Raw genomic sequence first — 144,179 nt, 5'->3', positions numbered from 1 at the left:
AAATGGTCTTAATCCATTTCTAAACAAAAAAAAACAATGTTATTCATTGAAAACCGATTGTCATATTGACTACATTGTTTGTTTGTTTGGGTTGCTGCGCTGTCTCCGAGGCCCTCTAATGGCTGGCTGTGGTACACATTTCAACCCCAGACTATATACTGTGTTTGTTTTATATATATATATATATATATATATATATATATATATATATATATATATATATATATATATATATATATATATATATTAAATATATTAAAACTAGTAAAATATCCAGTGTGTTGTCATGGCATTACTTTATAATAAACTTACTGCTGTTTTAATTAACTGCTTTGCTTATACAGTCCAGTGGAGGGAATAATATTTTTCTGAAGGGTCTTCCTCTATTTGCTGTTGCTAATCAGTCACAGCTGTGCAGCTCGTAACTGGATTTTGAACTCGTACAGCCGGGGACGTTCCACGTGCAGAGTTGCCTTCACTGCGGCGAAACAAAGCGCAACACGTTGATTCATTCGTACTGTTTCTACTTTCTATTAAATTAATTGAAATGTAATTCAAACTAAGGCTAAATTACAAACAGTGGCTTCTGTTTTTTCAGGAATATGGCATTTAAAATAATATTTTTGTCCAGGGCTATCATATTGATAATTCAAGCAGACTCGCTTGTGTTAAAGGACATGCTAAAAGACATGCACAGAAACGAAATTACTTCTGTGCAGCCTAACGTTTGTGAATGTAATTTCTGCTTTCAGTGCATCTAAAGCTTCCTGGCACATCCACTGAATGGTCTAAGCATACTCTTAGTGTATCTTTAGCGAATAGAGATGTTTTGGGCTATTTGGTGTATTGCTGTAGGCTTTCTTTGCTCTTTTTTTGTATTGTTAGCACCTCTTCTAAGAGTCCCAAGTTTGTGTTCTACAGAAAAGAACTACTGAAGATTTTATCGACCCGTTGGCAAACAAGAAGCCCAGGATATCACACCTGATCAACAAGGGATCTGCACCCGTCAACGGAAAGTTAAACACTTCGAACGGGAAGGACTCGAGCGGCTTATCCAGTGCCCCGCTTCCGCTATTGGATCTGTCGCAACATCTTGAGCCTCTGTCGGACGTCAGCAACGACTCGAGCCACAATGGCCGGGACTGTGAAGGCCAGGATGCGGCAGTGGCTGAGAGGCTTAGCCAAACAACAGCCTTAACAGGGAGCTCTCTGCAGACTGAGTCAGGCTTAGGCTCCACACCTTTGGCACCTTGCATCAGAGAAGGATCAAAGGAGCGCAGCAGCTCGCCCTCATTGCATGGCAAACCGAAGAAGTCCAAAAAACGTAAAGACAAAGACAAGTCCAGAAAGAGAGATCCGGAGAAGGAAAAGAGAGAGAGGAAAGGAGTGGTGGACAGGGACGGTTCGCAGCTGAAGAAATTGTGCCAGGTTACTACGAGTCCAGACCTGAACATGACAAGTATTCCACATAAAAGCACAGGTACAGTGTCTACATTGTATTTAGTGTGTGTGTGTGTGTGTGTGTGTGTGTGTGTGTGTGTGTGTGTGTGTGTGTGTGTGTGTGTGTGTGTGTGTGTGTGTGTGTGTGAGATGAATCTATATAATATACGAGTTTCAATTTTTATATTGAATAACAAATAAATCAACCTTTTAATAATATTCAAATTCATTGAGATGTGTATGTGTGGGTGTGTGTGTGGGTGGGTGTACTATATGTATTTGGTGCATTGGCATAAAAGTTAAATGATGTGATGCATCGATTAAAACCTAACTAACCGGAACCTAACTAACAGCAAGTTGCGGATTATCTTAAAATTTGTGGGAATCCGCAGTGGAACCGAATCTTCAGGAACGTTAGGAATAACATTTTTAACTGTTTTTACCAACAAATTTCATAAAATATTTAAAGCACATTATTAGTGACATAATGTCTAGAGAATTCACTAAGGTACGATAGGGGCTGTGGGGGGGTGTCCAAAATGCGCAGATTTTCAGAACTTGCAGGTTTTTTTTTTTTTTTTTACATAACCCCTGCGAATTTCAAGGGACCACTGTCTTACAGTACTGTTAAATGCTGTATTCTGATTGTTCAGAAAGCGTCCATAACTTTTATATTAACGTAAATTTTTTTGGGTGTATATATATATATATATATATATATATATATATATATATACATACATACACACACACACACACGGTGGGACAAAAAAATTTAGTCAGCCACCAATTTTGCAAGTTCTCCCACTTAAAATGATGAGAGAGGCCTGTAATTTTTATCATAGGTACATTTCAACTATGAGAGACACAATGAGAAAAATAAATCCATTGTCTGATTTTTAAAGAATTTATTTGCAAATTAAGTATTTGGTCAATAATTTGGTTATATACCCTTTGTTGGTAATGATGGAGACCAAAGTTTTCTGTAAGTCTCCACAAGGTTTTTACACACTGTTGCTGGTAGTTTGGTCCATTCCTCCATGCAGATCTCCTCTAGAGCAGTGATGTTTGGGGGCTGTCGCTGGGCAACACGGATTTTCAACTCCCTCCAAATATTTTCTATGGGGTTGAGATCTGGAGACTGGCTAGGCCACTCCAGGACCTTGAAATGCTTCTTACGAAGCCACTCCTTCGTTGCCCGGGCGGTGGGTTTGGCATCATTGTCATGCTGAAAGATCCAGCCACGTTTCATCTTCAATGCCCTTGCTGATAGAAAAAGGTTTTCACACAAAATCTCATGATACATGGCCCCATTCATTCTTTCCTTTACACGGATCAGTCATCCTGGTCCCTTTGCAGAAAAACAGCCCCAAAGCATGATGTTTCCACCCCCATGCTTCACAGTAGGTATGGTGTTCTTTGGATGCAACTCAGCATTCTTTCTCCTTGAAACATGACAAGTTGAGTTTTTACCAAGAAGATCTATTTTGGTTTCATCTGTCCATATAACATTCTCCCAATCCTCTTCTGGGTCATCCAAACGCTCTCTAGCAAACATCAGACGGGCCCAGACATGTACTGTCTTAAGCAGGGGGACACGTCTGGCACTGCAGGATTTGAGTCCCTGGCGGCGTAGTGTGTTACTGATGGTAGCCTTTGTTACTTTGGTCCCAGCTCTCTGCAGGTCATTTACTAGGTCCCCCTGTGTGGTTCTGGGGTGAGATCTTGCGTGGAGCCCCAGATCGAGGGAGATTATCAGTGGTCTTGTATGTCTTCCATTTTCTAATAATTGCTCCCACAGTTGATTTCTTCACACTAAGCTGCTTACCTATTGCAGATTCAGTCTTCCCAGCCTGGTGCAGGTCTACCATTTTGTTTCCGGTGTTCTTTGACAGCTCTTTGGTCTTGGCCATAGTGGAGTTTGGAGTCTGACTGTTTGAGGTTGTGGACAGGTGTCTTTTATACTGATACTGAGTTCAAATAGGTGTCATTAATACAGGTAACAAGTGGTGGACAAAGGAGCCTCTTAAAGAAGTTGTTACAGGTCTGTGAGAGCCAGAATTCTTGCTTTTTTTGTAGGTGACCAAATACTAATTTTCCACCATAGTTAGCAAATAAATTCTTCAAAAATCAGACAACGTGATTTTCATGATTTTTTTTTTCTCATTGTGTCTCTCATAGTCGAAATGTACCTATGATGAAAATTACAGTCCTCTCTCATCTTTTTTAAGTGGGAGAACTTGCACAATTGGTGGCTGACTAAATACCTTTTTGCCACACTCTGTGTGTGTGTGTGTGTGTGTGTGTGTGTGTGTGTGTGTGTGTGTGTGTGTGTGTGTGTGTGTGTGTGTGTGTGTGTGTGTGTGTGTGTGTGTATATTAGTAAACACAAGCTTTCACATTGTGAAATGCACTATGAAAATGATGTGGTATTTTTAGTTTTATGTATTATACTTCCTCTGAATTCCTTTTATTTTTCTGTTTAGATATTTTTGGCCGTTACATATTTACACACTTTACACAAACGAATACGATTAGATTTTCGACTAGTAAGAACCATTTTTTAACACATCTAACTGCAAGGTTTTGAATCATAATGCACATCTTGTCGTTACTTCTGTTTGGCCTCGGCATCTTGACATCTCATATTTGTTTCCTTTTAGATCTGAATGGAATGTACAACAGCTCCAGTGTTCCTGCTTCTTCTTCAGTACTGACAGACTATTTACAGTAAGCTCTCTTCGTCTCCGCATTTCTGAAATACCTGGCTTAATTTGACACGGGCTTTCACGTAATTCAATGCGAATTATGTCTGGTTTTGATTTCTTTGCTAATGTTAAATGTATGGTTATTGAGACAATAACATTTTTGTGTGTGTGTGAGCAGAAAATACACTGAGATCGGCTCGCCGGAGCAGCGTCAGACCTATAAAAATGACTTTAACGCTGAGTATAGTGAGTACCGGGGACTCCACGCACGAATAGAGGGGATCACCAGGCAGTTCACTGTGCTGGATGCTGAGCTTAAACAGCTCCAACAAGGCACAGATCAGTATAAGGTAAAAAAGAAAAAAATTATAATAAAATGTACCAATACACACTGATTCAGTCTGAATAGGTAATAGCTCTTAGTTGCACAGTTTAAACACAGTCAACTGACTGAGTGTGAAGACATCACCCACAATCACACTCTCCGGCTCATGGTATTTCTCATTCTTACCGTTTGTAATGTTTTTAATAATTTATAATCACACTCTTAATATCAGACAAATGAGGACGACTTTCCCTTTTGAGTCTGGTCCATCTCTAGGTTTCTTCCTCATACCATCTAAAGGCATTTTTCCTTGCCACAGTTGCCCCAGGCTGCACATCAGGGATAAATACACACACAATTAAATGTGAACTTTACTTCTATATTTCTCAAGGCAGCTTTACAGAATGTGAGACAATGTCTATTGTTAAAAACACGCTATAGAAATAAACTGTAATTTAATTATTTGGCTGAGTCATATAAGGAACAGAAAAAAACACACTTAGGCACAACTCTTGACTGTTTCACCTGATGTAGGTCAATATGTATAATTATCTCACACTGATGTCTCGCATATTTTTTTCACTATTCACTACACTAAGTTCAACAGTTCATTTAATATTGACATCTTGTAGGTGTGTAACGGTACACAGATTTCATGGTGCGGTATGTATTTCGGTTTTTAGGTTGTGGTTTGGTTCAATTTTGGTTCGATTAGGGGGAAGATCTTTTTTTTTTATTAACACAGTTTATTATTATTATTAATATTAACATTAGTGGGCGTCGATGTTTAAAAAATTTTAAAACAATTTTAAATAAAGGTTCTGCTTGGTTAAATAATATATAAAATATTATAGAATATTTAATTAAAAGAAATTATATAAAAATTAAATCAAATAATGCAATACACTTTTTGTATTTTATTGATTAAATTAAGCAATGGATTAAAACAGCACAAATTAAATTGATTTAATAAAATTTAACAAATGGAAAAATTAATAGTTTACATTTGTTAGACACCATTTGGGTAATGCATATGCATATGTAAGTGTGTGTTTGTGTTTTACATTTAATATAAAACTTTCAGAAAATATGATCTATTTAAGAAATGTACTACTTATTCAGCATAATTTAACAAATGTCTTTATTCTTTCCATCCTTCATTCCCTCACTTCCTTGATATGCGGAATTGTCAGGGCTTTCTCCTTTCAAGCGAAATCTTGAAGCTGAACATAAAACGCAAAAGAATCCAATATCGCTAGCTATGGCTATGACCCGGAAGTGGCAGTGCTACAACGCACTACAAATTGTATTTCCAGTACGGAGTGAGTCGTCATGGTGACACTGCGCTAACTCTAGTTTCTCTCCGCCACTGTTGTTTATGTTTTCAAGTTTAATAATAATTTAAAAAATGCGCGCAGTGAGATGTGGAGACTAAACAAGCTTGCGTTCCGCCACTTAATATGTTCGTGAAGGTACTCGGATTTGAACTGTCAACAGATTTGGAACGTAAAAAGGAATGCATTCGGTACACATGACAAACACAAAGTTATAGTAAAGCGTAACGCTACATTCCTACGTCATTGTGATTTTGTCATTTACTTCACACAAAAGTTAAAACACAGGGTAAATTGAACCAAATGCTGTTTGTTGATGTGTTGCTTGTATAATCTCGTCAGTCTGCATGGAGAATTTTCTTTTGCCGAAGATATTTTACTGAGCCACACAAACTACACTATTTAGTGTCACTGCAGTGACACTTTGGCTCAGGTTATTAGTCCTGATAAACTCTGACAAACAAGCAACGGCAAGTTTAGGGCTTTTATCACTTTTCACATAGACACTGTGTGTGGTGAAATGGTGATTACTTAATATTGTAATGTGTAGTAATACCTGATGTGTAAAAAAAACGAAGGTAGAAAAACTTCCCAAATGTATTCTACACAATCACAGCAGGAAGTCGCAGTTTCTGCTTTGTGTCAGTTTGCTGCAAGCCACGGCATGTAAAAAGAGTATGCTTTCTCACACACAGGTGTACATGCGTTCATCAGAATGATTCACTGCGTTCATCAGAATGATTCATGAGAATGATTCAACCACTTTTTCTGAAACACTTCACCTTTCTCACTATTGGTACACCCCCCCCCCCCCAATACCTAATTTAGCAAATGGACACTCTTTTTCACACACACACACACACACACACACACACACACACACAAATGCACACTATTATTACGGGATGTTTTGTGTGGATTCAGTGCATTTTAGTTGTAGGTTTTTCTGCTACAAAATGCATTAAGGTTCACGTCCTGTAAACGTTTTATATTTTTGCAGACAATCCACAATCAAATACTTCAAGAGTATCGCAAAATAAAAAAGGTAAGTTTTTCTTTTATACCATGGAAATAGTGAGCACTCGGAGAATCCTCTTTAGAAGCGCTCTTGTAGCATTTGTCAGTTCAGTTGCTGGTAAATAATTTTGACAAAAGGCAGGTTTTGTAGCTCATTCAGTGCATAAATTATTCATCGGTAACTCACGAGGGATCTTAACATTTTTGTACCCACGTGAGCGTAGATTTTAGGTTTCAAAGGAGAGTAGTGAAAGCGTATAGAAAGCTTTAAATCTATAGGCAGTCAGTCCCCAAGACGGACATTCAAAGATCCAGTGAGCTTCAGCCGATTTTCTGAAAATATCAGTTAAAATGAGTGCTGAGCTCAATCTATGTGGCCAAGCTGCCAATTTGAAACCTGTACAAAATGTCAGTTTTGGCATTTCAACAGTGCAGTTATGTAGAAAAGGTCTTTTTTAGTTAATGTTATATATTTGGCTTCTGGCAGAAGTCTCTAAATAGTTTATGGGAGCTTTCCAGGGTATAACAATACAAAGGATTTTTCAGTGATTTCTCCACAGTATACACCAACCAGGCATAACTTTATAGCTGCCAAAACAGTTCTGTCCCTTTGAGCATTAACAGCATGAACTTCTTCAGCAATTTGAGCTGCAGTAGCTCGTCTGTTGGACCACACGGGTCAACCTTCGCTGATTGTGTTCTGTCCACACACTTTCTTCAAGCAGAACCAAAACATGACTGGGGTTGCCAGTTCTCGATACACTATTCATTTCAAGTACATTTCACAAACTTCTTAAAATAACTAGAACAAGTAGTTTGTATAATTTCCCTCCTTTTCTGTATGTAATTTGCATTGTAATCACATTGTCTATGTTACACATATATTTCGAATTTGTGGTTTTAAACGGGTCCCAATTCGGCCTATAAACAGCAAACCTGGCAACCCTGCTGACGTCACCCTAAAGGGTGTGCCTGAAGCAGCTGTGTGTTTGAATATGTGCCCGAATGCATTGCTCGTATTGGAACCGAAGCTGGCTTGTGTAAAACAGTAGAATTTTATTGCCACTGTAATCTTATTCAGGAGAAAGACTTGGACGGAGAAGCGAGTGCAGGCTAATATAGTTGTCAGCTTATAAAATAAACAGGTTTTTATTATGCTGATTTGATTTGTTTGTCAAAAAAAACTAATACATTCTGACCAGTCAGATTTGAGAATAGGACCGAGGAAACTTCTACCCGATATAATTGGAACAATGGATTAATAGCTGAATCACAGCCCTGAGTAGTACATTTACATATGTAATGTAATATGTAAACGTTTAAAAAACGGTCAGACAGACAGATTGATTGATTGATTGATTGATTTATTGATGTATGTCTGAGAGATCAATCTTGATCTCAATCAATCAAAGTATGTAGATCTGCTGTTTGGCCAGAAAACTTATCACAGTCTCCCTCTGTTTCTTCACAGACTAATCCCAACTACAGCCAAGAGAGGAACCGCTGTGAATATCTCCACAACAAGCTGGCACATATAAAGAAACTTATAGCAGAATATGATCAGCAGCAACTCCAACATTGGCACTAACTCATGTTGTGGTGTTTTTGTTTTGTTTTTTTTCCCCCTTTACCTTCTGGAATCAAGACAGTGAGAGAGACTGGATTCAGGGGAGTTTTCTGGCTTGCTCATAAACAGCAATTGCGCCGAGGAAAAATGTCATGAAGAGCGCATTCCTGCCCCCCATTACAGAGGGCCTACAGCTCTAGCGAGGGCACTACAGGCAGTTATCGGTTTTCATTTTTCCTTCCCCCCCCCCCTTTTCCCGGGGGGAGAGGTGGGTGGTGTTTTATAGCACATAGGTCTCGCGAAGAACCGAAGACCTTGGAAATTGTTTTTTCTCCCTTTTGCTTTATAAACTTGGGCAGGCAACACTGAAACTGATTTCTCAACATTTCTTACTTTGTTTATTAAAAGAAATTACGAGAAAAATCATGTTTCCCTATATATTGAATGGAAGGTACTCATTATTTATTCTTTCGTCTTCCTGGGGGTTTATACCAGATTTGTTGTACACTCCTCAGTATGAGCTCAACTTTTTTTTTTTCTTTTCAAAGCTAAAAAACAAAAAAAACTAAAAAATTTCAGTATTTTATGCAAATGCTGCCTTTGTTTCCAGGTAGTCCATAGTTTGCAGTTCATTACTACATTAAGTTTATTCTCTGGCTTATGCAGGGACTCTAATGAATATCTCAAGCCAAGCCAGTTTAGCCTATTTTACACTGTGTGTGATATTGTACCGGTCTCTTCCATGCTATGGATGTTAATGATATGCCTCCAGGTGGAACATTGGTGTCTACGTGTAAAGGCTTTGACTGTATGCTGTTGCTTTAATTCCTGGCTTGGTTAAACCTGCTATGCCAAAGGTGGCCATTATCCTGAATTAAGATGATGGGTGTGTGTCTGAACGTCAGCCGTCTGGGTTCACTCCTGCCCATCTATAAGGAAGTTACTATTGAAAATGTGCAAAAGCATTACACCAGCCTTGACGGACTTGGTTTTCAAGTCATGCTAATCAGGTAAATTGTATATGATTCCTCAAATATGGCTGTATCCCTTTAACGTATCAAGATTGCGCGCGCACACGGTGAGATCCAGAGAGTAAGCTGAAGTTTGAGCTGCACATGTGCTGGACAGTGTTTTTATTTGCCAGCCCTTTTTTCTTTTTTTCTTTTGCTAATGCAGAGCTCTTTTGTTTGGAGAAATCTGTAGATGCAGTCTATAAAGATTCCCCCCTCCCCATACTACACACCATGCAGTTCTGTAACTGACCTTTAAGCGCCAGCATTTCGAGATGACTGCGAACTCGCCGCCGCCGGATCAGTCTCTGAGTATTCGTCATCCTTAGTATTCGCCTTTCGGTTGCATCAATGCCGAGAACCGAGTCAGAACTTCTATCTGTCTGTAAAGATGTCTAAAGAATTATTTTCAAGTTAAAAAGCTGTCTAGAAATCTTTCACCCTGTTCAATCAGATTTCTGATCTTGGGCTTTTTATGTTTAAATATTAAAATTCTGCACTTTGCACAGCCTCTTGCTGTTACTCTTACCTGGGTTTTGCTGCAAGGAGACTTTTGTCTTGTCCATCTTAGAGCATGCTTTTGTGAATGTGTTCAGGAAAAAAAAACAGACCAGAACTTGTACCATGGGTTTATTATGACTGTAGAAGGGTATTCCAGTTCTAATAAAACCCAAAGTGATGCCAACGTTTCCAACTTCGGAACAACATCCCCCCCCCCCCTCCCCCCCCCATTCAGTGTGAGGAGCAACCTCTCACCTTGTATTAGCTTCAGTTAATCATGATTACAGTATTGATTTGGCATTTATTTCGATTTGACAGTGCATTGTGATGGCCAGGGGACTTCCTGTTTAGTTGACGAGATATTTGTAGGTCTTTTGGAAATTTTAAACCCCAATTTGAAACGAAACTCCATTTTCAATATAGCCTTAAATAGAACTTTGACTCTACAGACCACCAGGATTTTATGTTCATCCTGAACATAGTTCTAATCGGTGCTAAATCTAATTGGTGCAAGCTGCGAACGAGAACACTGTTACACCCTTGCGTTTATTGAGGACTCCTCTCAATCTTCAATTGGTCTTAGTTTCAATATTTATTTACTTTTGCTTTCGTTCTGCTGTCAATGAGATTCGCTTCAAATATGCCAAATGTAGTGGAAGAGTAGTGGATGATGAAACATGCTGCTGTTTTAACAAAAAGAAACCCGGGGGAGGCTTTTGGAAACAAGTTTTAATGTTAATGCTGAAACCCAAAGCGTGCTTTTCTTTTTTTTTTTTCTTTTTTTCTTTCTTGTTTTTTTTTATTTTATAAATGTTCAGGACTGGGACTGAAATTTGTCTTAGAACTTCAATAAAATTCTCCAACCTTTTACATTTTGTGGTAGTTTTAATGTTCTTTGAGAGCCATGTTTCTCCTCCTGATCCTTTCGCACCATTTTGGGGAGGTTTTTCTTGCCACGGTCACCACTGGCTCAGTCATTAGGAATAAACTTGGTTATAAGGAACAAGCTTAAAGGCTTTATAATCGCTTTATCTCCGAAAAACTGCTTTAAAACAATTTCCATTGTTAAAAGCGTTCTACAAATAAAAGTTAAATGAATTTAACTACACTGCAGTATAGTATAAAGTAAGAAAAAACACCAAAAAGATGCAGGACAGTGGTGCTCCAGGACCAGAACTGACAAACACTGCTTTAGCACAAACCTCATAGCTATGGATTGTTGTATTTTAAATGTTTTCATTCACTAGGTTGAAGCAGAGGCTGAAACTACTGTAGTTTGTTCTTGCAGTATAATTAGAAGACCCAGATAAAGGTTTTCTTACCTAAGGTTTTGATACCTAATAAAGGTTTAAAAAACTGCCAATGAATGTGAGGTCTTTTTTATAAAGTAGAAATAAATAACACTCCTCTTGGGGCTCATTTGGTTTATGCAGAAATATTACACACTCGCCCACACCTTTACAAGGAGAATGTGATTTATGTTCACTTATCATGATAAACGTTTGGAGACACCTGACTACGAGGTGGTACCAAAAAGTTTTGTGACCAGTTTTTTAACACGCCAACAGATGGCAGCACAAGGCTGCATGCACAGTCACAGAGCCCCCACCTTCATAAGTCATTGTGCACATCGGGAGCTGTGCAACTGGTGCTTTTCTGACCACGTGCGTTACCACGTCTATCTAATTCATTATGGACCGCAAGTCACCGAGCTTACCTCACATTCGAGTTTCTTGTGGGAAACATGATCTCACTTTCGCACCCATTCTACCCGCCCTCTTCCCGAAGAGAAAGCTCCTCCAGCTCAGCGTTTAAAAAAAAAAAAAAAAAAAAAACCTCCAGGACACATTCCAGAAGTGTCAGGAATGCTGGGAGCACTGTATTGCATTCAAGGGGACTATTTTGAAGGTAATGTGTGTAAATGTAAATAAATAACATACTGGCCTCTGATCAGGGTTTTGTCTCCTTACTTGTTTTGCTCGACCTTAGTGCAGCTTTTGACACCATTGATCACACTATACTGCTTGCTAGACTTGAGAACGTTGTTGGAATAAAGGGAACAGCTCTCTCTTGGCTCAGGTCTTATTTGACTGATCGCTATCAGTTTGTTGATGTAAATGGTGAGTTCTCCACACACTATGAGGTAAAGTTTGGTGTTCCTCAAGGATCTGTCTTAGGCCCACTGCTTCTCTCTTTATATATGCTGCCTCTTGGTGAAATTATTCATAAACATGGGATTCGCTTCCATTGCTATGCAGATGACACACAGCTGTATATTTCAGCAAAGCCAGATGAGCGAGATCAGCTTAACAATGTTGAGAAGTGTGTAAAGGACATTAGACAGTGGATGCTCGATAACTTTCTTCTGCTAAACTCAGATAAGACGGAAGTACTTTTACTAGGACCACATGCAGCTAGAAGTAAACTTTCCGATTACGTAGCATCTCTGGATGGTGTTTCTGTTTCAGCGTGTACGGCTGTCAAAGACCTTGGTGTGATTATTGACCCGAGTCTTTCCTTTGAGTCTCACGTGAATAATATTACCAGGATCGCCTTCTTTCACTTTAGAAATATTGCTAAAATTAGAAATATGTCGTTACAGGATGCAGAAAAACTAAAACTAGTTCATGCTTTTGTTACTTCTAGATTAGACTACTGTAACGCTTTACTGTCTGGGTGTGCGAGTAAGTGCATAAATAAGCTTCAGTTAGTTCAGAATGCAGCAGCAAGAGTCCTCACTAGATCTAGGAAATATGACCACATCACCCCTGTTTTAATCAGTCTACACTGGCTCCCAATCAAATCTCGCATTGATTATAAAATATTACTACTGACATATAAAGCACTTAACGGTCTCGCACCGCAGTATCTGAGTGAACTTCTCTACCAGTATGATCCTCCACGCCTACTTAGATCAAAAGGTGCAGGCTATCTGTTGGTTCCTCAAATAATGAAGACTACAGCAGGGGGCAGATCTTTCTCTTATAAAGCCCCACAGTTATGGAACAGCCTTCCAACCAGTGTTCAGGACTCAGACACAGTCTCAGTGTTCAAGTCGAGGTTGAAAACTTATTTATTTAGTCAAGCCTTTTATCAGTAGATTTTTCTTAGGTAAAGGCTCAGATCTGAAGGGAGCATGGATATAGAGTGTTTGGTGAACTGGTATATTTGTATGCTGTCGTCCCCTCACATTCACACGTTCACTCGGGTTTGTTGACGGTGGTGTGGTGGGTCGTCTCTTATCCCAGGGATCCCTCATGTCTGTATTACCTTCTGGTTCTCCCTTTTAGTTATGCTGCCATAGCGAGTCTTGCCGGAGTCCAAACTGCACAGTGACATTAACTTTCATACAACAATAAGGACACTTAATAATCCATATCCTTCTCTTCCTGTCACCCTCTTCTCTCTCTCTCTCTCTCTCTCTCTCTCTCTCTCGGTCGAGTTAAACATGCTCCTGAGGCTCCAGTGACCACTGTTCCTGCCCCTCTCCCCTCCGTGGATCTTCACACTTCTGTGCAGCTTGGGACGGTCTCTCATCAACACCTTGGGTGGATTCCATGTAATTGCTTTGAGGATGGATTGGACTGTAGTTGGTGTCGGCGGTCTGCTGCACTGACTCGGAGTGCAGTTTGCTTCTGATCGTCATCACTGCACCCCGCAGCATTGTATATCTGCTTCAAATAGACATTTGGTGCAACCCAGATGAGGATGGATTCCCTCTTGAGTCTGGTTCCTCTCAAGGTTTCTTCCTTATGCCATCTCGGGGAGTTTTTCCTTGCCACAGTTGCTCATCAGGGACAAACATACTTACAAAGAACATATTTACGTTTAATCACCACATTATCTGTGTAAAGCTGCTTTGAGACAATGTTCATTGTTAAAAGCGCTATACAAATAAAAATGAATTGAATTGAATTGAACTTTCTTGTAAACAGCTAGTCTCGAAACTTTATAATGCCAGCTTGTATAAGATTACTATGTGCTTTTTGTACATCCACTCTTCTGGAATGATGTTCCACTAGATTTTAGTGTGTACTTGTGGAGATATGTGCATTAGGAACGACAGACTGGTTTAAGGTGGAGGTTGCATTGCATCAAGGGTCAGCTCTGAGCCCTTTCCTGTTTGCAGTGGTAATGGACAGGTTGAAGGACGAGGTCAGACAGGAATCTCACTGGACTATGATGTTTGCGGATGATATTGTGATTTGTGTTGAGAGTAGTGAGCATGTTGAGAAGAGCCTGGAGAGGTGGAGGTACACGCTGGAGAGAAGGGTAATGAAAGTCAGTAGGAGTAAGACAGAGTACATGTGTGTGAATGAGAGGGTGGGCAGTGGAGTGGTGCGGTCGCAGGGAGAAGAGGTGGAGAAGGTGGAGAAGTTCAGGTACCTGGGGTCAACAGTGCAAAGTCATGGAGAGTGTGTTAGAGAAGTAAAGAAAAGAGTGCAGGCAGGGTGAAGTGGGTGGAGAAGAGTGATAGCAGGAGTGATTTGTAATAGAAGAGTATCTGTAAGAGTGAAAGGGAAAGTTTATAGGACTGTGGTGAGACCTGTGATGTTGTATGGATTAAAGACAGTGGCATTGAGTAAAAGACAGGAGGTGGAGCTGGAGGTAGCAGAGCTGAAGATGTTGAGGTTTTCATTGGGAGTGATGATGAAGGACAGGATTAGAAATTTGTTTATTAGAGGGACAGCGCATGTAGAACGTTTTGGAGACAAGGTAAGGGAGGCGAGATTGAGATGGTTTGGACATGTGCAGAGGAGAGACATGGGGTATATCGGTAGGAGAATGCTGAGGATGGAGCTGCCAGGAAGAAGAAAAAGAGGAAGACCAACAAGGAGGTTTATGGATGTGGTGAGGGAAGGCATGCAGGTAGTTGGTTTGAAAGAGGCAGATGTAAAGGACAAAATGTGTGCCAGTTTGTAGAAAACCAACATAAGGCTGAAAAAGTCAAGTGTATGTGGGAAATAATAAATGTAATTTGTTATCATTGCTTTTCAAGCAGGAGAATTTTGTACATTTTTAGGAGCGTGCTAATGCCTGAAAGTTGCAGCCTGCAGACTCCCTCATAAGTCCTATACCACTTCTGATGGCTCAATACTACGCCAATCTCCACATTTACTTTCCTGTAACTTGATTATAATTAACAGTGTGCAAGTGTTTTATTGGTTTACTTTAAACTAGTAGTCAAGATCATTGTAGACAGTTTCCATCTGACTAATTTCAGAAATTTGAAAAAGACACCTTCACCTTTACCTTCAATGGCCGGAAAACCCCCTGAACCCGCACCACATAACCATGCAACTGAGGCCTGCTCTACAAGCAGCGACTCTGGATTCAGGGGCTTCGTCTACACCCCGTGGCACCACTTCTCTGAGCGAAGTCACGCAGGTTATTGATGCGGGGTCCCTGAAACGAGAATTGTTAAGCACGTTAAGACAAGACATTGTGGAGATCTTTAAAACCGAACTCCGAGCGGCACTGGGTGATGATTTGTCCACACTTAGAGCTTGCACACTTAACCGCTGAGTTTGTCTCATTGGAAAACAAGTGTGAGAACCTTGAATCTTGGTCACAACGGAATAACATTAGTATAGTCGGGGTTCCTGATGACACTGTAAATTGTGTGCTTGACCCAGTGCTAGATAGATCTAGTTCATGACCAATATCTCAGTCAGCTATGTCAAAATTATTTTCTGACTTTATAATCCAGAACAGGTTGCTTGACCCTTGGAGAGTTTATAATCCTTCAGTTAAAAAATTATCTTTCCTCCGTTTAGTCCATCAATCATACTAAAAAAAAAGACAATATTTTCATAGATAGCAGCTTGAATTCGTTTGTTGCTGCCGTTGATTACACAAGTATTTGAATATCAAACCATGCGCCATTATTTTCTGATATTCAGTTGCTCACACAGATCCATTCCCACCCTTTGAAGGTTTAATTCTCTATTGTTGGCAGATGATTCTTTTCAATCAGAACCTTCTTCCTTACTCTGGGAGTCACTGAAGGTCTTCCTCAGGGGAAAAATGTATTTATACTCTTCACATTGCAATAGGACCAGGCTTGTAGAACTCACGTCTGCTATTGATATCCTTGATGAAGAGTGTGCATCCAATCCTTTATCAGAAGTGTTTAAGAAACGCCTTGACCTTAAAACAGAATTTAATTTCATCTCCACTAAAGACGTAGAGCAACTGTTATTGCAGACTTGGTACTTACTATGAATATGGGGTTAAAGCGATCGACTGTTGGCTCACCATTTGAAACATTAATCTGCCTCTAGTTTGATTTCTAAAATTAATCATCATGTCAGATTAATTAAGATTCAGGAAGCATCCAAATCATTTTATACTTCTTTGTATAAATCTGAATTTCCGTCTGATGCTTCTATTATGAATCAGTTTCTGTCCAGCCTTGATTCCTCAAAATAAATAAAGCCCTGGGACCTGATGGGTTTCCTATAGAGTTTCACAAGAAATGTATTGATAAATTGGCACCTTTACGTTTGTTGATGTTTAAGAAATCCTTGGAAAATGGTTTGCTGTGACCAACTACCCTGACTCAAGCTTTGATAGCTCTTTTTGAAGAGTGATAAAAATCCAACCTTTTTGTGGTTCCTATCGGCCCTTATCTTTGGTAAATGCTAATGTAAAAGTTCTGGCAAAAACTATAGCCTTGTGTGTGGAGAGGGTGTTGCCCAGTATTAATTCAAAACGGTTTTGAAAAAAAGGAACAAAACAGTTTTATCAAAAGACGTCAGTTATTTTGTAATACTCGTACTCTTTTAAATATTATTCACTCGACGCGTTCCGAGAAGTTACCTGTGATTGTGATCTCAATGGAGAAAGCATTTGATAGGAAGTATGGGTAAAGTGGGAGTATGTATTCGTTATACTTAAAAAAAAAAATTGGTTTTTGGTAATAAATGTAATAGCTGGGTCAAATTACTTTACACATCACCACAAGCCAGTATTCAAACAATCTGTGTTCAGATTATTTTACACTGGAACGTGGGACACGTCAAGGTTGCCCATTATGGCCATCTCTATTATCTCCATCCATGTTTTGGCCATTGGCTATTTCATTGAGATCCTCGGCTTTATATAAGGGTGTCATTAGAAATGGTTTCTCTACAGTATGTATCTGATTCTGTATCTTGTCCATTCTTGCTACAATTAGCTCCTTCTCTGGAAATAAATACAAATTTCAGAAGAGCAAATCCTATTAACACAGCTGTTTTGCACCTTAAACATCTGGACATGCCCTTCAAAATCACTCCCTCTGGATTTAGGTACCTTGGTATTATTGTGACACGTACATTCTTATGTACATACAAAACATCACTCATAGAACAAAATTTTGGATCAATAAACCTAAGAAAAAACCCTGAATAAATGACTGCTTAATTTCTCTTCACATTTGTATTTACAGCATTATCATAATAGGCTGTATATTAACTTGATGGGAGAAAACCAGTTATTCTATGTGAAATCAAACACTGTGCACCACCATATCGCTGAAATGGTGCAATCTTCGTTTCAAAACACCTCTGCAAAGATTTTAGTAAGATTGGTAGTCGATTCAGGCTCCTCCTATAGAAGCACTGAATCTTTGACTATTGGGGGTCACCCCTTCTACTATCCCCTTTGTTTAAAGCAGATGGGTTCCCTTTTGTGTAGGTTTCTTCTTCATGCCATCTCAGAGTGTTTTTCCTTGCCGCAGTCGCCACTGGCTCACTCATTAGAGACAAACATGAATTATTTTAAACAACTTTTTAACCGCTTTATCTCTGGAACGCTGCTTTGAGACAATGTCCATTGTTAAAAACACTACAAATAAAAATGTATTGAATTGAACAAATCTTATGATCAGGGCTCCACAAACTTGTGTCCAGACAGTGTATTTTGTTTTTTGGGTTTGTGGGATGGACTTTGGTGGTCCGGCCCCTTTGTATCAATCTACTTTTAGGGCTCTGTAAACACTCTACATACTGAAATGACTTAACAAACTGTAACAAAAGAAGATAAAGGGATGCTATGACACAAAACTACTACATTACTACAATTTCTCAGTTTTACAGAACTGAAAAAAAACCACAGAAGGTGTTTGTTTATGACTGGATTCAAAGCTACAGTTGAAGCTGACGTTCTAATTCTTACGGATAGAACTATTTCGCTTTTTGGTTTTGTCTGTGTGAGCAGTAGTTAGACTGGCTTGCATTTCCGATACAGCTAGACTCGACTGAACCACAGAGGCTGATAATGTGAACTTAATTTTCTGACACATTTCAGCAACACTGAAACAAAATGCTTTCATGGGAATCGTGGCAGTCCTTCAGTCTCTGCTGTGCTTCATCAGATATCAAAAGAAATCAAAATTGTAATTTATTAAAAGAGTATACAAGAATATATATGGGATCTAAACCTTACAGTACAATATAAAACATGTTTGCAGTGAACTGATTTAATATTCAATTAGAATTATTGTATCATTCAATTCAATTTCATTAAATTAATTAATTTGTATAGTGCTTTTAACACTGGACAATATCTTAAAGCAGATTTACAGAAACAGAGGTTATGAAGTTGGAATTTTAACATGTAGTGCCTATTGTTTTTTATAAGTTCATCCCTAATGAGCAAACCAGTGTTGACTGTGGCAAAGAAAAAACTCCCTGAGATGGTATGAGGAAGAAACCTTGGGAGGAACCAGTAATATCTATTCATTACAGTTTTGTAATTGTTGAGCTGTTCAGCTGAGTGATTAAATGCACTTAAATGAAGAACTTGTTCATGCAAACCCTCGTCCTGAACAATCGTAGCAGACTGTTGTTATAATTCCAGTCCAAATGAGTTGCTCAGTAACTTTATGGATCTTTAGGCCGTTCATGTGGAACCATCCTCATCTGCACAGAGTGATCTCCAAATGAAGAGAACTCCATCCAGATGTAGGGCATCGAGAGGAATCAGGTGAAAGTAAAGGACAGGAACACTAGTCACTGGTATATACAGTGCCTGTCAAATGTTTGATTGCTTTTTTTTTTTTTTTTTCGCAATATCCTTGCCATCATTTAAAATTAAAACTGATTAAACTACATGTGTGTTAAATGGTTGGACCACACACCTTCCAGCCAATCAAATAATGTATATTATACCATAGGATGATTTACAGTTTTTCTCAGTTGCTTTGAAGCATTTCTCAAATCAGAAATTAAATTGTTCAGCCTCCACATCATGCCGTCACAAATGCTTTTGTACTTTCATTTAAAGTTGTTTCCTACATTATTAATTGTTTGTCATCCATACATTCAATCTTATATTAGACTGGTTGTCACCTGAAGAATCTTAAACCCCGAAACATCTCGGCATCAGTCAAGCCATTGAATGCAAAATGGTTAAACCAGTTGTCAGAATCTGTCAGGCTTAAATTTCTATTCAACTTTTTTTGTAAATGTGTATCGAATTGATGAATTGTGCAGGTTATTCTTGAATGTCACTAATGAAGGGAAGTTTTACGGTATCAAGATCAAAAGAACAGAACACAGAATAACAATTTATGAAAATTTACTAACAACCAAAAAAACGTACGAACACCTGTACAGAATCCTGTCGGTCTCTTGCACATACAGTAACGTGAACGTTTGTGCTGTTTGAAATTCATAGATGCCAAACAGAAGAAATTCCACCTTGTGAATTTTCAACTCATTGTAACCCAAAATGTAGTTTATATCAGGAAACACTGAAACTGTACGCAGTCACAATGACAACATGACCACACATTTTGACGATCTTGTTTGTGGACAATGACAAAAGGACTTGTTACTCTGAATGGAATCACATGTTCATTGGCACAAATATTTACTTTTGGGAGATGAAGAAAGTACAGGCTTTTGCATGCAATTCATTGTTTGTACAAATTGCTTTGAGAAATGCATTTAATGGTGTGTAAATATTTAGGATGATTCAAGAAATGCTTCAAAGCAAGTGGGAAAAATTCTTGAAATTTTACATATGCAAGTGTGATGTCATTTTTTTTATTTTGAACAGCTTTCCTGGACATTATTTAGAGGTTTTCAGAATAATAAAAAAAAAAAAAAAAATTACACTCAATATTTTGTAACATTTTCTTCTGCGGCAATTACAGATGAGTTGTCTCGGGATGCGTCTTTGCTCTTTGCAAGTTTAACATTTTGCTTCTTTTCCAATGATTAAACTGGAATTTTTTTAAATCATGAAATACTTTTTTTTTTATATTATATATTATTATTATTAACAGCAAAAGGGGATTAAAAGTCAAAGACAATGTTCAAAAATGCAGATACAAATCTTAGTCTGATGTCCATCTATTGTCGATCTAATGTCCTACCCATGAGTGATTATTTTCCTCTATAACACCACGTCCATGTTTTCCAAATGCCGTGGTGGACAAAGAAGACAAAGTAAAGATTCACTCTGTAAATTATGACTGCAGTAAAAGTAAAAGTGTCCCTTTAACCTTTCACTTGAGAAAAAGTACATAAGTATTTGCCTTCAAATGTACGTAAGTATCCAAAGTACTATAATCGATTATGGCTATAATGTTTCTATCATTTTTGTCGTGTTTATTATCAAGTTTGAATCAGGAGTTTGTTTTATCATTTATTCTTCTCAAAATGTTCTGCTTGCTCTTGAATGTTATGTTGGTGATAAGCAGAAACGCCAAGCGGCAATTAAAACGTTTTCCTTCACTCATAAATAACGACTGATTTCTCAAAATGTATTTGATTAAAAGTACGATATCTGACTTTGAAATGTACTGAAGTAAAAGTTTCCCCAAATGGAAATAAGTAAAGAACAGATACATTAAAACACTGTCTAATTCACTTCTCTATTAAAGCAAGTGATATTTTTAACTTACTTGGTCAGGGCTCCTCTTGGTGATTGGGTCAGAGCACTGATTACTTTCCATGAATTTACAAGGGACGCACCATGCAGATGTCCTCCTGCTGTTATTGGGAGCTGACAAGTGAAGATGAGCATGATGAAGATGGGGATGAAGAAACAGAAAAAGGCAGAAGGACAAGGTCAGCCTGGTCTTCTGTGAGTTCCCACATCTTGTCTTGTTTTGTCTCGTCTATGTGGCCCTGTCTTCAGCAGGTTGTGTGTAGAGTTTCCACAGAGCCCTAGCTTGGGCATGGATCACACATCAATCCGAGGAAGTTAGAGATCAGTCAGAGGGAAGGGAAACAGAGCCAGGCATGAAAACATACATCCCTACCTGCTGTTCAACTTTAGCTCATAGGATGAAGTGGCATCTGAGTGCAACTGGAAATCGAATCTAAGTTGGAACCTGTTCAATTTCGAAGGGAGTGTATTATTAATTATTAATGTATTTTTATTTAATCAATAATTTTTTAATTGTTTTATGTTGTAATATTTTTATTCTGGTGTTCTGATTTGCAAAAAAAATAAAATATTGAGCCAATTTGCAAAACTCCATTTGATGAAGCTGCACATTGTACTGGTGTTTGGGGGGTGGGGTGGGATGGTCTGATTGGTCTTGGTCACATGACTAATTAGCACCGTGTAGTGTGTTGCTTGATTGTGATTGGCTGAACACTTGCAACCCAAGACTACATGTAAGGCACTAAAGGTGTGTGTTTGTATGGAGCTAGCTAAAGTGTGTGTGTAGCATTATGAGCTCTGAGTGCAGCTACACCGTTGAACCCGGGAGCAGTGAGGGCCAGAAGGCAAGTGTGTTTGTTTTTTAGTAGTATGCTGCAAAAGTATTTGTCCTAAATTGACCCTAAATTGTCTATGAAGCTCCTTGCATACTTTTGAAAGAGTTTGTGAGCTACTTCTTGATGTTTGTGTGCAATTTAGTGTTTCTGTTGAGAGAAATTGTTCCAGGCTTTGGTTTGAATGCTGAAGTCAGTGCATGTGTTCACTCTTGTCTTGATTATTGTCCCCTTGCAGAGTAAAGCTGTGGTGAAAAGAGATGGTGTGATTGCATCAGTCTTCTGTCGAATTTCACAGTTTTGGCCAGTCCGCTTTGTGGTAACTTTCATTCACGTGTGCTTTTAGTACCAGTTGAGCACAGGATTGTTTGCTTGATTAGATTTTTAAGCAAAAAAATTATTTTATTTTTCCATGGCCCTTGAGCTGAGTAGTGTGTATGGGGGTGTGTTTTTTGTTTTGCAATCATTTTCAGGTGCACGGATTCCGGTCCTTATGGTGGTTCTTTGGCTTCTCCTCCCCTGGAAAAGCTTCCTCACCTTCATGTGACTGGGACAAAAGTTCCCCCAATGCACGCCAGTGTCGCTCCGGTCGGAAGCGTCTGGGAAGAACCACACGTTTACTGCTTTCCATCCTGCCCCGGAGGATCCAGAGTGCTCTCAGCTTCCCGGTGTGCACCAGCATCGGCTGCTCCGTGTCTCCAGGTCTGATGTGTGCTTAAATACGTGAGATCACAATGCAGCCATTTTAGATAAAAAACCGGGAGACTTTCACAAAGTTGTAGGCTTCCTGTGGAAATTTTACTTGTTTTTCCTTTTTCTCTACCTTTTTTTTTTTTTTTAGAGGTGCGCTGTTCTCCCACTAAGCCCTGTGGGAAAGGCAATAAAAGGAAGCAGGACGATATGGATGATGACGATGCTGAAGCAGAGCTGGAGCAGCAGTCTTGGGTGGAGGCACTCAATCAGGAACTGACTGATGAGGACCAGCCGACTGATCCTGACTATGAAGTATGGAAATTCTAACCTTACTCGGAAGTTGGGAAAGTGTCCTGACCTGTAGAAAAGCAGGCTTTTATTGCGTTTTTCAAAGTATGTACAGTTGTTTCATAGTCTGTACAAGTGTTCAGGGTAAAGTAAAATAGTTGACAAAATCCAAGATATGAGAATTGTAGCATTTTATTTGTATAGCACTTTTAACAATGAACATTGTCTCAAAGCAGATTTACACAGATAATGTGGTGATAAAAAAAAAGTTCTTTAAAAGTGTAAGTTTGTCCCTGATGAGTGAGCTGTTGAAGAATGTGGCAAGGAAAAACTCCCCGAGAAATTGAGAGGAACCAGACTCAAGAGGGAACCACATCCTCATCTGGGTTGCACAGAATGTCCATTTATAGCAGCTATACGATGTTGCTGTGCAGTGATGGTGATCAGAAGCAAACTGTAGTCCTGCCACAACACATTGGAACACCAGCTGAAATACTGGCAATGTTTGACTCGACATCAGGGTCTCCTTGAGAAACCTTCTCTTAGAACAGCATGCAGATGTAACCATCGATATCCTTCGAGTCGGCCACTGGTTGCCATTTAATTTTTTCCCCCTAATAAATGGTGTCCAACAGAATCGCTGCAGTGTCGGTTTACTAATTTTAGCACTGTGCTGATGTGCCAAGACTATTTTCTGATTACTAAATCCTAAAATAAAATAAGATTTAACAAAATCCTTCATCCATTTCATGTCTCAATTCTGTGATTTCTCAAAATATTACCATTTAACCTCATATTGATGGCTTTATTCTCATTTTTTTTTAAGTGCCATGAAAATGCTGTCGGGATTAAGCCCAGTTTTTTTTTTCCCCCTTGCAGCCGAGTGCAGTTGAGACTGATAGCGAGGAATACCGGTCACACAACGATACCGAGAGTGATATTGAAGTGGAGAAGGGTGTCGTCGTGATCCAGGATTTGGAGACCATCCAGGTGAACACTGCATCAGATGTGACCTGCTTAAAAAAGTTTCTTTTTTATTTTTAATGTTCAGTTGTCTATTTTAACTGATTAGTTTTATTTTCTCCCAACCCCCATTTAGGAACCCCTAACGGAGAAGTGATGGCAGTGGGGATGGAATGTGTTACATATATTTATAGAAAAAAGTAATGTTCATTCGTATTCTATACATTTCCAAGTCTGAAGCTAGTAATTACCCATGTTTCAGTTTTCTGGTCGTTGTCTTGTCAAAGGCTTCCTGGCTTGATTGTTCCTTTTTTTTTTTTTTTTTTTTTTCTGTGTGTTCAGTGTCTTGTATTTGATTTTCTGAAATAAACTGTAATCAATTTTGGCTCAATCTTTTTTTTTATGCATTTACATCATCCTTCCACTTGCAAGAACATTTTGACACGTTCTTTTGATGGTTTTCAGAATATTTTTGCTCGACTGCTACAGTGTGCACATCTACTTTCTTCATAATTTGATAAACTCTAGGTATTTCATACTTTGAAAAAAGGAAGGGACACGCAATGTCAACCACTGGTGGGATCTATTAACTGTGTTCAGATTTGAACCTTCAGCATGCCCCCCTCCATCGAGTAACTGCCACTTCCTGTTCCGATACCATGTGATTTTTGAGCTCTGGTGCATTGTGAGGTCTTTGTTATGCGTTTGACTTAAACAAAACACATGCAACCTGTTAATTTTGCAAATACATTTGACATTTATGGCCTGAGAATGAGGGGCCTTGCTCAAGGGTCCACTAGTGGCAGCTTGGTGGTGCTTGGATTTGAACCTCCCAAAACACAGTAACTCAAACGGTGTACTGTTTTTAGTTCGCATAAACAACCGTGTGTACATTTAGAATGGAATTTGCCTTGATGGCTGCTCATGCCATCGATTTACAATTTTTATTTTTGCATTCCTTTTGGATTGTGTTTTAATATGATAACTTTTTTAATCTTTATTTCTAAAATAATTAATGCAGTTGAAATGTCTGATAATTGCATTTAATAGACTAGCTACCTGTAAGGTTTCCTGGTGGTCTAGTGGTTAGGATGCGGCGCTCTCACTGCTGCAGCCGGGTTCGATCCCCGGTCAGGGAACCAACCCCAGCCATTAGGGTTGCACAAGCCTTAGCACCGGTCCCAAGCCCGGATAAATGGGGAGGGTTGCGTTAGGAAGGGCATTCAGCGTAAAAACGTGCCAAATCAAACATGCGGATGGTCCGCTGTGGCGCCCCCTAATGGGAGAAGCCTAAAGAAAGTTTTACCTGTAAACTGTGATTGTTAGGGTTGTTTTTTTTTTATTAAAACCACAAGGTGCATTAACAGTTAGAGTTGTAAAAAGGGGTCTGGGATAATCCTGCCCCAGTTATATTACGAAATGGCATTGAAAGGTTTATCTAAATCATTGAGTCCTCACTTAATGATTTAGGAAAACCTTTTAATGCCCTTCCTAACGCAACCCTTCCCATTTATCCGGGCTTGGGACCGGCACTAAGGCTTGCGCAACCCTAATGGCTGGGGTTGGTTCCCTGACCAGGGATCGAACCCGGCTGCAGCAGTGAGAGCGCCGCATCCTAACCACTAGACCACCAGGGAACCTTACAGGTAGCTAGTCTATTAAATGCAATTATCAGACATCACAACTGCATTATTTTAGAAATAAAGATTTAAAAAGTCAGCTTATAACATTTAAAACCACCAAATATTGTGTAGTTTCTTTCATGCCACCAAAAAAAAAGCTCAGACTCAAGCCCTGGACTCCATATATCCTCTAAAGGTGGGGTGAGGGTCCTAAAACCAAGACTGTAGCAGCAGATTCTTTTAACTTCTGTAAGTAGTGAGGTGACTAGATCAGTTTGTGACCTGAGGAACTTAGAGGTCAAGTCAACACTGTCCTGTTCAACACATTCTTAAACCGTTATTTTTTGCTGCCTTCAGGGATCACAATTGATATAAAAATGGTGAAACTTTGTCTTTGGTAATGTTGAGGTAGGTGGAAAATGCCACATTACTCATGCACTACACACCCAGCCTACATACAAACCAGTCCAGCTTCTTTCATTGCTTAATGGTCTTGCACCCATTGTAAGTGCTTTCACTGGTGCACCAGTATCAGCATGAGCACTCTGAGCAGCTCTTGGAATGGGATAACCTTAGATCCCACACCTCAATAATTCTTGGATACCCATGACTTATTTTATGTCCATTTTTCCTGCTTCTAACACATCAGCTTGACAGTAAAGGTGCTTTATACTTGTCACATGTACTTTACAGCAGTGGTCCCCAACCTTTTTGCGCCACGGACCGGATTAATGTCGGACAATGTTTTCACGGACTGGCCTTTAAGGTGTGGTGGATAAATACAAAATAAAATCAGACAACCATAAAAACTGGTCTTTTCTAAATATAATAAAAGTAAATCCACGGTGGTGTTTGTTCATTTTGCTCGGCTGGGGGTTTTAATTTAGCGGTAATGTATTGTGTGTTAGCGGCCGGAGCAGCCCCTTTAAGAAGGTAGTGGATGGAGGTAAGACATGTGACTGAGGCATCATGACATGCTTCGAGTGAGTCATAGACAGATGTGGCGGAGAGAATCCGGTTCATTTTCCAAAATAAAACATGGTTTAGAATCAGATAGTAAATAAAACAGTTTGACCCACGGACCACTGCTTTACAGCACAGTGAAATTATTTGTGGATACATCACCCCTGGAGCAAAATGGGTTAAGGGCCTTGTTTAAGGGCCCAAGAGTGGCAGCTTGGTGATATTGGGGCTTGAACCCTGGTCCTTCCGAACAGTTGAGCCGTAACCACCCGAGATACCGCTTTATTTAACTGCTGTACGGATCTGCTGGCGTCAGAGTCCACCATATTTTAAGGCCGATTGGTGAAAGATGGACTGAAGTTTGGGTTTATTGGGAGGGACGGCATTGAAATGTGCTCTCAATGAAAAGCCTTTAAAATTTTCTTAGGTCAGACGATGATTACGCCTAATGGTAATTTTTACACCCACCTTTATTACACAACCTGTTTATCATCGTTCAGTACATAAGCTACGTCCACTTCTGATCCGAATCTGTTGTGATGTTGCTTCTGTACTTCTACAAGTAGACATTTTTAAAAAATCTAATTTTTTTTAATTAGTTTATCTTTGATTTTTTTTCCTGTGAATCCTCAAAGAAATGGGAAAACGACTCATTTTTTTCGTAGTTTGGTTCTGAGGTTTTAGAAGAACATTTTTTTTCCACATTTTCCTTTTAAAATTTAAAAAATACAATGACCAGAAGGTACATGGACCCAACTGTGTTTGAAAGGCTAGACAAGAGTCACTGTTCAGTACACCAGAATTACACTGGAAAACTTTTATTTATTGAGGACACTGGAACTGGTGTCAGGATGAGAAAAAAAGAAAAAAACGATTCATATTGGCAAAACAAACCCAGGGCGCAGGCAGAGCAAATTTATTTTGCACTTTCTTATAACATGCGGAGTAGCTCAAGTGAATGCTGAACAAAAAGGAGTCATGCACACACACAAACAAAATCAATACAAGCATAAAAATCAGGAAGGAAACTAATTTACTTACATACATTTGCTGCATGGGAATCAGAGCCTCTAAAGAGAAGTGTGTGGGAATGTGATTGCCTAATGATTGAAATAAAAACTTCACTAATGCAAACTGACATACAGTCTGTGCACCACTTTGATAAGAAACTACTGCAGAAATCACAGAAAACGAAGATGCGTGTGAGAGAAAAGGAAAAAATGGTTCAGATTGTTTTACTGATGAAAGAAAAATTAAAAAGGAAACGTGTACGAGCACAAAGTCGTGAAGTGAAGTGATGGATTGGTGAGGATTATTCATCATTGTCCAATTCTCTTTCGATGCTGTAAGCCATAAAGAAAGCGTCGGGGCGGGAGGGGACAAGAGAATGACCGGGTCTCACAATCTCAAAGCCCAGGAAACTGAAAGTCCGCAGGAGCGATGCTGTAGGGACACGGGGAAGAGTGAGTTTATTGAGCGAACACTTTAAAACACGAACGCAGAGCTGAGAAAATACATACCTCTGTCCTCACGGTTCTTCTGGAAGCAAATGAAAACGTAATCAACCTGAAGCTTCTCCTCTGCAAACTCGAGCAGGAGTGCAAAGCTGCAAGATTACAAATATAACAAGGGGTCGTGTTAATATCTGAATGAAAAGTCTACATGCAAGTTCTTGTACGAAGTCTTCACTGAAATAAAGATTTACCACAGATCATCTGTTTTGTTATTTCAGGTAATAGTGTGTATTAAGTTATCTTCAGATCTGCTACTGGTGTACACAGAGGTGTGTGCTTATACACAGGGTTTTCTCCACATCCCCCATGAAAACCTGCAGTACTCCATACCGATAGTTTTTCCGGACTGCGTCTATTGGTCTTTATACAGTACGAGAGCGGCCTCTAGAGGCGAATTACTGGTGCCACAAACTGTTTGTTTTGACTCCCTGGAAACAGTGCACACTGCCTTTACAATTTAAAGTGAGATCTTTCTTCCAATGCTCTGAAACCTGTTCCCGTAGACAATTGTATAAATTATACACCGAAAAGACGGCAGACAAAATGCTGAGTTTTCAATATCATATAATTATTACTGCTAGAGCGCTCACATTATCTGTATCTTTTCTATAAAACCCTGGGTGAGAACTCGCCTTATATATTTTGAGGAAGCACTGAATTAGCTCGTTCCTGTGCATTACCAAATTCTTACACATTTTTTAAACAGGGTGCTGTAGATACACTATATGGACAAAAGTATTGGGACACCCGACTTTTCCCACCAAATGTGGTTCTTCCACAAACTGTATTGTGCAGGACATCTTTGAGTATGGTAACATTACATTTTTCCTTCACAACAACCAGGATCAACTCGTTCCAGCATCACAATGCCCCTGTGCAGAATGCCAGCTCCTAGGAAGATATGTTCTACATGGGTTCCAGTGGAAGACCTCCTGTTAGAGTGCGCTGACTCTGTAGACCACCTTTGAGACAAATGTGAACACTGACTGAACCCCAGGAATCCTCACCTCTATCAGTACCTGGCTTTACTAACACGCTTGTGGCTGAATGAGCGCAAATCCACACAAAATCTATTGGAACATCTTACAGAAAAAGTGGAGGTTGATGAAACAGCAAATGTAGACAAAAAAGGAGATACAAATCCTACAGTCAGGAGCCCAGAAACCTGTCCATTAATGTATATACTGTACTGGAGACAAGATCAATCAAAGTGATTTTATTCATAAAAAAACAAATGATAATTGCAGTAACCATAGCACCATGCATATGTGGGTTTCTAACCTGTCCTTGCTTCCTTCAGGAAGTGCTCCTGGGGGGATCTCGATGTAAAGCCTTAGTCCAACCAGCGATCCCCTCCACACTACCGGCTTGATCTCGGAGCTGCGCCGCTCGAAGAGCAAAAAACGCACGCGGCTGTTCGAAGGTCGAGGCTCTTCAAGGACCAGCATCTGAGTGTCCTAGTGAATGGAGGAAAGAAAAATCAAAATCAAACTCAGGCTATTTCTTCACCAACTTGATAAAACACAGAATGCAGTTGGGCGCTTTCTTTCCTTTAATCATTCAACAGGTTAGCGTGAAAGCACTTATCTTCCCAGAATTAGGCAATAACTTACTAACTACCACTTGACATGAAATATTGCTGAGATTTATTAGGGTTGTACACAAAATTCAAGGTGGGGGGGGTTGTTTGGGGTGAAATGCAAAACATAAAACTGCTTTTTTAAAATAATGCAGGTTATTATAATTAACATTTGTGAATAACTTACATTTTTTAAACAATAAAATAAAAAAGCTTGGTTAAATCATATTAATTTTTTATATTATATAAAAGAATAACTCAAATGAATGCTATACACTATTATTTTGATTAAATTGATTAAGCAAATAAATTCCCACAAATTAAACTGATTCAATAAAATGTAATAGATTTTATAGTTTACATTTGTTAGACCCAATTCGGGTAATACAGATGTGTATGTAAGTGTTTTACATTTAGGATTTAACTTTCTAAAGATATCTTCTACATAATGTTAAAAAATAAATAAATAAAAAAAAAACCTCAAGGTACGAGACAGAGACTAAAATTATATATAATTATATAAATATATATATATATATATATATATATATATATATATATATATATATATATATATATATATACAGTGAGGAAAATAAGTATTTGAACACCCTGCTATTTTGCAAGTTCTCCAACTTAGAAATCATGGAGGGGTCTGAAATTGTCATCGTAGGTGCATGTCCACTGTGAGAGACATAATCTAAAAAAAAAAATCCAGAAATCACAATATATGATTTTTTAACTATTTATTTGTATGATACAGCTGCAAATAAGTATTTGAACACCTGAGAAAGTCAATGTTAATATTTGGTACAGTAGCCTTTGTTTGCAATTTCAGAGGTCAAATGTTTCCTGTAGTTTTTCACCAGGTTTACACACACTGCAGGAGGGATTTTGGCCCACTCCTCCACACAGATCTTCTCTAGATCAGTCAGGTTTCTGGCCTGTCACTGAGAAACACAGAGTTTGAGCTCCCTCCAAAGATTCTCTATTGGGTTTAGGTCTGGAGACTGGCTAGGCCATGCCAGAACCTTGATATGCTTCTTACAGAGCGACTCCTTGGTTATCCTGGCTGTGTGCTTTGGGTCATTGTCATGTTGGAAGACCCAGCCTCGACCCATCTTCAATGCTCTAACTGAGGAAAGGAGGTTGTTCCCCAAAATCTCGCAATACATGGCCCCGGTCATCCTTTCCTTAATACAGTGCAGTCGCCCTGTTCCATGTGCAGAAAAACACCCCCAAAGCATAATGCTACCACCCCCATGCTTCACAGTAGGGATGGTGTTCTTGGGATGGTACTCATCATTCTTCTTCCTTCAAACATGTTTAGTGGAATTATGACCCAAAAGTTCTATTTTGGTCTCATCTGACCACATGACTTTCTCCCATGACTCCTCTGGATCATCCAAATGGTCATTGGCAAACTTAAGACGTGCCTGTACATGTGCTGGTTTAAGCAGGGGAACCTTCCGTGCCATGCATGATTTCAAACCATGACGTCTTAGTGTATTACCAACAATAACCTTGGAAACGGTGGTCCCAGCTCTTTTCAGGTCATTGACCAGCTCCTGCTGTGTAGTTCTGGGCTGATTTCTCACCTTCCTTGGGATCATTGAGACCCCACGAGGTGAGATCTTGCATTGAGCCCCAGTCCGAGGGAGATTGACAGTCATGTTTAGCTTCTTCCTTTTTCTAATGATTGCTTCAACAGTGGAAATTTTTTCACTAAACTGCTTGGCAATTTCCCCGTAGCCCTTTCCAGTCTTGTGGAGGTGTACAATTTTGTCTCTAGTGTCTTTGGACAGCTCTTTGGTCTTGGCCATGTTAGTAGTTGGATTCTTACTGATTGTATGGGGTGGACAGGTGTCTTTATGCAGCTAACGACCTCAAACAGGTGCATCTAATTTAGGATAATAAATGTAGTGGAGGTGGACATTTTAAAGGCAGACTAACAGGTCTTTGAGGGTCAGAATTCTAGCTGATAGACAGGTGTTCAAAAACTTATTTGCAGCTGTATCATACAAATAAATAGTTTAAAAATCATATATTGTGATTTCTGGATTTTTTTTTTAGATTATGTCTCTCACAGTGGACATGCACCTACGATGACAATTTCAGACCCCTCCATGATTTCTAAGTGGGAGAACTTGCAAAATAGCAGGGTGTTCAAATACTTATTTTCCTCACTGTATATATGTATGTATATATATATACAAAAAATTATTTTATGGTTCAATACAGACCGATATGCAGGTACTTACAGAATAGAATAAGTTAGCTGAAAGATTGTGATCCCTCTGATCGTTCCCTCGCCCACCTGGGATCTTTAGGGGTGGGTGAGGGGCATCAGGAACACCACAGAGGCCCTGGAAACGGGTTACTGTAACAGCGAGTGCACCTGCTGGAACTGCACAAACAAATACATCACAAACAGTTACAAGGGGCACGTCACACACTCGGTCCTGTAGTACCTGTAGAATGCTCATTCCCTGTTTTTTTTTATTATTAGTATTTATTTATTTTTATCTGCTTCTGCGAATAAAATAGATGATTGCAATATTTCCACGAGAGGTAAAACATTGAGCAAGAACAGAAACACCAAACAAGTGCATATGCCTTACACAACAAGCCCTAACGTGTTAAAACAGGCGGCTTAGGAGCTTAAAAACCGCCACTGAGAGTCATTCTGACATAGTAACTGCGATTGTTGTTATTGTTGCTGAAAGCGGAGAGAAGAGTGACAGTTGTACTGCTGACACATCAGTATGACGCAACAGCTGCACAACAGCTAACGTAGAACGTGACCCTGTGTTCAGGGCACACAAACATTGCCGCAACAAGATGGCGAAGTCAGAAGGAGATGTGGACACTGGAAATGTGGACAATGGATCAAAAATAAATAAATAAAAATTGCTCCATGTAAAACAGTATTAAAATTAAAAAATTACAATAGTACTTAATCATAAAACTGTGCTAAATGAAATATATTAATTATATGAATAAATCTATTTATATAATAAATTAATTATAATTAATAAATATTACGCTCTTTGTGAAAAAAGCGCAGTCTCGCTTGTCCAAACAAACAGCACGCGGTAGCAGTAATGTGCCTCTAGAGGCCGCTGTTGCATTGTCGCCACCGGCTCTCACCAGGGACAAACTTATACTTATAAAGAGCATCTTATTCATTTTAATCACCACATTATCTGTTTAAACAAATACAAATCCGCTATACAATTAAAAATGTATTGAACTGAATATAATTATAACGACAGCAGAAGTTATCTGCCACACACGCAACCCTGAAAATATACCGGTATGGATTTTTGAAGTGGCAATTCTACTGCGCAATGTCAAACGTTTCAAGTAACAGTTTAAGTGAGCATGTACAATGAATCTCCAAGAAACCAGAATGTGGTGAAGCCAGAATGTGGTAACACCAGAAAATAACAATAGCCACGTTTACAATGTACACGTTTTTGTCATTCTGATTAAAATCATTCTGATTGAATGATTTGTTGTCTGTTTAAATAAAACGTTATTTAATCCGATAGTGTGTTTGCATGTGCCCACGCTTTTTAACTGAATGACTTTGTGACATGCGCACATTAGTCTGGGTCCTGTCCTGTCAACATGGTGTTCTATTATTCCTTATGCGTGTTATTATTATGTTTAGTGTTGCTCTTAATCAAAATAATTTGTATTCATACTACTGCTGGAAGGTAAGAGGGTAAAGATGGGCACAGGAAGTAAACGGTTTAACGCGTTCACATGTCAGGATTTTTATTTTTGTTCGGGTTTATAGAAAGTCTTATCACCATATCACTCAAACTGATTACAATTCCGCTCGGTTTGGGCATTTTTATCCAGATTGAGGCGTTTACATGGATTGGATTTGTGACCGATTACAATGCTCTGTGTAAACACACCTAATGAACGTAGCTAAACAGGCCAAGAGTGTCAGACAATGTTCAGATCTAACATTGGAATGAGGGATTTGTTGATTGGTGCCAGATGGGATGGTTTGAGTATTTCAGAAACTGCTGAAAAAATTTGTCAAGAGTTTACAATGGTGAAAGGTGTGAAAAGATGCCAGTGAGAAAGATCTATGAGAGATCTGCTTAGTGCTGACCAATCTATTAAAATCTATTGTAACTAAAATAATCAGTCTTTGCAGCTGTGATCGAGTCCCAGTGAGTCACAGAGATCACACTTTTCCCCTGTGTGATTGGCACAACTGGCATGACTGTGCTGGTGTCCCTAATAAAATGGCCAGTAATAAAATCCACACATCTAAGTGTTTAATTCCCCTGTGTTACCACCCCACAGATTTCCAATTCAATTACACCAAATGCAGGATTCAGTAACAGTAAAAGTACACATAGCATAATTCATACACAAAAACAGAAAGACACAGAAATATATATATCTTTGTGTGTCTTTCTGTTTTTGTGTATGAATTATGCTGTGTGTACTTTTGAAAGTAATGAAAGAAATACCAGTAAATAAAGAGATAGAAAAAAAGAAATTAAGGAAAATCTGAAAGATATACAAAAATAAAAAGCTATACAAACAAGAAAGAAAGAAAGAAAGAAAGAAAGAAAGAAAGAAAGAAAGAAAGAAAGAAAGAAAGAAAGAAAGAAAGAAAGAAAGAAAGAAAGAAAGAAAGAAAGAAAGAAAGAAAGAAAGAAAGAAAGAAAGAAAGAAAGAAAGAAAGAAAGAAAGAAAGAAAGAAAGAAAGAAAGAAAGAAAGAAAGTCGGCGGGATTAGGGGCCTTGGCTCAGGAGCCCAGACGCGGCAGCTTGGCGGTGCTGCGGCCCGACCCGACCCTCAGTAGCCCCGTGCCTCAACCTCCGAGCTCCCGCTTCCCATCAACCCATATAACACTCAGTTCAAACCGACATCTTAATATTTTTATATAACAATAACTAAATACATAATTTATACTGTCAATACGCGTATATCTAAAATATTATTTATATTTGGCAGGAAAGCGAGGTAGTGAAACAGCAAGGTTACGTGTTAGCAACAGCAGCTACCGATGCTAACGCTAACAAACAGTGCTAATCAGCGTCAACTAGCGCCTGAGGGAGGAAGAAAAATAAAGTTTTCTTATTTGTAAAATAATTCGGACACATTTTATTAATTTAGTGAATGTGCGTGTTGGTGTGTGTGTAAGTGTGTGTACATGTGTGTAAAGTGTTGACCAAAGTCCAGGAAGGCTTTAAAGTCCACCAGGCCGCAGAGCTAGCCAGTTAGCCCGCATTTAGCTTAGCTTTAGCATTAGGGTCAGTTGAGAGGATAATATCGGACCCCTACCTCTTGATCTCAGTGTTATTGTGGTCGACTTCGATCGGCATCGTGGGGAAATTTCTCTCCTTCTCTCGGGCAAAACAGTGACTATTCAGGATCGTCTGCAGGTTCGATTTGACCATCCGGACAGCGTCGGCACCACCGCACTGCTCTACTTCACGACTCTCTCTGTGCGTGCGTGTGCGTGAAAAGGCAGTGAGCAGCAGCGGTGTTTATTACATCAGCGTTTATTCGGCCTGAGGCGTGTCTCCCAATAACACACACACACACACACGGCATAAAACTATACACTCTTTACACACTCTTTATACATTATACAACTATACTCTTCACACACAACTCTACACATAATACAACTATACCCTCACCACACACTATACACACTCACCACACACTATACATCTATACACTATACATCTATACACTCCACATACAAGCCACACAACACGACACATTATACAACTATACACTCACTACACACTATACATATTATACATCTAAACATTATACACACTATATACTCCACATACACTACACATCTATACACTCCACACACACTATACGCATTCCACACACAACACTGTACACATAATACAACTATACCCTCACCACACACTGTACAAACACCACACACACTCCACACAATATACATCTATACACTATACACATTATACATCTATACACTCCACATACACACCACACAACATGGCACATTATACAACTATACACAATCCACACAACACATATACATTATACAACTATACACTCCACACAACACTATAGGCATTCCACACACAACACTGTACACATTATACAACTATACCCTCACCACACACACACTCCACACACTATACAGCTATACACTATGCACATTATACTATACATCTATGTGGAGTGTATACACGCCACATATACTCCACATACACACCACACAACATGGCACATTATACAACTCTACACTCTACACACACACAACATTTTAGACATCAGACAACTATACACTCCACACAACACTATACACACAATCCACACAACCTATATACATTATACACCTATACACTTCACACAACATATATACATTATACAACTCTAAACTCCACACAACACTCTATACAGACTTTTCAAAACATATCTACATTATACAACTATACACTCCACACACATTATACACTCTATACACTCTAAACAACTATACACTCAGCACACACTTCACCCAACACTATACACATTAAACAACTAAACAGACACACTTCACACAACCTTCTACACACGCTACACAGCACTCTATACATTATACAACTATACACTCACCACACATTACACACACAAGCTACACAATGTTATACAAATTGTACAACTATACACTTCACACACTCTACACACAATATTCAGCTATACACTCATCATACACTCTACACACACTCCACACTGAAACAGCACACACACTCAAATCATAAACTGCTTTCTGTATAAATATACTACACAAAACGACAGGATTTCACACACGGAAGCTTGTTCAATTATAGATTTGATTTTTTGTAGTGCTTTTAACAATAGACATTGTCCCTGAGCAGCTTTACAGAGGCTATAAAATGTAAATTTATACATTAGTGCTTATAAGTTTATTGCTAATAAGAAAGCCAGTGGCGATTGTGACGAGTAAAAAGTTCCTGATATGGTCTGAGAAAGAAACCTTGAGAGAAACCAGATTTAGAAGGGAACCCATCATCCTTAAATATAAATACATTATACAGTGTGAACAGGGAGCAAGTAGGGACTCTGGCAAGACCAGCATAACTAAAAGGGAGAGCCAGAAGGTAGCACAGATATGAGGGATTTCAGGGTATAAGACTGTCTGCCACATCATCATGAAACATTGCAGCATTATTTAAAACAATCTGGTTTTGATCAGCACAAAGACTCCTTTTTAATTCACACAATTCATTTTATAATAGAGGAAAAGGAGAGGAAAGCAGTGTTTAATGTTTAATATGTTGGACCTATAATTAAAAATTTCAAATCTGAGCACCTCCAAGTTACCTGTTCTGGGCCCCCCAGCATTGCTCTTAACCCTCAACTGCTCTGTTGTATAAATGGAATAATTGTAAGTCGATTTTATTTGTGTAGCACTTTCAACAATCTACATTGTCCCAAAGCAGCTGTACAGAGATAAATAGATTATTTAGAATTAATAAATTACCCTCTAAGTTTATCCCTAACAAGAGGGCCAGTGGTGACTCTGGCATTGAAAATTTCCTGAGATGGTATGAGGAAGAATCCGTGAGTGAAACCAGACTCAAAAGGGAACCTGCCCTCATCCTCTACAAAATATACATTCATTACAGTTCCATCATTGTTAAGATGTGAAGTGATGAGCGCTAAAATGCAATCTGTGGCCCTGAAGCATTGTAGTAGACTGTTGATATTCATTACATTCCCAATCTTTCTTCATGGCTCCTCATGAGTCCACAGGAACCTGTTTATGGGGAACCACCTTTAGCTGCAGCAAGTGATCCTGAAGTAGGGCATCAGGATGAATCAGGCAAGAAGAAAGGGACAGGATCGATGGCCAAAGTACCACAGGAGCATGTTTGACTTGGCAGAGAGAGAAAGAGAGAGAAAGTGGGGTGGGGTGATTAGAGTCCAAGTAGGGACTCCGGCTGAGACTGGTTAAGTCGCTCTGGATAAAGGCGTCCACCAAATGCTATAAATATAAATATATTTCCCCACATTCAATGTTTATTGTAAAGGTAAAAGAGCACGTGAGGGGGCGGGGGGGGGGGGGTGGCAGGGGGGAGACGGACGTAAATCTCAACAGTAAAGTGAAACCCGGTCGACCCTGCTCAGCCATGTTTACTGTAACCTGCTGCCTTTGATTTTTTTTTTTTTTTTTTTTTACAATCCACTTTCAGCTGTGCCTGTCAGTCAATAACTCATTTCTGACACTTGAGTTCACCATATCCACCCTCTCCATGACCACGCACGGTACGTATTTATACCTTCTTCATCGCATTGATATTCCTTCCCATATGTATATACAGATCATTTTTATGTACGTATAGATTTCATGTCATTTTAGTTTTCTGCAGTTCAGCCTGAAGTCTATTTGAAGGTGTGTAGAAACACACTGTGTGTAGAAACACACTGTAGAAAAACACTGTTGTGGTTCTTCTACAGCTGATTTCAAGGCACTTGAAATGACATAAGGTTTTGTATTCATCTAAAACTACTGAATCAGATTCGGATGAGACGATGATCTAAATCTGGTGTGTTTTGTTAATCTCTGCTGCTCACTTGTTGTCACAAACATAGTTTTAGTGGATTCTAAATCCAGAATGAGGTAGGATTCTGGCAAAGACCAGGTCTGGTAGCACATTTACAGTCTAGACTCCAACTTGAGATCTCTGCTCCTCTGATTCTGGTCTTTTAATTGTTCCTTTTAACTGTTTACACCTTTATGGGTGACTGGGGTTTTCCTCCTATTCACCAAAGCTGTAGAATTCTCTCCCTATTGAGACAGTCTGAATCTTTTAATGTTTTTTTAAATCTGCTCTTAAAACATAATTTATTTTCAGGATAGCTTTCAAGTGATTTTTTTTGGTGATGTATCTGTGATGATTTATTTTATTTTACTATATTTTATTTTTCTATTATTAAATTAAATTAAATTAAATTAAATTAAATTAAATTAAATTAAATTAAATTAAATTAAATTAAATTAAATTAAATTAAATTAAATTTTATTGCTTGGAAAGTGCTTTAAGATGTAACTTTAAAAATAAATATTAAATAAATAATTATTAGTAGTAGTATTATGATTAGTGCCTGCCAAAAGTGTGGAAACATCTAATCTTTAATGATTTTTGAGACACATACATGTTCGTTTTTTTTTTTTTTTTCTATGCACCAAACTAACTGAAATGCAAAAGCACACTGAAATTTACCAGAAAATAAATGGAAGAAGCTTCTCTGGAGTCCAAATTTCAAATTTTTGGCTCTAATAGAATAACGTCTGACAGAGAACAGCAGAGTTAGTTAGCAGACTGCCCAAGAGGCATGACATTTGTTCCTTATAAGTTTTTCCCTAATGAGCGAGCAAGTGGCAAATGTGGAAAGGAAAAACTCCCGAAGAGTACATCGTATGAGGAAGAAACCTTGAGAGGAACCAAACTCAAAAGGGATCCATTTTACTGAGTAATTCAAGAACTTTAAGAATGGATTTTGGACTGTATTTAATATCAATAGTCTACTACAATGGCTCAGGGCCACAGGTTGCATAAACAATTCTGCATTTTAGCATCTAGCACTGAATGGCACACCTCAAGAATGATGGATGGACATTCATTGCCACCCAGATGAGGATGGGTTTCCCTTTTTGAGTCTGGTTCCTCTCAAGGTTCCTTGCCACAGTTGCCATGGGCTCGCTTATTAAAGATAAACTTACAATTACAAGGAACGCACTTACAGGCACTAAACTTCTTTCTTTTATACAACATTATAACTGCATTATCCCTCAAACTGTACGTTGCTTTGAGTCCATGTGCAGTGTTGCGTGAATGCGCTATACAAATAAAGATTACTATTAATGTCCATTCAGTATAGTTACATCATTGTTGAGGTTAATTCATTGAAATCATTGTTACTTTCTAAGTGGCCTATTTTAAGGTGCCTTAAGCCAAGCTACATTATCTAGAGTGTAGCGGAACGTTGATTCTAGACATTCAGTAGACCAGTCACTCTGTATGGGGTCCAATCAATGTCGATAATTTGATTTATTATTGATAAACTCGTTGCAGTAGTTGATGTGAATGTGCGTTTTACGCGGTAACATGGCTAGGTACATGTTCTAAACCTGAGGTGGATTTTAAAGGATATGAGGTAATGATCTGAAATAACTTCAACTTTAATTAGACCGTATGAACTACGGCCATATTTTCTATATTTAATCCGAATGTTATTATTAAATCTCACTATCACCACTCTGACCGGGGTCTTATTACATTCTGATTTATTCCTGTTGAAAATCCAGGATGGACACAACTGCCATTCTTAAAGGGTTTTCCTGATTATAACAGCGAATATTAAAATCACTGACAATTAATGCTTTGACTAAAAATGTAGCAAAGTTTGAAAACCAGAAAAGGGCCCTGAGGGAATATATAGGTGTACAGATGTTTCTAATGAAGTGGACAGTGAATGTATATGAATTTGTTTAATCTCATAGAGAAATATAGCCGGATTCTGTCCATTATGTCTTTGAGTGAGGTGGAGAACCCATGGAAAGGAATCAGCCTGAACCGCTGCATTGTCCTGGCCATAGCCATTGTGGTGCTCCTCTCTGGAGTTGAAATGGTTCAAGGTAAGTGATTTTTTACATGTACATGTGCACATTTTCTCCATATATTCCAGCCTGTCAGATTTCAAAGCTCCCACACTTGGGCCCTTGAGCAAGGCTCCAGGGGCACCCTATCATGGTTGACCCTGCGCTCAGACCCCAGGTTTAAAAAAAACAAAAAAAAAACAAGCTGGGATATGCAAAGAAAAAAAATATCACTGTGCTTTAATGTACATGTGACTAAATAAAGGCTCCTCTTCTTCTTTTTAGATTCAGTTAAGCCGATTTTCGAAGTGGCGGAAGATACTGATGGCATGAATCCGGTACTATATATACTGTATATACTGTGTATATATATATATATATATATATATATATATATATATATATATATATATATATATATATATATATATATATATAAACTAAATATACGGCTCATTAGGGGTGTCCCAAATTAAGGATTTACATAGTCGAATTAGAATTTTAAAGCCACTATGTACAGAACATCACACAAAGATCTAGAAAAAAAAAATCTATATACATATTTTGGGTCAATAAACCTAAAAAATAACCAATAAATAACACATTTTCTTCAAATTAATTTCATTTGGCTAAATTGCCTGTGCGAGCGCGCTCTATGTACAGCGCGACATCAATGTACCGAAAAACAATACATAATAAATTTACAGAATTAAATTAAAACAGAATATATCATTACAGAATCTCCCAGACATTGTTCAATATTTCAATCCCTGATGCCAAGATGCTCACGTGTCAGTCACGGATCATGGAAAGGGAAAATTTAATCTATGGTTGGATATATTCAGCCACTTCAAAAATATTTATTAAAAACTTTTTTCTTTTGACATTTTTATTTACACAATTATTATAATCGCCTGTATATTAATTTATTGGGAGAAAACTGGTAGTGAAATCAGACCCCCATATCACTAAAATGCTGTGATCCTCGTTTTTCACACCTTTGACTGTGAGACTGGAAGTTGAATCAGGCTCCTCCTATTAAAGCATCAAATCTTTGACTACTTGGGGTCACCCCTAATTATAAATATTATAAATCCCCCATATCACCCCATATTATAAAACAATTTGTTTTTGTTTTTCAGTTTGAAGCCGCTTGGTGGGATAATCTTGCCTTTTGGAATTGGGACGGAAGCGAGTTTAGCCCAGACCAAGAAGCCAGGCAAGCCGGAGAAAAGACCGGGCCCAAAGGACTCCGCAAGCGAGAAAATCCTAACAAACTCCTAAAAGATAAAAATTGAACGTGTTAATCGAATCGGAATGAACAACTCGAGGGGAAAAGGACAGTCAGATAAATGAGTCTTTTAGTATCTAGTTTATTGCTGATCTGTAGGCATACAAAATGTAAAATACATAAGAAATAAGACATTATTTAGGTGATATTTATTATATTAAAAGTAGCATGCACAAGCAATGGTGTGACTAAATATGAGCATAGACCAACTTATTAGATGGAAGAAAAACATTCAAATAAAAATGGGAAAAAAATGTTACTCTTGAAAGGAATATCATTATTTATCTCAGAAAACAGAACCCAAAAGCACCAAAAACTGGTCAAATCCATTATTCCTTCAAAAAAGGTAAATCTCACCACAAGGGTTTTGCACAGCTGTAATTGACACTGATTAACAGATTGGATATGTTCTGCATGTTCTTGTTTGTAGTTTTCAGTTTTTAGAAAAATGTGTGCAATAGCAAAATAAATGATACATAAAAGGTCTGAGACATCTTTATCATATATATATATATATATATATATATATATATATATATGTGTGTGTGTGTGTGTGTTTGTGTGTGTGTGTGTGTGTGTGTGTGTGTGTGTGTGTGTGTGTGTGTGTGTGTGTGTGTGTGTCGGTTCCAGTGGTGGACAGTAACAAAGTAATTGTAATTCGTACCAAATTTTTTTTTCACATACGATGTATTTCCATTTGGGGAGACTTTTAACCGTAACTCCACTACATGTCAAAGTCAAATAACTTTTTACTCAACTACATTTTGCGAAATCAGTCATTTATTTTTATTTATTAGTGGATAAAAACTGGTCAACCACGAAGCACCGAACCCGGACTCTGTTCTAAACTTGTTTTGATTGGCGCTTGGCGGTATCTACTTATCACCAACATACAGTTCAGCATCAGTTCAACAGCGAATAGAACATTTTAAGAGGAATAAATGATGGAAGAACCTTCTGACTCGAACTCATCACAACACCCCTGATAAGTTTTTTTACTGGTTGAAAATAAGTTTTTGGGCTCATGATAATTTGAATAGATATCAATCAGTGTTTGACTCAGTAATCTGATTCTATTAATAGATCAGTGTGCTGAGAGAATATTAGAGTATTTTCACATAAACTGAGTTGATTAAGCAAAGATGATAATAGGAAAATTATAGCCATAATAAATCTTAGTACTTTGGATACTTAAGAAAATTTGAAGGCAAACACTTTTGTACTTTCTTTGTCCACCACTGGTCGGTTCTAATCTTAGCGACATCCACACTCTTTGGCAACCATGTTGGTCTTGTAAGAAATGGTCGTGTCGTCATTGTACACCTCAATCACACACAGGTCGTCGTACGTCACGGGCACACAGCAGAGCGTGCGGTTTAGAGGCTGTCCACTCTGGAGATGGCTGTTCAGCAGGATGGCGTGGTTATTACCGTTGATCAGCGGGAAACCACACGCTCCCTCACAGTTTTTAATGTTGGCCGTAGTGGGTTGCAACAGGTACTTCTCTAGAGACACAGTGAAACTCTCAAGGCGACACTGGCTAAGCTTCGGGCCTTCCTCGCCTCCTCGGGCGGCCCTCTGCGCTCTTTCTACCGCCCAAGCCCCAAGTACAGCCTGTAAAGCCTTTAGCAGTAAGACCGCCCTGTACTGGACCTTGCGCTGGTTTTCCAAACCTGTCAAAGAGACAAAATGAGACACACAAACATTTACAGCGACCTGGAAAAAAAAAAGGTAAGCAGATGACCTGTTTCTGGTGCTTCTCCGTCTTCAGGGAGTGCACTGAGGACACTGAGAATCCGTAGCGTATCCATCGCATCCCGCCCAACGTCCTCCATTCGCACTTGCGCTAGAGCCTGGTCTAGTTTGAATTTCAGCACCGAGAGCAATGATGGCTTTAGGTCCAGCTCCACTCGGTGGGCCGTCAGTCCTGAGGTTTGGCGGGGGAAGTAGAAGACGGTTGGATTGGTGGAATTGACCAGCTCAAGAAGAAGGGACTCGCTGGAAGACACTCCAAGAGTTAAAGGGGGCAGAGAGTGGAGAACACCGGGGCTGAGAGTTCTGACCTCATGCTGTGCAAGTAGTGGATTTCCTTGAGGGGAGACCTCATTTAAAAACTTCTGCAGTTCACACAAGAAGAGGAATGTCCTAGAAAAGGACAGAATGGTTACATCAGAGACAATGGTATACTTGGTTAAAAGACATTGCTTGGAAACATACCCATTTTCATGAGGTACATTTTCATGCTCAGGCTTCTTGGAGAACAAAAGAATCACTGGACTTGACTGCTTGACCCTGGTCTTTGTCCGATGCATGACGGCCTGTAATTCAGCCAAACCCATTTTCTTGTCTAAAAAATAATGCAAACATTCCCATACATTTCCATACAGCGATCAGGCAAGACATTATAACCACTGACCAGTGAAGAGAATAACACTGATTATCTCTTCATCATGGCACCTGTTAGTGGGTGGGATATATTTAAGTAACAAGTAAACATTTTGTCCTCAAAGTTGATGTGTTAGAAGCAGGAAAAATGGGCAAGCGTAAGGACTTGAGTTTGACAAGGGCCAAATTGTGATGCTAGACAACCTGGTCAGAGCATCTCCACATGCATCAATGAGAATTGGCCACTCATGACCTTGTCGACAGTTCATATTGACCACTGCAGACTGGGGACACCCCAAAAGAGCTGCAGTTTTGGAGATGCTCTGACCCAGTCATCTAGACATCACAATTTGGCCCTTGTCAAACTCGCTCAAATCCTTACGCTTACCCATTTATCCTGCTTTTAACACATCAACCTCGAAGGACAACATTTTCACTTGCTGCCTAATAAACCCACCCACTAACAGGTGCCATGATGAGGAGATAATCAGGGTTATTCACTTCACGTGTCAGTGGTCATGTTATACCTGCGTACATCATTAATCGTCCTAGTTGCAATACTTATGCAGGAAATACATCACCACTGTTATTCTGAACTTCCATCCTCAGTTTTACTTTCTCGTGAGTGAAGCCCTCTGCCTGAACTCCTGTAAGAACCAGAAAGCGTGTTGCCTGAGAAACACACACTACCTGGGACAGAATGAAGAAACAAATGGAAGAGAATGTCAATGTAAAACCTCACAACGATACTGTTACATTAGCAAACTATTGTTTTTCTTTCTATTCTTCTCACCTGGGTGTTCGGCTGAAGGTGCTGACTACTGAACTTTATCTTCAAGAAATCTGTGTTGCTGGAGTTGATGAAAAACAGGAGCACTACGGAAGTGGTTTGTTCGTAACATTTCTCAGGATTCGTGAATTGGAGGGTCAAGGTGATAGTCCCGTCTTCTTCGACATCCCAGTGTTCTTACAAAAAAAAAAGACAGGAAATAAAATTAATATAACGACAGACAGGGGAATGTAGAGACAAACTTGGAGCATGGTCTTTGCTTGCAGATATGCACACTACTCAAAAATGAACATCCGCCGTACCTTTTTTGCTGTGCAGAAATTCTGGAGTGGTGTTGTCAATCTGCAGCGTCTCAAATTGGGAATGTCTCGCGCCATTGTGCTGGGAACAAAATCCCAACTGAGAGAATTCCTGGTTTACCAAACTACTGTCCTTATTCCAAACTTGTTGGATTGCAAGAAGGACTTCTTGCAGTGCATCAGGATTTTGCAGCTCCTCCTCAAAAGTGGGCATGTCATGCAAAGGAGGCTGCAAGGGAGAAGGTGTAAAACTGGCAGGACCTCCAGAGGACATATGTCCTGTAAACAGGTGCACAAATACGTTAGTGACCTTGCTATGGAATGCTGCATGAAAGCACGCAGTTTAATCGTTGTAGGAAATCGTTTCTAGCTCAGTGCAAGCGGTCTAAGAACAGAATCGTAGCCAGGCTTTGCTAAATGCAAGATCTTCCCTATAGGAAATCTAAAGAAAACATCAGAAGTTTGAGACTGACCTGGCAATGACTGGACTGCTATAAAGTCCTCATCTTGGTTAAGCTCCGTCTCATCATTCCCAAGTGGTCCTGTGAGCACCGCTGTTGGCAGGAGCAACGACAGCCAAAAGCACATCTTCACACCCATTCTCACATCAAGTCAGTGCTTGTGGAAGGATTCAACAATGCAAACGAATTTTATACACAACGTCGACATTCCTGAAGGAAACAAGCTGCCAAAATAGCTTCACACTACCGTGTCCTTGAATGGAGGGATTTTAATGTGTGGCTTTTGTTTTATTAAGGGGGTTGAAGCAGACAGTGCAGATGGGAAGAAACATTATTAGAGCCTACAGATAAAGACAGACACCGGATTACTTTACTGACTCCCCGGGTGTTTCACCTCAAAAGTCAACAGCTAGAGCTGATAGTAATACATCAGGGCATTCCAAAAATACTCATTAACAACAGATCTTTGTTTCAGTGTATGTTATTCATTTCAGTTATCGTAAAATATACTGGACTTTTATATATATTATATATAGCAGTATCAGGCTGTGCATTTTACACCCAGGCCTTCAGCGGTGTACTGCCTGAATCCAGTGTTGGACAAAGTAGACAAACCATGTACTTAAATTACAGTAGAGATACACAAAAATATGACAAAAGTAAAAGTGTCCCTTTAAATGCTCATTTGGGTAAAAGTACAAAAGTATTTACCTTCATACGTACTTAATTATCAAAAATTACTGATTTATTATTGCTATAATATTCTTATCATTTTTGTCACAAGACTCTTTGCTTAATCAACTCCGTTTATGTGAAAAATATCTAATTTTACTCTCAGCACACAGATCTATTAATAAAATGATATTAATGAGTCAAACACTGATTGATATCTATTAAAATGATCATAAACTCAAAACCTTCTTTTTGACTACTATATAAAACTGCGGTCACGGTGTTGTGGCGAGTTGGAGTCCGGAGTTTCTTCCATCATTTATTCTTCTCAAAAGTTTCTGCTTGATGTTGGACTGATGCTGAACTGTATGTTGGTGATAAGTAGATACACCAAGCTGCAATCAAAACAAGTTCAAAACAGAGTACGCGCTTGATCCTGATTGGTGGATTGCTGCGTGCTTGATAAGTTTATGCCATTACTAAAGCAAGAAACCCAATGAACACAATTCAACAAGTCTCCTTTTCACTGCCTGCATACATCATTTTGAGCAAAAGCATCAACAGTAACCTCATAAAATGTTCCTGTGCATTTTGGAGCATTTTATTGTGCATTACAGTGGAGACCTGGATTTGTCTCCCTCCCGCAAAATGTAAAAGTAGTTTTATTTTCAATGCACTGACTGTTTCTTCCTGTTAATCTGCCACTTTGTTTCGATTGTTTTCCTTTTAAATGTGAATAATAAAAAAAACAGAAAATTAACAAACGTTTCGTTTAATTTGTATTTGACTTTTTATGTAAATGAGGAACATGAAACATCAACTGAAACGATATATATATATATATATATATATATATATATATATATATATATATATATATATATATATATATATAGGCCAAGAAAGCAAGCAAGCAAGAAAAAAAGCAAGAAAGAAAGAAAAAAAAAGAAAGCAAGCAAGCAGGCACAAAAGAAAGAAAGAAAGAAAGAAAGAAAGAAAGAAAGAAAGAAAGAAAGAAAGAAAGAAAGAAAGAAAGAAAGAAAGAAAGAAAGAAAGAAAGAAAGAAAGAATCTATCTATCTATAACTCGTCTGCATCCTGGGGATGTGAAATGTACACCAATTGTGAGTTTTCATTCAAATTCCACATAAAAGAAAGCACAAAAGTATAAATAGTTTATAAAAAACAGTCAGTGTATGTTTTATACATAGAGTTTGACACACAAAATCCACTTGGCATTAACAGAAAGTCAGAGGACACGGGTATCTGCATTTCTAAGGCATTGTGTTGTGGGGTTTTTATAATACACGTATAAATAGGTCTTTTTTTTGGGTCTGGAGTCCTGGAGTGATTTATGCAAAAGGAAAAAAGGTAAGAAAAACTATGTATAAATATGGACAATTAAGTGCTTGGACCCCTAATAATAACAATATTAATAATAATAATTTAATCATCGTCATCACTACTAATCCTTAGTAAAGCAGGTGAATCCAGAAAGTTAGTTCTGTTGGATCAAAATAGACTTCAACCTTGAGATATGCCTCGGTATGACCGGACAACACAGACTGCGGAACACACACACAGCTGCAAGGTCTTTATTTTCAAGGTCTTTATTCTGGCAAGTATATGAGAATGAAACCACAAAGAATGAGAAAAAAATAACCTTAGACACTTTTCGAAAATATTTTTAAAATGAGCCAAAAATGTATTAAAGCCTAGAAAGAATTGAACATCAAATTCCCAGGAAAAGTTTCAAACGTTTCTTTAAGAAATACCATTCAGGGTTTCTTCTTTAATTGAGTTGAATAATGTAAGTAGGAGTGGAACAAATACATCTAGCAAACACTTCTGCAGTAAATACATGATTCCCTCCATTGATTTCACAAACAAAAAAGGTGAGAGGCTCCTAGATTCAGACCCATTTTTAGCCAAGGTTGTGAGGAGATATGAAGAGTATGTTCTGTTCTGCAGTGGCAACACAACACTTGAAACAGTTCATCCTCAGTGGGATGTCTATGTGGGGATGTTTTTCAGCAGCAGGAACTGGAAGATTACTCAGGTTCGAGGGAAAGATGAATGCAGCAATGTGCAGAGACGTCCTTGATGAAAACCTGGAGCTCAGACTGGGGCGACGGTTCATCTTCCAACAGGACAACGACCCTAAACACACGGCCAAGATAACAAAGGAGGGGCTACGGGACGACTCTGTGAATGTCCTTGAGTGGCCCAGCCAGAGTCCAGACTTGAACATCTCGATGTTCAGAGATCTGAAAATGCACCGATGCTCACCATCCAACCTGATTGAGCTTGAGACGTTCTGCAAAGAATGGGAGAAAATGCCCAAGAATAGATGTTCCCAAGCTTGTAGCATCAAACATCATACTGTAATTGGTGTTAAAGGTGCTTCAACAAAGTATTGAGCAAAAGCTGTGAATACTTATGTGGACTTTATTTTCCATTTTTTTTATTTTTATTAAAATTGCAAAGATTTCAAACACACTTCTTTCATGTTGTCATTATGGGGTATTGATTGTAGAATTGTCCAGAAAATAATGAAGTTAATTGATTTTGGAGTAAAGCTGTAACATAGAAAGATGTACAAAGACTTTTCAGCCAAAACAGCTCAAAACCGTTTTTTTTTTTTTTCCCATGAACCATTTATATGTTTGCTTGTTCTTACTTGTAGAATTTGCACAATCACAATTTGCTTCAATTTGCAATCCCCAGAAAAACCTGAATGTAAAAATACATGCACAGGATCATTTTATGAGATTAATATCGATGCTTCGGCTAGAGATGATGTTGCAGCTGTGGCTGCAGTGAAAGGAGAATTTTTTTTAAATTATACTCACTGTATGAGATTCTTGTCTGTGATGCAGCTTCCTGTCACATTGCATTTCTCTATAATAGTAATGGTTTCTACAGTCGTGGATCATGACGTTATTAAAAGGGGGGGTTGATGCAGGCAGGAACCCACCAAACGCTTAAATATGAAATACATGGCCTGCATCTGATTACTTATTTCATTGTCATTTAATTACAAATAAATGGAGTGGGGAGTGGTGGCTCCAGCGGTTAAGGCGCTGGGTTGCAGATCGGAAGGTCTGGGGTTCAAGCCCCGGTATCGCCAAGCTGCCACTCTTGGGCCCTTGAGCAAGGCCCTTAACCCTCTATGCTCCGGGGGTCCCTTACGAGGGAAATATCAAGGTCCGTGACGTCGGAGTGACGTGGGGCCGCCTTCCCGTGGGCTCACCACCTGCAGGAGGGACCGTAAGGGACGGTGCTGTGAGGATTGGGCAGCAGTCGAAGGCGGGGGCCTGCTTAGACTGCTGCCCCCGCGACCCGAATTACGGATAAGCGGAAGAAAATGAATGAATGAATGAATTAATTACAAATAATAGAAATTTTACTTGCCCTAATGCAGAATCAGGGCAATATTAATTTATCCATAAACTATTTAAAAAAAAAAAAAATTATATATATATATATATATATATATATATATATATATATATATTCAGCTTGCCCTGATTCTGCAAAAATTAAAATAGGAACATTATAGCCGTAATAAATCAGAGAGTACTTTGGATACTTATGTACATTTGAACGTATTTGCCCTAAAATGTACAAATATCCAAAGTACTAATTTATTATTGCTATAATGGTTCTATTATACTTTTTGCTTAATCAACTCAGTTTAAGTGAAAAGACTGTTACTCTTAACACACCAATTTATTAACAGAATGATATTAATGAGTCAAACACCGATATCTATTCAAATTGATTGAGCCCGAAACCTTCTTTTTGACTACTATATTTAAAAAAAAAAAAAAAAGCTCAAATTGCGGCCACGGATGTTGTGGCGAGTTCGAGTCAGGAATTTCTTCCATCATTTATTCTTCTCAAAATGTTCTGCTTGATTTTGGACTCATGTTGGTGATAAGTAGATACACCAAGCTGCAATTAAAAGTTCAAAACGGAGTAGGTGCTCGATTCTGATTGGTGGATTGTTGAGTGCTCGACGAATCGTGATTTGAAGTTTTGATCAAATCACAAACCGGAACAACTGATTTCACAAAATGCATTAAAATTAAGAAGTTAAAGTCTCCCTAAAGTAAAAAGTACAAACACGTGAAAAAGCTACTGAAGTAGTTACAAATTACATTTACTTCATTTCTGTCCACCAGTGTGTAAAGGAACGAACACACACACACACACACACACACACACACACACACACACACACACACACACACACACACACACACACACACACACACAACCAGAAAAAGAATGAAGACTCGAACAGATCAAGGCAAACAAGGGTTTATTTTTCATTTATTATTAGAAACACTTCATTAAGCAATAGAACCAGCACCAACAACAGCGATTAGAACATTGGCGAAGACTTATTGCACCATCATCCTATACTGCTCTATGTGAAAAGTGGAAGTTTGGTCATTGGACATGACAGCGATGCAAGAAACTTTTCTTTCATATAGAACTAAACGCTCATCTTTATAACTTAGTGTGAAGAGGAAAATATGGTACAGAGCGCATGCGAGCACGCGCCGTGGCTGGAGAACGCTGGCAAGACGGGAGAAAAGAGGGAAAAAATAAAATCCTCATTATATAGAAACAATGCAGGATAAGAACATTAGTTCTCGGGGGGGAAAACATTTTAAATAAAAAAAATTCAGAAGATGAGCCGCGATTCTGAATCCCTTTTTATATATCGGAGACAAACGGTGACGTCAGACAAGTAAGGCATCTTCCTGAGACTACGGCTGGAAATGTGGACCTTTACAGTTTTAACGCCGGCGCTACGAACGCGTGAAGGTGCCTTAAAATGTAAAATTCTAATCTTGCATGTACCTGAGTAAATACAGAACTACTCTATCCTGTTGGCGTGCTAATAAGAAATCACACGAGCGCTTCCACACGGCCTCATTCTGGCCTTTCGAGAAGAGAGGAAAAAAAAAAAAAGAAGGAACAGGATCGAGCTCCGGAGAAAAGCGCGACCTTTACGGGGGTTCGCTAAGCTTGTCTTGTGTTTAGAAACACATAGCTGCACTTTCCTTGTTTAAAGTGTACGAGAGCACCGTTATTCACTGTTCTAAAATCTAATCCGACTACCCAGGAGCTTAAATCTGAATGAATATATATATTAAAAAAAGAAGAGGAAAAAAAGGAAAACACAATCGAGAAACACAAACAGGCGACTGTTACAGCTCACTTCAACAATGAATACATAATATATAGACAGTGCTGGTTAACATCCTACTTATATTCTCTGGCTGTTTCACACAACATCCTCAATTCACGGAGAACATCATAAAATTACACGTTTTCTAGTCCACATCGTCGCGAACAAACGGTCATCTGTTAGCTACATCGTCCTTAAACATGGTCCTGCTTTCTCAGATCCGCAACTTGCGCAAAAAACGTCGCAAGTCTTTTCTCAAGCCAGACACTCGGGAATGTAAAGAGAGCCGCTCTAGTGTCCTGGGATTGCTGGTTCTTGTCAGACTAAACTGATTCACAAAAACGTGAACGTGGATCCCACAAACACCGCTAACATCTCCCGCACACTTGATTGAAGTAGGGCTGGGCAATATGACTAATAATATCCAGAGAAAAGTCTGTAATTTTCCGAAGTATTGCAGAATATTGTGATTTCTTTTGAGTTGATCGAATACGTTTTTTTTTTTTTTTTTTGAGTGAATGCTGCTAGATTTGTTTTTGTTTTCTGCACGTGTATCCCATCCACCTTAAGGTTCAATGTTGGATTCCTCCTACAGTTCTGTCGCTCACTTCAATTTTTTGGACCATTCTGTGGAGAGTTTGTGTGGAAATTTTTGACGTTGTCCGAGTTTGTATATAAAAAAACAAAAACGATCTGGTACCAAAAACTTTGGAAAAATCAAAACCAGAGAGATCAAACATCATTATGAACATTATCTGAAGACCAGAAAAAGTTGGATCTCTGTGGTTTTGATTTTTCCAAAGGTTTTGGTACCAGATGATTTTATTTATATACACATTTATAATGTATATTATATACACACACACACACACACACACACACTTTATATATACAAACTATACAATGCAAGAAATTTCCACAGATTCTACACAAAATGAATTGGAGTGAGTGACCAGTCTGTGGGTGGAAACCAACATTGAGTTTTAAGGTGGACGGGCTACAGGTGCAGATAATCACACTTTTACTTCTAACAAACAAAAATAAAAAGCTATGATCAGCATTAAAAATATAAAATAAAATCACCTTTTCCTTCATGATTAGATGCATTGTGCTGTTGAAATATAAATATGGCGGATTAAAAGGAACAGCATGAATACTCAGATGTTCCTTGTAAAATTGTTCACATTGAACATCTCTTTTGTGCTCGAAACATTTTGCTGGAAGTTTATTTCCACGAGGGGAACCAAGTATTCAGACACTTTCACAACACCCTCAAACTAACAAAGGTCTAAAACTTTTTCAATTCACCCGAGCATTTGCTAAGAATTCAGCTCATCCTATATGGGAAAAGACAGGATGTGTGTATAATCCCATGCGCACCAAACCAACAGTGAAGGATGGAGATGAAAGAATTATAAAATTGTTTGGCAAAAAAAGCCCTGGAGTCATTACTTTTCCCTAAAAAGAAACGTGATGCACTGGGACAAACTGGAGGGGAATTTAATCTCATCTGCTTTAAGGAAATTCGATGGAAAGCTAAAACAAACGGGAACATTGCATGGCCGAACCAGTCTGCGGACCTGAATGCCGCCAAAATATTATGGAGTATTATGAAAAGAACATTTGAAGACAATTTGACAAAAAAAAAAAAAAAAAAAAAAAAGAAACGGGTCAAAATAATGATGCCACAAAACGTTTCTGACTTTAGAAGAGTCAAGCATGCAATTGAAAGTACACGGTGCTTATTCTGGGTGTCCGAACACTTTTGCTAACCACGTTCAAGAGAAAACGAATAAATATATTACAAAAAAAATAAATAAATAAAAAAAATAAAAAAGATATGAACAAGAGTTGGTCAGACTGCTTGCCCCCCCCCACTGTATACTAAAATACCGTTCCATAAAGCCAATCGTTTATTTTTTCTTTGTTGGTCATATCGCCCATTCCTACCGTAAAGCGTGCCCAAGAAAGATCATAATCAACCTGCAGAAAAGCTCTGAGCAACTCGAAGCAGGGCGGACAGAGGGCATTGCCTCCGAGAGCACCAAACGCCAGCACCAATGGAGACGGCGTCCCCACTTTAAAGTCTAGATCAAGTAAGAATTCGGTTAAAAATGCTTCGGATTAATGCAGCGCCTGATTGCTTTCCACGTGGTGCTACATAATGCGAGGTCCCTGTCAACAAAAGCACCCAGATTCTTGATGTTCCTAATATAAATAGGCACAGTCCAGAGTTAGATCTTAGCACCATGATTATTTTTTTTTTTTTAAGTTTTTTTTTTTTTTTGTTTGTCATGTACACACAAGTTGCACTAATTTATGCAGCACGTTAACACAAAATTAACAAAATGACCACAACAGAAATGATAAATATTCAAAATTATACAATTATACATTGAGTTATTTCCATTCACAGTACAAAAAAAAAAGTGGAAAAAAAGGGGAAAAAAGCGGCAGTTGCACAGTAGATTATTCTTTTTTTTTTGCCTTGTTATATTTTACCAGTGTTTGAAGATTGTTTTTTTTTTTTTCTTTCAATTGTGTGTGGATTTCCTACTTGAAGAGAGCACCACAACGTTTATAATGTGCATTATTCAAAAGCAGATTCTAGCACCTTTTCTGAGCAAAAGTGTTTTCAGCACCATGGATCTTTATTTCATCTCGGAAAAAAAGAAAAAAAAAAAGAAATCAAGAAAATCACCTGAATTGATTTCATTTCTGATGCTCAGTCATTTTTTTCCCCCATGTACAAGCATTTAGAAAAAAAAATTCTGAAAATTCTTTATTTAAAAAATTTGTTATAGCATTATATGCTTAATAATTTAATAATTTGTGCTTTCGCCACTGTTTTAGAGAGTTAAAAATATATATATATATGAATGAAAGAAAAAAATAGTATGTAACCCAACACACCATAACTGAGTTTCTCCAATAATCAGGCCTGTTTGTAGTGAATATCTATCCAGTGTAAATGTAAAGGAATATATAATGTGTAAGTATGCAATGCAATCTAAACCAATTCATGATGCTTTTACAGAAGTGTAATTTCTTTTTTTTTAATCATCACATTTCCATGATCATTTTCACGTCTATATTCCCACATTTACCTTTAAAGAAGGTGCCAGAATGTTCCAGGCAACGTTAAAGGCGAACACAGTGCTGAACTTCAGCATTGAGAAAATATTCGGTAGTTTCGATTATCGCTCACCTGATGCCTCTTTTTTTTATTGGACTTCAAATATAATAATAATAATAATAATAATAATAATAAAAAGAATAATTATTATTATTTTTTTCACAAAGCCCAAATTCTACACAAAAATGACGATGTTTAGAATTGACATTCCTCTAAGGCATTATTTTAAATACACAATTAATGAATGACAGCGTGTTCAGTGCCTCTTTTTTACAACTTTAACCAGACAAGAACACAAGGTGACGAGTGGTCCTGACCTCTGTGTGTGTGTGTGTGTGTGTGTGTGTGTGTGTATATACACGCATGTGTTTTGTGTGTGTACTCGGATGCACTGCTGCCAAGTTCGGACACCTTTGGGTGGCTTCAGCTAACGTCAGAGCACCAGTGAGGAATAGCCCATTGGTCTACACCAGTCCATTGCATAGGTTGCGTTGGGTTGAGGTAGATTGCTTCAGTTACCTGGAACGATAAGTGCCGAGTGAGAAGCTAAACGATAAACCAACACGCCGTTACACACACATGCATGCACAGGAACATGCGGATATCTGCGTGAGCAGCTTGAACACACAAAAGCAAAGCACATACCTTGTTCAGACTGAGGCACAAGCTTGGCAGGTACCGTACAGCAGCTCCTAAATATTAATGACCCCAAAGTTCAGACCTCCCTCCCCCCAATTCCCAATTCTGCTCACGGGGCCATTACCTGGGCCGAGCAGTGTAGGGCACCTGCATACCCAGAGTCCTCCAGGAGCTCACCAACCCACTGCTGCTGCCTCCACCACCACCACCACCGCCGGTGCTGCTGCTGCTCGAAGAGGGCAGATAGGGCAGTGTAAAGGGCCGCGACAAAGAGGAGGCAGCGGGAGTGGTTGTGATGCAAGTGGCGGGAACGGGAGAGGGCGATGAAGAGGAGGCAGGGGACACGTGTAGCGTTTGGAGGGAAACGGACTGCTTCCTCTCCGAGCGCGGTGGGGAAGGCTGGAAAGGGGCTGAGGATGAGGAATTGTTGAGAAGGGGAGGAGGGGGAGGCAGGGGAAGCACAGGAGGGGAAGGGGTGTGCAGGACAGTCTGCGTGCGGCCGTATTGGGCCAAGAACAGGGCCCCGGCTTTGGAGTCCAGATTCCTCTGCTGCGAGGAAGAGTGGCTGTGCTGGGAACTGGGGGGCGCAGACTGTTGAGAGGACACTGATGGCGTCATGTGGTGAAAAATCCCTGTGGCAAAGTGTCGAGAGAAATAGAGGGAGAGCAAGATGGAAGCAGGAGAGTCAGGTTTAAGGGCAGGAGAGAGAGAAGAGAAGAGAGAGAGAGTGGACAAAAAGATGGGATGGGGGAGTGGGTTGGGGTCAGAGACAGGTAATCAGCCAGGTTGTGCATAAGCAGCAAGCAAGTTAAAACAGGCTCAGAGCAATGAGGCATGACACTGCTGACCCAACTCTGACAGCAACATGGATCTGTCTTTAGAGTAGTGATGTGCGATATTGACAACAACAAAAAAATTAATTCTCTCAATACTTTTTGGGATGAAAATTTGACGATGTTTTGCTGAGTGTGTTATTGTGCCTTAAAGACTACTGTGGACACCGTGATTCCTAAAAGTTTTAATTTTCTTCATATTCTGTGTGGTGGTCAGTTCACAGTAGTGAACATCCAGCCATCAATCTGTTCCAGAAAGTTAATAGATTTTTATGGGCGCAAATATTTACCTTTATAAAGCCATTTCTTTCTAAAAGGTATGAGTCATCTTTTTTACATTTAAACAGTACATTAGAACAATAAAAACATTTTGGCTGTTACCAAGCAAATAAAATCAGTATCAACAAGATTCATCTTTGCATTGCAGACGAAAAAAAAAAGAGCTGCATCTGAAATGGCATTGAGATGCATTTACACACTGTCTAATGCAGCTCAGAGTGACGTGTAATGCCTTAACCTGCAGTTACAAATGCGTAAATAAATGCATTTGCAACGTTTTATTTTAAACATAAAATGGTGAATACTGATTTTCAAGATAAAAAAAAAAATAAAAAAAAAGGAGATATTTTAAATGTGACGTTAGATTTAACGTCAGTAAGTCACTGTTAATAAGCGAGTCGTTGCGACCGAACCGAATCCTTGAAACGTTTGATTCGTTCAGGAACGAAACAGTCATGTTGCTCAGAGACGCAAAACAGTGCTGTGAATTTGTTTGGATTATTTTTGTTGGCGAAAGACGGTGTCTAAAGCATCAGTCTCTTAATATTAACTACATTTTTTATTGAACAGTTGTTTAAAATGTATATCACAGTTGCATTCATGCTGATTTGAAATTTTCATGTTCTGCTCACATGTTCAATTTTGTGATAACTCTATGCATTTTATTAAACTGAATCATGCCGTGAAATAATGCACTTTAAATGCGTAGGCACACGAGTGTAACCTATTAGACTTCATCAGGTGATGTATGCGTGCACTCTGCAGGTGAGTTTTGTTTGGGTTTTACTCGATAATGTCAAATCGCACATCGTTGAACGAACATTTACGATATAGCAGACAATTTTATAATATATATAAATAAATCGTACACCCCTGCTTAATAGGTTGCAATCTCAACCTGGTTTCCCAAGACAGAATATCTTGTGCCTTTGACTGCGATAAGTTCAACAGCTGGGCTGCCAGAGGAATGTCTCAAACCAAAAAAACAAGCCATGCAGACATGAACACCCAAAGAAAAGTGAAGGACACTAAGTCCAGAACTTGCCAAAAGGGAGGTTTTATTGACATGGCAAACTTTCAAATCATACCATCATGTAAATTTATTATCTCGACACAGTTGCATGTATGGGGCAGTTTTCTGAGGGTGTGTCACACAACGAGCTAATGGTTCAATGCCACAGAAAGCGAGGGGTGAGAAGGCAGACGGGGCAGTACTTTCACTTACCTCCCAACCTTCATGGAACCGCAAGCTACTGAGAATTTATACTTCCAAAGGGGGAAAAAAACCCATACAGAACAACTCACCTCCTGCAGCGCCCCCTGCCAATCCAGCACTTGAAAAGCTGCCCAGCACGGAGTGACCATTAACCAAACGTGGAGGTCCGCTGGTGGTCGAGTTAGGAGTCTGCGCCCCAAATAAGGACTGTAGGACAGAGGTTCCGCCCAGAGGGAAGTACTGTCCCACAGAAGAGGCCGAAGAAACGGCTGTGGCACGACCAGCTTTTCCACACAGGAGGCCTCCACCAGCTGCGGCGGAGATGAAGAGGTTCTGGCTGGTCAGACTGCTGATGGCCTTTAGCTCCCACTCCCGTGCCTTTTGCTTAGGAAACGATTCCCGTGCTTTGTCCAGACCTAGGAAGGCTTTAGGGTTCCCCCCGTACTGCTCGCTGCGCTCTCGATCGGCCCGTTTTTGCTGCTTCTGCTCGGAGTCTGAGTCACATGAAATTACTCCACAGAAAGAGGAGCTGCTCTGGCGGAGGTCTGGAGGAGTGGGCTTGGGGTCGGAGATGGGTGAGAAGGTGGACTTCCATTTGCTGGAAGAGGAGGAGATGTCGCTGCTCACACTACTGGCCCCGGATTTACGGCCCTGTGAACCTAAAAATAAATAAATAAATAAATAAATAAAATAAAGTTAGCCAGTGTAACATAGAACAAAATGAGAAGTAAAAAAACCCTACAGTATCGGTATCCGAGGCAATTGCTTACCCCTCTCACCGTCTCGGCCGTCCAGAGAAATTGTTGCGATTTTCCTTTCAATTCTGGGAAGAAAAAAAAAAAAAAGTCTGTTCCTTCAGAAACCATCCAAAGATACAGGTACTACAAAAGTTACGATCGTTCCACTTATGATTTTGACGATATCTGTACGACAAATTGTAAAGATGTGTGAGAGATTGTGTGTGTAATAAATAAATAAAACAAAAACATACACATACATACACTAATATTTTATATATATATATATATATATATATGTGTGTGTATACATACACAGTTTACAAATTGCAGTACTGTAAATTGCTGTTTTGATAAATTTAGATCCGTCTTGTTAAATGATTAAATTACAGAATACTACCCCATACTGATCACTATTCTTTAAGACTCCTGATTAATCTAGCCCAAGTTATGATTGTGTTATTGTAACACATTTCCATCGTAAGTCAGGGACCACCTGTATAGATTTAACACAGTGGCTGATCGCACCGTAACGAGCTACTGTCTGCTGGATATCCAGTTTCCTCATCCTCTGAACTAGGGTTGGATAAGTCACGATTGGAGCCACTGATCTCCAGAGGACGTTCTCTCTTAAGGATTGGTGGCTGGTCTAGGTCCGTCTCACATGGGCTGCCGCCGGTCTGCTCTGGAGAAGATATGGCTGAGATCTCTAGGGGCTGATTAATGTTGTTTACCTAGGAGGTCAACATAGGTAATATAGGTAAGCTCAATTAATTATTTCATGCTGAAACATGATGCGATTCGTATTCAAAGTGTATATAAACAGTAGCGGTGTAACGGGACACGTATTCATACCGAACCGTTTCGGTACCAGGATTCAGTCACGTGAATACCGAATGCAGTCCTTTTTACGTGAAAAACGTAAAAAAAAATATTATAAAAAAAACCTTGAAAACATACACAACAGTGCAAATGAATAAAAGAACCTAGTTAGAGCAGATTCACTGTGGCTACTCGCTTTGTACTGGAAATACCATTTGTGGTGCTCTGAAATGCATGAAAATCGCACTTTCTGCCATCGCCAGCGTTTTGCCGACGGATTATATATGATATATATGATATGGATTCTTTCGAGTTTTATGTACAGCTTCAAGAATTTCTCTTAAGAGAAAATCCTGCATATTGAGGTTGTGAATGAATAAGGGAAGGATGGAGTGATGACATTTGCTAAAGTGTGCTGAAATAAGAACAAATAAGATGATCATATTTAATTTAATATTGTATGTAACACACACACACACACACACACACACACACACACACACACACACACACACACACACACACACGTATGACCCATATTGGGGTCTAAATTATTTAATTAGATCTTTCAATTTATTTTATTTAATCAATTTAATTTGTGCCAATTTAACCAATTCCTCAATTTAATCAACATAAAAAGGTGTTTAGAATTAATTTGATGGGTTCTATTTTATTAAAAAAAGTAACCAAACTAATTTTTAAACCGAGGTACGTACTGAACTGTGAATTATGTGTACTGTTACACCCCTAATAAAACAGTCTTTGGGTAGAAAAGTCAAATGACTATTTAGTCAGTTCTCTAGTTTCCCGTACACTCACCATGGTGTTTATATTAAGCGGAGAACCAGAGGAGTAGTTAATCCCAGGGAACGAGCGCTTTTTAGGGGAACCGCTTGCTGGAATGAGGCCAGAAGAGCTGCGCTTTCGGCGGCCTCTCTTGCGTCCCTCTGACCCATGAGAGCCTGGTGAGTGATGGTGGTGGTGATGGTGACTGCTGTGGTGCTTTCCCTGCTTGGCTGATCCGTGATGCAGGCGGGAGCCTCCGGCGGAGGAGGAGGAGGAGGACGAAGAGGAGGAGGACGAAAAGAACATGTGACGGCGAGCCTCGCTGTCTGGAGTCTCGAGATCAGATTCGAGGCCGTGATGCTGGTGTACGTCGTCGGGAAGACGGGGCGGTCTGTCGGCATACTGCAGTACTCCTCCGGTGCTCAGCAGAGGGCTCGAGCCAGACCCACGTGACTGGAGACCCAGCAAAAGGTTGCTGTGGGGTGGAGGAGACATGGAGTTGCAGTCTTGATCGCAAAGAGCAGAGTAGAAGCCGTTCACCAAACCTGAAACAGAGGAACATGTGTACATGCACTCGGTAGAAGTTTTGGTCGAAGCCCAGACAAAGTCTTGAGGGGAAACAAAAGCACATACCCGAGTTCGGGGTCAGAGGTTGCTTGCTGTTGCTGCTTTGCCCTGATGGTTGCTCCCTACTGGACATCGGACTTGGAGTATTCCTCTGTAACAACAGTGTTTATGATTATATACGCACATCTTTTATTAATAGCCACATTCTGGATCCTTATAATCTATGACCACTTTATTAGGAACACACGTACACCTTCACATAATCAGCCGCATACATTACTACAACGGCGAATATTTTTTGTGGACTTTTCCACTAAAACAAGTAACCTAATTTATGCAAGTGTGGATTAACAATATACTCATTTCCTGTTGTATTATCTGAGAGGCATTCGTAGGGTACAAACTAGTTGCACTTATTATTGATTAAAAAGACACGTTAAAAACTCACACACAGAAACACATACCAGTCTCTCAGCACGACTGGGCAGCACCACGCTGGCCAATGGGATGCTGACAGGAAGTTTGCTGGGGTGTACAGTGCTAAGTGGGATGCTGATAGGGAGACTGGTGATATTGTCGCCGGGTCCAGCTGTGCTCTTTTCCTTATTTACCTAAAAAATGGCAAGATAAGATAAGATTAATACACACATACGCACTTAATACTAAAGGTCGACCGATTCATCAGTTTTGCAGATTAATCGGCACCGATAGTTCATTGCTAATAGTTATATAATAATATATAATAGAATACTGATAGTTTTTCCGGGTTGTGTATGCGCTGAAAAAAGGTCTGCTGTCATTATACAGTGTGAGAGCGGCCTTTTGATGAAAAACACTGACCGCACATCCTCGTTTTTTTTTTTTGTACACGTGAGACTGTGCACCTTGTTCATGTTAGTTCATAGTGCATTAACTAAGGTTAACATAAAATAAAATATCTACATTTAAAAATGTTAAACTTGATAATTATCAAACAAGCAATACTTTAAGCATTTATTAACTTCAGTTAATGTTACAAATGGAATCTTACCACAAAGTGCTAATTTTCACAGAAATCCAAACCGCCATGCTTAACATGGAGATCTTATAATGTCATCAGAAAGGCCAGAGAATGTTAATTATATGTATTTTTATAATAATGTTCAGTACTATTTTACATTTATTTTTTATATCCAATATCCATTTTAAAATCTTACAGTTGAAAAAGCGGTTATCGGCAAGTACTATCGGAAAAAAAATCCACTATCGGTCGACCGCTAGTTAATACACTTAATCACTTTCTAATTATCAATGTTAAGAAAGTAAGCTTTTAGCTTGCATCCTTAATAATAATGAACACGATAACTGCTGAATTGCAGATATTCACATTAATGAACTTAATGCATTTAATGTGTCATTACGGAACGTGTGGTACCACATCAGTGCATTATTCAAGAGACTAGAGATGAAAGGTACTATTTGTGAAATGCTGAGAATGGGGATAACTTTTCATTTTTATATTCTATTTACACACCTCTGAACAATCAGAGCAGCATATTGTAAAGCGTTGAGTTTGCCGCTCATTTGGACCGTCTGACTCAAATTAAACCATTGATTCTGGATCAGAGGCAACATTGACACCTGGGGTTTTCACAATGCGTGTGACCTCCAGTGACCACTTGTGGCCAGCGTTTGTTTCCACCAAAGAAATGACCAATTGACTAATATTGTGTTGGTCCCTCTTTTGCTGCCAAAACACTCCTGACCTGGCGAGCATTAACTTCTTCAGCAATTTATGCAATCACATGGGTCAGCCTTCGCTCCACACATGCATTAATAAGCCCTTGGTCGCCCGTGACCCTGTCGCCACTGTTCCTTCCTGGGACCACGTTTGATCAGATACTGACCACGCAATCCAAGCACACTCATTTACACAGACCTAGTAACAATGAAGTGCATAGTAGTAAATCAGAGTTAAATTGTGGAAAAGTTTCTCTTGTTCCTCTGTGCAAATGAAGACATCATTCACAGCAACAAAGTACCAAGATTGCCAAAGTTACGTTTAACCTGCTTTCTTCACGATCTGCCTCTTTAAACAACAGACTCCTCACAGTGAATGCACATCAATGCATTGTCATCCCTAATGTGCACACGCGTAGGCACATGCGTATGTAGACCCTCTTACCCTCTCTGCGCTCTTGAGTGTATTTGCTTGTTGATTTTCAGCTGCAATTGGTGAGGAGCAGCCCTGCTTCAAGGTTGGAGAAGATACGACTCCAACGTCACCCCTGAAAAGCAGAACACGACATTAAACCCGAACATTAACTTTGAGCTTCAACAGTAATAACAAAAGTGAACTGACCTGTGGATGGCGCCGAGTGCTCTGGCCTGGCCCATAGAGGAGTCCTGGTTGAGGTGCCTTCGCAGGGCAATCTTGGCTGGAGAGAAGCGGGTATAGTCGGGCAGGGGCTGCCCTAAAGGCCTGCCCCGAGGCTCTGGAGTGGGGGGCACGATCTCATGCTCGGGAGAGATAGGCAGGTAGTGGGAGAGAAGCTCATTCTTGCCATTAAAGCAGCCGCCGCGTTCGTAGCTAGGAGACGCTGTGCCGTTAATAGACAACTCAGGGCTGAGGCCGTTCAGTTCAGCCAGTTTGGGATTGGTAGTGTCTAGTGGGGGGCGCGGCTCTAGACTTGGGATGCTCTTGCGGTATGGCGAGTCTTTACATGGGCTGTAGGAGGACTTGAGCTGTAGTAGCTCCTGCTGTCTTTGGCTTTTCTCCAGCTCCACAATGCTAATCTGTCAAAAAAAAAAAAAAAAAAAAAAGTACACAGGTTGATTTACAAGGTGGTATCAAAACCAGACCTTAACCAAGCCGAAGTAAATTTTTTTCAAGTCATGTATCGCTAAACTTGCACTTCCCCATAGCTGAAAAATTAAATCTGTACTATGCCTGTGGTACAATTGAAGAGAGATTCATGCCAATAACAGAAGCTGCAATGAGTCGTTTGAAGGTTTTTTGAGTGGCACACACGCTTCAAGAGCGGAAAAACGTCACTGGCAGGCCTTCAACGGGCTCAACCGCCCAAAACATCTAAACCATTCGGCAACTTGTGCATGATGAGTTTCGCAGAACTGGCAACAACATTGCTGCTGTTGTCAGTGCGTCATACGTAACAGCCCAGGCAATCATCATGTGCGATTTGAACATGTCCCCAGGCTGCTGACCCAAGAGCAAAGGGATTTTAAGTATCATTACCGGGAACAAAACTTGGGTATGACCCTGAGAAGAAGCAATGACATTCGGCGAAAGCGACAGGATCTGTGCGGGCAAGTCTCAAAACATTTTGATACCGCCCGTTCATTCAAAAATCAGTGGTACCTGAAGTTCGAGGCAGTGGCGCTGCTTCTCAGAGATCTGTCTACGCAGAGCAGCCTTTTCCTTCAACAGCGTCTCAAGACACAGAGTCCTCCAGTCCAGTTTGAGTTCCTCACAGCGAGCCTTGAGCTGAAGGGAATGAAGAAGACAGCTTTTTCACATAAACATCGCTTAGATTACGCAAAGAATTCGGATCGCTTCTGCTAAACAGCCCAGGAGCTCACCAGTAGCAGGCTCTGGTCTTTAAGCTCAGCCATGTCTCTCTCCAGCTGCTTGGTCTGCTCGTTCAGCTGCATATTATGGGCCATGATCTCATTCTGAGCCTGAATCAGCTCCTCTACACTCACTGCTTTTACTCCCAACTGCAAGAAAATTGCATGATGAAACGACAGCATAATGTCTGATGCGATTAGTCACAATATCATGTTTATTTAGGAGTTCATTTCACATCTTTGAGCCGTTCCTACCTCCTCCAGTTTGGCCTGAAAAAGCTCCCTGATCCTCTCTTTGTGAACATTACAGGCTTCCATCAGTCGCTTGGCTTGACCTGACAAGTCATTGTTTCTAATCTATACGGAAAAAAGGAAATAACACATTAAAACACACTAAAATATTATCAAAGCTACTACATTAGAATTGATAAAGTGTCGAGTTAATTATTGAAATATTAAATTAACGTAATCTGTTGTACCTTCTCTTGCTCCAGAGCTTGCTGTAGGTTTGTCTGGTACTGTGGTGTCTTCATATAGGTCAAGAACTGCATGTATTGGACTTTGAAATTATCTGTAACATGAAAGATGAGCAACCGTCAACTTTTTCACTAACTGATGTACTGCTGAAACAAGGCTCATGTATTTCATAGCAATTCAGCACATTATATTGTAATATCTCACACGTACAAATCACAAGGTCTCGTTATATACTACGTATTCGATAAAAAAATAAAAATAAGTGAATATCATACCTAAATAGCTAATAAAATAGCTAATGTGTGCAAAATCTATATGCGCAAACAAAATCATTCCCCACATGTAGGAGATGCTTCGTTTTCAACTATTGCTTCTACTTGCATGGGTACCTGCGCACATTTTCCCCAGCAGAGAGCGAAGTAAACTAAAATCACTTTTATTCCACTATCAATACTTTCCTTTTTTTTTTTTTACATGTACTTTTTTTGTTGCTGGTTTACCAGTTCTGGTTTATAGAACAGACACATATAACCAGTAAATATTCTTTTTTTGTTTGTGTTTTTTGCCCAGTTTTCTAGAAAAAGCACATTTTGGTGTCAGAATAGCAGAATGATGACAGGATTTATTTTGGGCATTTCTGCTTCGTAGGAAAAACTAATTAAAGCAGCATATAATCATAAATAGAAAGATTTGTTTACCCAGTAGAGTCTGCAGGCCTGCAGGCATGGAGCCGAGCATCAGCTGGCCAGCTGTGTAATGTTGAACTTTAGGAGGTAGCCGGTAGTAGGGGCTTTGAGGCGATTTGTATGCATCTGCGTAATATAAAATTGGCAGAAACGGCAAGATTAATGCAGCACAAGCAACAATGTGGTGTTTATACAAAAAATATCCACACCGGTTGGTGCAGCTGGTGCAAACCCACCCTGAGGAGGCGCTGCTGAGACAGTCTTGGCATGAAGCAGGTCCAGGGCGCTCTGACTCTTCTTGTTCTTGTGTTCCGTGGCTGCTGCTATGATCGACTTCTTGGGACGTCCGCGTTTCCTGTTGCCCAGCTTGCGGCCCTTAGCCAGAAGCTTGGCACGACGAGGTTTAGGTGACGACTTCACAGGTACCAGTGCGCCTGAGATCTCCTCCTCACCACCTGACTCCTGTGCGGAGACAATAAAAAAAAAAAAAAAATTAATCAATCTTTAAAACAGGCGCAATGTGTTCAATATGTATCTAAAAACGCTTTTCTAAATAGGAACGCTAAATACAGGTAGCCCCTGACTTAGGACGAAAATGTGTTGCAATGACACCAAGAGTCTTAAACAATAGTGATCAGTAAGGAGGAGTATATTGTAATTGATCAATAATTTAAATTACAGCACATAAGCAAAACAGAGCAATTTATACAGCCCTGTATGCATAAAGCTTACAGTATACAGTGCAACCGGAAAGTATTTACAAAGCTTCACTTTTTTCACATTTTATTTTACAGCCTTATTCCAAAATGAATTCAATTCATTATTTTCCTCAAAATTCTACAAACACAATGACAACGTGAAGTTTGTTTCAAACCTTTGTACAAAAATGCCAAAGACTATAACAATATAGATGATTCTAGGAAAACAGAAATGTAATTCATAAAATGAAATGAGCATTAGTTTAAAAAAATAAAAATAAATTATGATCATTTTATGGGGGGGGGAGAGATGGGGGAACCCCACCTTGAGCTCCTTTGGCTTGGTTGGGGTGGTGCTGCTGCTTTTACTGTCCTTGGTCTCCTTCTGTTGACGTCGTTTCACTGCTTCCTGCTCCTCCTAGCATTGTAACGGTGGAAAACGAATCTCTCAATTACGTGGAAACACTTTCCAATAGGCTGAAGCTGCTGTGTTTTTTTTCCCCCCTATTACAGAAAAAAGATCTACACAGCCACTTACCCTGAGTTTAGGATTTTTAAGACTAGAAAAATAGTTTTCAAGCTGTAACAGAGGCAGAAGAAGCAAATGGTTAAGAAAAACAAAACCAGGAAAACCAACTGCATATACTGGAAATATTGTAATAATAATAATAACTCACTATAGTACGGTCTATTGTATGGAGATAGTAGGAAACTGGCTTCCCGGTCCAAGATACCGAGCCTCTCAGTGGAGAAAGTTCAACCACGCGCATTATTGTGCCAATATCTGTAGAACACCGCACAGGATATTAAAGATGAAACCAAATTGCTTTCAAATCAAGTGTCTGTGTGAATGTGATTGAATGCACGACATACCACTCAAGTTTCGACTGTTGATTCTAAAATTGAGAGGTGCAAAAGGTTTTGAGGATACAATTTTTCCACCTGAAACAGTAGATGAACACGATGAAAACCTAAACAATCTAATCTATCCATCTATCTAACTAACAAGGGCAGACAAAATTCATTAGTTATCCCACAATGTACGACTGCGTTTTAGAGCCATGTTAACAAAAATACACAAAAAAACCTACCATTATGAGAATAAAGTCGTAGCAGTACAAAAATACAGTCGCAATATTTTGAGGAAAAAAAAAAAGTCATAGCAATAGGAGATTAAAGTGGTAATATTGAGAACCGTTTTGCATTTGGTTAAATCCTACTTTTAAGTTAGGATCCAGCAATAAAGAAATTGTTTTTTGACGCATCAGCAGAGTTTTAATTAGTAAACAGACACTGCAGCGGTTATTGAAATTATTATTGAAATTTCAGACTGCACAAAAGAGCCAATTTACTCAGTCTGTAAATTTTTTTTTTCCTATCTGAAAAATTACGATTTCTAAATAACCGCTGCAGTGTCTGTTTACTAATTAAAACTCTGCAGTGGTCGACAACAGGGATATCGGTGATCACATCTGTGTGCTATTCGAAGACAATGTGTTGTTTCTTAAGAGACTATGAAGATGATCAAAGAAATCGACCCTGAAGAAGCATTGTTACGTTCGACCAACATGTTGTGGCATATGGACTTTATTCTCATAGTACTACGACTTCATTCTTAATTGCTATGATTTTCATTTCGTAATATTTTATTTAAAAGAACATTTAACATTGCACTTAATCGGCGTTAATGCGCTCGTCATGGTGCATTTCTTTTTTTTTTTTTTTACTAAAATTGCTAAAAAGGTGGGTGTGAATCAAATAGAACAAGATTCAGCAAGCTGGTTAGTTAAATGTGTTCATGCTGAAAACAAAACTGGACAAAAAAACAAAAACAGAATATGGACATATGTTTTTTTTTAAAAGATCCTGTCACACATGTAAACTAAATAATACCAGTACTACTGAAGCTTTTTATATGTCCAGTGCATAATAATGTAGGGTCGCAAAGGGTCGGAAAATTTCCGCCAACTCTCCATGGGAACTTAATCCAGGGAATTTTATAAATATTTCAAGTTGGAAACTTACTAGGATTTATAGGAACTAATTAGAAATTTGGGGAAGTTTTAAACAAATGTATGTAATATTTGATATTTATGTGAATACTCGCCAAGATGGACATTTTTTGATGTGCAGGATTAAAGAAATGATGTGCGTTATGTTATGAATGAAGTGTATGGAGGGGGCGTGGCTTTAGCAGTCCTGCAGGAAGTGTGCTGTGTGCATGTGATTGATGAATTCAGGAGAGAAATTCAACTGAAATTGCAGTAAATCTGGTTGTTTTAACAGATTATTTTATACAGGAGATTTCTTTATACTATAATGAAGTGCCCTGCTATCGACTATCCTGCAAATTGGTACATTTCCAGTTTATTCGAATCTAACGTTTCCAGTCTTGAAAATACGTTTCATTTTGCAACCTTAGTACGTTTCAAGGCTTTTTTCTTGTCTCTCATCCCAGACAACTGCGATTTGCTAGTGGATTGACCACCATTACTACAGCACAGGAATGAATCATATGCGTAAAATAATAATTTCTGGTTCGGTGAAGCAATGGGGACTTGATGTCAACAAACACCTGAATAGAACTGAATGGTTTATCGGTTCCATTTCCTAGGAAGAACAGAGCAACGCGTGTACAAACCTTCCTTCATGTTGGCGAAACGTTCCTTCAGCTGGTGATCCACCTCTGGACCAAAGGCAAAGTTATTCACAAAAATAACACTGCAAGAGAACAAACACCATCAATCAGTGTACTTATACACTTTTTCTGTTGGTGGAGATGCGTGCCGATGAACCCCATAGTAACTTGTAAATATCGTATGGGCGAGGAGACATGGCCTAGCCTACCCAGGCGTCTTAAAGCATGGTGCTTAGTACGGAGTAGTATACTGTAACTTTTTCATTCAAATTACAGTACAAAATTAAGCAAAACAAAGCAATTTTTTACTATACTACATATATACTGTATAGTTTATATATGTGGCAGCGGGCGCATGGACGAGCACCGTTTGGCGACTGGAGGGCGGAGCATATGCTGCTACGTTTTTGTATGCGGTGTGAAATTTTATCTCTTTACAATTTTGTTTAATCGCTATTGTGAGGTCGAAAAAAAGCGCAAGTCGAACCATCATAATTCAGGGAATTCCTGTATAATTAATTGACCAAAAATTCATTTTAAGGATAAATTTCACCAAGATGATTTCACCACTACCTTGTGTTTGCTATCCTTTCTCGCCAGTCTTCTGACAGAAAATCTCCTCTCTCCAGCTACGGACAAAGAACGAATGAACATCACACCACATGGTATTGTCACGTGGCAAATATGACAAATTGCTTGGGATTAAAAAGGATCACCATTACAATATACAATTTCTCCAATAAAACACGCCCCGCTCTTTCACACTGGCCCCATTGAAGTTTTTTTGGATCGTTATGGTTGGGATCATGTGACACCCCCACCTTTTGTACATACTCGTGCTACATTCAAGCATTAATGCCAACACTGACGTATGAGAGACCCTCGCACCCCCATACGTTTGCAGAAGTAAGCCATTTCATGAAGTTTCACACCAACTTACTGTATACTCGCCATGCTTTTTCCCATACCACTTCATCCACCTCTTGAATTCCCTGTCCATCGCCTGCAATCCAAGAAATGTGGTTAAAGCACCAAGTTACATTTGATGTAACCCACTGTACACTCGCCAGGCACTTTATTAGGAGCCCATTCATTCTGTGCTCTGCTCGCAAACCAGCCTAAATTCCACGTGCTGCGAATTCCAAATGAGTATGAAGGAATGAGACACTGATCCGTGCTGAAATCGTACAGATTTTTCGGCTGCTGCGAATCACTCGCTTATAAGCATTCCTAATAAGGTGCCTAGTCAGTGGCTCGAGTACATTTCATTACGCTTTTCTCATGACATCTTTTACACCAGGGTTCCCCAAATTTTTTCTGCAAGGCCATATAATCTTTCCTCTCTTTAATGGGGGGGCCGGGTCAGTCTACAACAGAAAATTGCATGAGCCGCAGTGAGTATTAGTATTATAGTGAAGAGGTTATGATGATTTGAAATACCGATAGCTAGGCTGGATGGTACTTGCCGATAACCAATTAATCAACCGACAGTTTTATTAAAAAACAAACACTTCATGTAAAATAGTACTGGACTGTATTACAAAAAAATATATATAAAAAAACAATACTAAATCATTAAAATGTGCTATGGTAACAAATATTATTTTAAGAAATTGTTAATAAATTTTAAATAATAAATATAACATAGCGCTCTCTATGCAGCGTGCAGTCTCACATGTAAAAACAATGCGTCTAGAGGCCGCTCTCAAAGACAGCGGACCGGAAGCCGGAAAAACTATCGGAATGTTTTCGCCGACTGCCAGCAATCAACCATCGGTGGCTTGACCTCTAATAATAATAAATCAAATTATTTAGTTTGAACGCCAACCTTCATTATCAAATACAGATATGACGAGTGAAACATATCAAATTACGTCTCTGGCACTGTTCACAGGGCTGTTTGGGGACCCCTGTTTTACACAGAAAGTTGTACAAACATTTTAAAATGTAAAACAAAAGCGTCACCTCTGCATACGTGGCTGGAGTCTCTGCCTTCTCTACACCATAGTAGTGCTTACAGTTAGTAGCTGCAGCAACCTGCAGGACCACCTGACCAACGCCTGCGAAACAAAGCAGTAATTTCAGTGAGTGATTCCAGGACTTTCCTTTTCAGAACATCAGATACATAAACGGAATAAATTACACATGTGACAAAATGACATTACTTACACAAAGAAGACAAAATACATCTGAATAATCCAAACTGACCAAAATATTAATAATGTTTGGTTGCAGGGGACATCAGTAAAGCTGATCGTTTCCCATTTGGGTTGAAATCAGCAAAAAGGAGCATAAATTAGACAATTTAAATTCCTTCAACTTATTTTTTATTGGTACAGCGCGTTCAACAATAGACATCGTCTCAAAGCAGCTTTACAGAGACAAAGTAGTAATAAAAGAATGTAAAAGCTTGTTCCTTAGAATTCGAGGTTCGTCCCTGATGAGCTAGAAAGTGGTGACTGTGACAAGGAGAATGCAGCAGAAAGAACACTAGTGTTCATCAGTCATAAGGGTGTTAGTAAAGTCAGGTACTGATGTAGGGTGAAACCTGGGCTGCAGTCAGTGTTCCCATTCATTCTAATGGTGTTCAGTAGGGTTGAGATCAGAGCTCTATAAGCAGATCTTCCTCTCTAAACCGTATCGTCATAGAGCTCGCTTTGTGCACAGGGGCACTGCCATGCTGAGACAGGTTTGGGTTTCCAAGTTCAAGTGAACGCAAAATTTTATTATACTGCATCCAAAGACAATTGTGTGGTAACAGTTTAAAAAAAAAAAAAAAAAAACCCCACATAGGGCAGGAAAGGTCAGGTGTCCCAATACCTGTCCATAATGTGTACTATTTTAACTGAAAACAAAAACTTTTCATATAAATTCTTTCATCACCTAAATTCATTGTAATAAAGGCCTGGTCTACAGAAAAAGAACATTTTATGTATAATCTATCCAATAATGTGTTTGTCATACAATACAGTCATTTACTGCTTATCTTTTAAGCTTTTTGTATATTGGAATTTGTATATTAATTCACAATTGCAATAAGGATTCTAAAATAAATAAATAAAATAATTAGATTTTCCCCAAAATTGTTCAGCCCTAATTTATGCCACCATTTTTTAACCCAAATCTGCACAACGTAGTTTAAATGACAATAGAAGCTTTTAAACTGCAGGGACTCACCGCTGCCCAGGTCCACAAATGTGTCGTCCTCCATCATCTCGATCTCATCAATGATCTGAGCCACCAGGTCGAACGACGTCTCACCGTACACCTCTGGAGAAAAGGGCTCGTAGTTGTTTAACTTCTCCGGGTCGGTTACAGAGTGATTGTAGACCTGCTGCAGGATGTGCCGGAGCAGGCCATTTGAAGGCCTTTTATTCAGCTTCATCGGTTGAGTTGTGCCTTTCCACTGTCACCATAAACACACGAAGCGATGATAAAAAGCAGCAATGTTAAGATAAAAAGTAGCAATGCTACACAGTTTTGACTAAACATTACAGGAAGAGTGTTAGAAGAGATTCTAGTGTACAGTTGGAAGGGAGACTCAAAAGTCATTTAACTACGCCTGGACATTTCAATAGTATTGTGTTAAATAATGCCAGAATGCAGACCGAGATAGAAAACAGCATTTAATTGGCCACGTGTAAGCGTGAGTCAACTTACCAGCTGGTGAATGCTGTCAATAGCTCTGTTGTACTTGTCACATAGTCTCTGCATACTCTCGAAACTAAAGGAAAACAGAATCATATGAATCCATTTTATTTCATGACAGAAATGCAGCCAAATCATCCATTGTTTGTTAATTGGTTCCGTAACAAATTAGTAAATTACAGCTTCTGATTTACCCTTAATCTGAATCGTTACTGGTCATTTTAAGTATCACATTAAATAAGCAGTCTTTAAGCAACAGAGTTGGATGTGCGTATACACCATGATGTAGGAACAACTTCTGTTCACACTGCAGAACTCAACGCAATGGTGAAAAATCGCATCACTAAGCCGTATGCAGGGGCATACACTCGAAGTTAAAATATCGAACGACTACTCATTTTCTCTGATCCTTGCCCAATTTCCTTGCTGCTAGAGTTCAACATTTGGATTGACACACGAGCCGGAATCAATCAACCAACCAGAAAATGTTTTAAACTTTTGAAAACCTAAAGAAAGAGAACGGGTCATTGGAATCATTTACTCGTTCACGTGGTATTTTATCACACAGTTTATGCCCAGCTGTACATTTAATGTGTATAAAGCAATACCTTTTCGTGTCGTAGTCAATGAGCACGTAGTTCTCCATGGCCAGTTTAAGATCAGGGATCTCCTCACAAACCCAACTATTAACAAGAAACAAATTCGATTCAAGTATACAATCAGCTGTCTGCATTAGTCACTCGTTAGTGCAGAATGTGAAGGATACCCACCGTATGGTTTCAATAATTTCATGTGCAGCATCATGATGTTTATCCTGGGGAGAAAGACAAACACGAAGTCAAATGACTGAAAACTAGCAACTACAGACACGATGAGAGCGTGTAGGTTTCAATAAGAACGATTTACTCTGTATTTAATCTCGTAATACGGGATTAGAAGTGGATCAGGATGAGACTAAATGCACTGGCGATGTACTGGGGACCATTTTAAAATCCCCCACATGCAGCTAATCTTTTTTCTGTAATATTATCCAACCAGTAGCCTGTAACGTTAGCCAGGCGCTAACATTGACTAATCAAAGACTGAAAATATACTTGTATTAAATGTGGTCTTTCACAGTCCTAAACAATTCATCAGAGGAAGAAAAAAAAAAAAGCTTTTTTGCTTGCATTCTAGTCCAATCTCAAACTCTAATGGATTCAATTGGTAGAGGACAGTTAACAGTGGACATAATCAACAAACAAAAAACACGTGTGTGACCAAGTATATACATTTTAAATTCACACGTTTGTCAAGTTCATTTCTAATGAGCGAGCCAGGGGTGATGATGGCATGGAGATATGGTATGAGGAAGAAACCTCACTCAAAAGAGAACTAGCCCTCATATAGCGGTGACACCCAGAGGACATTGTTTAGGTCATTCTGAAAGCCGTATTTTAATAGATTGCATACCTGTAACAGGTTTATTCCTTTCTATGAAAACCTGAAAATCTGAAAATAAAGCAAAGACGAGAACCACACTCTAACCTAAAGAAACAACAAAAATATAACACGCCATTTAAAAATATTAATAAAAAAATTAAAACCATACAAAGAACACGATCTGATTCGATGGATGTAATCCCTCAAGCACTGTTCGCTTGAAAAGGGCACAGAAAGTACTACATGCTTCATCCGTTGGAAAAGACCAGAAAATCCAGGAAGTAAAACTAATCTCTCATAATGGGTGGCCATCGTAACAACTTCCACCTGGCGAACACTTTTTGCATTTGCATGGAAGCGAAAGTAGCACAGCATGGCCCAGTGACCTACTTTCCGCCTGCGCGACACCAGGAACGCGCAGATCTACCTGGACACCACTTTCTCTTCATGCACCACCTGTCCCTGCATACGCTCACCACCGCGACTACACAGACCATACAACACCCACACGGTTTATCTGTTTGAAACGGTCGATCAAAACACAGGTCTTTAAAAACGTCTTTATCCAGTAGTGCTATTGCATCCAGAATCCAAACAGCACATCTGAAAGAAGGAAATGTCTTATGACCAAATCTAAACAAGTCACTGAGTTAAATAAATTAAACGTTATGTTTCTTATCAGGGCAGGAATCAGACCTTTTTCTTTGTTAAACTTACATCATTACATTTTTCATATGAACATCCTAGAAGGGTTGAGACCATCACTGTTCATTAAATTATGCCTTGGAGAACTACAGGCCATCATTTTGGCAGAATGGCTACAAAAGGAAGATCTTGACTTGTTAAAGAAACCTGAAGGGCGAGTCAGGAGTGGCCTCTCGGGTGTCGATCGATACGGGTTTCTCTCTGGCCGATACCAAGATTTAGAAAATCGGGGCATTTAATCCATTTAACTAAAGAGCACTGTGTTATTACATTATTACTGACGCACCACCCACTAAACCGCGCTGGACAGGTAACACAGAAGAAAACAGTGAGGGGGCGAGGAGAAGATTCGGGGCAAAGAAAACACAGTTCCCAAAGTTTGGGATCATTTCAAACTGAAACAAAGAAAACAGCGTACAGTGCGGTTTCCATTTCTAAGGTTAAATAATAATGTAATTTTTACACACACACACACACACACACACACACACACACACACACACACACACACACACAGCACGTTTAAAAAAATCCCTCTGCAGTGGCGGCGTAAAGCAGGTAGTGGACGGATTACGTCCGCGGAAAATTTCAAGCAGCTTTTCTGGAGACAAGAAAACCACATCACGCTACGGTGTGAGATTTAATAAATAAATATGAGTTTCATTAAAAGAATAGTTTCCCATAACCTTTCCCATAACTCATTTTATGTAATATGGCTTAAAAGCACTAAATTGGTTTAGTTTTCACCAATATTTTAGTATGTGATTTCAGTAATAATGTAAATTGTTCCAAAAAGAAAAACAAATTACAGAGTTCATTTTAAGAGACTTAAAATGTCTCAATTTCTCCCTCATATTATTGCTCTTTAATAAAGAAATAGTGCTTCTTATCCAATTATTTGATTAATCAAATCGGTCAGTTCCAGTGAATATTCAAGTACAGATGTTTTCTACCAACACTGAGGTCGATTTCTCTTTATTTTATTTATATTAAACTCATCTCAATCAATTTCCCATTTTTTAAAAGGCCTTTTCTTGTCTGCTGCTGGTCAGCTGACACAGATATCCGTCTCAGCTCTCCGTTTGTGATCAATCAACCAAGACTGGCGTTAATGCCATATCTGAACCACGGCCTGTGTGTAGGTGGTGTGTGTAATTATGTGCGTGTGTGTGGCAGAGCGGGGGGCAGTGTTCTTGTTGGTTTCCACACAGCAACGCCTGTGCAGCTAAAAATAAAACCAGCTGGGGCACGAGAGGAGGTTGTGTGCGCTTGTGCACGAGCTCGCTCGCTTTTCGGTCATGAATGGTAGCATAAACATGTGACTGTCACACACGCACGCCTTCCGAAGCACCACTCACATGACTCACGTTTATGACACAGCGCATGAGTTAGTTTTCCTGCCGTGATGACAATCAATCATGAGGTCTATAACCTTAAAAAGCACAGGCTGGAGCTGTTTCGTCAGACGGAAACCACGCATGGCTCATCGCTTTTCTCTCAGTCGAGATATGACGGGGTGCACGCCTGCCACTGTGGTAGAATCGCAACCGCTCCCCTGAGATTAGAAGACGAGTTGGGCAATTTTTATTACGTCATGGTGTAATCTTCAGCAGAACAACTGAGTCACATTATTCTTACTGTCCTATCTCAGTTTACATCAAGATTTTCCGATTTGGTCGAAGATTCTCTGAAATAGAAAGAAAGTACTCTGAGAATATTACGAGCTCGTCGACCTTCCCTCCCAGCTCTCCTGGAAAACACAAGAAGAAGGGGAGGGCACTACACAGAGGAGAAGTCCCTTGGATCTATTAAACGTATATAATTAGAAAAATGCAGCGTTGCTTAATTTGTTGTAAACTCTTTCCTGGCATTCGCTATAAAGCTGTGGCGGGATGTTTGGCTAAAATATTTATGACTGGAGATCTCGTATCTTGGCTCTTGAGTTTGACTCAACTTTCTGAAACCTTCTTTCTCCAGTTTGAATAGGTACCGTGTCCTTCATTACGTGAGGCGTTTCTGTGCTTGTTGGGCTTTATGCTTTGGGAATACCGGTTGCATTTATTTTTTCGTCCACAAGATCGCCATGTTTCCATCTTTGGCTACAACACGGCAACACAACTTGCAAAGTATTTTTTTGGAAACTGAGGTCGAGATTTTGAACCCAAACCAGTTCCAAACAACGGAGGATCCCCCCTTCTTTTTAACCAATTCTTCTTCGCGCTCTTTAACATGACTTTGTGTGTTCGTTCGTCTTGTTCGCTTTTGCTGTTCCTATTGTTAAATCTCAAGATCGCAAACTGCAGTTAGCTGTGCACTCTTGTAGTTACGCTTCTACAGATATAGCGCCCACCCCTGCATCATATATGTCTATCAGCTGATTGTGAAGCAGCAGCAAAAACAACGTACACCAATGGTCCCTAGAGTTGAGAATGGTACAAGAAACAACAATTGAGAAGACGGTCCATGAGCCAAAACGCTGTTTTAAAATGAGAGATCACCAGATTTGGTTTGTCCCAACATATAGCATTGTGCTGAGCAAAAAGGCCTCGATAAAATGAAGCTGTGCCTTGAACAATTTTATGATTCATCATTTTTCATATTTAACTCTGCTAGTCTCAAACCTGGTACTTCTGATGAAATACCAGAGTAAATTTTTGCTGCTCTTTACTGTAGCATCCGATCATAAACACTGAATTGCCATGCTGTAGTCCAGACGAAAGTACAAGTACATTGAAAAAGAACACATCTGAATACAGTGTAAAATGACCGACTCTATCGATAACACACAGCTTCCGTTCGCACTGACCCAAGTCTGCAGTCCGCGGGTTATTTTATTGCCCTTCCTATCAGTCAAACCCTCCCCTTTTTTCTACTCACAGCAAGAAAATATGGTACAAAAATGGGAAAATGATGGTAATGATGAAGGTAAGACACATGAAGAATTGCAGGGTACACCAAAAAATACCAAGTGCACAGAAAACAGTGAAAAATTAACTGCGCTGTTCGGGTCAAATGCAGCTTTCTGTGCATACTAGATAAACCCTTATCAAAAGTGAGACCACCAGCTCGACTGGTATAACGAACTACTGCAAAACCAGCCGTGCTTCCTGGAAAACAAAGATGGCGTCCTCTTTTTCTTCGCTCAGTCAAGACACTGGCCTGTGTCTCTGGGTCAGGAAGAAGGCTAATTATTTTCCTCGGCACTCCGTTCATTTAATTCAGTTGTTCATTTGCAAGCGGCTCACAAAGACGCACCTGTCCTTAAGATTGTGTCTTCAAGTGACGTCATCTGATCAGATTTCACACGTCTTTGTCTTTTGTTGCGGAAATGTCGGATCATTCGAATAACTTGATTCTTTAAATCAAATAAACAAATCTTGAGTCGTTTCGTTCCTTTCATGGCCTTCAGAGCGTATATGGAAATCATGTGGTATATGGACGAACGGCTTGGACCAGAGGACTCCTGAGATTAACCACTCAATGCTGTTTGCTGTGTAATGCACTGCAAAGCGTCTATGGCAGTCACGTGATAAAAGAACTCGGACTAGAAGAGTCGAGAGGTAAACTACTCAATTCTGTTTCCTCTACATAACCCATGGAGATTTTGCGACGCTTTGCTCATGCGCATCCAGTAGAAAATGTACAAAATCACTTTAAGACGACTCTTCTGACTTCTTCTGAGACACATTACAGACTGATGACCGGTCACTAGTTTCAATGCTCTCAGACAGCTGTATAAATGAAAGAGGCTACGAAAAGTCTTTCATCAGGTCTTTGTGTGTTAACCTAAAATGCTAAGAGCTCTAATACACAGTTTTACTATGATTTTCTCTTAATTTAAGCGTGGAGATGAATAATCGATCCTTCTTCGTTGCCTGAGACGCATTTCTGTACACTAGAAATGTACAAAATGACCTGAATGTCACCGTTTCAGTCCCCCACCACCTCAGAGTGCTGTGTGGCAGAGATGCGTTAAGACCTTGCATTTATCTCAGCGCTTTACTTCTAATCAGATCAGACGGAAAGCATGCGAATGGCCAGTGTGAACAGAGCCTCAGTGTGCTGTGGTTTGTTCGAAGGGAACTTTGGCGTGCAAATTCAGATCACGTGAAGACAAGTGGCTGATGAGATCGATATTGAACGGTGTGACCTTTTTTAGAAAATACTCATTCAGACAACACAGCTTTAAAACAAACAGACTGTAATTACAGAAACCGCCTGCAATAATGGCATAAGGACTTCACTTTGCATGAACAAGCACCCTCACTTGACAGCACACCTCAACAATGATGGAACTGTAATGAATGAACATTAAATGCCAATTACATCAGGACGGATTCGTTCTCATACCATCTCGGGGTTTTTCCATGCCACAGTCGCCACTGTCTCCTGCATTAGGGATCAACAAATTAAAAAGGGACAAACTTTTAGGCACTAAACACATACATTACAAGTTCATGACTTCTTTACCTGTGTAAAGCTACTTTTAATCAATCAATGTCCATTGTTAAAAGTGCTCCACAAATAAAAGTGAATTGAATTGAATAATAAACGGACATTCGGTGTTGTAAATTAGCCTTTCCAGGTCCCTTTCCTTGTCCAATCTCTGAGTTTTTCCCACGTCACCCGTTAAGAAAACCAAAAGGTGTAAATCAGGGGTGTTCAATCTTTTCCACAAAGAGCTGGTGTGGGTGCAGGTTTTCATTCCCAAGCTAAGCCACACCATAGTCCACCTGTTTAGAGCTTAAATTTTCAATAGACTATCAGCTGTGGCCCTTGTTTGGTTAAAATGAAAACCTGCAACGGGCCTTTAAGGAAAAGACTGGACACCCCTGGTATAAATGTACATTTTATAACTTCTGCTCTGGAACAATGTACGACGGGGGAAAAATAAATAAATACAAAAATAGCTATACAAAAATACAATTGAAAAGAAAAAGTGCTTGTTGTTGGCAACATCCACTCTAACAGTGTTTTGTTCGAGAACGCGTATTTTCCCCTCCTGTTTTTTCCTTACGTCCACACGGAGACGGCGTTGTCAGTCAACAAAAGCGTAGTTTACTGAAAATGCTCTCCGAACTGATGCATTCTTAATCATCGCTGCAGTGTTTCAAAGAGCCGGAAAGTAAATAAACACCGGGCGGAACTGACAGTACGGTCAGAGTACGGTTTGCTCCTGCGCAGTGCAGAGTGCGTAAGAGGTTTCCGCGCGGATGTGCGACTTTTCCTAAACAAAACTGTGGACGTGGGCACCGTTTCTAGACGACACCGTGGTTTTCAATTTGATCCGGATTAGTGTTGTTTCCAGAATCTCCCCTAGAGGACAGAAAGGGAAATACACCACACAGACATAAGGGAGGTGCTGTCTCAACTGTTAAAACACTGATCAGGTGGTCATGGGTTCAAGACCCTGATTCTCCTAGCTGGGGTTTTGAGCAAAACCCTTAACTCTCCACTGGTGCTGTAAGGGGAGGTAGCAATCAGTGGAAAAGGTATTGGACTTGAAAACAGGAGATCAAATGTTCAGTTTACAGCACCACCAAAGCGACCACTGCTGGACCCTTGAGAAAGGCCCTTTACCTTCAAGTCCTGAAGGGCATCTGCCAAATGACGTAAATGTATTATTGCTGACCTCTGCTTCCTAACAAGCCACAAAGTAAGAATTACACAGTGCTCTAATGTTCTCATGTACATATGACAAAAGCATCTTGACCCCTAAGTGGGACACAAACCTGGTCCAATGTTAGAACCTGCTACAAAGGGAACAAAAAAAAAAAAAAAAAAAAAAGAAGTCCCATTGATCGTCCTAGGAACAATTTGTCCTGCCCTGTCCTGTCCTGCTGCACTTCCTGGCTGTATTGTCTTCTTATTTCTTTGCAATTTACTCTCATTTTACCAGAGATAAACAGAGCTGATGGATATCTGTCCTCCACCCTGCCATTACTCCACACAAACCCCCACAATCAGGGAGCGTTAGCCCGAGCTCGGCTTTCCTAACCTGGGGCTTAAATCGGACTAAATCTGCACCAGGGTCCATTTACAAAACCAAAACGTGTAGAAAAACAATTGGTTTTACAAAAACACACCAAAATTACACCAAATGACTCCGTTTCAACCCTTTCAGATAATGTAGTCTTTGCTAGCCAGCTTCACCCCCCAACACACACACAGTCGTGACTGCCATCTGCACCCAGCAAGACTGCCATTAGAAAATACAATAAATATTAACAAAAAAATATATAGAGTCATTATTATAAAACATTGTAAAGAATTAAACCGAGCAAACTGCTAACCGTCGTGTCTTCTATCTCAAAGTAGCTTCTCTGAGAACTTCCTCGTTGTCACCTTTCAGTGGAGGTATTTGACAGACTTTGAAAGGGGGGAAAACAATTCGAGTAAAAAAAAAAAAACAATATAAATAAAAAAAAGGAATAAATCTTTACGAAAATGAAGGGAAGAATTCGAGCAGACGGACACGACCACGCTACAGCGCGCTGCTAGGAGGCTAATCAGACACCGAGAGCTGAAGCTATTCATTGGAGAAACGAGTCATTTTGGCGACAATAGGAGTAAAATTGTGTGGTTTTTTTTTTATATTTAACATAATAATAAAAAAGCCCTAAAACAAAACAAGCGATACTTACATATACCGGTAACGGCCACGGATAGCCCGCAGCTTCGGCTCCGACCGGCGACTTGAGCTTCAGTTCAAGCTTCTCTCCCATTATACTTTCTGCCTTGTTTGCTTGGTGGACCGGTTCTAAGAATTTAAAAAGAAAAACTACAATTCGACCATTTTTAAGTGGATTATAAAAAAGTGAGTTCCGAACGAACACTGTACTAAATTGTAAAAGAATTAAGTTAGATACTGAAGGTGTTTAGTCTAAAAAAAAAAAAAAAAAAAACTGCTCAAGCTGAGCAGCTACTCCATCTCGGCGCGACCGCCGCCATCTTGCCCGGCGTGAGGGGGAAAAAAAACAGAAAGCCGCCGATGAGTGAATTTGAATCCGATTCCAAACCGAAAGGGAGCGTCAACGTGTTTTTATTTATTTATTTATTTATTTATTTATTTATTTAGAACTGACCAGAAACAGTAACCTAATTTTCCAACACTAGACTTTTCACATTATTATTATTATTATTATTATTATTATTATTATTATTATTATTATTATTATTAAATGATTCATATATTTATTATATAACACACCGCTAAAGAAATCTCATGTTTATCACATAATGCATTGACACATTAACAGGGTTCTGATTCTTATTCCCATTTTACTATCACAAATTCTATCACCTAATATCTACCAGGCGTTGTGCGCATGCGCAGCCGTTTCCATAAGAGTCGTGCGATACTACTTCATTTCGGTTATCGATTCAAAACCAAGTACTTTCAAGAACTTATCATGAATATGCTACCACTACCAGTATTTTTTTTTAAACATTATTAAGTTTAAACAAACTAAACATGAAGACTAAAATCTTTGATTTTGTTACATTTACTTCAATATATGGATGGTAATAATTTATTTAAAAACATTATCATTAATAGGAGCTACTGATATTCTTTCAGCTTTATAGGTTTCTGTGAAGCAAGAAGAGAAAGGCGTTTTGTTTTTGTTTTTTTTGTTTTTTTCTGATGGACTTTTCTGCTTTAAAAAAAAAAAATTATCTCAGGATGTATAAGATAATGCAGTAATCCCAAGGTTACTCTCTGAGCACTTCTCACCAGGGCGTCCCCACACATGCAGGACACCATCTGAGTCAAACTAAATTAATTTAGTCTCATCAGACTACAGGACATAGTTCCAGTAATTCATGATCTCGGACAGGTTGTTGTTCTTCAGCAAACTGTTTGTGGGTTTTCTTGTAAACCAGCTTTAGAAGAGGCTCCTTCTTGGACGACGGCCATGCAAACCGAATTATTGCAGTGAGTGGCGTATTGTCTGAGCACCGACAAGCGGAGGTTCCGCTTCTGCAACTTCTAAAGCAATGCTGCAGCACTCATGCATCTGTTTTTTGAAGCAGCTTCTGCACCTGACGCACACAGCACGAGGACTCAACTTCTTTGGCGGACCCTTGCGAGGCCTGTTCCGAGTGGAACCCGTCTCGGAAAACCTCTGTATGACCCTGACCACTGTACTGTAACTCAGTTTCAGGGTGCTACTGATCCCCTTATAGCTTTGGCCATCTTTGTGGAGAGCATTTATTCTTAAATCCTCAGAGAGTTTTTACCATGAGGTGCCATGTTGAACATCCTGAGCCGAAAGAGGTTTTGTCCAGGGTGCGAAGGGTCAGTGATATTTCCTGCCCGGTTTCTGGTTCTTGTATGGTACAAGTCCTGGAGAGTGGGCAGGGGAGCACCAATGATTTTTTTTTGCTGTTCTAACCGTTTCTGTCCTGTTTTGTTGCTGCTCCAAACCAGATGGTAATTGATGAGCACAGGACAGATTCAATGACTGTAGTGTAGAACTGCATCAACAGGTCTTGTGTCCTCTTACTTAATTGGTGTAGAAAGTAGAAAAGTCCTTTTTGAGAATGGAGTTTATGTTGGTCTCCCATTTCAGGTCTTGGGAAATGGTAGTGCCCAGAAACGTCTGAAACCTTCTAGTGGATGTGCATGAGCAAATCATTGCAAAATCTACGTAGGTTATGTAGAGGAAGCAGAATTGAGTCATCTCATGAGTTCTCTGGTTGTTCTTCTTTCGTCATGTGACTCCCATCAACGCTACACAATGCAACAGATAATTTTTATGGTCCGAATCTTGACATTACTGTTATAATTATTATGGAAGTTACATGACAATAGAGACACAGACCAGAAGATATGAGAGGGGAGCTACTCATTCTGTTTATCATAATTTGTCCTTTTATTATTGGAACTAGAGTCTAAGTTTGTGTGTGTAGACACGTTGGGGGATCTGCGTATCGAAAATGAAATAAATGACTCAAAAACAGATTTGTTCATTTTGATAACCAAGATTCGAAGACCCATATCACTAAAATGATCTGATCTTCCCATCACTAGTATGGAGATGGATGATGTGCTGTGGAGACCCCTAACAGGAGCAGCTGAAATAAGAAGATTTGATTCCAAAATGTAAATTGTGATTGCATGAATTTTAGAATTGTGGGTATTTGGTGTGCCAGCCTCATGCTACCTTGAGTAAAATTGTCTAATCCATGCCAGATCAAATTTACTCGAGTCTGTTGGCAGTATTTGCTTAAAAATTTACCTAGATGTAAATTATGCCGTGTCTGTCCTCTTTTTAGTGAATATAACCACAGCCGCAAATCAGCTGCAGAAATTATTTTATTCAACCAAGAATTTTTAAACTACGTATTTAAAAAACGTACTTTCATTAGACAACCTATTTTATTTTCAATATTCCTGCAAAAAACATGACCCGAAAGAGTTTCACACAAGTCCTTATATGAGAATCCTAGAATTTGAGGGTATAATTTGGATATCATTCCTACTCCTGAAATGCAGTGTTTTCCAAACATAACTCTTCTTATTTAAACCAAAAAGTTCTATTTTGGTTTCATCCATTTACAACATATTTACAATAAATGTATTTTAGATTTTCTCATGGCTTGTCCATGATCTTTAGGAAGCTACAGTCTGGCCTTAAGTTGCTTAGTTATTACCCTGGGTTCCTTTGTGGCCTTGTAGACTCTTTGAGTAATATTTAAAATGACCACTCCAAGTTAAAAATGCTTCTGAGGTTTATTAACATTTTACATTTATGAAATTTGGCAGAAGGGATTTGGGAGATGTGCTTATTCAGAGTGAATTACATTTATTTCATTCATGACTCTTTTCTCTGTTGAGTTCAGGGAAGCGCTTCCGCTCCTTGAAAGCAAATACAGAGAGAATGAGGAGGAGCTTCTACCCGCAGGACCTTCAGAATTTAAACCAGGAGACATCCAGCAACTAGAACCTGGTCTTCTCTCGCCGTCTCACTTTTCCTTCACTGCACAATCATTTTTGCACTTCGTGTATGTCACTTTAACTCTGGACTGTCACTTTCACAGCACAGTGTCATTATACTGCACATGGACATTTTAAGGACAAATCACACTGGATCACTTTAATCTGTACTTAATCTGCCATACACTTACATTCCTTTCTGGCAATTAGTGTGTGTGTGTGTGTGTGTATATATATATATATATATATATATATATATATATATATATATATATATATATATATACACTGCTATAAACGGATGCCACCCCAAAAATGCAATTTAATGTATACAGTACTGTACTGTATTAACATTTTATTTCATTTTATAATTGATAATTATATTTTTAATAATACATTTAATTATTTCAACATAAAACTATATAAAAACAAATCCCTATAAGTTTTTTGGTGTATCGTTCTATCCGCGAGAGACGGGGAAAATCGGCCAAACAAATTAATTATGTGGCAAATGCAATTCTGCGATAAACTGGGGGCGCAGTAAAGTGGGGGATTACTATATATACAGTGGGTACGGAAAGTATTCAGACCCCCTTTAAATTTTTAACTCAGGTGCTCTCCATTTATTCTGATCATCCTTGAGATAAGTCTACACCTTTATTTGAGTCCAGAAATGTTTGATTAAACTGATTGGACTTGATTAGGAAAGCCACACACCTGTCTATATAAGACCTTACAGATCACAATGCATGTCAGAGCAAATGAGAATCATGAGGTCCAAGAAACTGCCTAAAGAGCTCAGAGACAGAATTGTGGCAAGGCACAGATCTGGCCAAAGTTACAAAAAAATGTCTGCTGCACTTAAGGTTCCTAAGAGCACAGTGGCCTCCATAATCCTTAAATGGAAGACGTTTGGGACGACCAGAACCCTTCCTAGAGCTGGCCGTCCGGCCAAACTGAGCTATCGGGAGAGAAGAGCCTTGGTGAGAGAGGTAAAGAACAACCCAAAGATCACTGTGGCTGAGCTCCAGAGATGCAGTCGGGAGATGGGAGAAAGATGTAGAAAGTCAACCATCACTGCAGCTCTCCACCAGTCGGGGCTTTATGGCAGAGTGGCCCGACGGAAGCCTCTCCTCAGTGTAAGACACATTAAAGCCCGCATAAAGTTTGCTAAAAAACAGAGAAATAAGATTCTCTGGTCTGATGAGACCAAAGTAGAACTTTTTGGCCTTAATTCTAAGCGGTATGTGCGGAGAAAACCAGGCACTGCTCATCACCTGTCCAATACAGTCCCAACATTGAAGCATGGTGGTGGCAGCATCATGCTGTGGGGGTGTTTTTCAGCTGCAGGGACAGGACGACTGGTTGCAATCGAGGGAAAGATGAATGCGGCCAAGTACAGGGATATCCTGGACGAAAACCATCTCCAGAGTGCTCTGGACCTCAGACTGGGCCGAAGGTTTACCTTCCAACAAGACAATGACCCTAAGCACACAGCTAAAATAATGAAGTAGTGGCTTCACAACAACTACGTGACTGTTCTTGAATGGCCCAGCCAGAGCCCTGACTTAAACCCAATTAAGCATCTCTGGAGAGACCTAAAAATGGCTGTCCACCAACGTTTACCATCCAACCTGACAGAACTGGAGAGGATCTGCAAGGAGGAATGGCAGAGGATCCCCAAATCCAGGTGTGAAAAACTTGTTGCATCTTTCCCAAAAAGACTCCTGGCTGTATTAGATCAAGAGGGTGCTTCTACTAAATACTGAGCAAAGGGTCTGAATACTTAGGACCATGTGATATTTTAGTTTTTCTTTAAAAAAAATCTGCAACAATGTCAACAATTCTGTGTTTTTCTGTCAATATGGGGTGCTATGTGTACATTAATGAGGAAGAAGAATGAACCTAAATGATTTTAGCAAATGGCTGCAATATAACAAAGAGTGAAAAATTTAAAGGGGGTCTGAATACTTTCCGTACCCACTGAATATATATAAATAGAAAGATACTTTTTAGTTATACTATACTTTTAATATTCTTATAATTTATTTTATTTATTTACTTAATTTTTATTCTTATATTCTATTTCTATTTTTCATGTTTACATGTTGGACATGTTGGATAAAAAAGCATTCCACTACATGTCGTGCTCTCTATTAATGTGTATGTGAAAAATAAAATTTGAATCATACAACTGAGCAGCTACGGGGTTGAGGGTCTTACTCAGATAGCAGCTTGGTTTTGGTGGGATTCGAACTCACAACCTTCAAATTCAAAATCCATTGGCATTACCACAGATTGCCACCTCTGCATAGAGTTCCACAGATTGCCCCTCTGGATAGAGTCCTTCTCAAATGGAGATCACTCTGTGCAGCTGAAGATGGTTCCACATGAGCAGTCTAAAGGTTAATGAAGTTACTAGCAACTCAAGAACTAGGAGGATTGATTTGGACTGTAATTGATATCAGCAGTCTGCTACAATGGTTTAGGACCACAGGTTGCATTAACAGTTCTGCATTTAAGGACCTATCATTGAACAGCACACCACAACCAAGATAGAACTATAATGAATGGACAATTGTTCCTCTCAAGGTTTCTTCCTCATACTGTCTCAGAAAGCTTTTTCTTTTCACAGTCATCTCTGGCTTGCTTATTAGAAATAACCTTACAAGGAACAAAGTAAAGGTTTTAAATATATATTTTCTAACTTCATAACCTCTTTATCTCTGTTAAGCTGCTTTAGGGCAGTTTTTTGCTATACAAATAAAACTGAATTAAATTGAATAAATTGAAACAATGATCTTGGATTCTTTTTTCATATGTATTGGATTCAAAAGGAGGAATATATTTTAACTGCTGGAGGACAAACTCTTCAGAGATGGTTTTGTAAACTTTTCCAGTGTAATATTTTTCTGCGGTCCTCGCAATTCTCCTTTGTTTGTGCCATGATACACTTTTACAAACATGCGATCGTGTTCTTTAACAGGGCACATGCCAATGCATTAACAGAAAAACTACCTCACTCGAAATTCACCCTTTAATTACGCTACCTTTGATTGCACCTTTGTAAGGTTAAAGCTGGTTTCTGCACTTCTGTGACTCATCTTTGTGTTTCTTTGCCAATTTTAGTTTAGCCTTCTGATTGTTTCTGCTAATATGTGGTTTGTGGTTTAACCTTTATATTCTGTTCTCAAAGACTTCAAGTGGTGGATGGTGATACCTTCGCCCCTGCCGTTTGAAGGTTGTTATTGTCTGACCTGTTTGATGTCTGTTTGTTAGGTTGCCAGTGGTTGCTTTCGTGTGTAGCACATTCTAAATTATAGAATTGGTTCTGGGCAATGCTTGTCTAAAAGCTCAGGTCAATGTTAAACCTTTTCTCCAACCCAGCTTTCTTTTCTCTTATAAACAGCTTACAGAGGTGGAAGGTAACAAATTACATTTACTTGTGTTACTATAATTAAGTAGTTTTTAAAATCAGTCTTTTACTTAAGAATGTTTAGTTTAAAGTATTGTACTTAACTACATTTTAAATCATATCTAATGTGGAAAAAATCGTGCCACAGAAATTACTTAAGCTTAGTGTCTGAATTTTGCATCTGTATTTGTGATTTCTCTTATTATCATAAACGTAATGATAACAGGAGATATTTTTTGGTTTGTTGTGGAAGTGCATAACACATTAAACGCAATTCATAAATTTTACTTGGATAAATATTTAGACTGCTAAATTTATTTGTAATTTTATTTGAGTCGAATATCATATTACTTTTTTCAGGTCGAGCTCCAGCTTTCCAGCTACTCCTTTTCTAGCTTTCCGATCTTCATATTGCCTTATAATCTTTAACAAACAAATGAAGTCTCCACTGGCAAAACCCAGGACTAATGGACATACTTTTAATGCTGCCCATGGCATCCTGGAAAAGACTTTTGGCACGTTGAGAGTCGAATATTAGGGAGCAGGTTGATGCCAAACAGAAACTCAGGACTACATATACCATCAGCCAGTAATTTCTGTTCCTGATTTACATTCACAAACAATGAGAACCAGGCCAGAATGCTGGAATCTCACTATACATTCCTTTGTTTGTCTCACATTTTATGTGATAGATTTTTTTTCATAGATTTTCAAATTCTTTACATTTTTGGGATATGCACACACTGTAAATAAAACCGGCTTTAATAGTTTACATGACAGAAGAGACATACAAATAGATGCAGAAAAAGGGAACATCTCCTCTGGGAGCAACAGAGGAAGAGGAAGGAAAAAAACTATTTTAAAGAGGGGGCTACTAAAACAATCCCCCACCCTCCCTGCTCTAATGAGGACATTGTACTGCCTCTCTCCCCCGCTGAGAACGTTGTGCTGCCTTTTTGCCCTGCTGAGGACAGCTCTTCTACCCTGCTCTGTGCAGGATGTCGCTTTGTCTACCTGAAACTCAGAGGGTACCCAGGCAGGTCCATGAGCATCATTCCATCTCCTTACTCCACCATGGACATCGCTTGACCTTCCTTCTTGGCAGAGAATATCACTCTGCCATCTGGCTTTAGCGGAGGATTTCACTCCGCCTTTCTGTTTGGCTGGGGACTGTGTTGTTCCCTCTTTCAGGCTTATTTTAGCTAAAATTTTAATCTTTTTTAGTGGCCTTTATAATCACCCTGCAAAGCAATGGAAGTCTGCCAGGTTAAATCTCTGGCATCATGGAACATGTTCACACACATCCTGGAACCTTCAGACAGCATGGCATTACAGTAGTCTAACTTAGAGGTAAGCAAAGCATAAACATGTGGAATATCATGCAGAAGTGTAATATTTATTAGGTAGTACATTTCTGGTAAATCTTCAACATGAGCTTCAAAACAAATGAGAGACTGGAGTCATCTAGTGCAGTGGTCCATAACTTTTTTTTGCGCCCAGTTTAATGTCAGACAATATTCTTACTGACCGGCCTTTAAGGTGTGGTGGATAAATAAAACAAAATAAAATTATACGACTGTCATAAAAACTGGTATTTTCTAAATATAATAATAAACGTGAATCCACTGTGTTGTTTTTTTTGTTGATTTTGCTCGCTTGGGGGTTTTCAATTTAGTGGGAATGTATTATGTGTTAGAGGCCGGAGCCCCTTTAAAAAAGGTAGTGAATGGAGGTAAGACACGTGACCAAGGCATCTTGACATCTATGCATCAGGAGTGAGTCATAGACAGATGTGGCGGAGAAAATCCGGTAATTTTCCAAAATAAAACATCATTCAAAATCAGAAAATAAATAAAACGGTTATGTATTCTTTCTGTGTGGCCCGGTACCAATTGACCCACGGACCAGTGGGTTGGGGACCACTGACCTAGAAATTTGCCAAATTATTTGACTTAAGTTAATATTTGATATCAAATTAAGTCTATTAGGTTATTAAGTCAAATTAACTTAAGTTAATATTTGATATCAAGTTGACACAAAAGGATAAAGTATGTAAATAAAAGCCATTAGAGACGGTAAGAGTTAGCATTTGTATCAGGATGCATTTTTTAAAAGCATATTCGCATCGGTAAAAAACGGGTTATTTATATATATTATTAGTAGATGCGGTATAATTGTATTATTTAGAAAGTGACCCATATTTTGTGCCATACAATATTTTATATGCAGTTTGATTTCCCCTCGCTAAACTGTTTCTCAAGCACACCACCACTGCTATGTGAATATGAAGTATGGCATTACTACGGTGTAATTAGGTGTGTCCTTAGAGTCTTAGGTGAGAGACACACTTAGGTGTGTCCTGAGAGTTTTATAGAATACAGATTAACATGGCAGAGGTATGGCTGCATTTTCCTGGAACCAGAACAGGAACGTCTGGTTTAATTAAGGTTTTTTTTTCTTGGTCTACAAAGGCCTGTTTGTGAGATGTGTTAGTCAGAAGGCACTAAAGCAACACATAGCAACACATTTTGTCCGTTGCATCGTGTTGCATTAAATCCCATTCTGTTTAATCAAATCGAAATTGGATTGCACTGCATCATAATAGAGGTAAATCGTATCGCATCGCATCTGTAGCTGCATCGTATCGTATCGTTTACTATGCAGCGAGATACTATACTATATATACAGTGAGGAAAATAAGTATTTGAACACCCTGCTATTTTGCAAGTTCTCCCACTTAGAAATCATGGAGGGGTCTAAAATTGTCATCGTAGGTGCATGTCCACTGTGAGAGACATAATCTAAAAAAAAAAAATCCAGAAATCACAATATATGATTTTTAAACTATTTATTTGTATGATACAGCTGCAAATAAGTATTTGAACACCTGAGAAAGTCAATGTTAATATTTGGTACAGGAGCCTTTGTTTGCAATTACAGAGGTCAAACGTTTCCTGTAGTTTTTCACCAGGTTTGGAGGAGGGATTTTGGCCCACTCCTCCACACAGATCTTCTCTAGATCAGTCAGGTTTCTGGCCTGTTGCTGAGAAACACGGAGTTTGAGCTTCCTCCAAAGATTCTCTATTGGGTTTAGGTCTTGAGACTGCAAAATAGCAGGGTGTTCAAATACTTATTTTCCTCACTGTATATATATATATAGTATTGATGTGCATCTCCATAACTGAGTCTGATGCGATTCACATCTTGCTGCATAGTAGACGATACGATACGATGCAGCTACAGATGCGATGCGATACGATTTACCTTTATTATGATGCAGTGCAATCCGATTTCGATTTGATTCAACAGAATGGGATTTAATGCAACACAATGCAATGGACAAAATGTGTTGCTATGCTATATATATATATTGATATATATATATATATATATATATATATATATATATATATATATATATATATATATATATATATATATATATATATATATAGTGTGAAATCTTATTCGGTCATTACTACTACATATAGTATTTCTGTTTTGGCGACTTTCCCTTCCTTTTCACCCTCTACAGACATTAGACACCCTTACCTTCACTGCACAACACTTTATAGATAATTCTTAGAGGTCTCCTTTTTTCATCAGCACCCCTGCAAAACGACCAGAATTGTGCACGACCCCCTTCAATGAACTTCACTGGAGTCCCTCACATAGACTTTTATCTCTCTTGTGATCTGCCAGAAGGTACTAGAGTGTCTGTTCTACTACCAGCACACTCAACAGCTTCTTTCATGAGACTATTGAGAATATGCAATACACTGCTGCCTCCCAGCATTCACTTGCAATAATTACACCTCCAAACATCTAACAATATAGACTCTCGTCACTCTGTCGTTCATGCCAAATTATATAATTGCTTCTGGGCAATGTTTGTCTAAAGTCTCTAATTAATGTTGGACCTTTTCTAAGCTCTAGCTTGCTTTTGTCTCATAGACAGCTTTCAGGTCTTCATATTGCTTTATCATTTTTAACAAATAGAGTTGTCACTGGCAAAACCAAAGACTAAAGAACTCTTTGTGGGGGACATTCATTGGTGCTGCTCATGACACCCTGGACGTTACTTTTTGCATGTTGAGAGTTGAACAATAAGGGCAGGACTTTGTTAAGTTTATGACAAGAGAGACTCAGGACTACATATGCCACCAGTCACTGATTTTTGCACCTGATTCACATTCCAGCGGCGGACAAAGTAAATGTAATTCGTTACTGTACTTAAGTAGCTTTTTCATGTATTTGTACTGAAGTATTTCCATTTAAGGAGATTTTACTTTCACTTCACTACATGTGAAATACGTTCCTTTTTATTCATGATTGGATAAAAACTGGTCAAGCAAGCAGCAAGCCACCAATCAGAGTAGAGCACACGCTCTGTTTTAACTTGTTTTGATTGGCGCATGGTGGAATCTACTTATCACCAACATACAGTTCAGCATCAGTTCAACAGCAAGCAGAACATTTCGAGAGCATTTAATAATGGAAGAAACTGACTCGAACTCACCACAAAACCCGTGCTCTTATTTGCCTGCTTTAGTTGTAAAAGTTAAAAAGGTTTTGGGCTCATTATCATTTTAATAGATATCAGTCAGTGACTCATTAATATCATTCTATTGATAGATCCGTGTGCTGAGAGTAACATTAGAGTCTTTTCACATAAACTGAATTGATTAAGCAAAGAGTCTTGAGGCAAAAATGATAATAGAAACATTATAGCCATAATAAATCATAGTACTTTGGATACTTATGTACTTTTACTCAAGTGAAATTTTAAAGGCACACTTTATTTTTACTGGGGTCATATTTTAGTGAATCTCTACTTTCAAGTACATGGTTTCTCTAATTAGTCAACCACTGTACATTAAAAACATTAAGAACCAGGAAGGAATGCAGAGAAAACTCACATTTATTGTCTATGGTGGTTTTTGTTATCGCTCAATTGCTATGTGAAGCCTCATGGATCTAATAACATTCTGTTCCAATGTGTAAGAACCGTATCGTTCTGGTTTGACTTGATGTGTAATTTACATTCGTTACATTTCTTAGTGACATCATGCTGAGGTCAACAACTGCGTTGAGTTGCTCTTCTGCACCTATTTCCACCCACAACAGTGTCTTATGTAAGAGCGTTTTGGCTACAGGCTAGCAGAAATACAGTGGGAGTTCACATACTGCAGTTCTCAGCTCGCAGAACAACACATTTATAGCACTTGCATGAATTGCAATAGATATGTGAGCCAAAAGAGGAAAGAACAGTACATGTAAATTATTTGTATGATACCACAATTTATAAAAGGTTTAAATCAAACCTTATACAATGTCTATTTTTTACTAGTGTTTTTAAATTTTTTTGCATTATGGACAAAGTTCTTTTATCTGTTTTATAATGCTGTCTGCAAACTTGATTTTGGAGAGCAGCACAATATGCTCTAGGATGCATTGACTGCTTGACTGTTGTTCCATTATGATATTTTGAGTTATGCCCAGCAAAACTGTAATTTCTCCTGTTCGAGCTAAATAATCACAGGCATCCTAATATGCTTGTGTGATTCAGCTGATGTTAGTAAGCCTCGCAGATGCTACTCAGCCACCCACATGAGCCTCTTCTGTCTGAATTTGAATAATGTGTGGGTGGTTATTGTGTGATATTGTGGCATGCGATTCACAGCTTTGCTCTTTTACAGGCACGCACACAGTCTCTCACACACACACACACACACACACACACACACACACACACACACACACACACACACACACACACACACACACACACACAGTAGTTTTATCCATAAAGTTTCTATATGCATTTGCTCAGATATATTTTGCTCTCAGGCACATACATTCTGCTCACATACAGATTTGCTTTTCACATGCATGAAAAATACACACTATAGAGTATATATTACACACATTCATCCTGCTCAGATTCATCTCACACCCAGAACACCTCTTCCTCCTGTATTTAGTTGCAGTGAAACAATGCTGCATTTGTGTCATCTTCAGTAGTGACAATTTGCTGAATCCGGAATTACGCAGTTGGGGGCCTTCAGGGCCAGCAAAGCCTTCACTGCTGGCCTAAACACTAGCAGAAGCAATGACCTACATGTACAACCTAAATTGTAATATTTGTTCCATGAAATTGTATTAATTTATTCCCAACAGTTTATTCTCTTCTTTTCGTAGCATTTCTCTTGGCTGCACAGCTTCCAGTATGTGTATGTGGATGTTAGATTTTTTTGTCCAATCAGATTTCAGCCTCCATGTGCTGCCATGTCAATTTAATCTGCCCAGGAAATTCACAGTCTGTAGAGCTGGCCTTTTTACCTTAGTCTCTATTAGAAAAAAATCAGTTTCTTTTACCAATCAGATTTCAAATTCACCCCACAGGGCCAGCTGGCCCATAATAGCATCAGCATTTTTCCGTCCTCTGATTGGTTGGTCAGACGGAAACCTCTGCCAAGGTCGACTGGCAAAACATGATGTAGGTGGCACAGTTGTGGTTGTAGTGTAGAGGTTTGGAGCTTGCTTTAGTAAAATGGTATTTACCCTTCATATGTGAAATGCCTCTCTCTCTGTAATGCCACGAGTTGTTATATTGCGTTTTTGTATAGTATTGAAGGGTTCTATAATTGCGACGTGATAGTGGTGGTATTAAGAGGTGGATTAAGACGGGTACGTCCCCACCGAAGGCCCAGGTACCAAATACACATGGAATTAGATAATATTCAAACTCAGCAAATTCAAACTAGCATCAGTAAAAATTTATTTTTATATTAACTTATTCACTTTGCCAATGCACAAATGTACTTTGTGTCGATTATCTTTGTGAAAAGAAATTGTGTCATAATATTGTGGCATTAATATTCTGCAGTAGCCCCCTATGGGTCACTTTGTGTCTAATGCCATTGTTTTCTATATCTGTATTTATATATAAAATGGAAGTGGCCATGGATTAGTTTAATTCAGGATCTACCTCAAAATCAAGTCAAAATAGGGGTCTATTAAGTGGCGTTTTATTATAATGCCCGTATCATGTAGAACAAATATTGTTCATTATTTATAGAAAATATTAATTAATAAGCGACTATGAACAAAAATTTTAAAAAAAGAATATTAAATCCTTAAATTGGCAACAAAGATGTGCTTTTTATTTATGCACAGTCTGTTTGGACAGAAATATGGTTAATGTAGATGTATTTGTATCTGTTTATAACACATTATATGATTAGTGAAAGATCTGTTGAAAGATTTATGACCAAACTTTTGATGTCACCCATATGAGGATGGGTTCCCCTTTGAGTCTGGTTCCTCTCAAGGTTTCTTCCTCATATCATCTAAGGGAGTTTTTCCTTGCCACTGTCGCCACGGCTTGCTCATCAGGGACAAACGCACACCATTCACCTTCACTGTTGTTTTCTGTAAAGCTGCTTTGAGACAATGTCTGTTGTGAAAAGCGCTATACAAATAAACTTGACTTGACTTGACTTGACTAGTGTCTGTCGGAGGTGGAAATCTCACTGATAATGTGATATAATGTAATCTAATAGATAATATAACCTTCAAAGTTTATTAAATTCAATACTATTTTTAATTTGTTTATTTGTAAAGCGCTTTTAACCAGTGGCGGGCCGTGCATTTGGTACCTCATATTCACTGGTCTGGAAGTGGTAAAGAAACCATTTCCCGGGCTGAGACAAGCTAGCTATCTTCTGGTTTGGCCAACCTCCCTAGCGTCTAGCTTTTCTTCAAAATAGATTTTTTTTAGTATGTCCGCGACCAAATAAATTTCTCTGCACACACTGCAAACGCACTGCACACGTGTTTTGCCAGTTAAACTTGGCTGTAACAGTTTCCCACTGACCAACCAATTAGAGGATGGAAAAATGCTGACGCTATTCTGTGAGGCGAATATGAAATCTTATTGGTTAAAGAAACAGAGCTATTTATTAAGGAGACTGTGGTAAAAAAAAAAAAAAAAAAAGCCAGCAGTACAGACTTTGAAGGCCCTGGGCAGATTAGATTGACATGGCAACACATAAAGGCTGAAATCTGATTGGACAAAAAAGATTTTACATCCACATACATGTACTGGAAGCAGTGCAGCCAAGAGAAACGCTACGAAATGAAGTGAATAAACTGTTAGGAATAAATTAATACATTTTCATGGAACAAATATTAGAATTTAGGTTGTAAATGTAGGTCAGTGCTTCTGATAGTGTTTAGGCCAGCAGAGAAGTCTTTGCTGGCCCTGACCGCATGCCACTGCTTTTACAATGGACATTGTCTCAAAGCATTTGGGTGGCACCTCATGTAAATTTATTACAGCTAAACGTTGTTGAGGTGTTCGGTGATAGTGATCAAATACAACCTGTAGCCCTCAGTCAGTGTAGCAGACTGTTGACCTTAACTACAGTCCAAATCCATCCTCAAAGCTCATTTTCTTACTCCATACATCCATTTATCCAGACAACCAACAATCTATCATCTCTCTATTTATCTATCCATTTTTCTTCAGTAATCACTTTCACTAGTCACAGTGCACCCAGTGTCACCCTGGGCAGGAACCTTGCAAAAACTTTTTCTTTTTTTTTGCCAGTTTTTTTTGCCAATTGATAACAGGACACACACACACACACACACACACACACACACACACACACACACACACACACACACACACACACACACACACACACTCCATGGAAAATGTATTGCTCCAAATTCACCTACTGACAAAACTCAGCAAAGATCCATAAGGTTGAGACAATATCTTTTATAAAACCTTGATACTGTCATGCTGTAACCTCTGGCTGAAAGCACTCTCTGTAATAATAACAAAGAGTAAGCAAGCAGACAACCAAAAAATAGAATTAATTATACATTATAACATTTTTAAATTACTGATATTTATTATTTTTATTTATAGTTCTGTTTTCTTGTTATCTAATAATTGATCCTCAGTAGAGATACCATTCGGACAGGCCTAACGGCACTGTACTGCATTCATACAGGTACATTTATATAGCATGCTTATGATATTTATTTATTTAAATGCATTTATTTGTCTAGTTCAAAAGCATTTAGAATTGAGATAAATGCAAGACAGTCATTAATGATTCATGTGTTTCTCTGTTTTGGTTGCACTTTGTGGAATGTTTATTAGGATTTATGAGGCAGGCAGACAGACAGGCAGGCAGACAGACAGACAGATACATAAAGCTATCTGGCCTTCACCTTGTATACTAATTAGTGTTCATGTTAGGTGACTGTTTTTATAAGTACCTTTTTGTTAACTAGCCTTTTAGGTTCTTGTCAGTCATGGGGTCTATTATATTACTGTTTTTAATAGTGAAGCAGGTAGCATTACAGAAATATATACATTATAGTTTTCCTCAGTTGCGTTAAAGCGTTTCTCGAATCAACCCTAATATTTGCCATATGATCTGATGTCGTTTACTGATGCTGTTGCCTTCATTAGTGAAATTCAAGATTCATCTGCACAATTCATCAATTTAAAAACAAAAATAGTTATAAATATAACTATATATAATAATTGAAATTTTAGATGACAGATGATGACAACGGGTTTAACCATTTTGCATTTAATGATTTATGCAATGAACTGATGCTGAGATTTTTTGGGGGTTAAAACTATTCAGGTGAAACCAGTATAATATAATACTAAATGACGTGGAGGTTGAACAAGGGGTTTTGAAAATTTCATTTCTGATCTTAGAAACGCTCCGAAACAACTGAGAAAAACTGTAAAAATGTACAAATGACTTTACCTGTTGGTAAGGGGACCAGTGCTGGATTACTGATTAGAAGGTTGGGAGTTCAAATCCCAACATTGCCAAATTATCACTGCAAACTGCTTAGTTGTATCCTGTCTTACAGTTTTTCTCAGTTGCTTTAAAGCATTTCTCAGATCAGAAATAAAAATCTCAAAACTACTTGTTCAACCGCCACATCATTTAGTCACTTGAACACATCATAAAAACATTTCTTGTTGCTTTGAGAAAAGAATTGCGAACACTTTGGTACATTCATTTAATTGAAATATCAGTTGTTTATGTCATGTTGATCAAAATATATTACACTGGTTTCACCTGAACAGTCTCAACCCCAAAAACATCTCAGCATCAGTTCATTGCATAAGTCATTGAATGCAAAATGGTTGAATGTCAGAATATGTGTAGCTTAGATTTCTATAAAAAAAATGTTTGTAAATGTGACTTGAATTGATGAATTTTGCAGATAAATCTTGAATGTCACTAATGAAGGCGAGTGTATGGCATCAAGATCAACTAATTATTAACTGGTTCTCTTAAACAGGTCAAAGGTGAATCTTGTGAACTTTTAAGTGGTGAGCGTACACAGAATAGAAATTTCTGAAAATGAAGAATTAAAATCAAATATGCAATCAAATAAATATAATTGTGCTGTTGAAATTCTTAGATGCCAAACAGAAGAAATTCAGCCTTGTGCATTTATAATCATTGTAACCCAAACCATAATTTATGTCAGGAAACTCACAAAAGAACTTGTTATTCTAATAGCAATAAGATGTTCATTTACACAAATACTTGAGAGATGAATGAAAAGAAAAGTACAGGCTTTTGCAAGAAATCCAATGTGTTGTGCTATTTGTACACATTGTTTTGAGAAAGGCACTTATTGCTTTGCAAATATTACGAATGATTCAAAAAACGCTCCAAAGCAACCGAGAAAAACTGTGATGAAGGCGAGTGAACGGCATCAAAATCAACCAATAATCAACTAAAACAGGTCAAAGGTAAAGCTCATGAACCTTCACTTGGTGACAGAGCAAAAACATAGAATCATCATTTACAAACAATGCAAACCATATTTCCATGGAGCTGGGACAAATTTGGGTATCCCAGTCCAAGCAAAGGAAATATTTCATGCTGCTCCATCCAAAGATATTGTTTGCCTTCAATTTTGTGGGAAGTTTGGGGAAGAACCACATTTTGCTGGAACAGTCAAGTGTCCCAATACCTTTGTCCATATATGTACTGGTGTGTTCAAGTCAAACTGGGACAGGTATAAAAAATGGATGCTTTGTCCTAACATAGTGGACAAGAGAATGGTGGTCAAGTTACTTTTGAATGAAGGTGTAAAACCTGCAGATATCTACAGAAGACTTCAGGCACAGCACAGAGATGAGATGCTTAGCTGCAGTAAGACATTTGAATTGTATAAACATTTTAAAGATGGCTATACAATCCTGATCGTCGTGGTTCCCAGCCCACGCTTTTAGCTTTCTGAGTTTAAGTCTGAAAAAAAAAGAGTCCCTCAGAGGTCAGCATTTCAGCACTGGTGATGAAGTAAAGAAGGCTGTCCTATGACAGTGCAGGCGTACTGACAAATCTTTCTACAGTTACTTTCTAATCTTTCCAGGCATTAGTCAAACATTGGGATAAGTGTAAAACTGCCGCAGGGGAGTATGCTGAAAAATAGATGCAGTTTCCACGTGGGGAAATTTGTTCTTTTATTTCAAAAGTCCCTGTTTGATTTCAACACCCAACAAGTATTTATCATCTCTAAAGCTACATCAGTGTAGGCTCTGGTCCACTGGGCCTGATGTAACCTTAGTCCTGCTTATTTGGGTATTTTGCATGCTCTAACACAGTGGTCTTCAACCCCAGGGCCGCGGACCTGCACCGGTCTTTGGGTGAATTGGTACCGTGCCGCACAGAAAGAATACATAACTTTCTGTTTTATTTATTATCTGATCCTGAACGATGTTTTATTTTCCAGAATTACCGGATTTTCTCCGCCACATCTGTCTATGACTTACTCTTGATGCATGTCAGGATGCCTTGGTCACATGTCTTACCTCCATCCACTACCTTCTTAAAGGGCTGCTCCGGCCGCTAACAAATAATACATATACCATATTAAATCCCCCAAACGAGCAAAATGAACAAAAAACAACACAGTAGATTTACGTTTATTATTATATTTAGAAAATACCAGTTTTTGTTGTTGTATAATTTAATTTTGTGTATTTATCCCCAACACCTTAAAGGCCGGGTCAGTAAAAATATTGTCTGACAATAAACTGGTCCGTGGCACAAAAAAGGTTGGGGACCACTGCTCTAACACACCTAATTAGTGTTTTCAAGCAGGAAAATGACCCTAAACAGTAAAATGTTTCACAGAATTCACAAAAAAACGATCGGTCACTCAGTCAGGTGTCTTTGTTCCAATGCCAGATTTCTACTTCATGTTTTTCTCTGCAGCTTAGACTTTTTAGACAATCCCTAAAATACTTATTAGGCAGTAGATGGAGTTTAGAAGGCATGCAGCAGCCATGGTGGAAAGAAGAGGAGAGAGAGAGAGAGAGAGAGAGAGAGAGAGAGAGAGAGAGAGAGAGAGAGAGAGAGAGAGAGAGCGAGAGCTTCTATTATGCACAGAGAGGCAGCAATATGTCTCTTGCTGGAAATCAGCAGTGCTCGTCTTCCACAAGCACACACACCGTGCATACACTTTTTCAGCAAGTGCACACTCTCCCACCCCCCCCAACAGCTCTTCATTGGGGAAGTGTGTGTACTGAGTCTGTTATCCAGTGGGATCCAGCAGTGAGGAACAAAGGAGCAGGAGGAAGATTAGTCATGCATAGAATATCCCTGCACTCTGACACTGAAATGATCAGCGAGCTGTAAAAAAGAACATATTAGAAGAACAAGCTCTTTCTAGCTGCATCTGGGAGCCTGATGTGAAGAAATCCAGCAGAGGAACAATCTGAGCGGAGACACTTGCACACCTTTCAGGATTTGCTGATGTGGATTTTGTTAAGGGTCACTTCTGGGTAAGCATCCGTCCATTCTAAGACTAGAGCGTGAATACTGATGAGGGTTCCTGCATGCTCTGTTGACCTTATGAATTTCATGAACGATCGCAGTTGCTTCATACGAAGCTCTCGGAACTATGCTGCAAGATCATTTATCACCTACTGAGATCCGAAAACGATGAACTAAATCATGTTTAACACTTTGCTCTACAGTCAGTTGACTTAAATGCAATAAAGGCATGCTAGTTTGTGTCCTGATTTCTTGAATTTTGGACAATTTTTCTACCAGAATTGACTCGTAATGATTTAAATGGAAACTGACCTAAATTATTGGATCTGCAAACCATTTCTACCCTCCACTATACTCATGCATTAATTATTAATATTGTACAATTCTTCAACAAACATTAATTATACAGTATTAAGTAATAGTTATATACTAAAACCAACCTATTTAGCACATGCCATGTAGCAATATATACAATTCTAATTAATTTATGGCATATTTAATAATAAAAAAAAAAAGCATTTTCCAGAGTCTGCCTCAGTGAATTAAAATAGTCATTATAAAATTCACTAATTGATGGGTTTCTGCTCAGACTCTTAGTGTCGTATAACAAAACAAAAGCTGTGTATTAAGACATTAAGACATGGCTCATTACACATTAACTCTCTTGCCAGGCAAGACACTAGGGTTTCCCAAGGGAAACTAGGACCTCATTGAAATTCCCATTTATTTACTGTACATCTCGTAATCTGAATAAATAAACCTGAGACATGATTCTGAAAGTTTGGAAAAACTTTGCGTTGGAAGCAAATTGCACAGCATTGCACATAGAGTTCTGGTTCATTGTTTCAGTTCTTTCTGTGTATTTCAAAAGTGACTGAATCTCACATTCTACAATGTGTGCTGCGAAAGTGTGACAATTTCCTGCCTGTCAAATCCTCTAGACTGATTATAGCTGCAGTTACAAACCCCCCATTCCCAGTTATGTATTCACACTGGATTACATACACTGGAAATTGATGTTTTAAACCTTCAGAAAGAAAATAAACGAAAGAGCGAGCATGGTATTAAAGTGATCGTTCTGTCAGTTCTGTAGTCTCAGACTCTCAAGCTTTTTCTAGTGTGGGCTTGATTAGGGGGGGCTTGATCAAGTTTAAATGTTCTTTACACCTTACAGAAACACAGTATTTTCTGATTAAGATATCTATGAAAAGATATTTTATGATAAAGTTGCGTACTCTATTATATGGCCAGTTAAGTGTATGGTTTGATGCAAACGATTATTGAATTGAAAGCCTCGTATTGGCCAAGTCATACGACTTCCTATAAAAATGCTTTACTATAAAATAAAATGGTTTGAGAAATACACCAACCACGCATTATGACCAGTGACGTGAATAACACTGATTATCTCGTCTTCATGGCACCTGTTAGTGGGTGGGATATATTAGGCAGCTAATGAACATTTTGTCCTCAAAGTTGATGTGTAGGAAGAAGGAAAAATGGGCAATTTGAGCAAGTTTGACAAGGGCCAAATTGTTATAACTAGACGACTGGGTCAGAGCATCAGCAAAACTGCAGCTCTTGTTGGATGTTCCCGGTCTGCAGTGGTCAATATCTATCAGAAGTGGTCCAAAAAAAGGAACAGTCACCAGTGAGAGGGTCAATGGCGGACAAGGTTTACTGATGCACGCGGGGAGCGAAAGGCTGTCCCATGTGGTCCGATTCAACAGACGAGCTCCTGTAGCTCAACTTGCTGAAGAAGTTAATGCTGGTAATGGTCTTGGACTGTTTTGGCAGCAAAAAGGGGACCAACAAAATATTAGGCAGGTGGTCGTGATGTTATGACTAATACATGTATATGTGAATTATGCAATAATGGACAGTGATGAATGGGCCGTAGGGATGAAGTTTGTGAATATATGTTGACTCTTGCACTACAGTACCATCCCATTAATTGGTAAAGGGGTAGCTCAGTGTTTAAAATGTTGGACTTCTATTCTAAAGGTCATAAGTTCTAATCCCATCCTCTATGCTGCCACTGCTGGGCCCTTAAGCAAGGCCCTTATCCCTTAACTGCTTAGTTGTCTTAATGAGATAATTGTAAGTTGCTCTGAATAAGGATTCTAAATCCTGAAAATGTAAAAAAACACTTCCTAATTGATTTTTTTTGGAAAATCTCATACCATATTTGTAAACCGTACCTGTATTATTATTATTTTTTTTTTTATGTGGGTGTGATAGAACTAATTTTGTGTGTAATTGTTTCCAATACCTGTTAAAAAGACATTTGCTGCATGCATCACTAAAACACCATGGCAACCCCATGACTCATCCTTGGTGCTTGACCCCATGCTTGTCTGCCTGCAGCCATATTTACATAACTTATTTACATAACTCAGAGACCTGCTCTAAGCCGAAAGCCTCTGCCATCATGCGAACGAATAGAACAGATGGTTTTAAACTGAACATTTCCTTGATTTTGCCAGATTCAAAACATAAAAAAGTCAACTATTCGTGTCTTGTAAGCCAATACCATGATTAGTGATTGACCTATTAACAAATAGTAAATTATGTAAAATTCCTTCTTTATTTTTTTGTTGTTGTTTTGTAGCATGAGTAATTGAAACGCATAAAAGACACCTCAATACATGGCTTATAATTAATACATGCCAGTCCTGTCTCCAGATCAAATCTGACAACTCTATCCTAAAAGCCCTATAGTAGTAATCAAAATGTAACTAAACTTGCACAAGGCAAATGCGGTCAGTATGCACAACACTATCAATAAAAGTGTTGCCTTCATAGCTTAGAAATGTGTTTTATATACATTTCTTTTACCTTTTGATTTTGTCTGCCATTATATCATAGCACCATATATCAAGCACAAGAATTGTTAATTGTCAGTTAAATATGATGAGATGCTTGACGTTACATGGAATAGGACCCATTCAAGTTTATCCATGATTTTTCTATTTATCAGCTTCCTGTATATGCATGGCCGGGAGTGTTTGGAAATATATAAACATCCTCATGTACGAGAATGAACTGAAAAATCACAGCGATAGAACACGATGTGGGTCATCAGTGTACAGTAGGGATGGTAAGATTCACAGATTCGCATCGGTGCGAGTTTGCACTTGTTAAGAGATGCATCGTTTTTTAACATATTTGCATCAATACAAAATTATTTGTTTATAATATAATTATTACTAGACGTGCTATACTATTATTATCACAAAGTGACCAATTATTTGTGACAATATTTTATATGTAGTTTGATTTCTCCTCGCTAAACTGTTCCTTAAGTGCATTTTCTCAGCACCACTGACGTATTACATCACTACGGAGACCGAGGTGTGTCCTGAGAGTCACATAGAATAGAGATTAACATGGCAGCGGTAGAGCTGCATCTTCCTGGAGACAGAACAGGAAAATAAATCGTTTTTTTTTTTTTGCACTATAAAGGCCTGTTTGTGAAAGGACCATGCGTTAGAATTCATAAGACATTCAAGTAAAATGATGATTTGCTGTCTGACTGAACCAAAGAAAGAAAAGAATATAATTCTACCATATTGAATTGCAGAGCATCATACTTTTCCATTGCATCATATTGCATTAAATCGCATTGTGTCATATCAAATAATAATAGTGGTGAATCGTATCCTATCGCATTGGTAGCTGCTTCATAGGTATCTTTAATGTATCCTATTGCTGGCTATGCATTTAGATGCCAATCGCATCAGCCTCGGTTTTAGATATGCACATCCCTAATGTACAGCTTTCTCGGCATCATTACCTTTTCTAAAGCATGGGATTGGTAGTGGTTGAAAGGTCTGTCTGCTCTGAAAACAAGTTCGCCTTAACAGGCAGAACTCAGTACAGATATCAAGAGATTAGCCTCACCACAAGCTTGCCATTCTTGAGCAAGACGACAGAATAACAATAAGAATTTGCATTGTGTGAAGTGAGTTGTGATTGCAGACATATTGTTTTCATTAGCGATCAAGTGATTTTGAGCAGGAATAGGTGCTCGCATGGGGGGTAACAGGGACCTCAGGTTATGCCAGGCATGACAAAACTTACAGCTGAAAATGGTTGCAATAATAAAAAACTGTATTATTGAGTGGATTATCAAAGCCGAGAGTGATACAGTTTTTCTCAGTTGCTTTGGAGCATTTCTCAAATCATTCTTAATATTTGCAAACCAGTACGTGCATTCTCGAAACAATTAGTACAAACAGCACAAATCATTGGATTTCTTGCAAAAGCCTGCACTTTTTTCAAAATCCTCAGTTCATCTCTTAAAACTAAGTAGTACATGTCATTCCCATCAGAATGAAAAATCACTTCCTCATTGTTCACAAACAAAATCATCAAAATGTTTAGGCATGTTGTCAGTATAATGGTGCACAGTTTCAGAATTTCTTGACTATGGTTTGACTATAAACTATGGTTTGGATCACAGTGGCTGAAAATTCACAAAATTTGGCTTCCTTCTGTTTGGTATCTATGAATTTTAATTATTTGATTGCATATTTGATTTATATTGATTGCAAAAGACCGGACAGGATTTACACTTTTACTGTTCTTATAAAGAACATATTTACTTTTAATCACCACATTATCTGTGTAAAGCTGCTTTGAGACAATGTTCATTGTTAAAAACGCAATACAAATAAAAATGAATTACATTGAATTGTATTATACAAGTGTTCGTTTGTTTCTTAGTTGTTCATCAATTTTCAGAATTTATAATTTTTTGTTTTGCTCTGTCTGTATACACTCTCCAATTGAAGGTTCATGAGATTCACCTTTGACCTGTTTTAGAGAACCAGTTGATTATTGGTTGATCTGATGCCATACACTCGCCTTCATTGTCACATTCAAGATTCATCTGCACAATTTATCAATTCAAATCACATTTACGAAATAAAGTTTAAAAGAACTTTTAGATGACAGATGATGACAACTAACCATTTTGCATTTAATGACTTATGCAATGAACCGATGCTGAGATGTTTTGGGGGTTAAAACTATTCAGGTGAAACCAGTATAATATATTTTGATCATCATGACATAAACAACTGATAATGTAGGAAACAACAGACACTTGTACATAATCAAATAAATGCATGTACACAAGCATTCGCAATTTGATCAAAGCAACAAGAACTGTTTTTCTTTTGATGAGTACAAATGACTAACTGATGTAGAGGTTGAACAAGTAGTTTTGAGTTTCATTTCTGATCTGAGAAACGCTCCAAAGCAACTGAGAAAAACTATAATATACTGTTATCTGTTTTTAATTTACTTTAATCCTAAATTGGTTTGGTCATTTGAAATATTTACCAAGGAGCTGATTCCTGACTAATTGAATATGATTCATACTATTGCCACATTACTGGCCCGAATGCCAAATTCAAAGGTTCTGTCTTCCATTAATATTACATTGCAAGACCATGACCTTGTCACTGACTTTCTGCCAAAACACTGACAAAAAGCAGACAAGGTAATTTAGCTGGGCATATAAATAATTCATTTTGTCTCATGAGAGTGCAATACACCATGCTAGGTTTGAAAGGGAATATGGAGTTGTTGTTTTTCTCCCCCACCTCACATGTAACCAAATGACTAGCAAGTATCACTAGCTGTATACTAGCTTACATCTAACCTGCTTTAAAACAATACACCTGGGTTAATAGGTGAAAAATCAGAAAAGAAAATATTAGCTGATTGTGCGCAATAAAAACCAAAGAAAGTTGGCCAGTACTGTTGTAAAAGTATGAATCATATTCAGGTAGGATGTGGGTCTAAAACAGGAATCAGCTACTAGCTAAAAGATTTCAAATGATCAAACCAATAAAAGAAGTAAAGTAAATGTAAAACCTTTTTTTGTTTTAATAATCAACTCAGTAATACAGTTTATTATCATTGCAATTATTTCCAGCTGTAGGTTTTGTCCCTGGTGGTCTAGTGGTTAGGATGCGGCGCTCTCACCGCTACAGCCCGGGTTCGATCCCCGGTCAGGGAACCTACCCCAGCCATTAGGGTTGCACAAGCCAGTGCTCTAGTGCCGGCCCCAAACACGGATAAATGTGGGGGGTTGCGTTAGAAGGGGCATCCAGCATAAAAACATGTGCCAAATCAAACATGGGGATCATGAATACGGATGATCTGATGTGGTGACCCCTAATGGGAGAAGCCAAAAGAAAGTTTTAGGTTTTGTCAAGCCGGCATAACCTGAGGTTTCAGTTACCCATGTTCCTGCTCAAAATCACTTGATTGTGACTGGAAACAGTCTGCTATCACAAATCTCTTTACACAACCTGAACTCTTATTGTTACTCTGCCATGTCTTGCTCAGGAATGATATGCTTGTGGTGATGCTCATGCCGTGTTGCCTTTATTGAGTTCTTCATAATATTTGCGAATATAAAGGGGAACTTGTCTAATCCGTGCCCGTCGTTGTCACGGTTTTCAGATCATACAGCCATTTCAAGGCCCATTATGCCTTATATTAGAAGAGGGGAAAAATTATTGAAAGAATGACATTGCCATTGTCAGGATCCTCTGGGCACAAGGTGTTCCTGACCCCTGTTCTGCTCTGCTTCTGCATTGTCTGCATTTGGGTCCTCCCTTCCATCTATCCAGTCTCCACTCACCCATTCACCTGTGTTTCCTGACAGACACAGATCTTTATTTTTTAAATAAAGAATCATTGTCAGTACCTCCTTCTGGGAGTCGCCTTTCAGTCTGTTGAATTTAAACAAGTGTAAACTAAGAAGCAAACTGACTGACCCTCACTTACATAAAACCTTTGTCAGTAAGTCAGTTACAACCCAATTTGGCAAACTTAAAAAAAAATAAGAAGCAGCTCTTATTTATGCCTCTCATTAGAGGTCATTGATATTACAAGCATATGGCTGTTTTGCCTGCAGCTTATGTATTGGGCATTGAACTATACATGGGTTGTTCTCATTGTACTGTAAGTCTCATTGAATTTATTGATTTCTTAACATTATGAAATCATAAATGAGGTGAACCGTGGCAAATATTATTATAATATAATACATTTTGGAAGAATGTAGCATTTTAGCCCCCTGGCCCCCAATCAAGTTAGATTTTTGGCCCTTCATAGGAAAAGGTTTGGGTACTTCTGGTCTAAAAGGACTATTGAATGCTTGCGTGAATACCAAGATGGCGCGTCAAGCATTTCACTGCTTGACGTACTCTGTATGTATGTGTATGTGACTTTAACTTGAACTTGAACTTGCCTGACTTACACTGTATTGCCAAAAGTTTATGGACAGATGGCTTTTTGAGCATTACATTCCACATTTAGCCTTAATTTGCTCTTATATTTCCCTCCACTCTTCTGGAAAGATGTTCCACTAGCTTGTGGAGATTTGCGTTCATCAGCCACAAGGGTGTTAGTCAAGTCAAACACTGCGGTAGGTGAGGAGGCCTGAGGTGCAGTCAGTGTTCCAATTCACCCCAAAGGTGTTAAATAGGGTTGAGGTCAAAACTCTAACGAAGGAGATCTTCCACTCCAACCCATGCAAAGCATATCTTAATGGAGTTTGATTTGTACACAGTGGCATTGTCATGCTTGAACAGGTTTAGGTCCCCAAGTTCAAGTTAAGGGAAAATTTCATACTACCACATCTAAATACACCATATGCAACTGTGTTCCTTCAGCTTTGCGATATCAGTTTTTCCCAAAGAGACATATTTCTGGGAACGTCAAGTGTCCCAATACGTTTGTCCATATAGTGTACCTATTAGAAATGCCATGGGTCATTTATTTTCCCTCAGTCTTGTCGGCACACAATATTCATGCAAACTATAGAAACAATTGTGTAAAATGTAAACATTCCAATTAATACAAACAAACTGCAGAGAAAAGATAACTTGCTAAATATGTTTAAAGAATTGTTTTGTGTTTTTTAAAGGAAAATGGTGGACCTACATTTTAATATTTAACAGTATAGACTTGGAAGAAGGATAAGGATCAATGAGCAGAGGGATTTAACACCAGTCTGTTCATTCACAACAAGAACACAATCTGTAGTGACAAATCATTAGCCACATCTTGGGTCTGTGGAGCTATTCGATGCTTCATTTGTTCAAAAACCCAATTGTCCACAATGCTTTAGGTGAATTGCCTAATTGTTAGTGTCAGAAATATATTTAAAAAAGCACGAACAAGTAGAACCTTGTAGCACCTTGGTCTTCGACAGAGGACAAATTCTTAGTTACTGTACTGAACTTTTTCTGGTATCAGTATTTTAATTTATTTTAACTTAACTTTTTACTTTCACTCATTAAATTTTTTACACAGATATATGTACTATGTAATATTGAATCTATTTGGGGACATGAATATTTTTTCTTTTCATGGTGCACCGTTTTCAGCCCATCAACCTATTTCTTTCATTGCTAAGATTTTTTAACCTACCACAGATGTACCATTTCCTGGCAGTCACACACCACAGACTTAGGCTAGCCTGTGTCTAACAACAAGCAAGGCAGAAGGCAACAAGAAGTATGGGGTTAACGTGGATGAGACAGAGGGAGTCAGTGATGACTGTGACATGTGAACAGAGACATTCAGAATCAGAAGGAGCTTCATTGTCAAGTGTGTTTGCACACATTTGTTTTGGTGACAGAGGCTTCCAGTTGCACATTTTTGAATGTGAAATAAAAAAAAAAGCAAAATAAATTTTTTTGTAATTGCACAATTTTTTTCAAAAAAATATATAAAGAGTATTATTGCACAAAGTACAGATTTAGATTAGAAAAAGTGGTATTGCACATATGTTTTGTTTTATTGCATATTTGGGAGAGCATTTAAGTGTTAATGAAGTAGATTGGCTGGGGAAGAAACTTTTCTTGTGCCTGGCTATCTTGGTACTTGGTAAACGGCGTCTGCCATTTGGCTTGGATGTGAGGGATCCAGGGTGATTTTTGAAGCCCTATTTCACACTCTGGATGTTTACAGTTCCTGTAGAGTGGGCAGGGGAGCAACAATAATCCTTTCAATTGTTTCAGTTGTCCTCTGTTGTCTTATGATGTCGGATATTGTATCTGAGACCAAACCAGAAGGTTATTGAAGTGCACAGGACAGATTTGATGATGGCTGAGTAGAACTGTTTGAGCAACTCCTGTGGCAGGTTAAAGTTCCTCAGCTGGCATAGAAAGTACATCCTCTTTTGGACCTTTTAAACAATGGAGGCAGTCAGGCAATTCACACAGTTCAAGTGATCTGTTAAAGATCTGTGAAAAGATGGATGCCGGCTGGTCTGCACAGGTTCTTAGACAGGCCGGTGAAACTCCATCTGGTCCTGGTGCTTTCCTTCTTTTTTGTTTCTTGAAGACCTGATGCACATCATCTTCACTGATCTGAAATACAGGAGGGGGGCTGCTTTAAGTGGTGATGATTGAGTGGTGAGATGGTCAGGATGGGTAAGGTGTGAAACCGGGAGTTTTAAATCTACAGTAATACTCAGTTAGGTCATCAACCAGTTGTTGATTCCCTACAGAGCTGGGGGATGGTGTCTTGTAGCTTGTGATGTCTCTTAGGCCTTTTCACACTGAAGCAGGGTTGTTGGCTGAAAACTGATTTTCCACCTTTTTAGAGTAGCTCCTCTTTGCCAATCTAATCTTCTCTGTTAGTGTGTTCCTGGTCTGATTATACAAGATACTGTCTCCATTCCTGTAGGCATCCTCTTTGTCCTGACGAAGCTTTCTGAGTCTTGCTGTGAGCCATGGATTATCGTTATTGTATGTTAAATGAGTCCTGGTAGGAATGCCTATATCCTCACAGAAACTGATAGAGTCTGTGAGATCATCCAAATTAAAGGCAGCAGCTTCAAAAACACTCCAATCAGATCAGTGCACTCAATACAGGCTTGTAATCTCTGCTCAGTTTCATTGGTCCATCTTTTTTGCAGTCCTTACTACAGGTTTAGCAGATTTATGTTTTTGCCTGTATGTAGGGAGAAGATGAACCAATAGAGTCCTAAAGCAGCTCTGCAGATGGAGCGATATGCATCCTTTATTGTGCTGTAGCAGTGGTCCAAAATGTTTTTGTGTCTGGTAGGGCATGTAATATGCTATTTGAATTTTGAAAGTTTCTATGTAAGGTTTGTTTTATGGAAGTCCCTGAGAACGATTAAAGCAGAGTCCCGGGGTTTTACTCAGAGTCTGCGATTGCTGTTGCAGCACTGCGTTCACACACGCTTTCGGAGAAACGTAAACATTTAACAGAATGAACGAGGTAAACCCCCGTGGTGAGAAGAAAGGCTTACATTCGATGATCTGTACACCACCATTCATTAATGTAGAAGCTTGTCCCACCGCCTCCCCGCCCATTCTGTGTCACGGTCCGCTCTGAACAGCTGGAAGTCAGGCAGATGTAACACGCTCTCCGGAATGGCTTCATTCAACCAGGTTTCAATGAAACACAGAGCAGCAAAGTAAAAAAAAAAGTCCTTGTTTGACCGGGAGAGCATGATAATCTTTTTTGTTAGCTAGAGAGTGGAGATGCTAGGCAACGCAGTTCTAAAGCTGCGCTGTCGGAGCCTGACCAACGCGCCAGCTTGATTTCCACGCTTAAAAAAACGGGTCTTAAAGCGTTTGAAGAGCGCCGCCGCTCTGCCAACTACACTGTCCAGCAAAACGTTTTCAGAAACGCCTGAAAACATTTATTAGATAACAAAATTTGAAATTCTTTTGTATTAATATAATAATATGATGTGAGGTCCAGTTACCAGCATGACGCTAAAACAGGCAGTATAATGGCTACTTTTTACTTAAGTACATGTCAGAGCCCAAACTTCTTTACTTTAACTTGAGTGAAAAAATGTAGGCAGTACTTTTTACCAGAGTCTTTTAAAACATAGGTATCTGTCTTTCTACTTGTGTAAAGGATGTGTGTACTTTTGCCATCTCTAGTCTCAGTGGTCTTAGTGGTAGCTCTATTTTACTGTGTACCGTATCAACAGTATATTGCTGAGATGGCAATAAAATCTTACTTTACATGACTTGACATAAGTTAAGTTCTAAAAACCATGTGCTCCCACTAGGCCACAATCCATCCAGCCACACCTGGACCTTTAAACCTTTCTCAAGTCCTGCAGAGGGTGCACATCTCAAAACAAATCAGTCAATTCACAATAAAATCAATTATATTTAACAGCAAATTAGTGGCTTTTATACAATCTGGAAGCTCAATGCCAATAAACAACCAATGGTCAAAACAACAGAAGTGACAATTTAGCCCATAGAGAAATCCCAAAGGCAACACCATAAAAGCACAGCAAGGATCACACATCATACAGATAATAATAAAGATCATGGTATCAGACTCATACAAGACGTGACATGAGGTATGGGATTTTTAGAGGGCAATTTGCACTTTGAGGTTTTGGGATGAGAACCAGACCATCTGTCCAGTTTGGAGCTAAGAATGAGGTCATTCGTCTGTAGAGTCTTTTTGTTGTCTAATTGCTCTTTGGAGATAAATGTGTGTACCATCTTCCAGGTTTGTTTAATTGTTGCTTATCCACTTGCCAACTGCCAGTACCTTAAATGGTTCTCACGGAAACGGTGCGAGTACGAGCATGGGGCTGCTCACGATTTAACTCAACCTCCTCCGGCTCAGTCATAGCTTCCGCTCCGCCAGGAGCCTGGGTAGGTTGGGTAATATGCGCAGCGCCTCCTGGAGGTGCTTCTCTTTCAGGTAAGACCTGTTGTGCCCCGAGTGTCTTATATAGTGCCGCTTTGACTACCTTCTTGCTAGCAGTCCGACAAAGGGACACATTAAAAAAAGTCAGCAATCAAGAGGAGATCATCCTTCCTACACCCATCAAATACCTCTAATGAAGGACACAAAGTGAATGTGATTAAATCAAATGCCATTATACCGCAATCCGATACACGAAGACACACGAAATATAAGATATCCCGGACGAGCCCCCAAATCTGTTACGACCCAGTCTTGGGTTAGGCCGGACAGAGTATTTAGCTCAGGATTCAAAAGAATGGATCTTATAAATTGACAACCCAAACACACCACAAACCATAAACACACACAAAAAGGTTTGCTACACAGGTGCTGGTATATTGTAACACAGAAATATATGTACACAGACTCACAGGCTTGTCTTCAGGGTGGGCCAAGGCCAAAACAATAAACAAAAAGGACTGTTTTGGGAAAGCTACCCTTCCTGAAAATAAAGAAAAGGAAAACACAAACAGCTTCCCTAACTCCCTGCTACAAAAACAAAGACAAAACAATCCCTCACCCAAAGTAAATGGCAGCCACACCCCTAATGCCAGTGAAATAAATATGTACAGTGCCCAAAGATATTACAATATAGTACAAAATAAATATATACAAACAACAGTAGTCCAAGGGGCTAAACAGGCTCAAAGTCAGTAAACAGGCAGAGGTCAAAATCACAAACATCAACAACCAAGCTATACCCCGAACACCAAAACAAACAGTCAGAACGCCACTACAACAACTCTCTCCGATTGCTTCACTCCTCTCTCCTTAAATAGGAAACAGGTGGATGATGTCATCGTGAAGGAGGTGGGATCAGCCAGGGTAGGGCAGGCCTCAAACTCTGGAGTGGATCGGACCTGCACACAAAGCACACATACAGAACACCAGTATGGACATGGGGCTACCTAGGGTTGTAACACCAGCATCTGAGTGTTTGAGAGTATTCTGACACATTCTGTCCAAATAAGGTACTGAATCCTGAATTGGTTTTAAGGATTTTTCTAATCTCTGGACTCTTTGTCTCCAAACTTAGTGATTAGACTGTGATTAGCAACCTCATGAAAGAAAACCACGAGTAAAATCCATTATTAATCAATTACATATTCATATTCGATGTGACTTTAAATAGGATGGTGTTGGAGAAGGTGTTTGTCATTGTGGAACTAGTTTTCTACTCATTTCTGCAGTGGAAAAATTCACTGGTTCACTTCGTCTGTGTGAGCAGTAGCCGATCAGAACGGCTTGCATTTTAGAGCTCGTATGCGGCAAGACACTACTGTAACCAGGAAGCTGGTGATGTGAAACTTTTCACACTCTTCTTGTTTTGCTGCACTTTTGTATCAGTCCATAAAATGTCACCAGCACAGCACTAAGTGTGTGTAAGTGTGTGTTCAGAGAAAAAGAATATTACAGTACCAACTCAGAATCAGCAGAATCCTGACTTGCTAAAATGCATGTACTTGGTCCTATAATTAGCATCACTAACAAAACATTAGTTTGCCATTTGAGCCATATGTGTGGTGCTGACCAAAAATACCAGAATATCTGAATATGAACTGAAACTGAGCACAGTGGGGCATTTGCACCTCACTTTCTGTGTTTTTTGATGTGCCAGGCATTCTTTTCTTTTTCTATCTATCTATCTATCTATCTATCTATCTATCTATCTATCTATCTATCTATCTATCTATCTATCTATCTATCTATCTATCTATCTATCTATATCTATTTTATTATTATTTTATTTTTATCAAATAGAAATAACATTTGCATATTGACTTATTATTATGGTATAAGTAATTACAAGGCTACAAAAGATATTACATCTTAAAATTTCTAATATTGGGATACATGTAGTTTTTCTTATGGGCAAATTGCTATGATATTAGGGTCTTGATAGAATAGCCTTTATTTGTCACATATACATTACAGCACAGTGAAATTTGTTCTTCGCATATCCCAGCTTGCTCGGAAACTGGGGTCAGAGCATTCCTGGAGCACAGAGGGTTAAGGGCCTTGCTCAAGGGCCCAAGAGTGACAGCTTGCCAATACCGGGGCTTGAACCCCCCGACCTTCCGAGTGGTAACCCAGCACCTTAACCACTGAGCTACCACTCCTCGATGCAGGCTAGACCAGGCATCAGGAACCAGGAGTAAAACAGAATGTCGTTTTTTGATCTTGAATATACAAATACAAGAAATTAAGAAATGACAATGCAGGAAACTAATAAATTAACTGAGTCGTGCTGCACCTGAAGCGTAGCTAGGAGCATGGGAAACTCAGGCGGTTGTAAGAGTGGTAGGTAGTTTGGATGATCTATGGTACATAAACTGTAGATCTGACCGCCAATGAAGGGGAAGAGGGACATTATAAAGGGGACGGGTAAATGGAGGACAGGTTTAGGTGATTAGTAGGAGGGAGAGGCTGAGCAAGAGTGATGAGCGTTGGAGGGAGGCGTGACTGGTGTCTCTTTGACACTTTACCTCTGAGTATCTATTTTATGATTGTTGGGATTGTATTCTAATGTTTGTAGAAATATGACATTGCAGTCAGAAGGTACAGCTATTCTAGGACATTAATGCAGTGGTTGAATATTTACTGAGCTTTAATAGCTAGAAAATTTGCCCATTATTTTTAATATATATATTAATATATATTTGTTAGCCAACTCTTGGCATGCTTACATACCAAATGTAAGTGTGTATGTGTTGATCAAACGCTCAGATAAATTTTTAAAAATTGGGATTTCAAAAAAATTTAGTCTGACAGCCTGCTTTTTTCTTTGTCCTATGCAAACTTTTGTATCGCAACAGTTCTGCTCATCACGTCCTTTAAAACCCCATGCACCAACACTGTCCTGTGGAGCAGCAGAGGCACTTGAAATATTACACAATGCGGTGCCAGCTCGCCCTGGGGTGGTTTGTTCTGCAGAGAACGACAGTCTAAAATAGAAATATATAAATACACTGAGAGAATGAAGATGAAGACTATATGGATCACAATCCAGCAAGTTCAAACTTTCTTTCGGCTTCTCCCGTTAGGGGTCGCCATAGCGGATCCTCCGCACGTTTGATTTGGCACATGTTTTACGCTGGATGCCCTTCCTAACGCAACCCTCCCCAATTTATCCGGGCTTGGGACCGGCACTGAGAGTGGCTGGTGATGGTTCCCTGACCGGGGATCGAACCCGGGTCGCAGCGGTGAGAGCGCTGCATCTTAACCACTAGACCACCAGGGGACCTCACAATCCAGCAAGTTCAACTGACCAAAAAACAGCCTCAGTGAACACTCAAGGTATTATTTCAGTTCAAAAATTAATTCAGAAAATAGGCAAAAATATATAAACAGACAATACCAAAAAACAGCTGTGCACTGTATACTCTTAACGCTATTTAGAAAGAACTATTTGTAGTGCATACTTAGGGTAAGAAAGATTGAGATTATTATGAGATAGTTTGCTTTTATTTCGGTCCCCTGGTGGTCTAGTGGTTAAGATGCAGCACTCTCACTGTTGCGACCCGGGTTCGATCCCCGGTCAGGGAACCATCCCCAGCCCTTATACCTCAGCTGTAAGTTGTTCTGAATAAGTGCATGTGCCAAAATGCCACAATGAAAATGAAATGAATACTATCGTATGGATTGGACCATAGGACCTTTTTGGGATGTTTGGGATCAGTTTATCTTGAAGTAAAGAAAAATACCCATTTGTTTGAGGTGACAATTTAATTTTTAGCAATTGCTGTGGGTTTTTTGTAAATCCATACCTAATCATAACATTATTTATATAATGACTGCAGTGTTATTAAGACGAATAATGTAGGCTTTTTAAAGAACCAGCTGGCTTTGTATCATTGCCATAATTCAGTCCTCTGCTTAGTCTGAGGTCAGATATAGATCACCAGTGGCTTGCTGTATTTCCGTAACAAGCTATAATTCAGTGTTTGACCGGAGATGGCTTTTGATTACACCAAAAACACATTAAAAAAAAATCTCTTGATAATGGGCATTCGCCAAGGATATTCATCAAACTGTAGAATCTCTATTCTTCCTCGCTGGCTTGCACCTTGTAATGGAAAGTTATGTGGGTTACTGAAGTGCATTAAGTGCTGCTTGTAACTCAAAATTGTTGCCAGGTAATGTGCACAAAAAACCCCAACTGTGGCTTGAGTGGTCATGGTGGGTTTTTGCCCAATTTCCACAGTTGCATGAAAACTAACTTTTACTTTTTAGCTCACCAAAATCAAAAAAAGGAGTTTGTTTGTCATTTTACAGAAAAGAGACTTTACTCCTACTATACCAATAATTTAGTTTTGGCCAATTCCCACCCACAAGAAGTAAATGCTGTTAATGCTCGACTGGTCAGGGTTAGTGTTTTGGCAACAAAATGGGGACCAACACAATATTAGGCAGGTGGTCATAAAGTTATGCATGTTTGGTGGCCATAAAGTTATGCCTGGTCAGTGTATAGGTATAAATATATCCAAATTAAAATCCCCCCTGATATAAGAAGTGGTAGCTCAGTGGGTAAAGGCTCTTGGTTACTGTTTGGAAGGTTGGATGTTCATGTCCCAGTATTGCCAAGTTGCTACTCTTTGGCTCTTAACCCTCTGTGCTGATCCTGTTTAATTCTTTTTGGTACGTAGCTGGTGGTTTACTAACGACCGCCACAGGTATTTTTAGCCAACAGGGTACTGATGGTAATTGGACTACTGTTTGCCAAAGGAGGAGAAGGAGAGGAGGAAGATGTCTACAGAGACGGCAGGAAAAGGAGAAGTGTGGGAGAGTGAAGGTTTGGGTGGGCACTTTAAATGTTGGTACTATGACTGGTAAAGGGAGAGAGATGGCTGAAATGATGGAGAGGAGAAAGGTACATATGTTTTGTGTTCAGGAGACCAAGTGGAAAGGGAGTAAGGCCAGAAACATTGGAGGTGTTTAAACTGTTCTATCATGGTGTGGATGGAAAGAGAAATGGTGTAGGGGTGATCCTGAAGGAAGAGTACAGTAGGAGTGTAGTGGAGGTGAAGAGAGTTTCTGATAGGGTAATGAACGTGAAGCTGGAAATTGAAGGGGTGAGGATAAATGTCATCAGTGCTTGTGCTCCACAAGTGGGCTGTGAGATGGAGGAGAAGAAGAAATTCTGGCGTAAGTGGTAGAAGGTGTACCTAGGAATAAAAGATTGGTGATTAAAGCAGACTTAAATGGGCATGTAGGTGAAGGGAACAGATGTGATGAGGAGGTGATGGGTAGGTATGGATTTAAGAAGGGGAATGTGAAAGGGCAGATGGTGGGAGATTTTTCTAAAAGGATTGAAATGGCAGTGGTAAACACTTATTTTAAGAAGAAGGAGGATCATAGGGTGATGTATAAGAGTGGAGGAAGGTGCACACAGGTAGACTATGTTCTATGTAGGAGATGCAACCTGAAGGAGATTGGAGACTGTAAGAAGAGGATGAGAGTAAGGCCTGAAAGAAGAATAAGATGGTGGAAACTAAAGGAGGAAGACTGTAGTATAAGATTCAGGGAATAGGTCAGACAGGGGCTCGGTGGTGCTGAAGAGGTGCTGGATGATTGGGCAACTACTGCAGAAGTGATAAGGGAGACAGCTAAAAAGGTACTTGGTGTGACATCTGGAAATAGAAAGGAAGACAAAGAGACGTGGTGGTGGAATGAGAAAGTGCAGGACAGCATAAGAAGAAAAAAAGGTTGGCAAAACAGAACTGGGATCGACAGATTGATGAGAAAAGTAGGCAGGAGTACAAGGAGATGCAGCAGCAGGTAAAGAGGGATGTGGCGAAAGCCAAGGAAAAGGCATATGAGGAGCTGTATGAGAGGTTGGACACTAAGGAGGGAGAAAAGGATTTATACCGATTGGCCAGGCAGAGAGACCGAGACTGGGAAGGATGTGCTGAAGGGTGGAGGGGGTATTTTAAACAGCTGATGAATAAGGAAAATTGAGAGAGAAAAGGTTGGATGATATGGAGTTGGTAAAGCAGGAAGTGGATAGGATTTGTAAGGAGGAAGTGAGAGCAGCGATTAAGAGGATGAAGAGTGGAAAGTCGGTTGGACCAGATAACATACCGGTAAGCATGGAGATGTTTAGAAGAGATGGCAGTGGAGTTTTTAAACCAGATTGTTTAACAAGATTTTGGAAGGTGAGAAGATGCCTGAGGAATGGAGAAGGAGTGTGCTGGTACCGGTTTTTAAGAATAAGGAAGTTGGGCAGACCTGCAGTAACTAGAACTGAAAGAAACCTAGAGAGGAACCAGACTTAGTCCTTACCTGGGTTCTTAACTGGCAGCTTGGCGATACTGAAGCTTAAACCCCTGACCTTTCAAGCAGATACCCCAGAGCTACCACTTCCCATTATAGGGGGATACTAATAAGGATACACTTCTTGATTACACATGTATTTTCTCTATATAAAGCCTTTGTTGTGACAATGTTCACTGTTAAAAGTGATCTACTTTACTTGAAAGTCTCTTCTTATGAATTAAGAAGAGACTTTACTTGAAAGTCTCTTCTTAATTCATAAGAGGTAAAATGATGAACGAAATCCTCTAAAAGGGGCAAGACCTTAGATGTTTTATTTAAAAACATTGCTGGAAAGTTTGATCTTTGTCAGCTGTCAGACTGATAAATCTACAATGAACAACATTACATTTTTCTCCTGCTTCAATGCCTTTATATTCTTGCTCTTGGCTAAGGTACTAGTAGAGAATAGCACATACTGGCACTCAGCCAAGTGTCCCATATATTGAATACAATGATGTCATTAATAATTAAGTTCCTCCTTTTTTTAATGAATAAAGCTTACAGGTCTCCCAGGGCTCCCTTATATTACTGACAACGATTTTCCCCACATTCACAATATATGTCGGTTGTTGCAAAGCAAGTTGTCTTTAGTTGCCACATTTGTAGTACGTTTTTGTGGTAAAACCAAAGCTAAGTCATTTTCCATTACCATTCATTCATATTTAATTTAAAAAATCTTTAACAAGCTCTGTTGACTTTTTTTTTTATGGCATAGAAACCTTGGATGCTTGTCTTTTTTTGCTAATGAAAACTACTGTCTGAATAACATTTCCTGCACTCCACCAGATTGTTATAAAGACATGGGCTGAGTGGATGGCCCTCAGTGTTACCCGATACAAGGTTTAACGAGAGGCTGGTCATGTGCTTGGATTACCAACCACGGAGAGAATTGATAGAGGGGGGTCTCTTTCAAGCGTGATCTCTCAACCCAATAGTCTCATGCCTTGAATTACAGCAGGGAACTGAATACATTTTTAGATGAGATGAGTTTCGGAGTTTCAAATGGGGACTGATCTCTTTGTGGCATGTGAAAGCATTTGCACATTTTGAGGTACCCCCTAGACACATGGTATTGTGTGCTTATTGTATGATTAACTGCATTCATTGAAAAAAGATTGAATATAAAATGTAAGATAGAAACTAGAAACAAAACTATAAAAGAAACTCGTGATGCAGTATTACAATAAATTCTGCTGTCAATCAATCAATTCACCCCCTCTTTTGTTGATCTCATAAACATTAAAACACAGCTATCTGATTAGAAGCATGGAACTGCAGTTAGAGAAACAGGAAGTTATTCTGCCTTCCAAAAACTGATTAGCAGGCATGTGGTTGAGCGGTTTTACATAGACATATCATGAGTTGCTCTTTACAAAGGGTTCTGTTTTTCCCACTGTTTTCTTGCAGTACACTTAGTCGAATTTGCTCAGAAAGCCAGTGTTCCCATATAGTTCTACTTTCACAGTACAGTCTTCCAGAAAAGGTTTAACTATGCCCTGAGGAACATGATGAAAGGTCTGGGTTGGTAAACACTCAACGCTCGCCATTTCTGCCGCCTATATGTTAAATCTTAAACGTTTTTGGCAGCTATTTTACTTATCACATGTACATTACAGCACAGTAAAATTCTTTCTTTGCATATCCCAATTATGTTAAAATGAGTCAGAGTGCAAAGCTAGTCAAGATACAGTATCCCTTGAGCAAGGAGGGTGGAAGGCCCTGCTCAAGGGGCTTAAGTGTGGAAGCTTGGCAATACTGGGGGTTGAACCTCTGATATGCAGATCAGTAACAAATAGCTTTAACAACTGAGCTACCACTTTCCCATTTTGATGATGATTTCAAGAAGGATTTGGTTACTTGTGCCTAAGCTCTATGTTCTTCATTACTTACCATCATTGGTGGACAGAAACGAGGTTAATTTAATTTGTCACTGTATTTAAGTTGCTTTTTCACGTATCTGTATCTTTCTGAAGTGTTACCATTTAAGTTGATTTTTCCTTTAGCTTCACTACATTTCAAAGTCAAATATCTAACTTTTTACGGACAGGACAGGACAGGATTAGAAATTAGTTTATTCGATGGACAGTGCATGTAGGATGTTTTGGGGACAAAGTGAGAGAGGCCCGATTGAGGTGGTTTGGACATGTGCAGAGGATGCACATTTGATTTCTGTTTCTGTTTTTGCGGCGCACACTTCTGGGCTCACGGCTCAAACAGATAACAGAATATCTAAGTGCACATCGTTCCCAAACTTTAGAACGTGAACAAGTCATTGTTTACATTTTAAGACTACTGTTCCTCTAGCACCTGTGCCCTGCTAGGGTGGCTGCCCAACCTCAGTTATCCTGCCTGTCTGGGGGGCGCCACCCTACTCTCCCGACCTACTGATATCACAGCTCTGCCGATCCGTCTCAGACCTCCGCAGAGGTCGCTTGGGGCAGCCACTTGGAGGCTTGCTCCACGCTTCATCTGGCCTTTCCCAAACTTTAAGGTGTTTAAGGTGTTCTACCCATTGCCTATCCACCTCAAGTCTCGCTGTGTCCACCGCAATTTGTAACCAGTTAGAGTCAGGAGGTCCTTTTATCATTTATTAGTTTTCAAATGTTCTGCTTGCTGTTGAGTTGATGCTGAACTGGAAGTTTGCTGGAAGTTTTTATGCACATATAAATAAAAAGGAGCAACTAATTTCACAAAATATAGTTGTAAGTAAAATTCTCAACAAAAAAAGGAAATACTTCAGTAAAGTACAGATTTAAGTATAGTAATGAATTATATTTATTTTGTTACTGTCTACCACTGTCTAAGTATATAGTTAACCAGTGTAGTATAACATAATAGGTAGCAACACAGACCAACAATCCTCTGTAAAATGTTTGTTGCTATTGAACACCAGGCCTCCTCACCTAACTTACATCAGTACCTGTCTTTACAAACACCTATGTGGTTGACTGAGCACAATTCTCCTCAGGAACACTCCAACATCTAGTGGAACATCTTCCCAGAAGAGTGGAGGTTATTGTAAGAGTAAATCGGCACTAAATGTTGGATGATATGTTTAAAAAAGCACATACAAATCTTGGCCAGGTGGTCCCAAACTTTTGTCGATATAGTGTAGTATGGAAATATTTTTTTTTGCTAGAAATTTATTTTAAAATGACATATTATTGAACACAGTAAACAATCATGAGTAAAATTTTCATGGATACATTTCCTTTTATCATTTAGGTTTTGTTGCATTTTCTTTGCATAACATCGTGAAGAGAAATCAAAGAAATCAGAACATTTTATGACAAATACATTAACCTAATTCTTTTTTGCCACAGTGGGAGCTGAGTTGGGAGCTGAACTAGCTGAGATACTGCATCTGGACCTGGCCCTGGTTCTGGGAGAAGGCAGAGGTGGATACCATGATCCCTGGACTACTGGACAAATTGTAGCACCAGAGAACCCCTTAAATTTGTTTTTTTCAGGTTACGCTACATTTTAAAACAAATTAAATGACAGCATGGGATATAAAGCATAAATATATATGAATGTAATTATAAAATGTATCGAAATATATATTTTGTGGCCTGTACATTCATTAGCTGCAATCTTTTGCCGCATTTTTCTGCCCTGCCTTAACTTCCTGTTTCTTCCTTTGCACTTCCTTGAACAGAATAAAAAGATCAGTCAGTCAGCCACATTTATTTATAAAACATTGACTCTTGAATACAATTAAATGCTGTACAAAGTATTAAAGAATCACACAAACAAGCAAACAGACAAAGAAACATTAAATAGGGACTTTAAACTGAATCAAAATATAAAACTAGTAAATAAGTAAATGATTCAAAATGACACAAAATCTAGATTCACATCGATTCATTGACGACCATGTGGACTGGCAAATCATCCCAGAGCCGAGGTCCAGCAACCGAGAATGTCTTGCTCTGTCACTCTGTTTTTAATTGTGACTTGCACTAAGGAAAACTAAAGAATTTATCACAGGTATTGAAGTTAAAAATGTCTTCAACTTGGCAATACATTTTACTTGGCTTCTACGATGTAATTATTTTGTTTATCAAAATGTAAAGCTGAATCAAATCTGGACCAACCAGATTACTAAATTAAACTTGCAGTAATTGATAATTAATGATACATAGAACTAAACCTATTAACATTCATTGGGGTCCAAAAATCTAAGAAAACATTTAAATATTACATAAATTATTTTTTAAAACAGGATAATTTTTCTGGATCATGTTTACGTATAACTTCTTTTTTGCTAATACTATTTATACCTTATCATATTACTGACCTGTTGTCAATAAACCTAATTAGTTGCAAAATGTTTCTACAACTGTTTAATTTTTAATAACACTTCCAGAATTTTGTTGCCCCGTCACAACTTTTTTGAGATGTGTTGCAGATGTCAGTCTTTCAAAATAGGTTCACACAAAAATCTCTCAACCATTATAATATAAACATATGTATGGAATATGGGAATTTAGATGGTGTTAATATACTCTGTATCTTTGTGTCTAGGTATCTTGTCCACTGATCCAAACTGGGTGAAGAAAAAGGGCATGGCTGTGTATCCTGACTTGGGCTTGTTGGTTCTTCTACTGCTACAGATCACAGCTCCTGTATGCCATAGCCAAGGTTGTCCACAAGTCTGTAACTGTGTACCCCAGAGAAAGTCTGTGAATTGTCAGAACAAGTACCTGAATTCTTTTCCCAATGGAATTCCAACTGACACAAGGTTTCTAGACCTGAGTAGAAATAAGTTGCGTTGGGTGGAGCACAGTGACTTGGAAGCCTACAAACATTTGGAGGACTTAGATCTCAGTGAGAATCTCATCAGTGTGCTTGAGCCCAATGCTTTTTCCAGCTTACTAAAGCTTCGTGTGTTACGCCTGCGTGCCAACCATTTGAAATTGGTACCAATGGGTGCCTTCTCACATCTTGCCAATCTCACAGTTTTGGATTTGAGTGGAAATAAATTAGTTATATTAGTGGATTTTACTTTCCAAGATCTGCAGAGGCTCCAAAAATTAGAGGTGGGTGACAACGATTTGGTATATATATCGAACAAGGCATTCCTGGGCTTGACTGGCCTAAGGGAACTTACGATTGAAAGGTGCAACCTGACCTCTATCTCAGGACAGGCTCTTTCATATCTCCGTGGTTTGGGGTCCCTACGACTACGCTACCTCAATATTGCCTCATTCGAAGAACAGACCTTTCATAAGCTGGGTGGCCTGCGGGGTCTAGAGATTGACCACTGGCCATTTTTAGAGTACATTTCTCCTTACAGTTTCCAAGGCCTCAATTTATCATGGCTTTTCATTACCAACACCAACATTACCACAGTTCCAACTGGTGCCCTGCGCAACCTTGTCCATTTAGGCAGTCTGAATCTCTCGCACAACCCCATTTCTGTTCTTGAGTCTTGGGCATTGCGTGATTTGGTCAATTTAAAGGACTTGCACCTTGTGGGAACCCAGTTGATGTGTGTGCAACCTTATGGCCTTGGAGGTCTGCAGCAAATACGTTTACTTAACCTGTCCAACAACAGGCTAGTAACACTAGAAGAAGGATCTTTTCACTCTGTGAACACTCTGGAAATGCTTCGGGTTGATGGCAACCCTCTGTTCTGTGACTGTCGACTGCTATGGGTCTTGCAGCGTCGCAAGACCCTTAACTTTGACGGCAAGTACCCAGTTTGTGCTGGACCTGTTGAGGTGCAAGGTAAAGCCTTGGGTGCCTTTTCAGACTCAGCGCTTCTTGAACACTTTACATGCCAACGACCAAAAATACGCAACCGAAAGCTACAGCAGCTCTCAGCACGTGAGGGGCAGGCTGCATCATTTTTCTGCCAAGCAGACGGAGAACCGACTCCAACAATTTTCTGGATTTCACCTCAGCGACGTCGCATCACTACAAGAAGCACTGGTCGTCTCATAGTGTTACCAGAGGGCACGTTAAAAATTCACTTTGTTCAAGTAACAGATAGTGGAACGTACATATGCATTGCAAGCAACGCAGGTGGCAATGACACTTACTTTGCCACATTGACTGTAAGTGGGGTTGCCTTGGATGCAGGTCTTTTGGTGAATCGCACCTATTCTGGTGACCTCAATGACACTAATCTGAATGACACGCATGTCTTCCTAAAGTTCACCTTAGACCTCAAGACAATTTTGATCTCTACAGCAATGGGCTGTATAACATTTTTGGGAGTAGTCATCTTCTGCTTCTTGCTTCTCTTTGTCTGGAGTCGTGGACGTGGGCAGCACAAAAACAATTTTTCAGTGGAGTACTCCTTTAGAAAGGTGGACGGCCCAGCAGCCAGCGGGGGCCAAGGCGGTGCTCGAAAATTCAATATGAAAATGATATAAAGGTATAAATTAAAAGGTGTTCATCTCCCATACTCATATACACCATTAGGTAACAAGGTGTATTCGATGTATGTGATGTTTTGGTATTTTTTAAAAATGTATGTTTTATATACAGTTTGTCTACCATTAGCACAACATTATGAAATCTAATTAATACCAGCAATACATTTATGACCTGACTTCCTAAGACCTCAAATAAAGAGTTAATATGTGTGCATTTCGCTGAATCGTTTGTCCTTCTTGTTAAGGGTTGTTGCAGGTGATTACTAGGAATATTTAAAGTAATATCACATGCAAAAATAATAATAATTGCAATATACAATATACAATCATTGTATGCTAGCTAAATTACAATTATATAATTAATTTATCAAAATCAGAATCAGAAATCAGAATCAGAAATAGTTTTATTACCAAGTATGTTTACACACACAAGGAATTTGACTTGGAGACAGGAGCTTCCAGTGCAGGAGAAAGTACAGTGATAATATAACAAAATAGTAAAACAAACAATTAAATAATGCTGTATAAATTAATGTACAGATGTTATTTACAAATGTGCAGTTTAGAAATGAACCATTGGATTATATGTATAAATGTGTCAGTTATGATGGACAATGTGTAGTTATGAATATTTTAATTGTTCAGGCTGAGAATAGCCTGTGGGAAAAAACTGTTGTTGTGCCTGGCTGTTCTGGTGGATGGTGCTCTGTAGCGCCGATTTTTTTCTTACCCGTTTTCTCCACTCTGGATGAGTGAAGATCTTGGAGATTGGGCAGTGGGGCACCTATAATCCATTTAGCAGTCCTAACCATCCGCTGTAGCCTCTTGATGTCTGATTTGATAGCTAACCCAAACCATGCAGTTATAGATGTACACAGGACAGACTCAATGATGGGCGAGTAGAACTGTTTCAGCAGCTCCTGTGGCAGGTTGAATTTCCTCATTTGGCAAAGAAAGTACAACCTCTGCTGGGCCTTTTTAGCAATGGAGTCAATATTATTGTCCCACTTCAGGTCCTGAGAGATGATGGTACCCAGAAACTTGAATGACTCCACTGTTGTTAGAGTGCTGTTCATGATGGTGAGTGGGCGGAGTGCAGGGGGAATCGCTCCTGAAGTCCACGATCATCTCCACTGTTTTGAGTGTTTTGAGTTCCAGGTTGTGGTTGCACCAGACAGCCAGCTCTTTTGCACCAGACAGCCAGCTCTTTAACCTACGTAAGCAACCTGGATGAGGCTGATGACTGTAGAGTCGTCTGCAAACTTCAGGAGCTTGACAGAGGGGTTTTTAGTGGTGCAGTCATTTGTGTACAGGGAGAAGAGCAATGAGGGGAGAGAACCCAACCCTGGCGAGCACCAGTGCTGATAGTGAGAGAGTATGCCCAGCCTCACTGTCTGCTGCCTGTCTGTAAGGAAGCTGGTGATCCACAGACAGATTGGGGTGGGCACAGAGACCTGGGTCAGTTTGGCTGAGAGAAGATCAGGAATGATGGTATTAAGGATCGAACTCAAGTCTACAAACAAGATCCTTGCATAGGTCCCAGATCTATCCAGATGTTGCAGAATATAATGCAGTCCCATCTTGACTGCATCTGCAGACCTGTTTCTGTGTCTGTAGGCAAATGGAAGAGGATCCAGCAGAGGTCTAGTGGTGTCCTTCAGGTAGGCCAGGACCAGTCTTTTAAATGACTTCATGATCACAGATGTGAGAGCAAGAAGTCTGTAATCATTAAGACCAGTGATTTTGTTTTTTTTGGGGACCAGAAACGGGGTGACTGGACTTTTCAAACTGACAGTAGAACACATTCAGATTTTCAGCCAGTTGTTGATTCTCCACAGACTGAAGGGGTGGTGTCTTGTACTTGGTGATGTTCTTTGAACCAGTCCATACTGATGCCGGGTCGTTGGCTAAAAACTGTTTTTTCAGCTTTTCAGAGTAGGTTTTTTTTTACCAATCTGATCTCATTTGTTAGTTTGTTCCTGGCCTGGTTATACAGGATTTATCCCCACTTCTGTAAGAATCCTCTTTGGCATGACAAAGCAGTTTGTGTTTCCCAGTAAACCATGGTTTGTTTTTTTTACTGAATGATAAGAATGACCTGGTGGGGATGCACATATCCTCACAGAAACTAATGTATGAAGTTACAGTCTCTGTGAGTTCGTCCAGATTGGTGGCTGCAGCTTCAAAAACACTCCAATTAGTGCAATCGAAGCAATCTTGTAAATCCTGCTCTGCTTCATTAGTCCATTTTTTAACAGTCCTTAGTACAGATTTAGCTGATTTCAGTTTTTGCCTGTAGGTTGGTAGGAGATGAATGAAGATGTATATATTAAAATATAATAATATATAATAATATAAAACATGTATATTAATATATACTTGCCAAACATTCTCTATGCATGATTGTGAGTATTATGTTCTTACAGGTGCCAGAAATCCTCAAATCCAAATGCAATACAAAAAAAACACAACAAAATGGAATGCAAAATGCAATTAAATGTGTGGCAATAACTGTATGTTTTGAAAATAAGTTGTTTCAGGCCAGAATTGAGATTGTTTGCATTTTACTGATTTCTGTTCACAAGTAATACACACTATACAGTATAAAGTTCTGTGCAAATATCTTAGTCACCCTGCATTATGTATCTAGGTATCTGGTGCAGTGCGTTTTTTTTTGTTTTAGATAGGCAACTTATTTATAGGATAGTATAGATTTTGTTTAGAATGTCTGCATTACTGAGTCACACAATCCTTTTCCAACATACAGTTAAATGTCATAGAACAATTTCTGCATGCCAGTAAAACATATAACGACCCCATATCAAACGTATGACAGCAGCAGAATTTTGCATCCAAATCAAAAAAGTAAAGAAATCTCCACTAGGAAAGTCTCAGCAAAAAAATATTTTTATTACAGTTAGATTAAATCAGAGACACCATCTTCGAGCTGTTACTGTATTACTTGGGTCAGTTGATTTAGTCTATTTATCCGTATGTCTTATTACATACAATACTGGACTGGTCTGAACATATCTTTGGGTTGCCTCTAGCCAAGGAAGAAAATGGGTCATGACCCATTTTTACCCCACTTGTTTACCCTACAGCTTCTGGCTCCAATGGCTCAATAGTAGTTGGAATGCCAGTTCTCCTGGTCAACTGAATATCTGCAAATCTCTTGTTAGCTGAATGGACGTCCAAATAATGCACTTAAGCTCTTCTGAAATTCTAAATGTTAGCAGTTTCCCTCATTGGTCCATGAAGAAAATTTCAAACGCCTGGTTTCTTCTCTCTGAAAACATGCTTCATGTCTGACCAAATAGCAGCAGGGTCTTATTTCATTCATCAGACTATTTTAGTAACCTTTGTGGTCAGAGATATAAAGAGTACCTGAAAATCCTATTTGAGTACAAGTATAGATACCTTACTGCAAAATGTACTCTATTACAAATTATTATTAATATATTATTAAGTTGCCTTAGACGATCTGATTTTAAACAGCACTTGAGAATTTGACTCATATTAGACGTAGGCTCAAAGATTCACTAATCCTCAACACCAAGACACATGTAATTGCCAAAAACAATTTATTTGTGAAATGTAATTTCCTAAAATACAAATCAAATTGTACACCTCAACTCTGCATTAAAAAAGATCAACACAACAGCTTTTTCAACATGCCAGAATGAAACAAAGATCGAACACGTCGGTAAAAAAACCCCGGCAAAGTAGTAAAGGAATCTTTTCTTTCTTTTTCTTTTTTGTATTGAAAGTATTTAACACCAAAAGCTGGTTCGCAAAGTTTTTTTATTTATTCAAACTCTTTTTGGACTGAAAATGAGGCCAAAAGTGTGACAAAGTTTCTCACAGGCAGTAGATGTGGGTAGGGGAGTGTTGAGCCTTAAAGTCATTTTTTACAGAGGTGCAAAATGTAATTGTTAACTGTTATTGTGAATTCAAAGAGAGTGGAGTAAAAAGTACATCATCTATTGAATAATAAATGTAATTGAGTAAAGAGGAAAAATTACTTATATCTTTGATAATCAGTAAAACTGGAAAGTGACAGTAACGAAATACATTTGCTTACCACTGTTTGCGCTGAATAAGGCACTGTATAATGCTGTTGTGCAGTGTGTGTGTGTGTGAGTGTGTGTGTGTGGTCTGTATGATGCTCCAAAATGTATCTGAAATGTATGCTTGCATTGCTAGTTTTCAGTATAATCGATACTGAAAACTCATGTACAGATTGATTGTAAAGATATAAACTTTCATATTTATATCTTTTTTCCAACATTTCCAAAATCGCCTCAATTTCAGCTCTTGACCATTTTTAACACTGTGTTTTTTTTACATGAGTCTCTGTTTGTATCATGTAAGTGTTGCTTCTTGGGTTGCAACACACATTGTAACTACGCAAAACCACCTTTCTGGTGTTAATAATACAGAGTTGTTTTATTCTGTCTGCCCTAAACGGAGAATTTCTATGGACTTTTTGCCATTTTCATGTTTGATTTTTGAAACCACATTACAGAATGACTTCTGGAGGAGATCATTGACTCACTGATCATTAATATTTTTGGTTTCATTACTTTTTCAATCTGTAAATCCTCTTACTCATGTTCTCGAACTGCTTTTAGAGTTTTCTTATTTTCCTGATAGTCTTAATTTTTCTTTCTATGGCCCTCTATGATTAAACTCTGACGTGTGTTGTCTCTCAATTGATGAAGTGGTTGCTTGCCAAAACCTTGCTTTGTCACTGCCTTTCCTTTATTGTCATTTATTTCTCTGACTAATTTTCATTTAATTCAGACAATTCTTTAACACTTAATACTTAAATGTACCCCTTTTTGTTTTTGTCTTGCATTTTTTGATCATGTACTGGGTCTTCTCTAATGCTCTGTCTATATTCTTATAATCTCTATTTTGTACTGTTTACCCCTTTTTGGTTTACCCCACCTTTATGTCTCAGGATCTGGGGGATTTTCCTGGTAATTCCTCCCATTGTTTTTAATAAATAGCTTTATGCATGATCATTGGCTCTATTATAAATTAAAAACAGTGAATAAAACTGTGAAGATTCTCAGGCATCAAGGTGGTAGGAGTTATTTGGACATTAAGTCCAGAATAATCCATCTATCTGCATCTGAAGGACCAAAAGACACACTTTAGAGGACGAAAATCTTGGACAGAGAAGCCAGACCTCCAGCTCCACCTCCTGTCTTTTACTGAATGCCACTGTCTCTAAACCATACAACATCGCAGGTCTCACCACAGTCATGTTTTGCCCCTAATAGATTTATTTATTTAAATAATAAATGAATTTAATATTAATTTATTTAACAATAACTTTAACCGTTCCTTAATACAATTGTGTAACGCATACCGATTGCAAACTTTTTTATGTGAAGAACATCTGAAAAATCCCTAAGGAACATATTAAGTGGCAGACCACAAGATTGTTTCGTCTCCGCCTTGCACTTTTTATTATTATTAAACTTGAAAACATACACAACAATGCCAGGGGTATAAAATAGAAACTATAGTTAGTGCAGTGTCACGGTGTACCGGAAATACGATTAGTTTTGCGCATGCATGAAAAAGAATCCATAGCGCTAGTGTTAGCCGCTAGTCACTTCCTGCTAGCGCTATGGATGCTTGGGTGTTTTATGTTCAGCTTCAGGAATTTCTCTTAAAATGAGAAAATCCTGACAATTCCACATATCGACAAAGTAAATGAATGAAGGAAGGAAGAAAAGAAGACATTTGTTGAAGTCTGCTGAAATGACATCAACATATCTTTAGAAAATTAAATATTAAATGTAAAACACACACACACACACACACACACACACACACACACACACACACACTTACAATATTTACATATCTGTATTACCCAAATGAGGTCTAACCAATGAAAACTATTAAATACAATATTTCCATTTAATACGTTTTATTTAATAAGTTTGATTTGTGCCAATCCAATTGATTACTTAATTTAATAATAAAAAAAAAATAATATTACATAAATTTAATTGAAACTATTTTATAAATATTTTTAAATGTAAACTATTCAAATGTTGATGATCACAAATGTTAATAAATGCATTAATAATAATAAAAAAAAAACAAGCAATTTTATGTTTTGCAATTTCTTTCATTTATTTTAATTCCGTCTATTTTACTCCTTTCTGCGGTCAGACTGGCCTCTGGTGGTTGGAAAAGGGATTACTGGGCTTGATTTTACCAAGGCCATATCAATGTAAAGATCAGTTGAGGGTGTCACTGCCACTACCATCAGCAGCATTCTAACATTTGTAGAACAGTAACTAGTGCACTTACACCAGTGGTCCACTCATTTCTAACGTGGTCATAGGTGATGCAGTAACATCTGCCCTGACATTGGTGGACCAATTACCTTCTAAACTGATCACCGGTGGAGCGACCTGCACTGACACGAGTCGAGAAAACTACGCCAATCATTGGTGGAGCAGTAACTTCTGAGCCGGCTCTGAAGTCGAGCAATAAAAAATGATAATAGGAACATTATAGTTATAATAAATCATATTGTTTGGAGTACATTTGAAGGCAAATACTTTTGTACTTTTACACTAATTAAAATTTACAGCACTTTTACTTTTACTGGAGTCATATTTTATATTGTGTATCTCTACTTTAATACTAGTACATGGTTTGGGTAGTAACTCTTACATTGATGATTGTTTGAGCAGTAACTCCTACATTGGTTACTGGTGAAACAGTAGCTCCTACACTAATCATTGGTGGAGCAGTAACTCCTACCATGTTCTCAGTTGTAGCATTCAATGTTATGCTGATTATTAGTGAAGCAGTTACTCATTTACTGGTCAATGGAGAAGCGATAACTCCTAACCTTCCTAATGGTGGACCAGTAAATCCTACAATGCACAGTGGTGGAGCATAATACATAATAATATAATAATAATATGTTTATTTGCAATTAAAGTCAAGATATTTATCTGAAGATTATAAATAGACTGTATATATAACTGAAGTGACAGCCTACTTTAAATTGTTACTGTTTGTTGAAATGTCACACACTGTTTATGATCTTTTTGCATAATGCAGAACTCTTTACCACGTAATGTATGCATGCTTATTTACTGCAACAGACACAGTGTAAAGCAAGTTGGGGCAGAGCCCTCCTTACACCTCATGCATACAAGTGCATACAAATAACAAATGTGTAATAAAGTGTAAAAGTGTAAAAAAAAAAATTAAGCGCAAATTGTACAATCAAATTGGACAATGGACTTAGGAAGTAAGTCAATACTATTAAAACAGTACTGTAAAGTCAAGTAAAAATTAGTAGACTGGTAAATGGTCTAGTAAAAATTCTAGTAGAAATAAAAAAATATTTTACTATAATTATTTCGGGACTAATTTGACCCACCAGAACGAGTAACTCCTACAATGACCACCAGTGGAGCACTAACTCCTGCAGAGATTATTGGTTGAGCATGAATTCCTACACTTGGTTAATAGTGGAGTGTATATAGAGTAGTGGAGCATAGTGTAACAGAATAGATTAATTTGTAATTAAAGTCAAGATTTCAATCTATAGATTACACATAGACTGCACATATCACTTAAATAGCAACCTACTTTCAATTCCTCATTTCCACAGTTTGCTGAAATGTCACTCAGTTGTTCATGGTCTTTTCGTATAAATGCAGGATTAATTATCGATTTATTAACATATGCTTGTTTACTACAACTGATATAGCGTAAAGCAATCTAGATGGGGCAGAATAGTGTTTTGAAGAGAAATTTTCATCTATAATGTCCTTTCCTATTTTGTTTAAAGGTGCAGGCGTTTTGTTGGTACCTTGAATAGTAAAGGCTACAGCAGAGGGCAGAGCTTTCTCTTAAAAGCCTCACAGTTATGAAACAAACTTTCAACTACTGTTTTGACTTAGACTCAGTTTCAGACTTGAAGTTTAGCTTGCAAGCATATTTGTTTAGTCAGTTAGTTTTGCTAATAGGTTTTTCATAGGAGAAATAGAAGATCTAGAGAGTTCATGTTTAAACTAGAATGAACTAGGATGTTTGGATGTTGTCTTCACACACACAGGTTTGTTGACTGGCCACTTTATATTCCATAGTGTTTCCAGCAAGTCGTTATCCTGTGGCATTAATAACATAACATGGTGTCAGAAATAAGGATTGGCAAACCCCGGAGAGTTGATGACATCGTTGAAACAAAGTAAGAGAACGAGTGTTTTCCTGTTATGGAGAAGTTAAAATCCACCAATGCCTATGGCAGCTTGTCGGTAATCTTGCTGATAACTGGAAACTTTTTAAGATCAAGCAATTTTGCTGCCAGTGCTGCGGGTGGAGATTATGAGAAGTTCAATCTTTCAATCAATCAATCAATCTTTCTGCATGTGATAGGTGAGAATGCACTGGACATATATAATAGCTTTCAAGAATCATGCCTCATTCAGTGCCTGATCATCCACACCAAAATTTTGGGGTAGACCTGTTTGACTGCAACGGTAAGAGCCATATTGTATTTACTGAATATTTCTCCAACTATCAAAGAAGTTGCAACACTTCAGGTGATTTCGAGCCAAGCTGTCATTTCTTTTCTGAAGACAGTCTTTGCAAGACGTGGAGTTCCCTGCGAAGTGTTTTCTGATAATGGCCACATTTTTGCCGTAGAAAGTTTGATGTCTTCGCTAAAGAGTGGGGATTTCAACACACCACATCAAGCCCAAACTACCCTAGGTCCAACTGGCTGGTGGGGAGTTCTGTAAAGATTGTGAAATCTCACACCAGTCAGGACTTGTTGATACCTGCAGCGAAGCAAAACAGCAACTCAAAAACAAACAAAAAGAGAACTCCGTCAGGAAAGCAATGACCCTGCAAAAACTCAAGCCTGGAGATCGGGTTTGTATCCTAAACAATGCAACAGGAACGTGGAGGTTGTGTTAAAAGCGAATTAGTACCACGGTCATAAGCAATTCAGCTTGGTGCAATTTTTAGAAGGAACAGATGGGATTTAAGACCACAAGTGACTGTTCAAGAACCTGAGTTGCAAACAATGAACGAGATGTGTCTGGTATTTCTACCAAAGCTGACAACGGTTCTGTGGATCACACTGACTCTGATCTGATAAAGGAAACGCACTGTTAGGGTTTATTGAAGGTTAACAAATTTGAATTGAAATCTGTTGACTGTTTAAAAAAAAGTTATTTGTAAAAATGCAGTGATGCTTTGGTTGTGATGTTATGAAATTGTTGGCATAAGAACAAATTGATAGAACAATACATTTAAAAAAAAAAAGTTATTTACTTTTAAAGGGGGAGAAATGCGATGTTATAACAACTATAGTTCGGTATGGTGTTGCATATCGGACATTTCTGGTTAAGGGACCTTGCTGTAGAGTGCAGGGTTATGTGTGTGCGCACATAATAAATCATTAGAAGCTGCAGCAAGTAGTTGTCCCATGGCATTAATAACATAACAGTGTGTACTACCTTTTGGTTTTCTTTTTAGCAATGCTGTCTTGCCAGAGTATCTGCTTGCACATTTTCCTTAACCATTACCTGACATTTTCCCCTACCCATCTCTCTCTGTAGAGCTACACATGTAGAGCTACACATGTCCTTGGGATACCAGTGATCTGGAACCCCTATGCTTTCCTAACCTGACTAACCCATTCTGATGCCCAATTTCTGGATGAAGGTCTTATCAATTGGAATCCAACTGCTGCTGCTGAGGATGTTCACCACATGGACACCAAACAATGACTGTGTAGAGTACAACTTAGTTATCATAAAGATGTCTTTGGATACATAAATAAAAAAATATATAATGAATGAATGTTTAGTATCACTCAAAAAAAAGATTGTTTCACTTTTAAGTCTAAATCCTCTCAAGGTTTCTTCCTGATATCATCTCAGGGTTTTAGTTATTGCAATAGACACATCTGGCTTGCTGAATTAAGGACATTTAGGGATACATTTAATAATAGAAATAGTTATTGATGATCTGGAACAGAAATTGACACTGCTGATTGAACTGCTGCGCAAGCTGAACATCGCTATCTGCCCTGTCCTGCCTTCATGAACTTACAGATGCCTAACATTGGCTATTGAGGCTGTAATTACACACATGAATAGTTTGGGCAATTTTACTTTGTACTGAGGTTGTTGAATATATTTGTATACATTATGTCATGTCACCAGTTGAATGCTCAGCTTAACAGTTGGGGGTTTCTGGCCTTTGTAATTTAGTGGGAGTAACAGTAGTTTTTAATTATATCCACATTATAGCTTGCTAATATTTAATTTATATCTGCTTATTTTTGCATTGCTATCTATATACTACAGAACAGTGTTACTTTTAAAACCAGTAAACTTAAGGCCATATTTTTCCTATTTCAATTAATATTTTGTCAATAATTGCAGTATTCTACTACTACTGGCTGCGGTCTAGTTCTAATCCGTGTTTGCATTTTCAATCAACACCTCCTGTTTATTATCATAAAGAAAGAATTAGTCACCTTCACAGGAAATCAAATACCTTTTTAGGGAACCCTTAGTTTGTGGAGACCGCCTGCTTTTTTGCTAGTGTGCAGTATGAAGTTGTGGTGGCTGGTGACTAATAACTGCTGAGAAACCCCACCTCCCACCACCCCCTCGCAAATGCCTGCTCATCCCCACGACCCCCTTATTATCACCACACACAAATGCACAAAAGCGCACACACCTCTTCATGCCACTGAAACTTCACTTGTAGCCACTCTGTTAACACTATTAAACCACAACACAGCCTGTTGATTCCTGTTGCTTTATTACTGCTAGCAAGAACTACTGCTTCAGCTTAACTTCCTCATAGGCAAGTCTGTAAAAAAAGACCCAAAATTCAAGTAAAGATAAGAGGAATAACTCAAATGCACACTAGAACATAAAACCATCTGCCCCACTTTTGTTGGCTCGGATAAATGCTTGCATCTCTTTACTCGTGTTTTAAGTTTCCTGCAGTTAATACCAGGAGTCACATAGATTGTATTTTTTTGCACATTTATTAAAGATTTCAGACCAACAAAAGGCACTCATTTGGTGTGAATCAAGAACAAAAAAATCTAAAATACGACTGGGAAAAACAGAGACATTTCTGTTCATTCAAATGTCAAGCAACTTTTTGGAATGAAGAATAAAAATCCACAGCTGATCTCCAGTAGATGATAAATGGTTCACTTTGTCTTACTCTTGACTTGCAACTTGCTGTCTAAAACTTTGAGTTCTAAAGCTGCCTAAAATATCAGTTAGAACCCTGGACCCTGGACTTTCATAAGCAATTAAATTATTTTTAATGCCAGAGAAAACCCAAAATGATACCAAATAGTTTTTCAGATGAAGGAAATATAAATATTACAAATTGGTCCTAGCCAAATCTTAATGCTACGCTACATGAGCTCTCTTTATAGAAATTAATCATATAGCCAAAAGATTCATTTGTGGTAGTTTTAACTAAAAAACTAAACTAAAAACTAAACAGTTTGGATGTTACTGTACAGAAGTCTTTGTGGTGACGAGTGGCCTTGCTGATGCAAAAGTATAACTTTATGTCTGTCAAATTCTGTTTTTTTACATTAGAGGTGGAACAAACTAATAGGCACCAAAATTATACATTATTTTATACAACTTTAAAACAGGTTTATGTGTGCTTTGAGACAATGTCCATTGTTAAGAATGCTCTACAAATAAACATCAATTGAATTGAATCGGAATGATGTGACTGAAAGATGATCTTATAATCAAACTTCCAATTAATTAAACTCATTTAATGCCCTTCCACAAACCTGTTGGAATACATCTTTTTCAGTCCTGTTGACATTGGAGAAATACAGGTCTTAGCAATGACATTAATTAGGATTCTAGTTCATTTAGAGAGCCTTGTTCCTGATTTTGTTTTTGGAAAACAGTAGATGCTGTTTTTTCCATTCCTTTTCAAACACGCCTACAAATTTCCTGTATTTCCTGGTTGTATTTCCCTAAAGAGACATAGAAGTAATTCTGAATGGTAATAAAACCATTTCTAGCATAAGATTGGCCTAAGATTTTTGCACAATACTAAGAGTGTCAATATTTAAAGCTGTCCTGAATATATTATAGCTAGAATGTTCCAATAAGTTTTCTTTATGTAATAAAGTGGTAATAATGAAACTACTCCATGTTTTGATTTTGGGTTTGAACTAAATAATAATATGAAAGAAAAACCTGAAACTGGCAGTGTGTGGAAGACAGAAATGGCCACAGTTCTTTTTAGAAACGATACCCAGATATTGATATCTTCTTTTATAGCAACACCATCAGTTGGTTGTTATAAAACAGTCACAGATCAGAGTTTTAATTAATCGAGAGCCTTAAGAGTCATAAGGATTACACCCAGGAAATGACAGGACAATACAAAAATGTTTTTACACTTATACACACAATTCACTATTCATTTACATGCTGTTGTTTGACAGACAGTGAGAGAGAACATCTACTTGTTCTTATGGTAAAATACAGTTTACAATGATTACTGATTATTACCATCAAGCATTTTCCTTTAGCTGGATACGTATATTGAAAGAGGGGATGAAGGTGCCATTTTGTCTTCTTTTTTCTTTGCTGATCTTGGATCTTTTAGCCTTAGCTTGTGAGGCAGCATGGAATTGCTATTGGCTGCCGGCTGCTGCTCGACCTCCTTGTGAACCGCTGTTCTCTGACCCACTGGATTTAACACTGGAATTTCAGGGAAAGAGGCAGGCAGTGGTGGGAACACAGGAGCTAAGACCATAGGTGTGCTTGTAGAGGGAACAAAACTAGGGACATCGGGAATGTATGAATAGGCCCTGTTGATGGGAAAAGAGTGTGTGGCGACAAAGTTTGAGCCGTAATGAGCAGCTATGGCTTCGGATGCTTGCTGGTATCCCGGCCATTGTGAAGACTCTGGGGCCATTTTGTCCCTTTCCCAAAGCTCTCTGTCTGGATAGTTGTTTGACGTTTGAGCAAAGTATGAGCGCATCTGAAGGATGCTCCTCGGATGCGAGGTATAAGGACAGTTTGAGCTTAGCAAACCATATCGGAGGTTCAAAGCCAGTAGCTCAGCTCGTAGAGCGGCATTTTCCTCGCTCAGCGCCACTAGCCGAGTCTCCAGCATGAAGTCATTCGCTCGTCGCTTCTCACGTGAGCGCTTGGCTGCCTCGTTGTTCTTGCGGCGTTTTTCCCAGTAGCACGCGTCCTTTTTCTCTTCGGGGGTAAACTCTCGTTTGCGCCGCAAGCCAATACCCCTTTGTAATCGCTCCTCGGATTCCTTTTCAGCGTCCCTCCTGGGACATGAGAACGCAGACTGCATCCTTTCTAAGGATGTCAGATTGAAGAACTCTTCTGTTTTCTGTGCTTCCTATCTGTCAGTTCATCAGTTCATCTGCTTGGTCAACTTCTCAGTGTGTAACCCTAAAAAAACACAAAAACATACTGTGTTAATTACACAATATATGTGTCCTAAATAAGGAGTTAGCAGTGAAATTTACAGATGCAGAAAACGCTATTAAGACCATCGCATTTGCCAAAGCCTTTATAAGGGCCCGTATGGTTCATAAGGGTAGCTCTAACCTGTATTTTCCCGTAACGGTCTGTCATGATCAACAAGAAATGCAATGAAAAAAATGACAGAAAGAAAGAAACTCCCCTTGTGGTTTGAGAAAGTGCATAATAAGTCATCTGAACATCATTCTCACAACAATTACAGCTTTTCTGTGAATACAGGTTGGCATGGCTTTTTAAAAGTTTGCACACACACACACACACACACACACACACACACACACACACACACACACACACACACACACACACACACACACACACACCTTGAGAAATGGAAGTTGGTGCTTCGTACTTCCTTCCTTTCTCAAAGCATTAGCACATTGTATTAATTTTGGAACTGAGAGAAGACTGTGCCTTGTGTCTCGCTAAAAAGAAAGCATGTAACACAAATTCGCTTTCATAGGGTTCATCAAACTAGCGAGAAGCACCACAAACCGAATCTTTAAACCAAATAGTTCACCCTTGGGTTCACCTTCAAACCTCGGAAACAGGCTCGTGACTTGTGAATGTGCAAAATGTATAGAGATGTTCGGTGTATCACACCAACGTCATCAATTTAAAAATTTCCTAAAAAATAAAAAATTCCAGAATACAGAGTAAAAACTGCAAAAAAACACATGAACATCTGAACACCGAGTGAGGGTTTGCAGACTGCAGTGGGTCGCAGGCCATCATCAGGCCATAGTCATTTTGGTTCAATGCATTGTAAAGATTTTCTGTGTTAATCTTATCTGAGTTATTCGAGTTCTTATTTTCAAGACAGATGAAACCAATCTGGTCATTTTGTTCTACCCTTTCTCTAACCGAGAACACGCAAAATAGAACGTTGCTGGATTTGTTTGTTTTTTTGTCTCCACCATTCTGTGCAAGCTTTAGAAAAAGGAAAGAAAGTAATGTGCTTTATGTACTTTACAGAACAGTAAAATTCTTTCTCCATAGTTGGGAAGCTTATAGTCAGAGTAGAGGGTTAAGAGCCCTGCTCAAGGGCCCTAAGAGTGGCAGCTTGGCAATACTGGGCCATAAAACCCCGACCTGCCAATCAGTAACCCAGAGCCTTAACCACTGAGCTACCACCTCCAGAGACTTTCCATATAAACACTGAAGCTTTTGATCTGTATTGTGATTTTCATTGGGTTGCCTCATAAGTCGCTGATTGAATCATCGTATGAAACAGGTGTGCAGGTGTTTCTGTTGAAATATCCAGTCAGAGCAATCTGCCTGTTGTTGGGCAGGGTTACAAACAGCTGAATCAGATTAACACAAGCTAATGTTCACCAGTCATGTCTGGCAAACAATTGTGTAAACAGTGGTGTAAAGTATTCGAGTAAATGTCAATTTTCTAGTATCAAAGATATTAACATTTACTTTCTACTTAACTACATTTATGATTCAATATTTGTATTTTGTTCTCCACTATATTTGAATTAATACAACCATTAGCAATTACATTTTACAATCTGTCAGTCAGCTCTGAATGTTCGGTTTTAAATCTAAAAATAATGTATTTTTTAAATTTTATTTGCTTATTGATTATTAATTGTTATTCTACTTTGTGACATGAAACTGCAATTGTATTTGTTAATTGAAGATCCCTTTTTAAAAGACTGTATTTTTTTTGTATTTAACGACTTGTTTGATCCTTATTTCATTTCATTGAAGTGTACAATTTGAGGAAATAAAAACTCACAAATCAACAGTTTTTAGCTTTTTTACTAACATGTGTCTTGGTGGTGAGGATCTTTGAGCCTCTGTTCAAGTCAAGTAAAGTCAAGTCAAGTCAAGTCAAGTCAAATCAAGTCAAGTCAAGTCAAGTCAAGTCAAGTCAAGTCAAGTCACCTTAGTCAAGTAACATTACTCAAGTTCACTTTACTCTAGTTAAAATTGGTGAGTTGTAACTTGTAATGGAGTACGTTTCTTGTGATCCAGTAAGGTATCTATTCTTTTACACAAATATGAATTTTTCAGATCTTTACACCTCTGTCTAAAGAAAATCATAGATAATTCTATATAGAATTATATAGTGATAATAAATGTTAAAGTGGATTGTAATTTCTTGGATTTATGCTATTCATAGTATTTTCTTATTTAGAGATTTTTTTTGTTGTCCATTTACCACCTATACTTGTTCATTCAATTTAATTTATTAATTTACAAATTATAATTAATTTTATTGCTTATTAAAATGTATTTCCTGAAATGTTTAAACTCAAAGTAATATAATATGATTGACATGCATGGGACGCTATTGGGTAGGTTGTTGCCATGCTACTCATGGTTTTGAAAAGCTAACCCACAGCTTTACAATATTTAAATAACATAGCCAGACACATTACAAACTGCTAAGAGGAAGTAACAAACTACGCTGAAATGTATTTTTATGTTTTCACAGAAACTACTCTTGGTTCACTTTTTTTTCTTTTTTTATGTGTGAATGATAATCATTTAAATGCCTGCATTTGGATGGCATGATGTCATGAAACATCCGGTTGTAAAGTAAGGGTATGTGTTAATGTTGATGCAAATTCACACCCACAGTCAAACATGGAAGTGTAAGCGTAATGGTTTTGGGGTGTTTTGAAGGAGGAAAGGTCAAACACTTATTCTGGGTGAAAGGAATACTAAACCAACATGGCTACCATTCCATACTTCAACACCACGTAATTCCTGTGGCTCATTGAACCAACTTCTATATCTATAATGGAACTGCCTGCCCAATCACTTTATCTAAATCCTATCGAACTGCTATGGGGTGAACTGGATCGCAAGGTCAGAAAGAAATCTCCAACTACTGAAAAAAACCGTCGGTACGTTTTCCAAGAGGCCTGGCCTCAAATGTTAAAAAAAATAAAAAAAATAAAAAACTGTCCAGATGCCAAGAGTGTATAAGTCTGTTATTCATGCTAAGGAAGGATATTCAATGAAAAACAAAGTTGAACATGTGTACATTTATAGATTTGTTTTGGTCAAAGGAAATCTTACCGTTAAATGACCTAGTTTGTTGCATATGCACAAAAAGAACATGCAGGTGTTTCCAAACTTTTGACAGACACTGTATTTTCTTTAAAAATGAGATACATAAAATGCTATGTGCCATTTTAATCAGGATGTTTAAGTCTTTGTACCTCATGATTTTCCCAAAACTTTACAGCACTGTGACTGGTATAAAGTGCTAACAACTGATACTCCCTACAGAATGGTTACATACATTGTAATTATAAAACAACAGATTTTAAACTTATTATTCATAATTGGGTTTCACCTACGTTGCACATCTGCTGTACAAATCCCTGTGTATATACTATTAATATAGATACAATAAAATGTTTATATATATATATATATATATATATATATATATATATATATATATATATATATATATATATATATATATATATATATATATATATATATATATACACTTCCCGTGGGCTCACCACCTGCAGGAGGGACCGTAAGGGACGGTGCTGTGAGGATTGGGCAGCAGTCGAAGGCGGGGGCCTGCTTAGACTGCTGCCCCCGCGACCCGAATTACGGATAAGCGGGAGAAAATGAATGAATGAATGAATGAATGAATATATATATATATATATATATATATATTCAAATATAAACCTTGAAAATGCTGATACTGAGATTGGGTAAGCATGCTATTTTTATAAACTAAGGATCTATTTCTGGAAACCTAAAGATTTCTGGAAAACAGAAATTACCTTTGAATAACAACAGCACTAATGTACACATTTTTTATTTTTTATTAAATAGTTACTGAAATAGTTTGAAAAGCTATATATAAAATCATGTTTGATAAAAATTAGCTAGTTAATAATTTTTTTTTTCTTTTATTGGTATTTGACTTAATTGAAATACCCCAATTTATAAAAAAAATAAAAAAATAAAATAAATCTGGCAACCTTTCTTCCACTTCCTTCCAAGCCTTTCACTTTGCATCTTTACAGCTCTACATAAATGATTATAAATCCCCTAAAATAAACCTGTGACAAGACAAAGTGTTATATGGGGCATTTTAAGCAGGACTTTAATGTAATGCTCATATCACCTCCTGAAAAGGTTCCCTTTTACTAACGATGGAAATCATGACAAATGCTTGATAATAGATTGTTTAAAGCTGATTAAATCAGTCTTGTGGAGAGCCTACAGAGATATGCAGCTCGGCATACAGTCTGCGGTGTGGTGTGTGTGTGTGTGTATGTGTGTGATATGGATCAGCGCTGTTGAAGTTCAGACCGTATTTAACCCAAGTTAAAACCAAACAGTGCATCAAACAACCCCCCTCACACACACATTTAATCTGAGCTTCAACAAGATTTTCTTCAATCTCCTTATTAAATCAAACGTTTTTTTGTTACATTTGCATTACATTTATGGCATTTGGCAGACGTCCATATGCAGAGCAACTTACATTTAGCTCATGCAGCTGTGGGTTTAGAGCCTTGCTCAGGGGCCCAGGAGTGGCAGCTTGGTGTGGCTGGGATCTGAAACCACGCCCTTCAGATCCATAGTCCAATGCCTTAACCTCTTAGCTTCAACCTCCTTTTAGTTCGGGACTAGTCTGAAGGTTTATTATGCAAATACACAACTCAACGATGTTGCAATTTGACTCGAAAGGTTGTGCGTTTAAACCTAAGCACCACCAAGCTGTCAGTTCTGGGCCCCTGAACCAAGGCCTTTAACCCTTTATGAATAAAAGCATCTGTTAAATGTGGAAAAATGAATGTTAAGATATTTAAACATATCAAAAGGTGCATGTAAAATTCAGAATATCTTTTCAATAGAGAAAATGTATTCATATTTAATTACTTGGTATAAAGTATTTGAGTAAATGTACACCATTACTGTACTTAAGTAATTTTTACTACTTTCTAGTTTTACTGAGTATGTCGACAACTTTTATTTCTACTCAACTACATTTATGAATTAATATACTTTACTTTTTACTCCACTATATTTGAACTGACAATAAACTTTACCAATTACATCTTACAATCAGCTCTGAATATTTGGTTTCACTTTAAAAAATGAAAAAATATATTTTTTTCATTTTATTTGTCTGTTGAATAGTATCTTCTACTATGTGACACACTGTAATTGTATTTGTTAATTGAGATATCTTTTTGAAAGATTGCTTTACTACTCTTTTTTTTTTACCCACTTGTTTTATCTGTTTTATTCTGGCATGTTAAAGAGGCTGTTGTTTTGTTGGTTAATGCAGTGTTGAGGTGAACAATCTGATTTGTATTTCAGGAAATAGAACCTCACAAATAATTTTTTTTTTACTTTTTACTAACGTGTGTCTTGGTGTCAAGTACTAGTGCATCTTCGAGCCTACGTTTAATATGAGACAAATACTAATTTAAAAGTACTGTTGAAAATGAGGTACTTGAAGACTTTTTCTCGTCTTACTGGAATCGATGTCTTTTAACTGGTAGCAATGGAGTAATTTTGTAATAAGGTATCTCTACTTATACTCGAGTAGGACTTTACATTGTACACCTCTGTGTGTGTAGAGAAAATCATTGTTTATTATTATATAGAGATTACAGATGTTAAATTGGATTGTAATGTTTCAAATTTGTTATTTCTATGATTAATTTGTCTAAAGATTTGATTTTTTGTCCATTCACTACCAAAATTTGTTCATTTTATTTTATTTTAATGCATATTAAAGGTATCTATACTTTTAAACAATTATGATTTTCAGGTACTCTTAACATGTCTGCACGTTTATTTAAGATCCACATACAAAGTGCCTCAAAATAGTAAATGATCTAACGATAAAATAAATCCTCAAAAATCAGTGTAAGGCAAATGCATCAAAATGATGCTGTAATGCTGAGGATTATAAATGTCACATATACTATTCATCCAATTTAACCAACTAAAGATAAATCCATTCACCAATCAGTTGGGGCCCCGAAATACGAAGCTCCGTCTCAGTCTCTGTTTTATGAATATTAAATATAAATCGAGTACTTCTCGTTCAGAAATGCCAAAT

General features: G+C 38.6%; 9 protein-coding genes across 19 annotated transcripts in view; 4 read left to right on the top strand and 5 right to left on the bottom strand.

The window, feature by feature from the left end:
- Positions 1 to 10,771, top strand: part of ell (elongation factor RNA polymerase II) — a 49,376-nt gene extending 38,605 nt beyond the window's left edge. Inside the window, exons 8-12 of the mRNA XM_083558165.1 lie at positions 922 to 1,480; positions 4,103 to 4,169; positions 4,326 to 4,497; positions 6,807 to 6,851; positions 8,295 to 10,771. Of these exons, the coding sequence (XP_083414291.1) occupies positions 922 to 1,480; positions 4,103 to 4,169; positions 4,326 to 4,497; positions 6,807 to 6,851; positions 8,295 to 8,411 (960 nt within the window). The 3' untranslated portion in view covers positions 8,412 to 10,771. The remainder of the gene's footprint in view (positions 1 to 921; positions 1,481 to 4,102; positions 4,170 to 4,325; positions 4,498 to 6,806; positions 6,852 to 8,294) is intronic.
- The window catches only part of rrp36 (ribosomal RNA processing 36), a 101,626-nt gene extending 69,743 nt beyond the window's left edge, over positions 1 to 31,883 (bottom strand). The window contains exon 1 of the mRNA XM_083558197.1: positions 31,877 to 31,883. The gene's annotated coding sequence lies outside the window, so the exon portion shown is untranslated. The remainder of the gene's footprint in view (positions 1 to 31,876) is intronic.
- org (oogenesis-related gene) lies at positions 21,475 to 23,953 on the top strand. Its single transcript, XM_083557995.1, has 6 exons — positions 21,475 to 21,630; positions 21,857 to 21,937; positions 22,092 to 22,320; positions 22,460 to 22,623; positions 23,479 to 23,589; positions 23,699 to 23,953. The coding sequence occupies exons 1-6, from the start codon at positions 21,577 to 21,579 to the stop codon at positions 23,717 to 23,719; spliced, it is 660 nt and encodes a 219-aa protein (XP_083414121.1). The 5' UTR covers positions 21,475 to 21,576; the 3' UTR covers positions 23,720 to 23,953.
- oaz1a (ornithine decarboxylase antizyme 1a) lies at positions 27,043 to 34,751 on the bottom strand. Its single transcript, XM_083558229.1, is given in 6 exon segments — positions 27,043 to 27,590; positions 27,668 to 27,753; positions 28,943 to 29,118; positions 31,502 to 31,588; positions 31,590 to 31,647; positions 34,560 to 34,751. Coding segments are annotated over 6 exon segments (654 nt in total). The 5' UTR covers positions 34,676 to 34,751; the 3' UTR covers positions 27,043 to 27,459.
- Positions 34,752 to 37,273: 2,522 nt separating this feature from the next.
- LOC310735452 (uncharacterized protein) lies at positions 37,274 to 41,649 on the top strand. The gene is made up of 5 exons (XM_083558225.1): positions 37,274 to 37,303; positions 37,466 to 37,538; positions 39,778 to 39,912; positions 40,159 to 40,211; positions 41,016 to 41,649. The coding sequence occupies exons 1-5, from the start codon at positions 37,289 to 37,291 to the stop codon at positions 41,169 to 41,171; spliced, it is 432 nt and encodes a 143-aa protein (XP_083414351.1). The 5' UTR covers positions 37,274 to 37,288; the 3' UTR covers positions 41,172 to 41,649.
- Positions 41,650 to 41,732: 83 nt separating this feature from the next.
- Positions 41,733 to 45,535, bottom strand: amh (anti-Mullerian hormone). The gene is made up of 7 exons (XM_083558181.1): positions 45,112 to 45,535; positions 44,642 to 44,917; positions 44,343 to 44,515; positions 44,131 to 44,239; positions 43,382 to 43,511; positions 42,909 to 43,309; positions 41,733 to 42,837 (listed from the first exon to the last, which is right to left on the bottom strand). The coding sequence occupies exons 1-7, from the start codon at positions 45,236 to 45,238 to the stop codon at positions 42,419 to 42,421; spliced, it is 1,635 nt and encodes a 544-aa protein (XP_083414307.1). The 5' UTR covers positions 45,239 to 45,535; the 3' UTR covers positions 41,733 to 42,418.
- Positions 45,536 to 53,491: 7,956 nt separating this feature from the next.
- On the bottom strand, positions 53,492 to 80,834 carry dot1l (DOT1-like histone H3K79 methyltransferase). 8 transcript variants are annotated; one of them, XR_014536280.1, is made up of 29 exons: positions 80,477 to 80,834; positions 72,476 to 72,519; positions 72,314 to 72,388; positions 71,718 to 71,781; positions 71,235 to 71,463; positions 70,023 to 70,117; positions 68,998 to 69,060; positions 68,631 to 68,686; positions 68,061 to 68,140; positions 66,293 to 66,361; positions 66,097 to 66,203; positions 65,958 to 65,999; positions 65,745 to 65,837; positions 64,958 to 65,183; positions 64,734 to 64,847; positions 64,038 to 64,129; positions 63,814 to 63,915; positions 63,571 to 63,708; positions 63,350 to 63,475; positions 62,333 to 62,766; positions 62,156 to 62,258; positions 60,444 to 60,602; positions 60,058 to 60,142; positions 59,458 to 59,969; positions 58,345 to 58,550; positions 57,850 to 57,902; positions 57,169 to 57,738; positions 54,758 to 55,383; positions 53,492 to 54,631 (listed from the first exon to the last, which is right to left on the bottom strand). XR_014536280.1 is itself a non-coding variant. In XM_083558128.1 (29 exons), the coding sequence occupies exons 1-29, from the start codon at positions 80,555 to 80,557 to the stop codon at positions 54,628 to 54,630; spliced, it is 4,530 nt and encodes a 1,509-aa protein (XP_083414254.1). In that variant the 5' UTR covers positions 80,558 to 80,834; the 3' UTR covers positions 53,492 to 54,627. The 8 variants fall into 8 exon arrangements, 4 of the variants coding, with proteins under 4 accessions (XP_083414254.1, XP_083414255.1, XP_083414256.1 ...); XR_014536281.1 differs by having other exon boundaries at positions 68,061 to 68,105; XR_014536282.1 differs by having other exon boundaries at positions 60,456 to 60,602; positions 80,477 to 80,833.
- Positions 80,835 to 99,618: 18,784 nt separating this feature from the next.
- lingo3a (leucine rich repeat and Ig domain containing 3a) lies at positions 99,619 to 124,732 on the top strand. 2 transcript variants are annotated; one of them, XM_083558167.1, is made up of 3 exons: positions 99,741 to 100,040; positions 121,458 to 121,532; positions 122,662 to 124,732. In XM_083558167.1, the coding sequence occupies exon 3, from the start codon at positions 122,703 to 122,705 to the stop codon at positions 124,515 to 124,517; it is 1,815 nt and encodes a 604-aa protein (XP_083414293.1). In that variant the 5' UTR covers positions 99,741 to 100,040; positions 121,458 to 121,532; positions 122,662 to 122,702; the 3' UTR covers positions 124,518 to 124,732. The 2 variants fall into 2 exon arrangements, with proteins under 2 accessions (XP_083414294.1, XP_083414293.1); XM_083558168.1 differs by lacking the exon at positions 121,458 to 121,532 and having other exon boundaries at positions 99,619 to 100,040.
- A 10,837-nt stretch (positions 124,733 to 135,569) lies between these two features.
- Positions 135,570 to 144,179, bottom strand: part of LOC310735446 (uncharacterized protein) — an 11,545-nt gene continuing 2,935 nt past the window's right edge. Inside the window, exons 1-3 of one of the 3 annotated variants that reach the window (XR_014536291.1) lie at positions 144,083 to 144,179; positions 136,431 to 138,010; positions 135,570 to 136,304 (exon numbers count right to left, since the gene is read on the bottom strand). The exon at positions 144,083 to 144,179 is cut by the window's right edge and continues 135 nt beyond it. Coding sequence is in view for 2 of the 3 variants with exons in the window: in XM_083558216.1 (XP_083414342.1) it covers positions 137,121 to 137,909 (789 nt within the window). In the remaining variant the exon portion in view is untranslated. Of the gene's footprint in view, positions 138,011 to 144,082 lie in introns of all 3 variants that reach the window. The other 2 variants (XM_083558216.1, XM_083558215.1) reach the window with 2 other exon arrangements.

Source organism: Silurus aristotelis (genome assembly GCF_946808225.1).
Source record: "Silurus aristotelis genome assembly, chromosome: 13".
NCBI lineage: Eukaryota > Metazoa > Chordata > Actinopteri > Siluriformes > Siluridae > Silurus > Silurus aristotelis.
This window is presented reverse-complemented; position numbering and strand designations above follow the sequence as displayed.

Excerpts from the sequence above, each read along its gene's own strand:
- LOC310735452 (XM_083558225.1), top strand. Across the intron at positions 37,539-39,777 it reads CCTCTCCATGACCACGCACG|AGAAATATAGCCGGATTCTG; the intron begins GTACGTATTTAT and ends TTAATCTCATAG. Across the intron at positions 39,913-40,158 it reads TGGAGTTGAAATGGTTCAAG|ATTCAGTTAAGCCGATTTTC; the intron begins GTAAGTGATTTT and ends TCTTCTTTTTAG.
- dot1l (XM_083558128.1), bottom strand. The coding sequence starts at position 80,557 with ATGGGAGAGAAGCTTGAACTGAAGCTCAAGTCGCCGGTCGGAGCCGAA. Across the intron at positions 70,118-71,234 it reads ATTTGTGGACCTGGGCAGCG|GCGTTGGTCAGGTGGTCCTG; the intron begins GTGAGTCCCTGC and ends TTTGTTTCGCAG. Across the intron at positions 60,143-60,443 it reads AGAGACTGGTATGTGTTTCT|AGGAATACTCCAAGTCCGAT; the intron begins GTGTGTGAGTTT and ends CTGTTGTTACAG.
- org (XM_083557995.1), top strand. The coding sequence starts at position 21,577 with ATGAGCTCTGAGTGCAGCTACACCGTTGAACCCGGGAGCAGTGAGGGC. Across the intron at positions 21,938-22,091 it reads TTTGGCCAGTCCGCTTTGTG|GTGCACGGATTCCGGTCCTT; the intron begins GTAACTTTCATT and ends AATCATTTTCAG. Across the intron at positions 22,624-23,478 it reads CGACTGATCCTGACTATGAA|CCGAGTGCAGTTGAGACTGA; the intron begins GTATGGAAATTC and ends TCCCCCTTGCAG.
- lingo3a (XM_083558168.1), top strand. The coding sequence starts at position 122,703 with ATGGCTGTGTATCCTGACTTGGGCTTGTTGGTTCTTCTACTGCTACAG.
- amh (XM_083558181.1), bottom strand. The coding sequence starts at position 45,238 with ATGGGTGTGAAGATGTGCTTTTGGCTGTCGTTGCTCCTGCCAACAGCG. Across the intron at positions 43,310-43,381 it reads AATGTACCTCATGAAAATGG|GACATTCCTCTTCTTGTGTG; the intron begins GTATGTTTCCAA and ends GTCCTTTTCTAG. Across the intron at positions 42,838-42,908 it reads CGGAGAAGCACCAGAAACAG|GTTTGGAAAACCAGCGCAAG; the intron begins GTCATCTGCTTA and ends TCTCTTTGACAG.